We start from the raw sequence: 144,179 nt of genomic DNA, 5'->3' as shown, positions 1-144,179 counted from the left end.
TTGATAGATACCAATTACATAGATCAAAAGATGCAATATACATTTGATAGATACGAATTGCATAGATCAAACGATGCAATTTACATTTGATAGATACAAATTACATAGATCAAAAGATGCAATATACATTTGATAGATACGAATTACATGGATCAAAAGATACAATATACATTTGGTAGATACGAATAACATAGATCAAAAGATGCAATATACATTTGATAGATATGAATTACATGGATCAAAAGATGCAATATACATTTGATAGATACGAATAACATAGATCAAAAGATGCAATATACATTTGATAGATACGAATTACATGGATCAAAAGATGCAATATACATTTGATAGATATGAATTACATAGATCAAAAGATGCAATATACATTTGATAGATACGAATTACATGGATCAAAAGATGCAATATACATTTGATAGATACGAATTACATCAATAGATGCAATATACATTTGATAGATACCAATTACATAGATCAAAAGATGCAATATACATTTGATAGATACGAATTACATGGATCAAAAGATGCAATATACATTTGATAGATACGAATTACAGAGATCAATAGATGCAATATATATTTGATAGTTACGATTGATAGTTAGATAGATATATAATTTCCCTGACAGAGTACAGACATGCGGTCTGTGACCCATGGTAAGGTTACTTCCTTTTGCACAATCAAGTATACCAGTTGCAGAGGTTCTGACACTGCATTCTGGCTGCACCTCTCCCTGCAAGAGACATCTGTTACAGAGTCTGTGGGCCTGTATGCAAAGAGCTGGCCTGCCTGAAAGGAGCAGCAAGGCAGATCAAAAGATGCAATATACATTTGATAGATATGAATTACATAGATCAAAAGATGCAATATACATTTGATAGATATGAATTACATAGACCAATAGATGCAATATACATTTGATAGATACGAATTACATGGATCAAAATATGCAATATACATTTGATAGATACGAATAACATAGATCAAAAGATGCAATATACATTTGATAGATACGAATTACATGAATCAAAAGATGCAATATACATTTGATAGATACGAATAACATAGATCAATAGATGCAATATACATTTGATAGATACGAATAACATAGATCAAAAGATGCAATATACATTTGATAGATACGAATTACATGAATCAAAAGATGCAATATACATTTGATAGATACGAATAACATAGATCAAAAGATGCAATATACAATACATTTGATAGATACGAATTACATGAATCAAAAGATGCAATATACATTTGATAGATACAAATTCCATATATCAATAGATGCAATATACATTTGATAGATACGAATTACATAGATCAATAGATGCAATATACATTTGATAGATACGAATTACATAGATCAATAGATGCAATATACATTTGATAGATACGAATTACATAGATCAATAGATGCAATATACATTTGATAGATACGAATTGCATAGATCAATCGATGCAATATACATTTGATAGATACGATTGATAGTTAGATAGATTTGATAGATAAATAGATCATTTGAAAGATATATAATTTCCCAGACAGAGAATTACAAAGACGTGCGATCTGTGACCCATGGTAAGGTTACTTCCTTTTGCACAATCCAGTACAGGTTGGGGTCCGGCATTGCCTTTTTGTGCTGTCTGATTCTTTCAGGTATACCAGTTGCAGAGGTTCTGATCCTGCATTCTGGCTGCACCTCTCCCTGCAAAAGAGATCTGTTACAGAGTCTGTGGGCCTGTATGCAAAGAGCTGGCCTGCCTGAAAGGAGCAGCAAGGCAGAGGGATCGATTCCTGTCTATAAGAAACCAGAGGGCACGCTACCTGCTGGAAGTGTGCAGTGAGGCAGAGGGATCTATTCCTGCCTAGAAGCAGACAGGCAGAGGGGACGCTACCTGCCTGGGAGCCCACTGAGACCAGCCCAGCTGGGGGAGATACAGCCGCTGGCTTGACCCCGGTCTCAGCCACGATAGCCCTGGTCCCACTATCCGGTGGCCACCCCTGGGTTTGGACAGAGGAAGGGAGACACCCTAGTGGAGTACCGCTACATCCGGGAGATGGAAAACGATGTTTGGACACCCAGTACAGGTCGTTCTCCTTCAGCCTTTTTATACGAGGGTCCCCGACCCTCAACAGGCACAACAGCATGAAACACCACATATGCAATCCTTTTGCACAATCGAGTACAGGTATGGCATCGATTTTAGGAACCCAGAGATAATTTTTAGGAACCGGAAGATGGAAAAAGATGCTTGGACACCCAGTACAGGTCGTTTCCTTCAGCCTTTTTTTACGAGGGGCCCCGACCCCAAACAGGCACGACAGCATGAAAGACCCCATATGCCATCACTTCCTTTTGCACAATCGAGTACAGGTATGGCATCGTTTTTAGGAACCCGGAGATAATTTTTAGGAACCGGGAGATGGAAAAACATGCTTGGTCGGTCCTCCTACTTCAAATTTGGGGCACTGCGCGTGCAATCTACTGTGCCACCAGATATGAGTTTTGTGTTAAGTAGTACTATTCTTAACAGTTTAATCCCTGTTATGTGCCTTTTTTTTGGTTTTGGTTTTGTAGCCACAGTGCAGCACCAGAGGCCAGAAAAAATAGGCATGTACAAATGCCTGAAAAATTATGTATTGTTGCACTCACTGCTGTAGTAAAATTGATGTTTGTTTGACAGTTAGAAAGTCCCCTAAAACATTGCGACTTGAACCCTATTTGTTGGCGGATAAGTCACGCAAGTCATCCGGCATTCGAAGATAAAATACAGCATCGTGTGTACCATTTGTAGCCCAAGGCAGCTCATCTCATCAGGCCTTTTTTACTCAAATGTATTGCACAATGTCAGTCCCTTCGGGATCCATCCCTCATTCATTTTAATAAAGGTTAGATAATCAAGACTTTTTTTTACCTAGGCGACTTCTCTTCTCAGTGACAATACCTCCTGCTGCACTGAAGGTCCTTTCTGACAGGACACTTGAAGCGGGGCAGGCCAGAAGTTCGATTGCAAATTGGGATAGCTCAGGCCACAGGTCAAGCCTGCACACCCAGTAGTCAAGGGGTCCATTGCTCCTCAGAGTGTCGAGATCCGCAGTTAATGCTATGTAGTCTGCCACCTGTCGGTTGAGTCTTTTTCTGAGGCTGGATCCCGAAGGGTTGTGGCGATGCATAGGAGTTAAAAAGGTCCGCATGTCCTCCATCAACAACACATCTGGAAAGCGTCCTGTCCTTGCTGGCGTGGTCGTGGGAGGAGGAGGAGGATTACTTTCATCTCTTCCCCTGTTAGATTCCCGTTGTGCTGTGACATCACCCTTATACGCTGTGTAAAGCATACTTTTTAATTTATTTTTGAACTGCTCCATCCTTTCCATCTAGTAGCGTGGACACCCAGTACAGGTCGTTCTCCTTCAGCTTTTTTATACGAGGGTCCCTCAACAGGCACGACAGCATGAAAGACCCCATTTGCACAAGGTTGGATGCCGAGCTAATCATGTCCCGTTCCTCGTCCTCACTGATCTCACTGAAGGTATCTTCTTCCCCCCAGCCACGTACAACACCATGGGTACCAGATAGCTGACAACAACGAGCACCCTGGGATGCCTGTTGGGCTTGGTCTTCCTCCTCCTCAAAGCCACATTCCTCCTCTGACTCCTCTTCCTCACAATCCTCTTCCTGCATTGCCGCTGGTCCAGCAAGCGATGCTGATAAGGCTGTTTCTGGTGGTGATGGAGACCACAACTCTTCCTCTTCCTCTTCACGCTCATCTATGGCCTGATCCAGCACTCTTCGCAGGGCACGCTCCAGGAAGAAAACAAATGGTATGATGTCACTGATGGTGCCTTCGGTGTGACTGACTAGGTTTGTCAACTCCTCGAAAGGACGCATAAGCCTACAGGCATTGCGCATGAGCATCCAGTAACGTGGCAAAAAAAATCCCCAGCTCCCCAGAGGCTGTCCTAGCACTTCGGTCATACAAATACTCGTTAACAGCTTTTTCTTGTTGTAGCAGGTGGTCGGCATTAGGAGTGTTGAATTCCAACGTGTGGGGCTGTCGCAAATCAAGCGCCTCACTGGCAGGTTGTTTCGTCGCTGGATATCTGATAAGTGCGCCATGGCTGTGTAGGAACGCCTGAAATGGCCACACACCTTCCTGGCCTGCTTCAGGACATCCTGTAAGCCTGGGTACTTATGCACAAAGCGTTGTACAATCAGATTACACACATGTGCCATGCACGGCACATGTGTCAACTTGCCCAATTTCAATGCCGCCACCAAATTACTTCCATTGTCAGAAACAACTTTGCCAATCTCCAGTTGGTGCAGAGTCAGCCACTGATCCACCTGTGCGTTCAGGGCGGACAGGAGTGCTGGTGCGGTGTGACTCTCGGCTTTCAGGCAAGTCAACCCCAAGACGGCGTGACACTGCCGTATCCGGGATGTTGAATAGCACCTGGGGAGCTGGGGGGGGTGCCATTGATGTGGAGCAAGACGCAGCAGCAGAAGAGGACTCAGCCGAGGAAGAGGTTATGGAAGAGGATGGAGTAGGAGGAGTAGAGGAGGTAGCAGCAGGCCTGCCTGCAAGTTGTGGCGGTGTTACCAACTCCTCTGCAGAGACACGCATTCCATGCTTGTCAGCCGTCAGCAGGTTTACCCAATGCACAGTGTAGGTGATATACCTGCCCTGACCATGCTTTGCAGACCAGCTATCAGTGGTCAGATGGACCCTTGCCCCAACACTGTGTGCCAGACATGCCATTACTTCCTTTCACACAATCGAGTACAGGTTGGGGATTGCCTTTTGTGAAAATAAATTTCGGCCAGGTACCTTCCACTGCGGTGTCCCAATAGATACAAATTTTTTGAACGCCTCAGACTCCACCAGCTTGTATGGTAAAAGCTGGCGGGCTAAGAGTTCAGACAAGCCAGCTGTCAGACGCCGGGCAAGGGGGTGACTTTGGGAAATTGGCTTCTTACACTCAAACATGTCCTTGACAGACACCTGACTGTGGGCAGATGACCAGGAACTGCTACGTAAGAGAGACTGAGTGGTGGATGGTTGAGAGGGGGCAAGGAGGACAGCAGTGGTTGACGTGGCTGAAGAGGCTGGACCAGGAGGAGGATGGCGGCTTTGAGTTTGTGTGCTGCTTCTACTCATGTGTTCATCCCATCGGCATTTGTGATGTGAGACCATGTGCCTTCGCAAAGCAGTTGTACCTAGGTGGGTGTTGGACTTCCCATGACTCAGTTTCTTTTGGCACAGGTTGCAAATGGCATCGCTGTTGTCAGAGGCAGACACACAAAAAAATGCCATACTGCTGAGCTCTGCGATGACTGCATTCTGGTGGTGGCAACAGCATGCGTTGATTGGCGTGCTGTCTGGCTGACCCCGGGTGCCGATGCATGCTCTCTGACTGTGCCACTATCTCCTTGCAATGATCTCCCCCTGCTTCCAACTCATCTCCTCCTCCTCCTCTCTGTCTCCCCATCTGAACTTTCCCCCTCTTCTTCTTCTCTTCTAGCGGGAACCCACGTGACATCCACGGACGCATCATCATCAACCGTTTCACTTGTATCTGACAAATCAACAAAGGATGCAGCAGCAGGTACAACATCACCATCACACCGTACGTCCATGTCTGTAATGCTGCCTGACTGAGACATATCACTGTTATCTACATCCTCTGTCAATGATGGTTGCGCATCACTCATTTCTTCCAACTGATGTGTCAATAACTCCTCTGACAGATCAAGTGAAGTGGCTGTGGTGCTAGTGTTGGTGGTGGCGGCAGGCGTGCGAGTGGCACTGGTCACTTGAGAGGTGCCGAAGCTAAGCTGGAGGTGGATGGTTCGTCAAGGTTAGGAGCGGAAGCTGTAGAAGATTGGGTGTCCTGTGTTAGCTATTCAACTAGGTCCTCCTCAGAACTTTTCTCATTCATGGCACGTGGCCTCTGAACACTGTGCATTATTGTAGGGTCAAAGGAAATCACAGCACCACGACCACAACGGCACCTGCGGGGTGGCCTGCCTCTGCCTGTCATTTTTTTTTTAAATGTAGACTTACACTACTACTAAACAAAATATGAGTGGTGCCACTGGGCAAGTGGGCACAGTATATGCTGTGAGCCTGACACAAAAAAGCAGACTGATGTTTCACAACCCAAAAAGTTTATTTTTTTTTAAATGTACACTTACACTACTATTAAACAAGATATGAGTGGTGACACTGGGCAAGTGGGCACAGTTTACGCTGTGAGCCTGACACAAAAAAGCAGACTGATGTTTCACAGTCAAAAATGTTTATTTTTTAAATATTTAAACTACTGTTACAACAAATATGAGTGGTGCCACTAACTTGGCAAGTGGGTCTGGCACACACGCTGGCAGGCAGGCAAATGCAAATAGATTACAATAGCAGACTGATGGTTTCACAGTCCAAATTTTTTTTTTTTAAATATTTACACTACTGTTACAACAAATATGATGGTGCACTAGTTGGCAAGTGGGCCTGGCACAAACGCTGGCAGGCAGACAACTTCAATTAGATTACACTAGCAGACTGATGTTTCACAGTCAAAAAAGTTTTTTAAAAAAAATTTTACACTACTGTTATAACAAATATGATTGGTGGCACTAGTTGGCAAGTGGGCTTGGCAAACACACGCTGGCAGGGCAGGCAACTGCAATTAGATTACACTAGCTGAATGGATGTTTCACAGTCAAAAAAGTTTTTGTTTAAAATAGTTACAATACTGTTATAACAAATATGATTGGTGGCACTATTGGCAGAGGGTCTGGCACACACGCTGGCAGGAAGGCAACTGCAATTCGATTGCACTAGCAGACTGATGTTTCACAGTCCAAAAAGTTTTTTTTAAAATATTTACACTACTGTTATAACAAATATGAGTGGTGGCACTAGTTGGCAAGTGGGCCTGGCACACACGCTAGCAGGCAGGCAAATGCAATAAGATTACAATAGCAGACTGATGTTTCACAGTCCAACATTTTTTTATTTTCTGAATGATGTTTCACAGTCCAAAAAGTATTTTTTTTTAAATATTTACAATACTGTTTAAGAAATATGATTGGTGGCACTTGTTAGCAAGTGGGCCTGGCACACAACGCTGGCAGGCAGGCAACTGCAATTTGATTGCACTAAGCAGACTGATGTTTCACAGTCAAAAAAGTTTTTTTAAAAATATTTACACTACTGTTATAACAAATATGAGTGGTGGCACTAGTTGGCAAGTGGCCTGGCAAACACGCTGGCAGGCACGGCAACTGCAATTAGATTGCACCTAGCTGACTGAGTTTCACAGTCAAAAAAGATTTTTTTTTAAGTATTTACACTACTGTTACAACAATATGAGGGGTGCCACTAACTTGGCAAGTGGGCCTGGCACACACGCTGGCAGGCAGGCAACTTCAATTAGATTACACTAGCAGACTGATGTTTCACAGTCAAAAAAGGATTTTTAAAAAAATATTTACCCTCTGTTATAACAAATATGATTGGTGGCACTAGTTGGACAAGTGGGCCTGGCACACACAGCTGGCAGGCAGGGCAGGCGAACTGCAATTAATAACACTAGCAGACTGAAGTAAAAAAATTTAAAAAAAAATTACACTAATGTTACTACAGATAGGAGTGGTGGCCACTGAGGATGGAAGTAGGCACAGTATATGCTGGGAGCCTGACACACAGGCTGGCACTAGTGGCAGGCTGGCCTGGCAACTAAAATTAAATAACACTAGCAGACTGATGTAAAAGTTTTTTTCTACAAAATTTACACTAATGTTACAACAGATCGGAGTGGTGGCACTGAGGGATGGAAGTAGGCACAGTATATGCTGGGAGCCTGACACACAGGCTGGCACTAGTGGCAGGGCTGGGCCTGGCAAATAAAATTAAATAACACAAGCAGACTGATGTAAAAGTTTGTTTTTTTTAAATTTACACTAATGTTACACCAGATAGAGTGGTGGCACTGGGGATGGAAGTAGGCACAGGTATATGCTGGGAGACTGACACACAGGCTGGCACTAGTGGCACGCTGGCCTGGCAACTAAAATTAAATAACACTAGCAGACTGATGTAAACGTTTTTTTTTACAAAATTTACACTAATGTTACAACAGATAGGAGTGGTGGTACTGAGGATGGAAGTAGGCACAGTAAATGCTGGGAGCCTGACACACAGGCTGGCACTAGTGGCAGGCTGGCCTGGCAACTAAAATTAAATAACACTAGCAGACTGATGTAAAAGTTTTTTTTTTTTTTAAAGTTACACTAATGTTACAACAGATATGAGGGGTGGCACTGAGGAAGTAGGCACAGTATATGCTGGGAGCCTGACACATAGGCTGGCACTAGTGGCAGGCTGGCCTGGCAACTACAATTAAATAACACTAGCAGACTGATGTAAAAAAAAAAAATTAAAAAAATTTACACTAATGTTACACCAGATATGAGTGGTGGCACTGAGGCTGGCAGTGGCAGGCTGGCCTGGCAACTGCAATTAGATTACACTAGCAGACTGATGTAAAAGTTTTTTATTAAAACATTTACACTAATGTTACACCAGATATGAGTGGTGGAAAACAGAGCAATTAGGCACAGTATATGCTGTGGGCCTGACACACAGGCCTGATGGAAAATGAAATTAGCTTACACTAGCAAACTGATGTAAAAGTTTTTTTTTAAATTTACACTAATGTTACACCAGATATGAGTGGTGGCACAGAGCAATTAATCACGGTATATGCTGTGGGCCTGACACACAGGCCTGATGGAAAATGAAATTAGATTAGACTAGCAAACTGCTGTAAAAGTTTAGTTTTTTTTAAATTTACACTAATGTTACACCAGATATCAGTGGTGGCACAGAGCATTTAATCACAGTATATGCTGTGGGCCTGACACACAGGCCTGATGGAAAATGAAATTAGATTACACTAGCAAACTGATGTAAAAGTTTTTTATTTTTTAAATTTACACTAATGTTACACCAGATATCAGTGGTGGCACAGAGCAATTAATCACAGTATATGCTGTGGGCCTGACACACAGGCCTGATGGAAAATTAAATTAGATTACACTAGCAAACTGATGTAAAAGTTTTTTTTTTTTAAATTTACACTAATGTTACACCAGATATCAGTGGTGGCACAGAGCAATTAATCACAGTATATGCTGTGGGCCTGACACACAGGCCTGATGGAAAATGAAATTAGATTAAACCGCAAACTGATGTAAAAGTTTTTTTTTTAAATTTACACTAATGTTACACCAGATATCAGTGGTGGCACAGAGCAATTAATCACAGTATATGCTGTGAGCCAGACACACAGGCCTGATGGAAAATTAAACTAGATTACACTAGCAAACTGATGTAAAAGTTTTTTTTTTTTTTAAATTTACACTAATGTTACACCAGATATCAGTGGTGGCACAGAGCAATTAATCACAGTATACGCTGTGAGCCTCACACACAGGCTGACAGGCAGGCAAATTCAAATAGATTACAAAAAAAAAAAAAGCAGACTGATGTTCTAGCCCTAAAAAGGGCTTTTTGGGGTGCTGTCCTTACAGCAGAGATCAGATGAGTCCTTCAGGACTGTAGTGGACACTGAATACACTAGCCTAGCTATCAATTTCCCTATAAAATCACCAGCAGCAGCACTAAACCTCCTCTCACTAAGAATGCAGAATGAATCTAAAATGGCTGCTGCCCAGGAACAGGGAGGGTCTGGGAGGGAGTGTCTGCTGCTAATTGGCTGAAATGTGTCTGCAGACTGTGAGATACAGGGTCAAAGTTTCCTCAATGATGACGAATAGGGGCGGATCGAACATTGCATATGTTCGCCCACCGCGGCGAACGCGAACAAGCTAAGATCGCCGGGAACTGTTCTCTTTTGAACTGTTCGCGACATCACTAAGTATATACCCTTATATCTTAAATAAGACCACATTTGTATCGAGTATCTAAATTTCTATATATCTACTACATTAACCCATGTCTAGGTGCTCCACAAACTCCAGACACTGGGAAATCATCATTAGTTATCCACTAGCTAGGAAAAACTCCATGCTGGAATGGGGAATTCCTAAAGCTAATATATGGCCCAACTAAGGTATCACAAAAGATGTTTCCCAAATGAGAAAACAATCGGCTAGATTTAGAGTTTTGTCGGTAAAGACCCGCGTAGCTAACGCAGCTTTTTTCCCCAACGCACCCTTAAGACAACACTGGTATTTAGAGTTGTCTGCGGGGCTGTGTTAGGCTCCAAAAAGGGTGCGTTGAGCCGAATTTACTGCCACTTCAACCCTCAATACCAGCGTTGCTTATGGTAGCGGTAAGCTGGCAAAACGTGCTCGTGCACGATATCCCCATAGGAAACAATGGGGCAGTTTGGGATGAAAATAAACCTAACACCTGCAAAAAAGCAGTGTTCAGCTCCTAACGCAGCCCCATTGTTTCCTATGGGGAAACACTCTCTAAGTCTGCACCTAACACCCTAACATGAACCCCAAATCTAAACACCCCTAACCTTACACTTATTAACCCCTAATCTGCCGCCCCCGCTATCGCTGACACCTGCTGTATATTATTAACCCCTAATCTGCCGCTCCGTACACCGCCGCAAGCTACATTATCCCTATGAACCCCTAATCTGCTGCCCCTAACACCGCCGACCCCTATATTATGTTTATTACCCCCTAATCTGCCCCCCCTAATGACGCCGCTACCTTACCTACACTTATTAACCCCTAATCTGCCGACCGGACCTCGCCGCCACTATAATAAATGTATTAACCCCTAAACCGCCGCACTCCCGCCTCGCAAACCCTATAATAAATAGTATTAACCCCTAATCTGCCCTCACTAACATCGCTGCCACCTAACTTCAAGTATTAACCCCTAATCTGCCGACCGGACCTCACCGCTACTATAATAAATGTATTAACCCCTAAAGCTAAGTCTAACCCTAACCCTAACACCCCCCTAAATTAAATATAATTTTAATCTAACGAAATAAATTAAATCTTATTAACTAAATTAGTCCTATTTAAAACTAAATACTTACCTATAAAATAAACCCTAATATAGCTACAATATAATTAATAATTACATTGTAGCTATTTTAGGATTTATATTTATTTTACAGACAACTTTGTATTTATTTTAACTAGGTACAATAGCTATTAAATAGTTATTTACTATTTAATAGCTACCTAGTTAAAATAATTACAAAATTACCTGTAAAATAAATCCTAACCTAAGTTACAATTAAACCTAACACTACACTATCAATAAATTAATTAAATAAATTAACTACAATTACATACAATTAAATAAACTAAAATAAATTACAAAAAAAACAAACACTAAATTACAAAAAATAAAAAAAGATTACAAGAATATTAGGCTAATTACACCTACTCTAAGCCCCCTAATAAAATAAAAAAGCCCCCCAAAATAATAAAGGTCCCTACCCTATTCTAAATTAAAAAGTAACCAGCTCTTTTATCAGCCCTTAAAAGGGCTTTTTGCAGGGCATGCCCCAAAGTCATCAGCTCTTTTGCCTGTAAAAAAAAATACAACCCCCCAACATTAAAACCCACCACCCACATAACCCTACTCTAACCCAAATCCCCCTTAAATAAACCATACACTACCCCCCTGAAGATCTCCCTACCTTGAGTCATGTTCACCCAGCCGGGCCGAAGTCTTCATCCGATGGGGCAGAAGAGGACATCCAGACCGGCAGAATTCTTCATCCTATCCAGGCAGAAGAGGACATCCGGATCGCAGACATCTTCATCCAAGCGGCATCTTCTATCTTCATCCATCCGACGAGGAGCGGCTCCATCTTCAAGACCTCCGGCGCGGAACATCCTCCTTCCCCAACGACTACCCGATGAATGAAGGTTCCTTTAAGTGACATCATCCAAGATGGCGTCCCTCGAATCACGATTGGCTGATAGGATTCTATCAGCAAATCGGAATTAAGGTAGGAAAAATCAGCCAATCAGATTGAGCTTGCATTCTATTGGCTGTTCCGATCAGCCAATAGAATGCAAGCTCAATCTGATTGGATGATTGGATCAGCCAATTGGATTGAACTTGAATCTGATTGGCTGATTCAATCAGCAAATCAGATTTTTCCTACCTTAATTCCGATTGGCTGATAGAATCCTATCAGCCAATCGGAATTTGAGGGACGCCATCTTGGATGATGTCACTTAAAGGAATATTCATTCGGCGAGTAGGCATCAGTGGAAGAGGATGGCTCTGCGTCGGCTGCTTTGAAGATGGCTCCGCTCTGGATGGATGAAGATTGAAGACGCCGCCTGGATGAAGACTTCTATCGGATGGAACACTTCTTCAGCGCCCCTTGGATGAAGACTTCTATCGGATGGAAGACATCTTCAGTGCCCCTTGGATGATGACTTCGGCCTGGCTGGGTGAACACGACTCAAGGTAGGGAGATCTTCAGGGGGTAGTGTTAGGTTTATTTAAGGGGGGTTTGGGTTAGAGTAGGGGTATGTGGGTGGTGGGTTTAATGTTGGGGGGGGTTGTATTTTTTTTTACAGGCAAAAGAGCTGATTACTTTGGAGCATGCCCCGCAAAGCTGGTAAAAGAGCTGATTACTTTTTAATTTAGAATAGGGTAGGGACCTTTATTATTATTTTTTAATTTTATTAGGGGGCTTAGAGTAGGTGTAATTAGTTTAAAATTCTTGTAATATTTTTTTATTTTCTGTAATTTAGTGTTTGGGTTTTTTTTTGTAATTTAGTTTAGTTTTTTTAATTGTAGGTAATTGTAGGTAATTTATTTAATTAATTTATTGATATTGTAGTGTTACGTTTAATTGTAACTTAGGTTAGGATTTATTTTACAGGTAATTTTGTAATTATTTTAACTAGGTAGCTATTAAATAGTAAATAACTATTTAATAGCTATTGTACCTAGTTAAAATAAATACAAAGTTGCAATCAAAGATTAGGAACAGATCACAAATAGATACTTGTAATTTTGTGTTTGGGAACTTATTTTCTCCCTAGGTATCTTGTCTGTCTTACTTTATAGAATAAGTAGGTAACCTATAGGAGCAGTGCTTAAGCATATAATACAAATTAATACTTAGATGACATAGGTCACTAGTATGTGACCTATGTCTGAAAAGGTATGCTTTTATACACTGTGTTTAAATATCTTGTAGTGTCACAAAATTATTTGAATAATAAAACATAACTTTTATTATGATATTAAGAAAATAGACAGCTTATATGTAGGTGTATTGCTGTCTTCACTTTATGTTAAAAACACATCTCCAATAAGTTGATATATTTTATTTAATAGGTTCAAGAGTTGGTTAAAATCATAGGAATTGTTAAATATACTTTTTATAGCCTAATAACCTCACTATTATATTCACAAATTGTTGTAGCCTTATTTTTGGCTTGTTGTAGGAATTATTGTATTTTGGTTATGGGCTGTAAGTGAAAATTTACAATTCCTATATTCTTGTTTTTTAATGTTGGTATTAAATATGAAGTGAGTAAATAATGAAAATATGACTAATGTGGTTGCATTGATCAATTGTGGATTCTATTGAGCTCAACTTATAGTATGCTTGTAGAATGATGTTTGTGCACAGTAGATTGCTTCAATATTAAGGTAGCCTTAAGTTACTTGCGTTCTTATTATAGGTTGCTATATTATAAGTAATGAGCTACTGAGAAGTATAATATTTGAATTTGCTGCAGCAAAATATTTATGACAACTATAATTATGTTGTTATCTTAAACAACTGATGTACTTATATACATTCCCTTTGGGTTTTGTTTCCACTTCTGATTGAATATATTTGATCTGTTATCGGCTAAAATAAAATTCAAGCCTTTTATATAAGATCTTACGTGCTGGGATTTATGTACACAAATCGTAACTGTTTGCTAGTTGGATTTTGTCCTCTGATGTTTCAATATACTGTTACTTTTGTAACATGCAAAGAAAATAAAGTGTTTTCCTTTAAAATGCTTAGTTCAGTATATTATTATGTTGAATAATTACCACCTTGAATTGTTTGCTATATATATTTGCTAAAGTGCTTTTTAATTGTAAGAGGTTAATCCTCTAAGCACTGCTATTATTACTTATTATTGTAGCAAAACAATTATTACTCCGTTAACGATATACTTGTATTTTTGCTTCAGAACTTTATCCAGCTAGTTTTTGTCATATACTTTTCTAGTGCAATTTGGCTGAAACTCTGATAGTATCTTTGCGTGTAGCAAATTACACAGAGGCTGCTTTAATATTTAGATTGCATCTAGTCTAGATTTTGTTTTTTTTGCTGCTTTAATTTGCACCACATTAACTACAGGTTAGACTATAGACACCTATCGTGCCTACAACTTATAGTGAACCCACTTCATTAATTGTTTTGCCTTAGTCATTTTTACCAATTCTTGATTATAGAATACCATTTGATAATGCAATTTAGGAGAGCAAATTAAAACGATGAAACCTCTGAGGAAGCGTATGTGAAACGCCGTGTCAGGGGTTTCATCGTTTTAATTTGCTCTCCTAAGTTGCATTATCAAATGGTATTCTATAATCAAGAGTTGGTAAAAATGACTAAGGCAAAACAATTAATGAAGTGGGTTCACTATAAGTTGTAGGCACGATAGGTGTCTATAGTCTAACCTGTAGTTAATGTGGTGCAAATTAAAAGCAGCAAAAAAAACAAAATCTAGACTAGATGCAATCTAAATATTAAAGCAGCCTCTGTGTAATTTGCTACACGCAAAGATACTATCAGAGTTTCAGCCAAATTGCACTAGAAAAGTATATGACAAAAACTAGCTGGATAAAGTTCTGAAGCAAAAATGCAAGTATATCGTTAACGGAGTAATAATTGTTTTGCTACAATAATAAGTAATAATAGCAGTGCTTAGAGGATTAACCTCTTACAATTAAAAAGCACTTTAGCAAATATATATAGCAAACAATTCAAGGTGGTAATTATTCAACATAATAATATACTGAACTAAGCATTTTAAAGGAAAACACTTTATTTTCTTTGCATGTTACAAAAGTAACAGTATATTGAAACATCAGAGGACAAAATCCAACTAGCAAACAGTTACGATTTGTGTACATAAATCCCAGCACGTAAGATCTTATATAAAAGGCTTGAATTTTATTTTAGCCGATAACAGATCAAATATATTCAATCAGAAGTGGAAACAAAACCCAAAGGGAATGTATATAAGTACATCAGTTGTTTAAGATAACAACATAATTATAGTTGTCATAATATTTTGCTGCAGCAAATTCAAATATTATACTTCTCAGTAGCTCATTACTTATAATATAGCAACCTATAATAAGAACGCAAGTAACTTAAGGCTACCTTAATATTGAAGCAATCTACTGTGCACAAACATCATTCTACAAGCATACTATAAGTTGAGCTCAATAGAATCCACAATTGATCAATGCAACCACATTAGTCATATTTTCATTATTTACTCACTTCATATTTAATACCAACATTAAAAAACAAGAATATAGGAATTGTAAATTTTCACTTACAGCCCATAACCAAAATACAATAATTCCTACAACAAGCCAAAAATAAGGCTACAACAATTTGTGAATATAATAGTGAGGTTATTAGGCTATAAAAAGTATATTTAACAATTCCTATGATTTTAACCAACTCTTGAACCTATTAAATAAAATATATCAACTTATTGGAGATGTGTTTTTAACATAAAGTGAGGACAGCAATACACCTACATATAAGCTGTCTATTTTCTTAATATCATAATAAAAGTTATGTTTTATTATTCAAATAATTTTGTGACACTACAAGATATTTAAACACAGTGTATAAAAGCATACCTTTTCAGACATAGGTCACATACTAGTGACCTATGTCATCTAAGTATAAATACAAAGTTGCCTGTAAAATAAATATAAATCCTAAAATAGCTACAATATAATTATTCGTTATATTGTAGCTAGTTTAGGGTTTATTTTACAGATAAGTATTTAGTTTTAAATAGGAATACTTTAGTTAATAAGAATTAATTTATTTCGTTAGATTAAAATTATATTTAATTTAGGGGAGTGTTAGGGTTAGACTTAGACTTAGCTTTAGGGGTTAATACATTTATTAGAGTAGCGGCGAGGTCCGGTCGGCAGATTAGGGGTTAATACTTGAAGTTAGGTGGCGGCGACGTTGGTGGGGGGCAGATTAGGGGTTAATACTATTTATTATAGGGTTTGCGAGGCGGGAGGGCGGCGGTTTAGGGGTTAATACATTTATTATAATGGCGGCAAGGTCCGGTCGGCAGATTAGGGGTTAATAAGTGTAGTTAGGTGGCGGCGACGTTGGGGAGACAGATTAGGGGTTAATAAATATTATGTAGGTGTCGGCGGTGTTAGGGGCAGCAGATTAGTGGTTCATAGGGATAATGTAGATGGCGGCGGTGTGCGGTCGGCAGATTAAGGGTTAAAAATATTTATTATAGTGGTGGCGATGTGGGGGGACCTTGGTTTAGGGGTACAAAGGTAGTTTATGGGTGTTAGTGTACTTTAGAGCACAGTAGTTAAGAGCTTTATAAACCGGCATTAGCCCATAAAGCTCTTAACTACTGACTTTTTTTGGCGTTAGGAGTCTTGTCGGTAGAGGCTCTACCGCTCACTTCAGCCAAGACTCTAAATACCAGCATTAGGAAGATCCCATTGAAAAGATAGGATACGCAATTGGCGTAAGGGGATCTGCGGTATGGAAAAGTCACGGCTTGAAAGTGAGCGGTAGAGCCTTTCCTGCCTGACTCTAAATACCAGCGGGCGGCCAAAAGCAGCATTCGGAGCCCTTAACGCTGCTTTTGACGGCTACCGCAGAACTCTAAATCTAGGTGAATGATAGTGATATGATTCTATTATATATATATATATATATATATATATATCCCATGAAATCTTTTTTATTATGATGAGCTGACCGAACAATTTGATTACTATGGGAACTTTTATGATTGGATGACAATCTTTATGCAATTTGCTCTTAGCTATTTGGTTATATTAGAATCCAAGTTGTTTGGTTTAAATGTTTGGCATTATTAACTACCAGCAAAATATGCAAACAAGCATATTTTCTTTGAGATCAAATATGTATGCTATTGATATTTCAATGTATCATGCTATTTGTTATCACTACATGCTGTTAAACAACTTGGTTCCCATGGTAACCACAGGAAGTGATATAATCTTAACTACTAGATTTACTATGCCAATCAAGAAATCTGGTTCCCATGGTAACCATTTTGTTTGGCAAGCAGGAAACTATTTGAGTTACGTATACCTTTTGGGTGAACACAAAGGATTTGACTCAAGAAAATTAACAATCCCCCCCTTTTTTCTTTATATTTACACAAATCTTGCCATGTAAAAAGCAAACGCTTTTGACAAAAATGTTGTATTAATTGAATCTGTGTGCAATAAATGGGAAGGGAGAAATATATGATGTTCACCTATAAAATGACACGCAGAACTATGCATTACATATCACCTGATGAAGAGGTGTGTACCTTGAAACGCGTAGTGGAATTTGTGTACGAGAGGGACGGCCGTTTGCGTTTGTCCTGCAATCATTTGCTTTTACCATGGACACTTTGTCATCTTTTTTAAGTGCAAGTATCTTTGTCGTTTTAGAATTTTATTGTACTCAATGTATTTGTATGACTATTAAAATTGTAGTAGTAACATATATTTGAGTTAGCATTTATTTTTTGATGCGAATTTCTATAAAAGCGTTGTCATTTTGGTTTTTCACTGTTTTTTGACAACTAATAGAGTAAAAAATACTATTTAATTTTTTAGGTAGATATATATAATCATAAAATTGTTTGATCATTGAGCATGCTCTAAGGTACATATATTTACCTTTTTTTCCTATACTAATAATTAACAGTAATAAATAATTTTAAGAAGACTTGTAAATAAAATCATTTACAACTAGATAGGGTAAGCTAAATGTAGCCACCAATCAGTAAATGCTACCCAGGTGCTGAACCAAAAATTAGCTGGCTCCTAAGCTTACATCCTGCTTTTTCAGATAAAAATATCAAGAGAACGAAGAAAAATTGATAATAGGAGTAAATTAAAAAGTTGCTTAAAATTGCTCTTCTATCTGAATCATGAAAGAAAAAAATTGGGTTTCATATCCCTTTAACCCCTTAACGAACAGCGCCGTACCCTGTACAACGATGGTCGCTATGCCCTTAAGGACCAGCAATGTACCCTGTGTGTCGCTGCAGTCCTGGGCTTCTCTCTGCCGCGATCTCGTTAAAAATACGAGTGGGGCACTGCAGAAATAGATTTGCAGAGTTACCGGTGCAGAAAGGGCTACTCTGTGGCCCTCTCTGCATCTGACAGCAGTGGTGCCGATTGTGGAGGCGGGTGGGCAGCCCATCACTGAAGGAGGCGGGAGGAGGGCAGGAGTGGGTGGGACTGCTCAGCCACGCTACAGGAAATAAAAAAACACACCCAAAATCTGCGTCATTGGGGAAGGAGGGAGAAGGGAGTAGGGACAATGAGGGGATCCCATGTGGGATCCGTTAAAAGAAAGGGATCTGGGATGGGGGGGTAATGTATTGAGGGGGGCAGCTACACTACAGAAAAAAATTGACTTTTTTTTGTTGCCAATTTTGCAGCAAACTGGGTACTGGCAGACAACTGCAAGTACCTAAGATGGTAGCAAATAGATAAAAGAGGAGGGTAAGAGAGCTTTTTTGGGAGGGATCAGGGAGGTTGCGGGGTTAGGGGGGAACCTACACTGCAGCAAATATATTTAAAACAAATATATATAAAAAAGGCTTTTATTTTCATACTGGCATACTTTTTGCCAGTACTTAAAATGGCAGTGACAATTGTAAGGTAGGGGAGGGAATAGAGCAGTGAGAAACCTAAAATTTTGAAAAAGTTAAAGTTTTTTTTTATTTGATCGCATTTGGCAGTGAAATAGGGGCATGAAATATATAAAAATGGACCTAGATCAATACTTTGGGGCATATTTATCAAGCTCCGAGTGGAGCTTGATGCCCCGTGTTTCTGGCGAGCCTACAGGCTCACCAGAAACAGCAGTTATAAAGCAGCGGTCACAAAGACCGCTGCTCCATAACCTGTCCGCCTGCTCTGAGCAGGCGGACAGACATCGCCGGAAATCAACCCGATTGAGTATGATTGGGTTGATTGAAACCCCCCTGCTGGCGGCCTATTTGGCCGCGAGTCTGCAGGGGGCGGCGTTGCACCAGCAGCTCTTGTACGTATTGCTCGCCGTATTCAGCGAGGTCTGTCGGACCTGATCCGCACTGTCGGATCAGGTCTGACAGACCTTGATAAATAGAGGCCTTTGGGTTGTCTTCTAAAAATATAGTTTTGATAGGTAAATATAAAAAAGGCTCTGTTTCTGCTTAAATGTAGTGATGGCAAAAATGCTCTGGTCTTTTAGGGAAGTTTTTGTCTGAAATGCCCGGTCCTTAAGGGGTTAAAAGAGCCTTTTATTTATTTATATATATATATATATATATATATATATATATATATATATATATGTATAGGTCTATACAGATATAAATATATATACAGTATATTAAAAATACATAGAACAGTTTCCCCCTATGTGAAGAATATTGGAATGTAAATTTTTTACAGTAAAAAAACACTATTATTTTTATTGTTTTGAGGTATTTGAGTGGAAAGGACTCCAATGTGTGTGTGTGTATGTATATATATATATATATATATATATATATATATATATATATATATATATATATATATATATATAATTAAAATTATGGGGGGAGATAAAAAACTGAAATTAAAATCCTCCATGTCTCAAAATTAAATCAATGTTAATATTTGCAAAGGAAATTAGCACATGTAGGCAAGTATCCCCGCTCGCTTTTCCCCAGAAATTCTTAATATACAATGTTACCAATGCACAAGAGAATTGTGGGTAAGATATGCAAATTAGATATACAAATTCTCAGTTTTTTTGCTTCAAAAACTGTTTTGACACAGCGATCCTTTTAAACAGGATTATGACAGGATTATGCTGTCATAATCCTGTTTATATATATATATATATATATATATATATATATATATATTTTTTTTATACAGTATTTATATAGGGGTTAAAAAAATTGCCCAAGAGCTAGTGGTCCCATGAAATTTCTTAGTGGTCCAAATTTTTCAACTCCATATTTTCACAATGTCATACATAAACTTGTATTACGCCGTTATACGCTTCTAATATACATTTGTATTAAGAATAAAACACTCTTTGTATACAATTATATACTAATAAATATTTTAAACGTATTCTCGTACCTAGAAAGAGAATATTCTTGTTCACATGGCAGCAAGCTGAGGTAGGAATAATTTCACACATATATAGCCAGGGATATACACTCTCAGATATATATGCACACACACACACAATCACAGATACACACAAACACTCTCTCACACACAAACACTCTCACACAAGCACTCTCTTACACACTCACACAAACTAACTCTCACACACTCTTACAAATAAGACTCACACACACTTTTAAACACTGTCACACAGTTTCTCTCACATATATTCTCACCTTTTCACAAACACATCCTATTTATCCCTATCTAACACACACAAACTCTTTTACACACAATTGTTTTGCAGTTACTATGGAAGTGGCACATTTATTACTGTAACATCCCTACTTCTCAAAGGCACTAACAGCCATATCTTTAGAAGATAGTTTTTTTTTTTTTACATATTCTATGCCACAGCAGGACAAGGAGAATGATAAATATGAAAAGTAGGAATAAGTACATATGATACCCTCTGCCATCTCCACTGTGCAGCCATTGACAGGGTACAAGCAAAGGTTGCTAAATAAAACTAACGGCTAGATTACGAGTTTTGTAGTATGAGTAAAAAAGCAGCTTTAAGGCTCATAACGCTGCTTTTTTACGCCTGCTGCTATTACGAGCCTTGCAGGTTTAGGGGCACTGCACACTTTTTTGGCCGTACCGCAAATTAACTTACGCAATTTGCGTAAAGTCTTTTTTCAATGGGACTTCCATAGCGCCGGTATTACAAGCTTTTTCTGGGAGGTCAAAAAGTGAGCGGTACAGCCTATCCCGCAAGATTTGTAACGCAATCTAAAGTCAGTAGTTATGAGTTTTGCGCTACAAAGCTGTAGCATAAAACTCATAACTAAAGTGATGAAAAGTACACTAACACCCATAAACTACCTATTAACCCCTAAACCGAGGCCCTCCCGCATCCCAAACACTAAAACAAAATTATTAACCCCTAATCTGCAGCTCTGGACATCGCCGCCACTTTAATAAACATATTAACCCCTAAACCGCCGAACTCCCGCATCACAAACACTAGTTAAAAAGTATTAACCCCTAATCTGCCACTCCGGACATCGCCGCCACTATAATAAACATATTAACCCCAAAACCGCCAAACTCCCGCATCACAAACACTAGTTAAATAGTATTAACCCCTAATCTGCCGCCCCTAACATCGCTGCCACCTACCTACATTTATTAACCCCTAATCTGCTGCCCCTTACGTCGCCGCCACTATACTAAAGTTATTAACCCCTAAACCTTAACTACCTAACTAAAATAAATACAAATTTACCTGTAAAATAAAACCTAACCTGAGTTACACTAACACCTAACCTTACACTACAATTAAATAAATTACCTAAATGAAATACAATTACCTAAATTACAAAAAAAAACCCCACTAAATTACACAAAATAAAAAAAGAAATTATCAGATTTTAAACTAATTACATCTAATCTAATAGCCCTATCAAAATAAAAAAGCCCCCCCTACAATAAACTACCAATAGCCCTTAAGGGCCTTTTTCGGGGCATTGCCCCAAAGAAATCAGCTCTATTACCTGTAAAAAAAAAATACAAACACCCCCCAACAGTAATACCCACTACCCACACAACCAACCCCCCAAATAAAATCCTAACTTCAAGACATCCGGCGCGGAGCATTCTCTTCAAACAAAGTCTTCTTCCCTAATGAATGTTCCTTTAAGTGATGTCATCCAAGATGGCGTCCCTTGAATTCTGATTGGCTGCTAGAATTCTATCAGCCAATCGGAATTAAAGGTGAAAAAATCCTATTGGCTGATGCAATCAGCCAATAGGATTGAGCTCACATTCTATTGGATGATTGGAACAGCCAATAGAATGCGAGCTCAATTGTATTGGCTGATAGAATCAGCCAATAGGATTTTTTCACCTTTAATTCCAATTGGCTGATAGAAATCTATCAGCCAATCGGAATTTAAGGGACACCATCTTGGATGACATCACTTAAAGGATCATTCATTTGGGAAGAAGATTTAATTTGAAGATAATGCTCCATGCTGGATGTCTTGAAGATTGACCCGCTCCGCACCGGATGGATGAAGATAGAAGATTGATATGTAAAACAATGAAGTGGAGCGCTTAACTCAACCCACGTAGCCAACCTATTATACTACCTCCTTCCTGGGTAGTTTTTTATCAGAAGAAATTTACGTTAGGGTGCAGGTGGCGCTAAAAATTAATCAAGCAGTGGGTTAATAAACTTTTAACTATGCCTGTTTGGTTCAGCCTCTATCGATTGGTGTATCTCTATAAAGTATAGTTCTGGCTATTTATCGTGTGGCAAACTGGAAGTTTTAAGAGAGAAAATAAATCTCTAAAACCAATGTCTAAAAATGATAGCAAGTTTATTCAGCAATCCTCTTAATCTGATAATATAAGAACTCATCAAACACATTCATACGTGTGGCCCAAGCTATTCACTCATTAAACCTTCCAAACAAACAATATCACAAATGGTTAATATCCTCAATAAAACAATAATAAAACATATATATAATCGATCTGTGTACACAATAATAAGGTAACAGTGCTATGGCAATACAAGTGTTAAGCAATCAGGCTTAGGTAATATACACCTTTTCAGCAGTCTCTTGTATTATAATGGTGATGCTTCCTCGATATAGAGTCTTAGTCAATTTAGTCAATGGATAGACTTCTGCTTAAATGTAGCAATCAAGATCCTGTGACAACTATCTCAAGTTGATTAGAACAGAGCCTAGTTATTAGGCAGCTCTAACGATTTACTGTTGTAACCATTAGTAGAAATGATGACATTTAAACGTAGTGTATTTTCGGGTCTCACCAATCTTGTCAAAAAGTCACTTTTGGAGCAACAGTATATAGATATTTAAAAACAAGTCTGTTTAGATTTGACCACAATGGACCTCCGTGATCTAGTACTGATGTAACTGTGCAGGGGGATCTGGTAACAACACAATCACTCTCACCTGCTTCTCTTCATATCTTTTTTTCCACTCCTGTTTAGGTATGCTGTTCCGTTGTGTGTCTCGGACCTCCGGGTCCTAATCTGTAACTGTCTTCACTTGCGCAAGCCTTACCTCAGTTACCGCCGTATCCCAGCTCACAGCATATAGCGTGTCCTCTGCTCTTTAAGTACAATGTACGCAGAGTCAGTTAGCGTTGAGTGTCTTCTCCCAAATCTGCAAATACCTTTCTACGCGTTTCACCCCTAAGGTGTGGGGCTTTTTCAAGATCCAGTGTGAGAGTAGTATGTACCTTAAATCTCCCCTAGTTGTCTTTGATTCGTTGTTACTAATTCACTTCCTCTATCACTCTGGAAGTTAAACCTCAAAGGTGGGATCCTCATGTCCAGGTGAAAATACATTTGGTTGTCATAGTTCTTCCTTTGCTTAATAATATACTTGGCTTAAATTAGAGCTTGCCTAAAACTTCTTTTATGCCATGTTACAGATATTTCAGTAATAATATCAAATTTTGTAATAACAAATTGTCTCAAACAGTAATTTAAAAGTCTTAACCTAAATTTTTATTGCCGATAAAAAAAATTCTCAAAGGGGCTCAACCCTAGGATACCAATGCCAAAGAGCTAAGGTGTTTCTTCTCTACTACTCTGGGCTAATAGACATCCCTATTAAAACATCCATATATAAAATATTCATTCACACTCACTTTATAATCATACTTTCTAACATACTCTATATTTCATAAATATCACCTATTATGTATCTAGGACTTTGCCTTTTCTGAAACTATTTAAGATGAATGATCTTAAAAGGGTTCAAACTTGAATTCTCCTGGTCCTGTGTGATGCTACTTGTTTTCTTATAGCAAGAATAGTGAGAAAGTTCAGGTACCTAGTATCTGCTATAGCAGGATCACTCAGCCTCACACCAAACCTTGGATTCACACAGATTTAACTTACAGGAATCCGGTTATGCTCATTGAACTGAGGGTCACTACTGCAGGGTACAGAGTGAATTCGGAGCTGTCACGCAACCAGAGAACAAGATAGATGGATATCAGTAGAAATATGAGATAGAACTATCATCAATTGATAAATAAGATATCAATATCACGAGATAGAAGGTGATGTTTAAAGTATGAATGAACAGACACTTATGCAAATTAGTATGGGAGATGCAAGCTTGATAGACAGACAAGTTATGTGTGCATGCAAAAGTGTAATACAGGTATACCCCGCTCATACAGCGGGTTAGGGACCGGAGCCACGCTGTAAAGTGAAAACCGCCTTAAAGTGAAACAAGGCAGTTTTAGCTTTCTTTTCACTTGCCAGTGTGTTTAAAAACTTGAAAACATGTTTGAACTAACATATATTAGGGGTGCAATAATGCTATGTTTAGTTTAACACTAGCACAGCACAGTATTCAATTAGTATTCAATAAATACTGTACCTGTAAAATAGTGGCAATGACTATAGTAAAATTTGCCAGACTATAACAGTGAAACACAGATTGCACTGTAATGATCTAAACAGAGTGAACTTAGCATAACAAAATGGTGCCAGTCACTTTTCTCGCAATCTCACGATGATTACAGCACTGTTTCAAAATCCTTGGAGGTTGAACTTCAGCTCCACAAAGCGCTGTATTAGCGAAGCGCTGTAAAGTGAAGCGCTGTAAAGTGGGGTATACCTGTATAACTCAGAGTTAATCTCCACCTAACTTAAATATAGTTTGGTAGTTTAGAGAGGATAAGGAGCACTTGAGGAATATGACACTTCAGAATTCTAACTATTCCAGAATATTGAGTAACATGATGCTTCCAATAAAACTTATGGCCTGACTTGAGATAGATATCCTATTTAGAATGCAGCAGATAAGATGACAGAATATCAAATACTGGCCAATTGAGTATAGCTTCAACTTTACTGGACTCCATGGTAATCCCAGTAGGAGAGATAGAGTAACCCAAAAAGGAGATAGTGTTAGTGTTAAATATACACTTCTCTAATTTGGCGTAAAGATGGTGTTGTCTCAAACGAGAAAGTACAAGTTTTAAAGGGTTTTCATAAGTGTCTGAATAGACATGGATGTCATCTAAATAGATAACAATACAGACATCCAAAAGGTCATGAAACACATCATTTATAAAACACTGGAAAGTGGCTGGGGCGTTACAAAGCCCAAACGGCATTACTGTGTATTCATAAAGACCGTATCGTGTACGGAAAGCCGTTAACCATTCATCCCCTGCTCTCATCCTGATCAAATTATAAGCGCCTCTAAGATCAAGCTTGGTGTAGATGGTGGCACCTTGAAGACGTTCAATTAATTCAGGGATGAGAGGCAGGGGATATCTGTTTTTCTTAGTGCATTTATTCAGTTGTCTATAGTCTATAATAGGACGTAAACTGCCATCTTTATTTTTAACGAAAAACATTGCAGCACCAGCAGAGTAACATGATGCTTCCAATAAAACGTATGGCCTGACTTGAGATAGATATCCTATTTAGAATGCAGCAGATAAGATGACAGAATATCAAATACTGGCATGTGCTGGACGGTAATGTAGTAACAAGCACAAGTTTGCAGGTAATTTAAACAGTCACTAAGGTTAGTACAGCTAGACAGAATAAGCGTTATATTGCAAGCAACAGTCCACATTAAGTAAGCTTATATGAAGGCAATTAGTTTATCTTGCATTATGAGGGTAGTAACAGTCACAGTATATGTAGCGGTAGTTAGTATGCAGACAAGAGAGACATGGCAATATCCCAGAGAAGTAGGAGAATATACAGACCAATTCCTTGTAGGTTTGGAAGTAGGTAGATTCAGAGCTCGATGAGAGCGTTACCCTTTGCAGGAGAGAGAGACAGCGTGGTACACGCGCTGAGGAGACGCTGAGATGCCGGGTGTGACGTCACACACACCCGGTGTTGCAAAGGGGGAAACTGCGAGCTGATTCCTAGGTTCCTGTAGTATTGCAGCGGCAATATCAGATAGTCCTATATAATGGTATGCGGGTTAAGGTTGTCAGCTAGTTTCCAAGTGGCAAGCAAGTAATCCCCATAGACTGAGGAATGGCTGGGTATGATTAGGCAGAGGTTACTTGTAGCAACGAAATCAAATTACCAAGCAAGGAGCATAGAGAGGAGGGGCCTTAAATAGGGGAAGAGGAGTCAGAATTAAAGGGGCAGACATGTGATAATGAAATCCCTGACAGGACACCCCCCTCAAGGAGCCGCTCAGCGGATCAAGGACCAGGACGATGAGGATTTCTCTGATGGAATAAAGAAACCAAAAGAGGAGCCATAATATTCGTAGCGGGCTCCCAAGAGTCTTCTTCAGGACCATAACCCTTCCAACTGATCAAATATTGGAGGCGGTTCCGAAAGTATCGAGAATCCTGAATAGAATCAATATCATACTCGATCTCATCCGACACATGAATTTGAGAAGCAGTCATCGTAGGTGAAGCCCGAACAGAACCATAAGGTTTAAGGAGTGAAACGTGAAATGTCGGATCTATTCTCATGGAAGAAGTTAATAGGAGCGTGACTGCATTAACATTTACAACTTTCTTAATTTCATAAGGACCCAAGTAGAGTGAAGCAAGTTTCTTGGAAGGAACTTGTAATCTCAAATTTTTTGTGCTCAACCAAACTTTATCACCGACCTTGTATTCAGGAGGTTTAGAACGTCGTAGATCATAAAAACGTTTTTGAGCAATCTGAGCATCATGTAGTAATTGTTTTACACTGGCGAAACCTTTAACCAAGGTGTTGATTTTATCATTGACAACAGGTATAGGAGAGTTTTTGGAACAGTGAATATCATAGGAAGGATGAAACCCATAATTAAGAAAGAATGGAGACATTTTAGTTGAAGAATTGAGCATGTTGTTATGGGCAAATTCTGCAGTAGAAAGGAGTGAATGCCAGTTGTCCTGTTCTAAGGAACAATAACAACGGAGATACTGCTCCAGGGCTTGATTTGTTCGCTCAGTCTGTCCATTAGTTTGTGGATGGAAAGCTGTACTTAATTTTCTGGAGATGTTGAGTGATTGACAGAGATGATTCCAAAATCTAGAGGTAAACTGTGAACCTCTGTCTGTAGTGATGGAATTTGGTAAACCATGTAATTTGACCACATGATCTATGAAAATGTTAGCTGTTTCGGAAGCTGTGGGTAGACCTCTATGCGGTATAAAATGGGCCATCTTAGAAAAAAGATCAACAACCACCATTATAGTGTTGAAGTTAGCGGAAGATGGCAGATCAACAATAAAGTCCATGGCGTTGTCCGCCCAAGGTCTTTCAGGTATTGGAAGAGATAAAAGATATCCATAGGGACATTTATGTTGATGTTTCTTAGTCGTACAAAGAAAACAGGTTTTAATGTATTGCCTGACTGTATCGGACATCTTAGGCCACCAGTAATTCCTTGAAAGTACATGTAGGGTTCTATGTACGCCAGGATGTCCTGCTAAGGTAGAATCATGAGCTGCTGCCAATAGCTGACTCCTGAGATCCTTAGGAACATATAGTAAATCTTGATGGTAGAATAGATCATCAGCATGTTTATCTAAATTAAGGCTAGTTAATAAAGGATCCTCCCTTTGTTGCAATTTTAAGGTATCCAAAAATTCAGTTGTTAAACAAATAATCCTATCCGCAGGTATGACAGAGGCAGGTGATGGATGATCTTCTGGTTTAGAAGGTAAACGAGAGAGAGTATCAGCCTTGAGATTCTTAGAACCTGGACGGTAGGTTATCACAAAATCAAAACGTGAGAAAAAGAGGCTCCAGCGGACTTGACGAGAAGTCAGGGTCTTATTCGTTTTTAGATACTCTAAATTACGATGGTCTGTATAAATGGTTATAGGAAATTTTGTACCTTCTAGGATATGCCTCCAGAATTCCAATGCAGACTTAATGGCAAGAAGTTCCTTATCACCTATACCATAGTTTATCTCAGCTGGACTCATGACACGAGAATAGAAAGCAACAGGATGAAGTGGATCTTTTTGGGAGACCCTCTGAGACAAAACGGCCCCAATTGCAAATTCAGAAGCATCAACCTGAAGCGTAAAATGACAGCTGGGATCTGGGAATTGCAATATAGGTGCTGACGTGAATTTGTTTTTGAGAGTAATGAAAGAATCTTCAGCTTTACTATCCCATGAGAACTTAATATGTTTTTTAGTTAAACTAGTTAATGGTTTGACAATATGTGAGAAATCTTTAATGAATTTTCTATAAAAATTCGCAAATCCAAGAAATCTCTGGACATCTTTTTTGCTAGATGGTACTGGCCAATTGAGTATAGCTTCAACTTTACTGGACTCCATGGTAATCCCAGTAGGAGAGATAGAGTAACCCAAAAAGGAGATAGTGTTAGTGTTAAATATACACTTCTCTAATTTGGCGTAAAGATGGTGTTGTCTCAAACGAGAAAGTACAAGTTTTAAAGGGTTTTCATAAGTGTCTGAATAGACATGGATGTCATCTAAATAGATAACAATACAGACATCCAAAAGGTCATGAAACACATCATTTATAAAACACTGGAAAGTGGCTGGGGCGTTACAAAGCCCAAACGGCATTACTGTGTATTCATAAAGACCGTATCGTGTACGGAAAGCCGTTAACCATTCATCCCCTGCTCTCATCCTGATCAAATTATAAGCGCCTCTAAGATCAAGCTTGGTGTAGATGGTGGCACCTTGAAGACGTTCAATTAATTCAGGGATGAGAGGCAGGGGATATCTGTTTTTCTTAGTGCATTTATTCAGTTGTCTATAGTCTATAATAGGACGTAAACTGCCATCTTTATTTTTAACGAAAAACATTGCAGCACCAGCAGAGGAAGTGGATGGATGTATAAACCCTTTTTTCAAATTCTCGTCTAAATACTCCTTGAGATGAGCTAATTCAGGTTGGGATAGAGGGTAGATATGACCATAAGGAATGGAGGAGTTAGGAATGAGATCAATAGGGCAATCATAACTTCTATGTGGTGGAAGTGTGGCTGCCTCAATCTTATCGAAAACATCTGCATAATCTTTATAACACTCTGGTAATTCGTCAGCAGCAATCTGACAAAGTGTATTAGAGGTAGTGCAAAATTGTTTACAAAACTGAGAATTAAAATCTACTGTAGCGTCTGTCCAAGATATAATGGGGTTATGTTTGGACAACCACTGAATACCAAGTATCATAGGATAAACTGAACTCGGTAGAACATCAAAAGACATTGATTCTGTATGCCCCGAGGCTGAGGTAACAGTAAGTGGAACTGTGTGGTGTGAGATTGGGCCAGAACTAAAGAAAGAACCATCAACTAAGCGGATGGCAAGTGCAACACTCTTTTTTATTAGTGGTATTTTGTGCTTAACAACAAAAACTAAATCTATGAAATTCCCAGATGCTCCAGAGTCAATTACGGCCTGTACGTCTGTCTTCTGCTGATCCCACTGTAACGAGAGAGGTATTGATAAATGGAGTTGACTGTTATTAACCATATTTACAATATGTTTAAATCTTACACTCTTACCCTTCTTTTGACGAAGAAGAGATGGGCAATCCCTTACACCATGATCTTTTTCAGCACAGTACAGGCACAAATTCAACAATTTGCGTCTGGCTTTCTCTTCAGGCTTTAGTGGCCCCCTAATCACAGCTACATCCATGGGTTCATCAACATTCTTAGTAGAGTGAGTAGGCAGACTAGGATGATATGGGGTGTATTTCCTAGAAGTATTGTCCGTTGTGGATTTTTCATACTTCCGTTCCCTGAGTCTTCGGTCGATTCCAATACACAAGCTCATGAGAGCCTCTAAGTCATCTGGGATTATACCTCTAGCGAGTTCATCTTTTAGTGAGTCACTGAGACCCAAACAAAATTGATTTTTTAAGGCTGGGTTATTCCACAAGGTGTCCGGTGCCCACCTCTTGAAGTCCGTTATGTATTCTTCTACCATCCTTTTTCCTTGGCGTAATGATATTAGAGCTGTTTCAGCAGTATTCTGCTTGTTATGCTCCTCATAAAGAAGGGACATTGCATTGAAGAAGGAATCAAGTGAATTTAGTATGGGATCATCAGACTCATAGAAAGTATTAGCCCAGGACTTAGCCTCTCCACGCAAAAAGGAAATCACAGTCAAAACACGAATTCGGTCAGTAGGATAAGACTTTGGTTTCAAAGTAAACATGAGAGTGCAAGAATTTCTAAAGTCTCTAAACATAGACCTGTCCCCAGAAAATTTCTCTGGCGGACTTACCACAGGCTCAGGTGTCATCTCAGAAGTAGAAGATTTGTTTACCATATGTTGATTGATACATTTTCTAATGTTCTGATTCTCTATTTGTATTTCTCTTAATCCCTGTAACATATTATCCATGCTTTGGGCTAGTGAACCCACTCTGTTGGAAAGCTCACTCAGCTCCATGATAGAGGATAGAGGTACTTTTTTGAGGCTTGGTAATATGTGATGCTACTTGTTTTCTTATAGCAAGGATAGTGAGAAAGTTCAGGTACCTAGTATCCGCTATAGCAGGACCACTCAGCCTCACACCAAACCTTGGATGCACACAGATTTAACTTACAGGAATCCGGTTATGCTCATTGAACTGAGGGTCACTACTGCAGGGTACAGAGTGAATTCGGAGCTGTCACGCAACCAGAGAACAAGATAGATGTATATCAGTAGAAATATGAGATAGAACTATCATCAATTGATAAATAAGATATCAATATCACGAGATAGAAGGTGATGTTTAAAGTATGAATGAACAGACACTTATGCAAATTAGTATGGGAGATGCAAGCTTGATAGACAGACAAGTTATGTGTGCATGCAAAAGTGTAATATAACTCAGAGTTAATCTCCACCTAACTTAAATATAGTTTGGTAGTTTAGAGAGGATAAGGAGCACTTGAGGAATATGACACTTCAGAATTCTAACTATTCCAGAATATTGAGTAACATGATGCTTCCAATAAAACTTATGGCCTGACTTGAGATAGATATCCTATTTAGAATGCAGCAGATAAGATGACAGAATATCAAATACTGGCATGTGCTGGACGGTAATGTAGTAACAAGCACAAGTTTGCAGGTAATTTAAACAGTCACTAAGGTTAGTACAGCTAGACAGAATAAGCGTTATATTGCAAGCAACAGTCCACATTAAGTAAGCTTATATGAAGGCAATTAGTTTATCTTGCATTATGAGGGTAGTAACAGTCACAGTATATGTAGCGGTAGTTAGTATGCAGACAAGAGAGACATGGCAATATCCCAGAGAAGTAGGAGAATATACAGACCAATTCCTTGTAGGTTTGGAAGTAGGTAGATTCAGAGCTCGATGAGAGCGTTACCCTTTGCAGGAGAGAGAGACAGCGTGGTACACGCGCTGAGGAGACGCTGAGATGCCGGGTGTGACGTCACACACACCCGGTGTTGCAAAGGGGGAAACTGCAAGCTGATTCCTAGGTTCCTGTAGTATTGCAGCAGCAATATCAGATAGTCCTATACAATGGTATGTGGGTTAAGGTTGTCAGCTATTTTCCAAGTGGCAACCAAGTAATCCCCATAGACTGAGGAATGGCTGGGTATGATTAGGCAGAGGTTACTTGTAGCAACAAAATCAAATTACCAAGCAAGGAGCATAGAGAGGAGGGGCCTTAAATAGGGGAAGAGGAGTCAGAATTAAAGGAGCAGACATGTGATAATGAAATCCCTGACATCCTGTGACCTCTGACGTTATCACTATACTGGAGTGGCTTAAAGATATTTGTTATTCTCTTTTCATAACCTATCTGTGTTTAGAAAATTTAATTTACATAAAGAGCAATCAAACATTGGGCCTTCTATGTCCAAGACTTTAAATACTCCCACTAAGCCATAATGGCTTATGGATATTGTTGTTTTCCTTCTCTCTCTCAAATATCACTTTTAGTTATAACACCCTAGAACCAAAAGTTTGACTATACTTATATTTTATTCGCTGAATATTTGGAATCTTCCTACATGGGGAATTGAACCCAGGATCTCTAAGTCGAAAGGCTAAAACATTACCACTAAGCCATTCAATGATCTACGTTAACTCTAATATATATGCACTTTGAAAATTATTTTTTATCGTTTATTTTTAAAACAGGTTATTTGTTCATGAATCTCTCCTACTAAGGCTTCATGACTTTGAGATATGGTTCATTTAATCATAAGCTGTGTGGAACTGCAAGTAAAAAAAAAATTATATAAATTAAAAATTAATTTTCATGATTATGTTAGAAAGGGACTTATGTCCAATTCGGAGTTTAGGCCATTCGGGTACAGGGTATTGAAGTTATAAATGATTTCCGCCTCCTTTCTAAGGAGTAGATTATCCAAACTCCCCCCCCCCCTCCAATTTCCTTTTATTTTACATAGGCCCCAAAATTTGAGGTCCTTTGTACTATTCTTATGTATCTCTCTAAAATGCTGGTATAAGTGCGTCTCTAGAACACCTTTTTCAATATGCCAGAGGTGCTCACGGATTCTATCTCGTAGCATTCTTGATGTTTCTCCAATATAGATCAGACCACATGAGCACTGTAACATATATATGACACCTCTATTGCTACATCTTAAGACATCTTTGATTTTGTAATCAATATTTAATCCAGGAATGTTAATAATTTTCTTTTTTGTACTGTGCTTACATGACTTACATGAGATACAAGGATAAAACCCATTCATTTCTTTACCCCATAAATCCCTTTCTTTGTCTTTCTGATATGTTTTTCCTTTCTTAAATTCGCTTGGGGCCAACATTGATTTTAAATTTTTTGCTCTTTTGAATACCAATCTGGGAAATGGTGTTAATTTGTCTCCTACTATAGGGTCACTTTTAATGATATGCCAGTGTTTCCTTAATATTTTCCTTATCTTATTGTGATCATCATTAAATTCAGTCACAAATGGTATGTCATATTCATCTCTAATTGGATTAACTTTAGTTTTGTAGGTCAGTAGTGTGTCCCTATTAGTTTTTCTAGCTCTTAAGACTGCATTATTTATAGTCTCCTCTTTATAACCTCTTTCATCAAATTTCTTCTCTAATAATTTAATTTGTTCCTCAAAGTCACCTATTTCAGTGCAATTCTTCCTGATTCTCAGGCACTGTCCTACTGGGATGTTATTTTTCCACTTAGAGAAGTGGCAACTCGATGCGTGGATGTAATTGTTGGAATCAGTTGGTTTAAAATGAGTCCTTGTTATTAATTTATTATTTTCCACCCTGATGTCTAAATCTAGAAATGTTATGGTTTCCTTACTTATTTGATAGGTAAAAGTTAAACCTTTATCATTATTGTTCATAATGCCAAACATATTTCTTAGATCTTCCTCACTGCCTTTCCACAAGATAATAATACCATCAATATACCTTTTAAAAAGCACGAGATTCGCACCGAGCTCAGCAAACTGGAGAAATCTGTTTTCCCAATCACCCATGAACAGATTTGCATAGCTCGGTGCGAATCTCGTGCCCATTGCCGTTACCTCTATTTGCAGATAGTATTTGCTATCGAATGAAAAATAATTATGTTCTAAAATTAAGCGTATGCATTCTATTAGAAAAGTTCCTTGTTCTTTCTTTAAGTCTAAATCATTCTGTAGGAATCCCTCGACTGCCTCTATTCCGAGATTGTGGTTGATATTAGTATATAGAGACACCACATCGCAGGTGGCTAATAGATAGTCATTCTTCCATTCTATTTCATTAAGTAGTTTGAGTAAACTGGTAGAGTCTTTTAGATAGGTGTCTAATTTTACCACATATTTCTGTAAAAATGTATCGACATATTCCGATAAGTTGGCTGTGAGTGATCCTATACCTGAGACTATAGGTCTTCCGGGGGGATTTATTAGGCTCTTATGCACTTTCGGCAAATAGTAGAAGATAGGGATTATTGGATATTGTGGTCTTATATATGTGTATTCCTTATCTGTTAAAATTCCCTCTCCTTTCCCTTTCACCAATATCTTATTCAGTTTCTCCAGATATTTATTTGTTGGATCCAAAACTAACTTTTTATATGTCTTCTTGTCATTTAGTAACCTATCTGCCTCTTCTTTATACTTCTCGGTATATAGAATCACCACCCCTCCTCCCTTATCCATTTTTATGGTGATTGCTTCATTGCTTTGCAGTTCTTTTAATATTCCTCTTTCTTTCTTGGTTAAATTTTTCTTACTTTGTTTCCCTGAATCTTCCAATTTTCTTAGGTCTGCTAAGACCATTTTCTCGAATGTTTCGAGGTTGCTACCCTTATCACTACTTGGATAAAAGTTTGACTTCATCTTGAGAGATGCATGTTGATACATATCTTCCTTCTTAGCACTATTGTCACTAGTCTTGTATCTGTCAAGGGGATTTTTCAAAAAGAACCTTTTAAGGGTTAGATTCCTAACGTATTTCCTCACATTTATATGAGTCTCAAATTTATTCAATGGCTTTGAGGGAGCAAACGATAGACCTAGCTTTAATATCCTTTCCTCATCTTTACTTAATTCCTTTCTACTTAAATTAAATATCCCTTTACTAGTTGTTTCTACTTCTGTCTTTTTGCCTCCATTCTTGGTGTGTCTAGTCTATGGTTTTTCACATTTCTTAGTGATGGTCCCTCTCTTGGGGGGCTTCGGCCTTAAAAAGCCAGCTCATCTTTTGTCAATTGTATTTGTTCCTCATTGGTATTCCCAAGGGGTCCAAATCTATTATGCGCTGGAATTGTCACCTGTTTCTGTTCCACCTTGTTGTCTTTCCTCCTATTTAATGGGTAATTCCTGTTGTATATGTTCCCTCTCTTCCGTCCATTCTATTAGACCGATGGTCCCTATCTGGGTATACTTCCTTTCCTTCATCCCTTCTGTGTCTTTCATAGTCTCTATAATTGTTAAAATTTTGATGTCTGTTCCAACCAACATAATCTCTTCTGTCATATTGATAATATCCTCTACCTTGATTAAATGCTCTATTCGGGTTATACTCGCGATTAAACCTCATATATTGATTATAACCCTGTTTGTAACCTTGGTTAAACCTCCTTCCTTGATTATAACCTCTATCTTGATAGGTATAGCCTCTCGTATTCCTCCTATTGTCGTTATAATTTCCCTGAAAATTTCCATATCTTTCTCTCTTTTGATTTTTAGAAAAATCTTGGTTATTCTGTCTATTCTCTTCCCACCCTGCTGTATTATTATTTGCAATCTGTACATCTGTACTTCCCCTTATATTGGCCTCTGGATCTTCTATCTGAGTATTAGATGACTCCCTCAAATCCCTCTCAAACTTCCTACACTTGGTTAAAACTAAATCTCTTTTTACATTTTCCAATCTATCTATTATTACCTTTTGTTTATCCTTTAACAATTGATCCTCTTTCACAGTATCTGATTTCTCTTTAATTAATAAAATGTCATTATTGATAGCCTCCAAACTTTAATTTCTTGATTTTTTAAATTATTTTAATCAGTCCTTTAGAAGCCCCCACTAAAACTTCATCCCATTCATTGTGTAAGACTTCACTTAATTCAAAAGTACATTTTTTCTTAAGTTTTAAGCCTCTAGGTATAATATCTTGTTCTAGGTATCTGTCAAGGAAGATTAATTCCATTTTTTGTCTTATTTCTTTATTTAGAACCTTTTCTAAGTCCCCTGCCCATTTTGTGATATCAACCTGATCTGCCTCTTCATCTAATCTTTGAAATTCTTTTTTTGATAATTCAGAATATAGTTTATCTCTGTAAGAGAAAATGTCCATTATTATTACGTTTATTTAGTCCTTGCTGCTACCACTTCTAGGAAGAAAATAAATGAGATTGATATGTAAAACAATGAAGTGGAGCGCTTAACTCAACCCACGTAGCCAACCTATTATACTACCTCCTTCCTGGGTAGTTTTTTATCAGAAGAAATTTACGTTAGGGTGCAGGTGGCGCTAAAAATTAATCAAGCAGTGGGTTAATAAACTTTTAACTATGCCTGTTTGGTTCAGCCTCTATCGATTGGTGTATCTCTATAAAGTATAGTTCTGGCTATTTATCGTGTGGCAAACTGGAAGTTTTAAGAGAGAAAATAAATCTCTAAAACCAATGTCTAAAAATTATAGCAAGTTTATTCAGCAATCCTCTTAATCTGATAATATAAGAACTCATCAAACACATTCATATGTGTGGCCCAGATAAGGAATACACAATATCCAATAATCCCTATCTTCTACTATTTGCCGAAAGTGCATAAGAGCCTAATAAATCCCCCCGGAAGACCTATAGTCTCAGGTATAGGATCACTCACAGCCAACTTATCGGAATATGTCGATACATTTTTACAGAAATATGTGGTAAAATTAGACACCTATCTAAAAGTATAAGGAACTGAGGATTTTGAGAGTGGAACACAACTGCAGTACCAAGATTGTAATATTGAAATGTCTCACCCAGCAATAGGAATCCTTATGGGAGAAAGGAATTCCCTTAGACAGGTGATTTTACTCAGAGTAGGTAAAGGAGAGAAAAACTCTCAATATAACTGAATTTAAGGTTTGCATAAATAATGGCTGGAGAGTATAAGCACAGAACAAATCTTGACAACAGGAAGCTTGCTTCTTATAGTGACCTGTTACTTGTATGGTTAAGTTGTAGGTAGTTGGAAAAGAGTTCATGCAATATTCAATTATAGTAAACACAGATAGTTCAGTGAAGAGGCTTATGACAACAGTGAGCGTTATGCATAGAAGTATTACAAGTACCTGACTGAGACTCGAAGCGGGTGAGACTGATAGTGCAGCTCCGGTCTTGCCGAGCTTGAGGAGCGTCCGTGAGGAGAGAAGAGGATGTGACGTCACGCTTCAGCGGAGTCACTGAATTTTTACTGACAGGCAGCTGTGTGTAGAATCGTAGTACATAGGAGCTGCGGAATTGCAGCGGCAGGTAGAATCTTGAATGTAAGTACTCACAGGCTCTATTGAGAGAGAAGTAAGAGGTAAACAGTTCGTATTGTGTAAATGAGCTAGGATTACTCCACAGATGCTTGGTTGGTATATGAGAGCGGAGACTCCGTGAGAAGGTGAAACTGAGTTGTTAAGTCCTCAAATTGAAGCAATTCCTAGGCAGGAAAACAAATAGAAAGTTAATAAGCCTTTCAACAAGGCAGAGTGCTGGCTTTGTAATCCAAAGGTTTGGTAACCAATCTTCAATACTAAGCAATGATTGATTTGTGAGCAGGTGTTTTAAAAGAGTCTCAGCCAATAAGGAGGAGTGGGTGTAACTGTCAGAGACAGGTAGAGACAGAACCTAACAAAAAGACTCTACCAGTTTACTCAAACTACTTAATGAAATAGAATGGAAGAATGACTATCTATTAGCCACCTGCGATGTGGTGTCTCTATATACTAATATCAACCACAATCTCGGAATAGAGGCAGTCGAGGGATTCCTACAGAATGATTTAGACTTAAAGAAAGAACAAGGAACTTTTCTAATAGAATGCATACCCTTCATTTTAGAACATAATTATTTTTCATTCGATAGCAAATACTATCTGCAAATAGAGGTAACGGCAATGGGCACGAGATTCGCACCGAGCTATGCAAATCTGTTCATGGGTGATTGGGAAAACAGATTTCTCCAGTTTGCTGAGCTCGGTGCGAATCTCATGCTTTTTAAAAGGTATATTGATGGTATTATTATCTTGTGGAAAGGCAGTGAGGAAGATCTAAGAAATATGTTTGGCATTATGAACAATAATGATAAAGGTTTAACCTTTACCTATCAAATAAGTAAGGAAACCATAACATTTCTAGATTTAGACATCAGGGTGGAAAATAATAAATTAATAACAAGGACTCATTTTAAACCAACTGATTCCAACAATTACATCCACGCATCGAGTTGCCACTTCTCTAAGTGGAAAAATAACATCCCAGTAGGACAGTGCCTGAGAATCAGGAAGAATTGCACTGAAATAGGTGACTTTGAGGAACAAATTAAATTATTAGAGAAGAAATTTGATGAAAGAGATTATAAAGAGGAGACTATAAATAATGCAGTCTTAAGAGCTAGAAAAACTAATAGGTACGCACTACTGACCTACAAAACTAAAGTTAATCCAATTAGAGATGAATATGACATACCATTTGTGACTGAATTTAATGATGATCACAATAAGATAAGGAAAATATTAAGGAAACACTGGCATATCATTAAAAGTGAACCTATAGTAGGAGACAAATTACCACCATTTCCCAGATAGGTATTTAAAAGAGCAAAAAATTTAAAATCAATGTTGGCCCCAAGCGAATTTAAGAAAGGAAAAACATATCAGAAAGACAAAGAAAGGGATTTATGGGGTAAAGAAATGAATGGGTTTTATCCTTGTATCTCATGTAAGTCATGTAAGGACAGTACAAAAAAGAAAAGTATTAACATTCCTGGATTAAATATTGATTATAAAATCAAAGATGTCTTAAGATGTAGCAATAGAGGTGTCATATATATGTTATAGTGCTCATGTGGTCTGATCTATATTGGAGAAACATCAAGAATGCTACGAGATAGAATCCGTGAGCACCTCTGGCATATTGAAAAAGGTGTTCTAGAGACGCACTTATACCAGCATTTTAGAGAGATACATAAGAATAGTACAAAGGACCTCAAATTTTGGGGCCTATGTAAAATAAAGGAAATTGGAGGGGGGGGGGGGAGTTTGGATAATCTACTCCTTAGAAAGGAGGCGGAAATCATTTATAACTTCAATACCCTGTACCCGAATGGCCTAAACTCCGAATTGGACATAAGTCCCTTTCTAACATAATCATGAAAATGAATTTTTAATTTATATAATTTTTTTTTACTTGCAGTTCCACACAGCTTATGATTAAATGAACCATATCTCAAAGTCATGAAGCCTTAGTAGGAGAGATTCATGAACAAATAACCTGTTTTAAAAATAAACAATAAAAATTAATTTTCAAAGTACATATATATTAGAGTTAATGCAGACCACTGTATTCCTTTATGGCTTAGTGGTAATGTTTTAGCCTTTCAGCTTAGAGATCCTGGGTTCAATTCCCCATGTAGGAAGATTCCAAATATTCAGCGAATAAAATATAAGTATAGTCAAAGTTTTGGTTCTAGGGTGTTATAACTAAAAGTGATATTTGAGAGAGGGAAGGAAAACAATAATATCCATAACCAATTATGGCTTAGTGGGAGTATTTAAAGTCTTGGACATAGAAGGCCCAAGGTTCAATTCTTCTTTATGTAAATTAAATTTTCTAAACACAGATAGGTTATGAAAAGAGAATAACAAAGATCTTTAAGCCACTCCAGTATAGTGATAACGTCAGAGGTCACAGGACCAGGAGAATTCAAGTTTGAACCCTTTTAAGATCATTCATCTTAAATAGTTAGTTTCAGAAAAGGCAAAGTCCTAGATACATAATAGGTGATATTTATGAAATATAGAGTATGTTAGAAAGTATGATTATAAAGTGAGTGTGAATGAATATTTCATATATGGATGTTTTAATAAGGATGTCTATTAGCCCAGAGTAGTAGAGAAGAAACACCTTAGCTCTTTGGCATGGGGGTCCTAGGTTTGAGCCACTTTGAGAAATTTTTTATCGGCAATAAAAATTTAGGTTAAGACTTTTAAATTACTGTTTGAGACAATTTGTTATTACAAAATTTGATATTATTACTGAAATATCTGTAACATGGCATAAAAGAAGTTTTAGGCAAGCTCTAATTTAAGGCAAGTATATTATTAAGCAAAGGAAGAACTATGACAACCAAACATATTTTCACCTGGACATGAGGATCCCACCTTTGAGGTTTAACTTCCAGAGTGATAGAGGAAGTGAATTAGTAACAACGAATCAAAGACAACTAGGGGAGATTTAAGGTACATACTACTCTCACACTGGATCTTGAAAAAGCCCCACACATTAGGGGTGAAACGCGTAGAAAGGTATTTGCAGATTTGGGAGAAGACACTCAACGCTAACTGACTCTGCCTACATTGTACTTAAAGAAAAGAGGACACGCTATATGCTGTGAGCTGGGATACGGTGGTAACTGAGGTAAGGCTTGCGCAAGTGAAGACAGTTACAGATTAGGAACCGGAGGTCCGAGACATACATCGGAACAGCATACCTAAACAGGAGTGGAAAAAGCGATACGAAGAGAAGCAGGTGAGAGTGATTGTTTTGTTACCAGATCCCCATGCACAGTTACATCAGTACTAGACCACGGAAGTCTGTTGTGGTCAAATCTAAACAGACTTGTTTTTAAATATCTATATACTGTTGCTCCAAAAGTGACTTTTTGACAAGATTGGTGAGACCCGAAAATACACTACGTTTAAATGTCATCATTTCTACTAATGGTTACAACAGTAAATCGTTAGAGCTGCCTAATAACTAGGCTCTGTTCTAATTAACTTGAGATAGTTGTCACAGGATCTTGATTGCTACATTTAAGCAGAAGTCTATCCATTGACTAAATTGACTAAGACTCTATATCGAGGAAGCATCACCATTATAATACAAGAGACTGCTGAAAAGGTGTATATTACCTAAGCCTGATTGCTTAACACTTGTATTGCCATAGCACTGTTACCTTATTATTGTGTACACAGATCGATTATATATATGTTTTATTATTGTTTTATTGAGGATATTAACCATTTGTGATATTGTTTGTTTGGAAGGTTTAATGAGTGAATAGCTTGGGCCATACGTATGAATGTGTTTGATGAGTTCTTATATTATCAGATTAAGAGGATTGCTGAATAAACTTGCTATAATTTTTAGACATTGGTTTTAGAGATTTATTTTCTCTCTTAAAACTTCCAGTTTGCCACACGATAAATAGCCAGAACTATACTTTATAGAGATACACCAATCGATAGAGGCTGAACCAAACAGGCATAGTTAAAGTTTATTAACCCTATTGGTAGTTTATTGTAGGCTAAGGTTTTTTTTATTTTGGGGGGGCTTTTTTATTTTGATAGGGCTATTAGATTAGGTGTAATTAGTTTAAATATCTGTTAATTTCTTTTTTTATTTTGTGTAATTTAGTGTTTTTTTTTTGTAATTTAGGTAATTGTATTTAATTTAGGCAATTTATTTAATTGTAGTGTAAGGTTAGGTGTTAGTGTAACTAAGGTTAGGATTTATTTTACAGGTAAATTTGTATTTATTTTAGCTAGGTAGTTAGTAAATAGTTAATAACTATTTACTAACTAGTCTACCTAGTTAAAATAAATACAAAAGGTACCGTTAAATTAAAAATAAACCCGTAAGCTAGCTACAATGTAACTATAATTATATTGTAGCTAGGTTAGGGTTTATTTTACAGGTAAGAATTTAGTTTTAAATAGGAATTATTTAGGTAATGATAGTAATTTTTATTTAGATTTATTTTAATTATATTAAAGTTAGGGGGTGTTAGGGTTAGGGTTAGACTTAGGTTTAGGGGTTAATAAATTTAGTATAGTGGCGGCGTTGGGGGCGGTAGATTAGGGGTTAATAAATGTCGGTAGGTGGCGGCAATGTTAGGGACGGCAGATTAGGGGTTAATAATATTTAACTAGTGTTTGCAAGGCGGGAGTGTGGCGGTTTAGGGTTAATATGTTTATTATAGTGGCCTGCGATGTCCGGAGGGGCAGATTAGGGGTTACTAAGTATAATGTAGGTGTCGGCAATGTCGGGGCGGCAGATTAGGGGTTAATAAGTGTAAGATTAGGGGTGTTTAGACTCGGGTCCATGTTAGGGTATTAGGTGTAAACATAAATTTTGTTTCCCCATAGGAATCCATGGGGCTGCGTTATGGAGCTTTACACTCCTTTATTGCAGGTGTTAGGCTTTTTTTCAGCCGGCTTTCCCCATGAATGTCTATGGGGAAATCGTGCACGAGCACGTAAAACCAGCTCACCGCGGCTTTCAGCAGTGCTGGTATTCGAGTGTGGTATGGAGCTCAATTTTTCTCTATGCTCACTTCTTGCCTGTTAATGCCGGGTTTCTGAAAACCTGTAATACCAGCGCTGTAGGAAAGTGAGCTGTGACAATAACGTGCAAGTTAATACCACACCCCTCATAACGCAAAACTCATAATCTAGCCGTAAGACATTAAAGTGTAGAACCCACCTCTACTATAAACAAACTTTTAACCATCATCTTTTTCAGGCAAGGTATATTTTATACTGACCAGATTAGGGGATTAATTCTTCATGTATTATAGACACCTTGTTTTCTATTATATATTCCCCTATCATTTGAGAATATTGACCTGAGAAGTGCAGTGTTACTGTGAGTATACTGCAAAAGCCTCTACAATGACTTTATTTGTTATTTGAAAATTGTTGTGTGGGGCAGTATTAGAAAAAGTAAAAATAACCTAATATGAGAAATCTTTATAAAAATGAAAGTTTATATGACAGATACACATTGAAAATAGCAGACCATTTTTCTAAGTCAGCCCAAGAAATTTCAAGGTTGTCCGGGACCACTGGACAACTGGGTATTTCAACCCATATATACAGTATATATATATTTTTTTGGAAAAATATCTCAATATTTTACTAGTCTGGGGTTAAAAGCCACTAGCCCAGAGAGAAAAACTTAGTACTGTAGTCCACTCAATGTTAATGATAGGAAAAAGTCAAATTTCTAAGTCATCCGCTGCAATTTCTAAGTTGTCCGGGACCACTGGTATAAATATATTAGGGATGTGCAGGACAGAAAATTTAGTTTCAGATTACTTTTTTATTAAAGGGATACTAAACCCAATTTTTTTTCTTTCATGATTCAGATAGAGCGTGTGTATGTATGTGTTCATATGTGTATTCACACACATTTAAATACATAAATACAATATACTTATATACAAATATATACATATTATAACCCGTTTGCAGTCAAACACCTTGAACATTGCCATACACCTTTGAATACTTATAACGTTTTTTAATTTATATTTATAAGTATAATTTTATGAGATAGTGTATATACGAGTGTACATCAATTTATTCATTTATTATGTTGTTTTTAGTGCAACTTTAAATTTTGCCCTAAACCTTTACACAAGGTATTCAGTCGTAGTAACCTGACGAGCGCAGGTTAGACTAGTGCGATATTTCGATATTGCGTGCACTAGTGTTAGCGAGCCAATTGTAATCTAGCCCAAAGTCATTTCATCTGCTATGCTTTTTTCTTTCCCACTATATTATAGATGACTGATATCTAAACAAAATGTATTTCACTGAAACAGAACTTTATGGTTTTGGACAAGTCTGTACAGTACACAGGAACACATATACTGTACATTATGAGTGAGTCTGAAATGCACACAATCAAAACTGCTATTTATGAACAGTTAATAATCATTCTCTTTTTAAAATTATATTTTGTTAACAACTTTTTTTCTTAATGTCTCAGTGAAACTATTATGTATGTATTTATTTTATCTATTTATTTTTAATACTGCTTGTATCACATTTGTTTTTGACTATCCATAAGTCCCCTTTGGTATTCAACCTTCATATACAGTATCTACATACAAAGGTGATGCAACACTCTTTACTCTAGCAGCTGTGTCAACTGGTCAAGTAAAATGATAAAGAAAGCAAACTGCATTGTGTCAGTTTCAAGAAATGTTTTAATTTTAATAGTTCCCTAGCCAGGCATCCTAAAGGTTCCCTAGACAGTGAGTTAACAACACAACAAGGCATCCTATAGGTTCCCTAGACAGTGAGTTAACAACATAACAAGGCATCATAAAGGTTCCCTAGACAGTTAGTTAACAACACAACAAGGCATCCTATAGGTTCCCTAGACAGTGAGTTAACAACACAACAAGGCATCCTATAGGTTCCCTAGACAGTGAGTTAACAACATAACAAGGCATCCTATAGGTTCCCTAGACAGTGAGTTAACAACACAACAAGGCATCCTATAGGTTCCCTAGACAGTGAGTTAACAACATAACAAGGCATCCTATAGGTTCCCTAGACAGTGAGTTAACAACACAACAAGGCATCCTATAGGTTCCCTAGACAGTGAGTTAACAACACAACAAGGCATCCTATAGGTTCCCTAGACAATGAGTTAACAACATAACAAGGCATCCTATAGATTCCCTAGACAGTGAGTTAACAACATAACAAGGCATCCTATAGGTTCCCTAGACAGTGAGTTAACAACATAACAAGGCATCCTATAGGTTCCCTAGACAGTGAGTTAACAACACAACAAGGCATCCTATAGGTTCCCTAGACAGTGAGTTAACAAAATAACAAGGCATCCTATAGGTTCCCTAGACAGTGAGTTAACAACACAAAAAGGCATCATAAAGGTTCCCTAGACAATGAGTTAACAACACAACAAGGAATCCTATAGGTTCCCTAGACAGTGAGTTAACAACATAACAAGGTATCATAAAGGTTCCCTAGACAGTGAGTTAACAACATAACAAGGCATCCTAAAGGTTCCCTAGACAGTGAGTTAACAACATAACAAGGCATCCTATAGGTTCCCTAGACAGTGAGTTAACAACATAACAAGGCATCCTATAGGTTCCCTAGACAGTGAGTTAACAACATAACAAGGCATCCTATAGGTTCCCTAGACAGTGAGTTAACAACATAACAAGGCATCCTAAAGGTTCCCTAGACAGTGAGTTAACAACATAACAAGGCATCCTAAAGGTTCCCTAGACAGTGAGTTAACAACACAACAAGGCATCCTATAGGTTCCCTAGACAGTGAGTTAACAACATAACAAGGCATCCTATAGGTTCCCTAGACAGTGAGTTAACAACACAACAAGGCATCCTATAGGTTCCCTAGACAGTGAGTTAACAACATAACAAGGCATCCTATAGGTTCCCTAGACAGTGAGTTAACAACATAACAAGGCATCATATAGGTTCCCTAGACAGTGACTTAACAACATAACAAGGCATCCTAAAGGTTCCCTAGACAGTGAGTTAACAACACAACAAGGCATCCTATAGGTTCCCTAGACAGTGAGTTAACAACATAACAAGGCATCATAAAGGTTCCCTATACAGTGAGTTAACAACATAACAAGGCATCCTATAGGTTCCCTAGACAGTGAGTTAACAACATAACAAGGCATCCTATAGGTTCCCTAGACAGTGAGTTAACAACATAACAAGGCATCCTATAGGTTCCCTAGACAGTGAGTTAACAACATAACAAGGCATTCTATAGGTTCCCTAGACAGTGAGTTAACAACATAACAAGGCATCCTATAGGTTCCCTAGACAGTGAGTTAACAACATAACAAGGCATCCTATAGGTTCCCTAGACAGTGAGTTAACAACACAACAAGGCATCCTATAGGTTCCCTAGACAGTGAGTTAACAACACAACAAGGCATCCTATAGGTTCCCTAGACAGTGAGTTAACAACACAACAAGGCATCCTATAGGTTCCCTAGACAGTGAGTTAACAACATAACAAGGCATCCTATAGGTTCCCTAGACAGTGAGTTAACAACATAACAAGGCATCCTATAGGTTCCCTAGACAGTGACTTAACAACATAACAAGGCATCCTAAAGGTTCCCTAGACAGTGAGTTAACAACACAACAAGGCATCCTATAGGTTCCCTAGACAGTGAGTTAACAACATAACAAGGCATCATAAAGGTTCCCTAGACAGTGAGTTAACAACACAACAAGGCATCCTATAGGTTCCCTAGACAGTGAGTTAACAACATAACAAGGCATCCTATAGGTTCCCTAGACAGTGAGTTAACAACATAACAAGGCATCCTATAGGTTCCCTAGACAGTGAGTTAACAACATAACAAGGCATCCTATAGGTTCTCTAGACAGTGAGTTAACAACATAACAAGGCATTCTATAGGTTCCCTAGACAGTGAGTTAACAACATAACAAGGCATCCTATAGGTTCCCTAGACAGTGAGTTAACAACATAACAAGGCATCCTATAGGTTCCCTAGACAGTGAGTTAACAACACAACAAGGCATCCTATAGGTTCCCTAGACAGTGAGTTAACAACACAACAAGGCATCCTATAGGTTCCCTAGACAGTGAGTTAACAACACAACAAGGCATCCTATAGGTTCCCTAGACAGTGAGTTAACAACATAACAAGGCATCCTATAGGTTCCCTAGACAGTGAGTTAACAACATAACAAGGCATCCTATAGGTTCCCTAGACAGTGAGTTAACAACATAACAAGGCATCCTATAGGTTCCCTAGACAGTGAGTTAACAACATAACAAGGCATCCTATAGGTTCCCTAGACAGTGAGTTAACAACATAACAAGGCATCCTATAGGTTCCCTAGACAGTGAGTTAACAACACAGCAAGGCATCCTATAGGTTCCCTAGACAGTGAGTTAACAACACAACAAGGCATCCTATAGGTTCCCTAGACAGTGAGTTAACAACATAACAAGGCATCCTATAGGTTCCCTAGACAGTGAGTTAACAACATAACAAGGCATCCTATAGGTTCCCTAGACAGTGAGTTAACAACATAACAATCTCCTCTCCATTTTTTACATCCAATGGTACAAGTTTACATAAAGTAAAACTCCATTATATTAGTTTCCCATATAAAAGGGACAATCTGATGCAAATAAATAAAAATGCTTTGAAGTTTTATCACAGGTTCATTTTGCATTCCTGATCATAGCCATGTGTTTAACCCTTGTAAAGAGGGTTGCACAAGCAACTACCAGGAAACTGGTGGTCACTGAGCGTGTCTAAGCAGCAGTTTGCTACTTGGGAGCTGCAGTACTTGCAGTTCTTGAATGTTACTTTAGTAATGTGTTTAACCTCTGTAGTAAGCTAGGGTCAATAATGCAAAGTTTACATACTAGAATATGTTATTTGTTAATCAAACTGTCCTAATAAATTACTGAAAATGTTTTAAAGGGACATAATACTCATATGCAATATCACTTGAAACTGATGCAGCATAACTGAAAAAGCTGACAAGAAAATTTCAACCTGAGCATCTCTATGTAAAAAAGGAAGATATTTTACATAGAGATGCCAGAGTAAGTGCTGTGTAAACAGTTATATATTTTAGCTGACCAAAGTAAGTGCTGTGTAAACACTTATATACTTTAGCTGACCAGAGTGAGTGCTGTGTAAACAGTTATATACTTTAGCTGACCAGAGTAAGCGCTGTGTAAACAGTTATACTTCAGCTGACCAGAGTAAGTGCCGTGTAAACAGTTATACTTCAGCTGACCAGAGTAAGCACTGTGTAAACAGTTATACTTCAGCTGACTAGAGTAAGTGCTGTGTAAACAGTTATACTTCAGCTGACCAGAGTAAGTGCTGTGTAAACAGTTATACTTCAGCTGACCAGAGTAAGTGCTGTGTAAACAGTTATAGTTTAGCTGACCAGAGTAAGTGCTGTGTAAACAGTTATACTTCAGCTGACTAGAGTAAGTGCTGTGTAAACAGTTATAGTTCAGCTGACCTGAGTAAGTGCTGTGTAAACAGTTTTACTTTAGCTGACCAGAGTAAGTGCTGTGTAAACAGTTATACTTCAGATGATCAGAGTAAGTGCTGTGTAAACAGTTATACTTTAGCTGACCAGAGTAAGTGCTGTGTAAACAGTTATACTTCAGATGATCAGAGTAAGTGCTGTGTAAACAGTTATACTTCAGCTGGCAGGAGTAAGTGCTGTGTAAACAGTTATACTTCAGCTGACCAGAGTAAGTGCTGTGTAAACAGTTATACTTCAGCTGACCAGAGTAAGTGCTGTGTAAACAGTTATACTTCAGCTAACCAGAGTAAGTGCTGTGTAAACAGTTATACTTCAGCTGACCAGAGTAAGTGCTGTGTAAACAGATATACTTCAGCTGACCAGAGTAAGTGCTGTGTAAACAGTTATAGTTCAGCTGACCTGAGTAAGTGCTGTGTGTATACAGTTATACTTTAGCTGACCAGAGTAAGTGCTGTGTAAACAGTTATACTTCAGATGATCAGAGTAAGTGCTGTGTAAACAGTTATACTTTAGCTGACCAGAGTAAGTGCTGTGTAAACAGTTATACTTCAGATGATCAGAGTAAGTGCTCTGTAAACAGTTATACTTCAGCTGACAGGAGTAAGTGCTGTGTAAACAGTTATACTTCAGCTGACTAGAGTAAGTGCTGTGTAAACAGTTATACTTCAGATGACCAGAGTAAGTGCCGTGTAAACAGTTATACTTCAGCTGACCAGAGTAAGTGCTGTGTAAACAGTTATACTTCAGCTGACCAGAGTAAGTGCTGTGTAAACAGTTATACTTCAGCTGACCAGAGTAAGCACTGTGTAAACAGTTATACTTCAGCTGACCAGAGTAAGTGCTGTGTAAACAGTTATACTTCAGCTGACCAGAGTAAGTGCTGTGTAAACAGTTATACTTCAGCTGACTAGAGTAAGTGCTGTGTAAACAGTTATACTTCAGCTGACCAGAGTAAGTGCTGTGTAAACAGTTATACTTCAGCTGACCAGAGTAAGTGCTGTGTAATCAGTTGTACTTCAGCTGACTAGAGTAAGTGCTGTGTAAACAGTTATACTTCAGCTGACCAGAGTAAGTGCTGTGTAAACAGTTATATTTCAGCTGACCAGAGTAAGTGCTGTGTAAACAGTTATACTTCAGCTGACTAGAGTAAGTGCTATGTAAACAGTTATACTTCAGCTGACCAGAGTAAGTGCTGTGTAAACAGTTATACTTCAGCTGACCAGAGTAAGTGCTGTGTAAACAGTTATACTTCAGCTGACCAGAGTAAGTGCTGTGTAAACAGTTATACTTCAGCTGACCAGAGTAAGTGCTGTGTAAACCGTTATACTTCAGCTGACCAGAGTAAGTGCTGTAAAAACCGTTATACTTCAGCTGACCAGAGTAAGTGCTGTGTAAACCGTTATACTTCAGCTGACCAGAGTAAGTGCTGTGTAAAAAGTTATACTTCAGCTGACTAGAGTAAGTGCTGTGTAAACAGTTATACTTCAGCCGACCAGAGTAAGTGCTGTGTAAACAGTTATACTTCAGCTGACCAGAGTAAGTGCTGTGTAAACAGTTATACTTCAGCTGACCAGAGTAAGTGCCTTGTAAACAGTTATACTTCAGCTAACTAGAGTAAGTGCTGTGTAAACAGTTATACTTCAGCTGACTAGAGTAAGTGCTGTGTAAACAGTTATACTTTAGCTGACTAGAGTAAGTGCCGTTTAAACAGTTATACTTCAGCTGACTAGAGTAAGTGCTGTGTAAACAGTTATACTTCAGCTGACTAGAGTAAGTGCTGTGTAAACAGTTATACTTCAGATGACTAGAGTAAGTGCTGTGTAAACAGTTATACTTCAGCTGACCAGAGTAAGTACTGTGTAAACAGTTATACTTCAGCTGACCAGAGTAAGTGCTGTGTAAACAGTTATACTTCAGCTGACCAGAGTAAGTGCTGTGTAAACAGTTATACTTCAGCTGACCAGAGTAAGTGCTGTGTAAACAGTTATACTTCAGCTGACCAGAGTAAGTGCTGTGTAAACAGTTATACTTCAGCTGACCAGAGTAAGTGCTGTGTAAACAGTTATACTTCAGCTGACCAGAGTAAGTGCTGTGTAAACAGTTATACTTCAGCTGACTAGAGTAAGTGCTGTGTAAACAGTTATACTTCAGCTGACCAGAGTAAGTGCTGTGTAAACAGTTATACTTCAGCTGACCAGAGTAAGTGCTTTGTAAACAGTTATACTTCAGCTGACCAGAGTAGGTGCTGTGTAAACAGATATACTTCAGCTGACCAGAGTAAGTGCTGTGTAAACAGATATACTTCAGCTGACCAGAGTAAGTGCTGTGTAAACAGTTATACTTCAGCTGACTAGAGTAAGTGCTGTGTAAACAGTTATACTTCAGCTGACCAGAGTAAGTGCCGTGTAAACAGTTATACTTCAGCTGACCAGAGTAAGTGCTGTGTAAACAGTTATACTTCAGCTGACCAGAGTAAGTGCTGTGTAAACAGTTATACTTCAGCTGACCAGAGTAAGTGCCGTGTAAACAGTTATACTTCAGCTGACTAGAGTAAGTGCTGTGTAAACAGTTATACTTCAGCTGACCAGAGTATGTGCTGTGTAAAAAGTTATACTTCAGCTGACCAGAGTAAGTGCTGTGTAAACAGTTATACTTCAGCTGACCAGAGTAAGTGCTTTATAAACAGTTATACTTCAGCTGACTAGAGTAAGTGCTGTGTAAACAGTTATACTTCAGCTGACTAGAGTAAGTGCTGTGTAAACAGTTATACTTCAGCTGACCAGAGTAAGTGCTTTGTAAACAGTTATACTTCAGCTGACCAGAGTAAGTGCTGTGTAAACAGTTATACTTCAGCTGACCAGAGTAAGTGCTGTGTAAACAGTTATACTTCAGCTGACCAGAGTAAGTGCTGTGTAAACAGTTATACTTCAGCTGACCAGAGTAAGTGCTGTGTAAACAGTTATACTTCAGCTGACCAGAGTAAGTGCCGTGTAAACAGTTATACTTCAGCTGACTAGAGTAAGTGCCGTGTAAACAGTTATACTTCAGCTGACCAGAGTAAGTGCTGTGTAAACAGTTATACTTCAGCTAACCAGAGTAAGTGCTGTGTAAATAGTTATACTTCAGCTGACCAGAGTAAGTGCTGTGTAAACAGTTATACTTCAGCTGACCAGAGTAAGTGCTGTGTAAACAGTTATACTTCAGCTGACCAGAGTAAGTGCTGTGTAAACAGTTATACTTCAGCTGACTAGAGTAAGTGCTGTGTAAACAGTTATACTTCAACTGACCAGAGTAAGTGCTGTGTAAACAGATATACTTGAGCTGACCAGAGTAAGTGCTGTGTAAACAGTTATACTTCAGCTGCTGTCCATCTGCAAGTTGAAAAAACAAAGAAAACAAACAATAGCCAATCAGCATCAGCAGTGCTGAGTTCATGCTTTGCCGTGATCTCACTATATTTCACTGAAATATCATGAGATTTCATAGAACTTATTTAAATGGACATTAAAGACTAAGGGCTAGATAACAAGTGAAGCGCTAAATTATTGCGGGCCCACAAAAGGGCAAATTGGCCCGTTTGGAGGGCACGCAATTATTAACCAGCCAACCGAGCTCTTGAGAGCGCAATTATTCCTAGCAATGCAAATGCAAACTTGCATTCGCATTGCGCTTTACTTGTAATACCAGGGCACAATAGCGTACACTGGTATTACTCCGTGGAGTGCTAATATGCTAATATGAAAGTATATTGCAATTTTTTTTAAATAATTTATATTAATATCTTGAGGTGTTTAATGTCATTTTAAGATGAATAGGAAAATTGCATTATTGTGCATGCCCATGCCAGATGTATTCTCCCTTGCAAGTCCTGGGACAAGCATCCTGAATGGCTGCTTAAAGTCTCTTTACAGTGGGGTGTGAATACTAAGGAAATTTGAGGTAAAATATCTTAATTTTGTTAAATAGAGATTTTCAGGTGATATTTTCTAGTCAGCTTTTTACAGCTATTCTGCATCAATTCATGTGATTCAACATTTGGGTATGATGTCCCTTTAATGATAAATACTGATTTATTTTTTATTCAAAGTCTAAAATATATTTTACTTCTTTAAAAAAAATAATTTGCAAATGCTAACACTCTTTGACTCTAAAATGTTTAGTCTTGGTCTAATTTCACTATATTATCATATCTACAAACTCAGCTCATGCACTACAGAGCACCCAGCAGATCTGAACTTAAAGATGTTGACTTAATTAATCAGATTCTCAGTGACATAAATAACAGTATCCCCAGTATCATTGTCACCAACTTGAACACCACCACCTGTGCTACAAAGTGTCGAGTCCAGATCTTGGATACTGCACAAAAATACTCTGTTGGAGACTTTTTAACAGTTCAAGTGGAAATGTTTGATTATCTGGGCCAAAGGAAGACCTATGGTGGAGACTTCTTCAGGGCCAGAATTTATTCCACTAAACTTAAGGCAGGGGCATCTGGGACTGTTCGTGATTTTAATAATGGCACCTACCATGTCTACTTCACTCTATTTTGGGAAGGTGATGTGACAATATCAATTCTTTTAATGCATCCAAGTGAAGGAGTGTCAGCTTTATGGAAAGCAAGAAACATGGGATATAAAAATATTTTCTATACAGGAAAATTTCTCAACAAAACCAAAGAGGTTCATACAGAATGTGGATATATTCTGGATTCTCCAGAAGGAAAATGTGAGTACTCAGATAAGAGAAAGGAAGAACACTTTTACTGCATCAAGCCTCCAGGAGTGCCTTGTGAGGCCCTGATAGCTATGAAGAGCAACAACAGACCCCATACATATCTCAGCAACTTGGAAAAAGGTCTCTTCAATGGGTATGTAAAGAATGGATCATTAGTATCTCACAAAGGGCTAGATTACGAGTGGAGCACTATTTATCACCCCCATTCACTCACTAACTACACTCGACTTCAGATTACAAGTTGAAAGTAAACAAATTTTACACTTGCGCAAAAAAAACAGTTAGCTTATCATGAAAGTGTTAACGTACTCCCTCATAGACTTCAATTGAGTGCAAAAGGCCGAAATAAAACCTAATACCCACACTTGCTCACTAACCTGAATTGCCACAAGCCTTATACTCTAATAACCCCTAAACTGCCACATAGCCCACTGCAAAGTACCACACTACACTATTGACCCCTAAACTGCTATACCCCACATTGCAAAGTACCCGCTACACTATTGACCCCTAAATGGCCACACCCCCACATCGCAAAATACCTGCTTCACTATAAACCCCTAAATTGCTACACCCACACACCATTCTGTGCTACTAACTTCTAAATCACCACAACCCCCCATTGCATAGTACTCCTAAACTCTAAACCCCCCCCCATACCAACCAAAACCCCTAAGTTACATTACAGAAAATAAAAAATGTACCAATACAAAAAAAAAAAACAGTATGCCTCTTTAAAAGCTAAAGCCCCACTTAAAAAAAAACCCATTCCAAAATAAAAAACCCTATACTAACACTAAAATAAACTTTAGCAATAGCCATTAGAAGAGCTTTATGTAGGGCATTACCCTAGTAATCTGATTTAGCTCTTTTTCACCAAGAACTACCCAATTCTTCAATACAAGTAACCCCCGACCCCCCCCAAAAAAAAAACTAATCTAAAAATTTGGTAGGGCAGTGCCCTAAAGCTATTTTTCTAAAAAAGCAAAAAAACTAACAAAAAAAACCCAACAAAAAAACTACCACTAAACCAAAAAGTTTGTACTCACCAAACTTGAATCTAGTTCCTACTTGATCGCCAACTCCTCTTCTATCCTGGCAGCGGTGCTCTTCTATCTTAGGGGGTGGTAGGCCTTTTTTTTAAAAAAAAAAAAAATTGGGGGGTATTTTTTTTCTGTAATGTAAGGTTTTTTAGTTTAAGTAATATTAGCTTTATTATGTACTTGTTTTTTTTTTGGTAACTTAGGTGATGTTAGGTTAGGGGGGTTAAAGGGTAGTGGGTACTTCGTGATGGGGGTTGTGGCAGATTAGGAGTTAATAGTTTAGAGAAGTACTTTACAATGTGAGGTTGTAGTGTTTTAGGGGTTAATAGTGTAGTGGGTACTTTGTGATTTGGGTTGTGGCGGTTCAGGGGTTCAAGCTGTGTAAAAAGTTTGATTGTTAAATGCGATTTCGTTCGAGCAATCGCATTTACTTGCAACTTGTAATACGAGTGCACCTTGACGCTCATCACCACCAATAGAAAATAAAGGGGTCATAAATGACCCCAAGTTCACGCAAAGAAATGTGTATTTTTTTAAACAGTGCGCCACTTGTAATATGGATTTGACAGTAAAAAACACTGAAATCTTGCGATAGTGTTAATGCTCCTTGCGCTAACAATAGTGCGCCACTTGTAATCTGCCCCTAAATGGCTTAAAAGAGGCTTAAGTTTTCCCATTACTATTAAATTATTGCTCTACATCTGCATCAGACACTTAACAGCATAAATCTTGGATTTTTTCTTTTCTTTATACAGAATTTTTTATTTTATGCACAAGCTAGTGCATATAGCTTTATCATGAAAACATTTATTATTTTTCTGCCATATTCATATAATTGTGATTATCTTTATAGATTAAAGGGATATAAAATCACCCAAATAATTCAGAATTCAGATAAAGCATAGAATTTTAAACAACTCTCCAATTTACTTCTATTATTAAATTTGCTTTGTTGCCTCAGTATAATTTGTTGAAGGAGCTGCAATATACTATTGTGAGCTAGCTTAACTTATTTTATATTTTATTCTTCATTTTGGGTTTTGCTGAATAGTACAAGTGCGGTGTACAGTTTCATAGCATGGATGAGAACAAACAGTACCTATAATCCAGTCCACTTATGCTAAATGATTATTATTTGATTGCAGAATAGGAAAAAGTAAAAGAGAGGGGAGAAGAGGGAGTGGAAACACAAAGGAAGAGTTAGTCCCTTTTAGAGATAAAAACAACCTAGTAGAAAGGTGATTGCAATTTCTATGTCACCTGCTACCTAGTGGGACCCCTCATTAAAAAAGGGTGAATTTCCCTCTCTCAAATAAGGGTCTCATTCCTTTCTCAGTACAGCAAATTGTAAGATAGAGGCTGCATAATGCCACCCACTCCTTACAAAAAGTCCTTGGCATTCAGTTGGACAAGAAACCAGCGTTTCTTACAATGATCACCTTCATCCAACAGGGACAAATTACACCTGTTATGGAAAGAGAAACCACACCTCTTTCTCTAGGTAAATAAGGAAAAAGACATAGGGGTAAATTTATTAAGCAGCGGATGCTTCTTCAGAGCCTCATGATTTTAGGCTCACCTGAAACGGAAGTTAAGAAGCAGCGGTCATAAGATCGGATGATTGACTGCCACTGCTAGCGGTTGATTGGCCGTGAATCTGCAGGGGGTGGTATTGCACCAGCAGTTCACATGAACTGCTGGTGCCATGATAAATGCCGACAGCATATGCTGTCGGCATTTATCGATGTGCAGCGGACATGATACGCTACATAGTATCATGTCCGCTCACACTTTAGTAAATTTACCCCTATGTCTGCTCGCACTTTAGTAAATTTACCCCTATGTCCGCTCGCACTTTAGTAAATTTACCCCTATGTCCGCTCGCACTTTAGTAAATTTACCCCTATGTCCGCTCGCACTTTAGTAAATTTACCCCTATGTCCACTCGCACTTTAGTAAATTTACCCCTATGTCCACTCGCACTTCAGTAAATTTACCCCTAGGGCCTCTAGTTATCAACGTGTCTACCTCAAATACGCTGGAATTCCGCAGCGTATTTGAGGCGAGGCTGATTCGCCTTAGTTATCAAGCCCTAGATACCGGCAAAAGTAGAATTTAGTGACGTAAGCTTCGATCCGCCGGACTCAGTCCAACACAGATTGATTCTTACGTCACTACAGATGTTCCGCACACAAGTGCGGCACAATCTGACTACTTTTGCTAGTTATCAAAAAACTAGCAGGTACGCTCAGCACTTTTCCGGCCCAGAGTACCTGGTTTTCAAACCGCCGCCCCTGGAGGCGGCGGATCCCATAGGAATCAATGGGAGTCTGACCATAGCGAAAGCTCATGTTCGCTGCTGCCAGACATCCCATTGATTCCTATGGGAGCTGTCTACACCTAGCACCCTAACATGTACCCCGAGTCTAAACACCCCTAATCTGCCCCCCTTACACCGCCGCAACTAAATAAAGTTTTTACCCCCTAAACCGCCGCTCCTGGACCCCGCCGCAACTATAATAAACTGATTAACCCCTAAACCGCCGCTCCCGATCCCCGCCGCAACTATAATAAATATGTTAACCCCTAAACCGCCGCTCCCGGTCCCCGCCGCAACTATAATATATGTATTAACCCCTAAACCGCAGCTCCCGGACCTCGCCGCCACCTACATTATACCTATTAACCCCTATCCTGCCCCCCCTACACCGCCGCCACTATAATAAATTTATTAACCCCTATCCTGCGGATCCCGGACCTCGCCGCAACTAAATAAATAGTTTAACCCTTAACCGCCGCTCCCGGACCCCGCCAAACCAAATAAACTTATTAACCCCTAATCTGCCCCCCTATACCGTCGCCACCTATAATAAATTTATTAACCCCTATCCTGCCCCCCCTACACAACCACCACTGTAATAAAATTATTAATCCCTATCCTGCCCCCCCTACACCGCCGCAACTCTAATAAAATTATTAAACCCTAAACCTAAGTCTAACACTAACCCTAACACCCCCTAACTTAAATATTAATTAAATAAATCTAAATAATATTTCTCTTATTAACTAAATTAATCCTATTTAAAACTAAATACTTACCTTTAAAATAAACCCTAATATAGCTACAATATAAATAATAATTATATTCTAGCTATCTTAGGATTTATTTTTATTTTACAGGCAACTTTCAATTTATTTTAACTAGGTACAATAGCTATTAAATAGTTATTAACTATTTAATAGCTACATAGCTAAAATAAAGAGAATTGTACCTGTAAATTAAAAACTAACCTAAGTTACAATTACACCTAACACTACACTATACTTTAATAAATTATTCCTAATTAAAACTAAATACTTACCTGTAAAATAAACCCTAAGATAGCTACAATTTAATTAATAATTACATTGTAGCTATTTTAGGATTTATATTTATTTTACAGGTAACTTTGTATTTATTTTAGCTAGTTAGAATAGTTATTAAATAGTTATTAACTATTTAATAACTACCTAGCTAAAAGAAATACAAAATTACCTGTAAAATAAATCCTAACCTAAGTTACAATTAAACATAACACTACACTATCATTAAATTAATTAAATTAATTAGCTACAAATAACTACAATTAAATACAATTAAATAAACTAACTAAAGTACAAAAAATAAAAAAGCTAAGTTACAAAAAATAAAAAAAATAAGTTACAAACATTTAAAAAATATTAAAACAATTTTAAGCTACTTACACCTAATCTAAGCCCCCTAATAAAATAACAAAGCCCCCCAAAATAAAAAAATCCCTACCCTATTCTACATTAAAAAGTAAACAGCTCTTTTGCCTTACCAGCCCTTAAAAGGGCCTTTTGCGGGGCATGCCCTAAAGAAAACAGCTCTTTTGCCTGTAAAATAAAAATACAACACCCCCCCAACATTAAAACCCACCACCCACATACCCCTAATCTAACCCAAACCCCCTTAAATAAACCTAACACTACCCCCCTGAAGATCATCCTACCTTGAGCCGTGTTCAGCCAGCCGACCACCGATGGAACCGAAGAGGAGATCCGGAGCGGCAGAAGTCATCATCCAGGCAGCGCTGAAGAAGTCTTCCATCCGATAGAAGTCTTCATCCAGGAGCCATCTTCAGAGGAGCCTACGCGGATCCATCCTCTTCTTCTCGCTGACTAATGACGAATGACGGTACCTTTAAGTGACATCATCCAAGATGGCGTCACTCGAATTCCGATTGGCTGATAGGATTCTATCAGCCAATCGGAATTAAGGTAGAAAAATCTGATTGGCTGATTGAATCAGCCAATCAGATTCAAGTTCAATCCGATTGGCTGATTGGTTCAGCCAATCGGAATTCGAGTGACGCCATCTTGGATGACGTCACTTAAAGGTACCATCATTCGTCGTTAGTCGTCGGGAAGAAGAGGATGGATCCGCGTAGACTCCTCTGAAGATGGCTCTGCTCCGCTCCGGATGGATGAAGATTGAAGACGCCGCCTGGATGAAGACTTCTATCGGATGGAAGACCTCTTCAGCGCCGCCTGGATGATGACTTCTGCCGCTCCGGATCTCCTCTTCGGTTCCATCGGTGGTCGGCTGGCTGAACACGGCTCAAGGTAGGATGATCTTCAGGGGGGTAGTGTTAGGTTTATTTAAGGGGGTTTGGGTTAGATTAGGGGTATGTGGGTGGTTGGTTTTAATGTTGGGGGGGTGTTGTATTTTTATTTTACAGGCAAAAGAGCTGTTTTCTTTGGGGCATGCCCCGCAAAAGGCCCTTTTAAGGGCTGGTAAGGCAAAAGAGCTGTTTACTTTTTAATGTAGAATAGGGTAGGGATTTTTTTTATTTTGGGGGGCTTTGTTATTTTATTAGGGGGCTTAGATTAGGTGTAAGTAGCTTAAAATTGTTGTAATATTTTTTAAATGTTTGTAACTTATTTTTTTTTATTTTTTGTAACTTAGCTTTTTTTTATTTTTTGTACTTTAGTTTATTTAATTGTATTTAATTGTAGTTATTTGTAGCTAATTAATTTAATTAATTTAATGATAGTGTAGTGTTAGGTTTAATTGTAACTTTGGTTAGGATTTATTTTACAGGTAATTTTGTATTTCTTTTAGCTAGGTAGTTATTAAATAGTTAATAACTATTTAATAACTATTCTAACTAGCTAAAATAAATACAAAGTTACCTGTAAAATAAATATAAATCCTAAAATAGCTACAATTTAATTATTAATTACATTGCAGCTATCTTAGGGTTTATTTTACAGGTAAGTATTTAGTTTTAAATAGGAATAATTTATTAAAGTATAGTATAGTGTTAGGTGTAATTGTAACTTAGGTTAGTTTTTATTTTACAGGTAAATTTCTCTTTATTTTAGCTATGTAGCTATTAAATAGTTAATAACTATTTAATAGCTATTGTACCTAGTTAAAATAAATTGAAAGTTGCCTGTAAAATAAAAATAAATCCTAAGATAGCTACAATATAATTATTATTTATATTGTAGCTATATTAGGGTTTATTTTAAAGGTATTTAGTTTTAAATAGGATTAATTTAGTTAATAAGAGAAATATTATTTAGATTTATTTAATTAATATTTAAGTTAGGGGGGTGTTAGGGTTAGTGTTAGACTTAGGTTTAGGGGTTAATAATTTTATTAGAGTTGCGGTGGTGTAGGGGGGGCAGGATAGGGTTTAATAATTTTATTATAGTGGCGGCGGTGTAGGGGGGGCAGGATAGGGGTTAATAAATTTATTATAGGTGGCGACGGTGTAGGGGGGGCAGATTAGGGGTTAATAAGTTTAAGATAGGTTGCGGCGGGGTCCGGGAGCGGCGGTTTAGGGGTTAAACTATTTATTTAGTTGCGGCGAGGTCCGGGATTCGCAGGATAGGGGTTAATAAATTTATTATAGGTGGCGGCGGTATAGGGGGGGCAGGATAGGGGTTAATAGGTATAATGTAGGTGGCGGCGGTGTCCAGGAGCGGCGGTTTAGGGGTTAATACATTTATAAGAGTTGCGGCGGGGTCTAGGAGTGGTGGTTTAGGGGTTAATACATTTATAAGAGTTGCGGCGGGGTCTAGGAGCGGCGGTTTAGGGGTTAGTAGCTTTATTTACTTGCGGGGGCCTCCGGAGGCGCCGGTATAGGGGGTAGAACAGTGTAGTTAGTGTGGGTGCTTAGTGACAGCTTGTCAATAAAGCTGTCAAAAAGCCGAAGAGCAGCGAGATCGGATTAGTGACAACTATCACAATCCACTGCTCATCGCCCCGTACTTGGTGCACGGCTTTTTGACAGCTTTTTTGATAACTTAGGCAAACGTATTCAGGTCCGCGGCGGCGATGGTAGGCGAGCTTAGGCGGGCGTATTGGAACGCCGAAGGCAGGTAAAGTAGACAGCTTGATAACTACCCCTCTATGTCCACTCGCACTTTAGTAAATTTACCCCTATGTCCGCTCACACTTTAGTAAATTTACCCCTATGTCCGCTCGCACTTTAGTAAATTTACCCCTATGTCCGCTCGCACATTGTTAAATATGACTTATTATGTTTGTTATGTCCTCGGGTAAAACATTTCTCGTAAAAGCATATGCTATAGCCTGTTCTGCTGTGCATCTGTTCCTTCTGTATATTTTTATTATTTCAAATAGTTTTATTGAAGATTTTAAAATCTCTATCCACAATATGCAATCAACACATTTTTTTTTTATTAATAACAGTTGATCTGTGTTTTTTAGGGGGTCTAATATGGCTGTAGAAATTGCTAAAGAGCTGAAAATAGTCATGGTTCAAAAGAGTCAAAGTAAGTTATTTTTCTTTGTACTTCTTGGATGTTTTGACTGCTATTGTAAAAAATAATTTCCTAAAAAGTGTGATTGTGTGTAAATAGTGCCCTAAATTATTTTACTTAAAGTGATAAGAAAGTCAAAATTAATATTGCATGATTCAGATAGAGCAGGTAATTTTAAGACACTTTTAAATTCACTTCTATTTTCAAATGTGCTTTGTTTTCTTCGTATCCCTTGTTGAAAAGGAATATGCACAGATCCTACACCCATGGGAGCTGCTGCTGATTGGTGCCTGCACACATTTGCCTCTTGTTATTGGCTAACTAGATCTGTTCAGCTAGCTGTCAGTAGTGATGTCGCGAACCTAAAATTTTGCGTTCGCGAACGGTGGACGCGAACTTCCGCTAATGTTCGCGAACGGGCGAACCGGGCGAACCGCCATTGACTTCAATGGGCAGGCGAATTTTAAAACCCACAGGGACTCTTTCTGGCCACAATAGTGATGGAAAAGTTGTTTCAAGGGGATTAACACCTGGACTGTGGCATGCCGGAGGGGGTTCCATGGCAAAACTCCCACGGAAAATTACATAGTTGATGCAGAGTCTGGTTTTAAGCCATAAAGGGCATAAATCACCTAACTTTCCTAAATTGTTTGGAATAACATGCTTTAAAACATCAGGTATGATGTTGTATCGATCAGGTAGTGTAAGGGTTACGCCCGCTTCACAGTGACAGACCAAACTCCCTGTTTAACGCACCGCAAACAACCGCAAACAGTCCATTTGCACAACCACGAGATCGATAGATTTGATAGATAGATACATAGATTACATAGATCAATAGATGCAATATACATTTGATAGATATGAATTACATAGATCAAAAGATGCAATATACATTTGATAGATACGAATTACATGGATCAAAAGATGCAATATACATTTGATAGATACGAATTACATCAATAGATGCAATATACATTTGATAGATACCAATTACATAGATCAAAAGATGCAATATACATTTGATAGATATGAATTACATAGATCAATAGATGCAATATAAATTTGATAGATACGAATTCCATAGATCAATAGATGCAATATACATTTGATAGATACGAATTGCATAGATCAATAGATGCAATATACATTTGATAGATACCAATTACATAGATCAAAAGATGCAATATACATTTGATAGATACGAATTACATAGATCAAAAGATGCAATTTACATTTGATAGATACAAATTACATAGATCAAAAGATGCAATATACATTTGATAGATACGAATTGCATAGATCAATAGATGCTAAAAATTTATAGTTAGATAAATTTGATAGATAAATAGCTAATTTGAAAGATATATAATTTCCCAGACAGAGAATTACAAAGACATGCGGTTTGTGACCCATGGTAAGGTTACTTCCTTTTGCACAATCGAGTATACCAGTTGCAGAGGTTCTGACCCTGCATTCTGGCTGCACCTCTCCCTGCAAGAGAGATCTGTTACAGAGTCTGTGGGCCTGTATGCAAAGAGCTGGCCTGCCTGAAAGGAGCAGCATGGCAGAGGGGATGATACCTGCCAAGAAAGAGCTGCAGGGCAGAGAGGACGCTACCTGACTGGGAGTCCACTGAGACCAGCCCAGCTGAGGGAGATACACCCGCTGGCTTGACCCCGGTCTCAGCAACTATATCTCTGGTCCCACTATCCGGTGGCCACCCCTGGGTTTGGACAGAGGAAGGGAGACCCCCTAGTGGAGTACCGCTACATCCGGGAGATGGAAAACTATGTTTGGACACCCAGTACAGGTCGTTTTCCTTCAGCCTTTTTATACGAGGGTCCCCGACCCTCAACAGGCACAACAGCATGAAAGACCACATATGCCATCCTTTTGCACAATCGAGTACAGGTATGGCATCGATTTTAGGAACCCGGAGATAATTTTTAGGAACCAGGAGATGGAAAAAGATGCTTGGACACCCAGTACAGGTTGTTCTCCTTCAGTCTTTTTATACGAGTGTCCCCGACCCTCAACAGGCACAACAGCATGAAAGACCACATATGCCATCCTTTTGCACAGTTGAGTACAGGTATGGCATCGATTTTAGGAACCCGGAGATAATTTTTAGGAACCGGGAGATGGAAAAAGATGCTTGGACACCCAGTACAGGTCGTTCTCCTTCAGCCTTTTTATACGAGGGTCCCCGACCCTCAACAGGCACAACAGAATGAAATACCACATATGCCATCCTTTTGCACAATCGAGTACAGGTATGGCATCGATTTTAGGAACACAGAGATAATTTTTAGGAACCGGGAGATGGAAAAAGATGCTTGGACACCCAGTACAGGTCGTTCTTCTTCAGCCTTTTTATACGAGGGTCCCCGACCCCAAACAGGCACGACAGCATGAAAGACCCCATATGCCATCACTTCCTTTTGCACAATCGAGTACAGGTATGGCATCGTTTTTAGGAACCCGGAGATCATTTTTAGGAACCGGGAGATGAAAAAAGATGCTTGGTCGGTCCTCCTACTTCAAATTTGGGGCACTGCGCGTGCAATCTACTGTGCCACCAGATATGAGTGGTGTGTTAAGTAGTACTATTCTTAACAGTTTAATCCCTGTTATGTGCCTTTTTTTTGGTTTGGGTTTTGTAGCCACAGTGCAGCACCAGAGGCCAGAAAAATTAGGTATGTACAAATGCCTGAAAAATTAGCTATTGTTGCAGCTGCTGCTGTAGCAGCGGCCAGAAAAATTGATGTTTGTTTGACAGTTAGAAAGTGCCCTAAAACATTGCGGCTTGAAACCTAGTTGTTGGCGTTTAAGTCACGCAAGTCATCCGGCATTCGAAGATAAAATACAGCAGCGTGTGTACCATTTGTAGCCCAAGGCAGCTCATCTCATCAGGCCTTTTTTACTCTAATGTATCGCACAATGTCAGTCCCTTCGGGATCCATCCCTCATTCATTTTAATAAAGGTGAGATAATCAAGACTTTTTTGACCTAGGCGACTTCTCTTCTCAGTGAAAATACCTCCTGCTGCACTCAAGGTCCTTTTTGACAGGACACTTGAAGCGGCGCAGACCAGAAGTTTGATTGCAAATTGGGATAGCTCAGGCCACAGGTCAAACCTGCACACCCAGTAGTCAAGGGGTCCATCGCTCCTCAGAGTGTCGAGATCCGCAGTTAATGCTAGGTAGTCTGCTACCTGTCGGTTGAGTCTTTCTCTGAGGCTGGATCCCGAAGGGCTGTGGCGATGCATAGGAGTTAAAAAGGTCCGCATGTCCTCCATCAACAACACGTCTGGAAAGCGTCCAGTCCTTGCCGGCATGGTTGTGGGAGGAGGAGGATTACTTTCATCTCTTCCCCTGTTAGATTCCCGTTGTGCTGTGACATCACCCTTATACGCTGTGTAAAGCATACTTTTTAATTTATATTTGAACTGCTCCATCCTTTCCGACTTGCAGGAATTGGGTAACATTTCAGTAACTTTATGCTTATACCGGGGGTCTAGTAGCGTGGACACCCAGTACAGGTCGTTCTCCTTCAGCTTTTTTATACGAGGGTCCCTCAACAGGCACAACAGCATGAAAGACCCCATTTGCACAAGGTTGGATGCCGAGCTAATCATGTCCCGTTCCTCGTCCTCAGTGATCTCACTGAAGGTATCTTCTTCCCCCCAGCCACGTACAACACCACGGGTACCAGATAGGTAACAACAACGAGCACCCTGGGATGCCTCTTGTGCTTGGTCTTCCTCCTCCTCCTCCTCAAAGCCACATTCCTCCTCTGACTCCTCTTACTCATAATCCTCTTCCTGCGTTGCCGCTGGTCCAGCAAGTGATGCTGATAAGGCTGTTTCTGGTGGTGATGGAGACCACAACTCTTCCTCTTCACGCTCATCTACGGTCTGATCCAGCACTCTTTGCAGGGCACGCTCCAGGAAGAAAACAAATGGTATGATGTCACTGATGGTGCCTTCGGTGCGACTGACTAGGTTTGTCACCTCCTTGAAAGGACGCATAAGCCTACAGGCATTGCGCATGAGCGTCCTGTAACGTTGCAAAAAAATCCCCAGCTCCCCAGAGGCTGTCCTAGCACCCCGGTCATACAAATACTCGTTAACAGCTTTTTCTTGTTGTAGCAGGTGGTCGAACATTAGGAGTGTTGAATTCCAACGTGTCGGGCTGTCGCAAATCAAGCTCCTCACTGGCAGGTTGTTTCGCCGCTGGATATCTGACAAGTCGCCATGGCCGTGTAGGAACGCCTGAAATGGCCACACACCTTCCTGGCCTGCTTCAGGATGTCCTGTAAGCCTGGGTACTTATGCACAAAGCGTTGTACAATCAGATTACACACATATGCCATGCACGGCACATGTGTCAACTTGCCCAATTTCAATGTCGCCACCAAATTACTTCCATTGTCAGAAACAACTTTGCCAATCTCCAGTTGGTGCGAAGTCAGCCACTGATCCACCTGTGCGTTCAGGGCGGACAAGAGTGCTGGTGCGGTGTGACTCTCGGCTTTCAGGCAAGTCAACCCCAAGACGGCGTGACACTGCCGTATCCGGGATATTGAATAGTACCTGGGGAGCTGGGGGGGTGCCGTTGATGTGGAGCAAGACGCAGCAGCAGAAGAGGACTCAGCCGAGGAAGAGGTTATGGAAGAGGATGGAGTAGAAGGAGTAGAGGAGGTAGCAGCAGGCCTGCCTGCAAGTCGGGGCAGTGTCACCAACTCCTCTGCAGAGAGACGCATTCCATGCTTGTCAGCCGTCAGCAGGTTTACCCAATGCACAGTGTAGGTGATATACCTGCCCTGACCATGCTTTGCAGACCAGCTATCAGTGGTCAGATGGACCCTTGCCCCAACACTGTGTGCCAGACATGCCATTACTTCCTTTTGCACAATCGAGTACAGGTTGGGGATTGCCTTTTGTGAAAAGAAATTTTGGCTGGGTACCTTCCACTGCGGTGTCCCAATAGCAACAAATTTTTTGAACGCCTCAGACTCCACCAGCTTGTATGGTAAAAGTTGGCGGGCTAAGAGTTCAGACAAGCCAGCTGTCAGACGCCGGGCAAGGGGGTGACTTTGGGAAATTGGCTTCTTACACTCAAACATGTCCTTGACAGACACCTGACTGTGGGCAGATGACCAGGAACTGCTACCTAAGAGAGACTGAGTGGCGGATGGTTGAGAGGGGGCAAGGAGGACAGCAGTGGTTGACGTGGCTGAAGATGCTGGACCAGGAGGAGGATGGCGGCTTTGAGTTTGTGTGCTGCTTCTACTCATGTGTTCATCCCATCAGCGTTTGTGATGTGAGACCATGTGCCTTCGCAAAGCAGTTGTACCTAGGTGGGTGTTGGACTACCCACGACTCAGTTTCTTTTGGCACAGGTTGCAAATGGCATCGCTGTTGTCAGAGGCAGACACACAAAAAAGATTGTAGATTGGCGTGCTGTCTGGCTGACCCCGGGTGCCGATGCATGCTGTCTGACTGTGCCACTAGCTCCTTGCGACGACCTCCCCCTGCTTCCAACTCGTCTCCTCCTCCTCTCTGTCTCCCCATCTGAACTTTACCCCTCTACTTCTTCTCTTCTAGCAGGCACCCACGTGACATCCACGGACGCATCATCATCAACCGCTTCACTTGTATCTGACAAATCAACAAAGGAAGCAGCAGCGGGTACAACATCACCATCATCATCACACCGTACGTCCATGTCTGTAATGCTGCCTGACTGAGACATATCACTGTTATCTACATCCTCTGTCAATGATGGTTGCGCATCACTCATTTCTTCCAACTGATGTGTCAATAACTCCTCTGACAGATCAAGTGAAGCGGCTGTGGTGCTAGTGTTGGTGGTGGCGGCAGGCAGGCAGGTGAGTGGCACTGGTCACTTGAGAGGTGCCCGAAGCTTAGCTGGAGGTGGATGGTGCGTCAAGGTTAGGAGCGGAAGCTGAAGAAGATTGGGTGTCCTGTGTTAGCCATTCAACTAGGTCCTCCTCAGAACTTTTCTCGTTCATGGCACGTGGCCTCTGAACACTGTGCATTATTGTAGGGTCAAAGGGAATCACAGCACCACGACCACGATGGCACCTGCGGGGTGGCCTGCCTCTGCCTGTCATTTTTTTTTTTAAATGTAGACTTACACTACTATTAAACAAAATATGAGTGGTGGCACTGGGCAAGTGGGCACAGTATACGCTGTGAGCCTGACACAAAAAAGCAGACTGATGTTTCACAATCCAAAAAGTTTATTTTTTTTAAATGTACACTTACACTACTATTAAACAAGATATGAGTGGTGGCACTGGGCAAGTGGGCACAGTATACGCTGTGAGCGTGACACAAAAAAAGCAGACTGATGTTTCACAGTCAAATGTTTATTTTTTAAATATTTACACTACTGTTACAACAAATATGAGTGGTGCCACTAACATGGCAACTGGGCCTGGCACACACGCTGGCAGGCAGGCAAATGCAATAAGATTACAATAGCAGACTGATGTTTCACAGTCCAAATTTTTTTTATTTTAAATATTTACACTACTGTTACAACATATATGATTGGTGGCACTAGTTGGCAAGTTGGCCTGGCACACACGCTGGCAGACAGGCAACTTCAATTAGATTACACTAGCAGACTGATGTTTCACAGTCAAAAAAGTTTTTTTTTAAATATTTACACTACTGTTATAACAAATATGATTGGTGGCTCTAGTTGGCAAGTGGGCCTGGCACACACGCTGGCAGGCAGGCAACTGCAATTAGATTACACTAGCTGAATGATGTTTCACAGTCCAAAAAGTATTTTTTTTAAATATTTACAATACTGTTATAACAAATATGATTGGTGGCACTAGTTGGCAAGTGGGCCTGGCACACACGCTGGCAGGCAGGCAACTGCAATTCGATTGCACTAGCAGACTGATGTTTCACAGTCAAAAAAGTTTTTTTTTTAAATATTTACACTACTGTTACAACAAATATGAGTGGTGCAACTAACTTGGCAAGTGGCCTGGCACACACGCTGGCAGGCAGGCAACTTCAATTAGATTACAATAGCAGACTGATGTTTCACGGTCAAAAAACATTTTTTTAAAATATTTACACTACTGGTATAACAAATATGAGTGGTGGCACTAGTTGGCAAGTGGGCCTGGCAAACACGCTGGCAGGCAGGCAACTGCAATTAGATTGCACTAGCTGACTGATGTTTCACAGTCAAAAAAGTTTTTTTAAGAAATATTTACCCTACTGTTACAACAAATATGAGTGCTGCAACTAACTTGGCAAGTTGGCCTGGCACACACGCTGGCAGGCAGGCAACTTCAATTAGATTACACTAGCAGACTGATGTTTCACAGTCAAAAAAGTTTTTTTTAAAAATATTTACACTACTGTTATAACAAATATGATTGGTGGCACTAGTTGGCAAGTGGGCCTGGCACACACGCTGGCAGGCAGGCAACTGCAATTCGATTGCACTAGCAGACTGATGTTTCACAGTCAAAAAAGTTTTTTTTTTTAAATATTTACACTACTGTTACAACAAATATGAGTGGTGCCACTAACTTGGCAAGTGGGCCTGGCACACACGCTGGCAGGCAACTTCAATTAGATTACAATAGCAGACTGATGTTTCACAGTCAAAAAAGTTTTTTTTTTAAAATATTTACACTACTGTTATAACAAATATGAGTGGTGGCACTAGTTGGCAAGTGGGCCTGGCAAACACGCTGGCAGGCAGGCAACTGCAATTAGATTGCACTAGCTGACTGATGTTTCACAGTCAAAAAAGTTTTTTTTTTCAATATTTACACTACTGTTACAACAAATATGATTGGTGGCACTAGTTGGCAAGTGGGCCTGGCACACATGCTGGCAGACAGGCAACTTCAATTAGATTACACTAGCAGACTGATGTTTCACAGTCAAAAAAGTTTTTTTTAAAATATTTACACTACTGTAAATTAAATAACACTAGCAGACTGAAGTAGAAAATTGTTTTAACAAAATTTACACTAATGTTACTACAGATAGGAGTGGTGGCACTGAGGATGGAAGTAGGCACAGTATATGCTGGGAGCCTGACACACAGGCCTAATGGAAAATGAAATTAGATTACATTAGCAAACTGATGTAAACGTTTTTTTTTTTTTTAAATTTACACTAATGTTACACCAGATATCAGTGCTGGCACAGAGCAATTAATCACAGTATATGCTGTGAGCCTGACACACGCTGACAACCAGGCAACTGCAATTAGATTACAAAAAAAAAAAAAAAAGACTGAAGTTCTAGCCCTAAAAAGGGCTTTTTGGGGTGCTGTCCTTACAGCAGAGATTAGATGAGTCCTTCAGGACTGTAGTGGACACTAAATACACTAGCCTAGCTATCAATTTCCCTATAAAATAACCAGCAGCAGCACTAAACCTCCTCTCACTAAGAATGCAGGATCGTAATGAATCTAAAATGGCTGCTGCCCAGGAGCTGGGAGGGTCTGGGAGGGAATGTCTTCTGCTGATTGGCTGAAATGTGTCTGCAGACTGTGAGATACAGGGTCAAAGTTTCCTCAATGATGACGAATAGGGGGCGGATCGAACATCGCATATGTTCGCCCGCCGCGGCGAACGCGAACAAGCTAAGATCACCGGGAACTGTTCTCCGGCGAACTGTTCGCGACATCACTAGCTGTCAGTAGTGCAATGCTGTTCCTTCAGCAAAGGATAACAAGAGAATGAACCAAATTTGATAAGAGAAGTAAATTGGAAAGTTGTTTAAAATTGTATGTTCTATCTGAATCCTAAAATAAATTGTTTGGGTTTACTATCCGTTTAACATAACATGCAAAATCTGCATGCAATAATTGTTTAGTGCACAAAGTGCATGTTCTAATCATTGTGCAATTCTTGCATTACTGGTCCTAGCTAACTAAGGGGTTTATCACAGTCCAGCACTTGTTTCGGGGAGATAATGATTTCTGAATTTCCGGTATTGTCAGTGTGTTTTCCAGTGATCACAATCACCCATGTAGATACAAATCTATACCTCTCCAAAAACAACAAGATATAGTTATCTGTATCATTAAAGGGGTATAATAATACCCATATGCTAAATCACTTGAAAGTGATGCAGTATAACTGTAAAAAGCTGACAAGAAAATATTACATGAACATCTCTATGTAAAAAAATTAAGCTATCATATCTTCATTACATACATTTCTTCAGCTATAAGTTCTCTGGGAAAAGTTAAAGGGATATGAAACCCAAAATTTATTTTATAATTCAGATAGAGCATGCAATTCCATGCAACTTTCTAATTTAATCCTATTATCATTTATTTCTTTGTTCTCTTGGTATCTTTATTTGAGAAAGAAGAAATCTAAGCTTAGGAGCCAGCCCATTTTTGAGTCAGCACCTTGAGTAACACTTGCTAATTGGTGGCTACATATTGGCCCCTATTTATCAACCCGTCCACTTGCATTCGCCGGCACCAATACGCTCGCCTAAGATCGCCTAACATTGCTGCCGCGGACCTGAATACGCTCTCCAAAGTTACCAAAAAAGCTGTCAAAAAGCCACGCACCAAGTACGGGGCGATGAGCAGCGGACTATTGTTAACTGACATTCATTGATCTTGCTGCTCTTCGGCTTTTTCCCAACTTTATTGGTATCCTGTCACTAAACACCCACACTATACTATACTGTTTTACCCCTATACCGCTGCTCACGGACCCCTTAGGGTTTATTTTATAGGTAAGTATTTAGTTTTAAATAGGAATAATGTAGTTAATGATAGTAATTTTATTTATATTTATTTAAATTAGATTTAAGTTAGGGGGTGTTAGGGTTAGACTTAGGTTTAGGGGTTAATACATTTAATATAGTGGCGGCGACGTTGGGGACGGCAGATTAGGGGTTAATAAGTGTTATGTAGGTGGCGGCGGTGTAGGGGGGGGCAGATTAGGTGTTAATAAATGTTATGTAGGTGGCGGCGGTGTAGTGGGGCAGATTAGGGGTTATTAAGTGTTATGTAGGTGGCGGCGGTGTAGGGGGGACAGATTAGTGGTTAATAACACAATGTAGGTGGCTGCGGTGTAGGGGGGACAGATTAGTGGTTAATAACATAATGTAGGTGGCGGCGGTGTAGGGGGGCAGATTACGGGTTAATAAGTATAATGCAGGTGGCGGCGGTGGCGGGGCAGCAGATTAGGGGTTAATAAGTATAATGTAGGTGGCGGCAGTGGCGGGCAGCATATTAGGGGTTAATAAGTATAATGTAGGTGCAGCGGTGTTGGGGCTGCAGATTAGGGGTGTTTAGACTTGGGGTATATGTTAGGGTGTTAGGTGTAAACATAACTTTATTCTTCCATAGGAATCAATGGGATATCGGGCAGCAGCGAACATGAGCTTTGCTGCTTTCAGACCATTGATTCCTATGGCATCCGCCGCCAGGGGGGCGGTGGATTGAAAACCAGGTACGCTGGGCCGGAATAGTGCTGAGCGTACCTGGTAGATATTTGTTAACTTGCAAAAGTAGTCAGATAGTGCCGAATTTGCATTCGGAACATCTGTAGTGACGTAAGCATCAATCTGTGTCGGACTGAGACCGGCGGATCGTAGGTTACGTCACAAAATTCTACTTTTGCCGGTCTGTAGGCTTTGATAACTAAGGGGAATCAGGCTCACCTCAATTACGCTGCGGAATTCCAGCGTATTTGCGGTTGACAGCTTGATAAATAGGTTCCTTAGCCTCCGATCAACAAGCGCTACCCAGGTGCTAACCCAAAAATGGTCCAGCTCCTAATCTTACATTCCTGCTTTTTAAATAAAGAGAACAAAGAAAAATTGATAATAGGAGTAAATTAGAAAGTTGGCTTAAAACTGCTGCTCTATCCAAATCATGAAAAAAAACCATTTGGAGTTCATATCCCTTTAACTTTAAACTGCTGTCAGTTGCATGTTAAACAAAAAACAGCCAATCAGCTTTGTCAGTGCTGATGTCATACTTAGCTTAACTGTGATCTTGTGGGATTTTACTGAGATATTATGATATTTCATAGCAACCTTCCTTAAACGGAGGAGGGAAATAACATGACTGCGCTGCACATACCAGATGCACGTTCCTATACAAGTCCTGGGAATAGCCTCCTGATTGGCTGCTTAAAGTCCCTTTACAATGGAGACTGCAGGTGATATTTTCTAGGCATCATGTTTCTTTAATATAATAATATAATAAAATATAAAAGAAAATTAAATGTCCAGGACTAACAACAAAAAAGACAGTTACGTGAGTTTAAATATTGCATCACAAGCTAAAGAGCCTGTATGTTGATTGAACCATTTTAATAGTGTTCAGTGATGCTAATAGTTTACATGTGCAATCACTATCAATATATAATTTAGGTAAGACACAGAATTAGAATTGTAAATAGCCGTTTGTGCACACACTTATAGGCATTTTTGTACATTATTCATTTAAAGTCCACACATTTAGTGATGTCGCGAATAGTTCGCCGGCGAATAGTTCCTGGTGAACATAGCATGTTCGCGTTCGCCGCGAAGGGAGAACATATGCGATGTATGGTCCGCCCCCTATTCGTCATCATTGAGTAAACTTTGACCCTGCACCTCACAGTCAGCAGACACATTCCAGCCAATCAGCAGCAGACCCTCCCTCCCAGACCCTCCCACCTCCTGGACAGCATCCATTTTAGATTCATTTGGAAGCTGCATTCTTAGTGAGAGGAGGGACAGTGTAGCTGCTGCTGATTTAATAGGGAAATCGATAGCTAGGCTAGTGTATTCAGTATCCACTACAGTCCTGAAGGACTCATCTGATCTCTGCTGTAAGGACAGCACCCCAAAAAGCCCTTTTTAGGGCTAGAACATCAGTCTGCTTTTTTTTTTTTCCCTGTGTAATCTAATTGCAGTTGCCTGCCTGCCAGCGTGTGTGTCAGGCTCACAGCGTATACGGTGCCCACTTGCCCAGTGCCACCACTCATATCTGGTGTAACAGTAGTGTACATTTAAAAAAAACAACACTTTTTTGACTGTGAAATAATAGCAGTCAGTTTCCTTCACACCTGTGCGTTTCAGGGCCTGCCAGGGCACAGTGTCACACCAGTTGAACTCATATCTGGTGTAACAGTAGTGTACATTAACCCCTTAATGACCACAGCACTTTTCCATTTTCTGTCCATTTGGGACAAGGGCTATTTTTACATTTCTGCTGTGTTTGTGTTTAGCTGTAATTTTCCTCTTACTCGTTTACTGTACCCACACATATTATATTCCGTTTTTCTTGCCATTAAATGGACTTTCTAAAGATACCATTATTTTCATCATATCCTATAATTTACTATAAAAAAATGATAAAATATGAGGAAAAAAATTGAAAAAAACACACTTTTTCTAACTTTGACCCCAAAATCTGTTACTCATCTACAACCACCAAAAAACACCCATGCTAAATAGTTTCTAAATTTTGTCCTGAGTTTAGAAATACCCAATGTTTACATGTTCTTTGCTTTTTTTTGCAAGTTATAGGGCCATAAATACAAGTAGCACTTTGCTATTTCCAAACCATTTTTTTTCAAAATTAGCGCTACTTACATTGGAACACTGATATCTGTCAGGAATCCCTGAATAGCCATTGACATGTATATATTTTTTTAGAAGACATCCCAAAGTATTGATCTAGGCCCATTTTGGTATATTTCATGCCACCATTTCACCACCAAATGCGATCAAATAAAAAAAATTGTTCACTTTTTCACAAATTTGTTTACAAACTTTAGGTTTCTCACTGAAATTATTTACAAATAGCTTGTGCAATTATGGCATAAATGGTTGTACATTTTTCTCTGAGATCCCCTTTGTTCAGAAATAGCAGACATATATGGCTTTGACGTTGCTTTTTGATAATTAGAAGGCTGCTAAATGCCACTGCGCACCACACGTGTATTATGTCCAGCAGTGAAGGGGTTAATTAAGGAGCATGTAAGGAGCTTTTTGGGGTAATTTTAGCTTTAGTGTAGTGTAGTAGACAACCCAAAGTATTGATCTAGGCCAATCTTGGTATATTTCATGCCACCATTTCACCGCCAAATGCGATCAAATAAAAAAAAACTTTACATTTTTCCAAATTTTAGGTTTCTCACTGAAATCATTTACAAACATTTTGTGCAATTATGGCACAAATGGTTGTAAATGCTTCTCTGGGATCCCCTTTTTTCAGAAATAGCAGAATTATATGGCTTTGGCATTGCTTTTTGGTAATTAGAAGGCCGCTAAATGCCACTGCAGTGAAGGGGTTAATTAGGGAGCTTGTAGGGAGCTTGTAGGGTTAATTTTAGCTTTAGTGTAGTGTAGTAGACAACCCCAAGTATTGATCTAGGCCCATTTTGGTATATTTCATGCCACCATTTCACCGCCAAATGCGATCAAATTAAAAAAAATAGTCAACTTTTTCACAAACTTTAGGTTTCTCACTGAAATTATTTACAAACAGCTTGTGCAATTATGGCACAAATGGTTGTAAAGGCTTCTCTGGGATCCCCTTTGTTCAGAAATAGCAGACATATATGGCTTTGGCGTTGCTTTTTGGTAGTTAGAAGGAAACTAAATGCAACTGCGCACAACACATGAATTATGCCCAGCAGTGAAGGGGTTAATTAGGTAGCTTGTTGGGAGCTTGCAGGGTTAATTTTAGCTTTAGTGTAGAGATCAGCTTCCCATCTGACACATCAGACCCCCTGATCCCTCCCAAAGAGCTCTCTTCCCTCCCCCATCCCACAATTGTCCCCCGCCATCTTAAGTACTGGCAGAAAGTCTGCCAGTACTAAAATAAAAGGTATTTTTTTTTTATATATATATTTTTTTAGCATATTTACATATGCTGTTGTGTAGGATCCCCCCCTTAGACCCCAACCTCCCTGATCCCCCCAAAACAGCTTCCTAACCCTCCCTCTCTGCCTTATTGGGGGCCATATTGGGTACTGGCAGCTGTCTGCCAGTACCCAGTTTGCAAATAAAATGCTTTTTTATTTTTTTTATTTCATTTTTCTGTAGTGTAGCTTCCCCCCCCCAAGACCAATCCCCCACCCGCTCCCAGATCACTTAGATTTCCAAGTACTAAATATTTTGCACCCCTTTCTCCCACTTATAAAAACATTTTTTTCTGTAGTGTAGTGGTTCCCACCCGCTCCCTCCCCATGCACGTGCCCGCCCGCCTCCTCCCGGGCATGTGTGCGTGCCCCCGGCGATCCCTCCCCCGATCCTGTCCCCCTCTCTGACAAGGACCGCATCGATGGCCGCCCACCCGCCTCCCACTTCAGCTCCCACCCACCAACGAATGCGGCCATCGATGCCCGGTGCAGAGAGGGCCACACAGTGTCTCTCTCTGCACCGGAGGGGTAAAATTTGTTATTGCAGGATGCCTCGATATCGAGGCATCCTGCAATAACCGGATAACCGTAAAGCAGCTGTAAGCGATCAGGATCGCTTCCAGCTGCTTTCCAAACCGAGGACGTACGCCATACGTCCTTAGGCGTTAACTGTATTTTTTCTGAGGACGTATGGCGTACGTCCTCAGTCATTAAGGGGTTAAACAAAAAACTAGAAATTTGACCCTGAAATAATAGCAGTCAGTTTCCTTCACGCATGTGCGTTTCAGGGCCTGCCAGGGCACAGTATCACACCAGTGCAACTCATATCTGGTGTAACAGTAGGGTACATTAAAAAAAAAATAGAAATTTGACTGTGAAATAATAGCAGTCAGTTTCCTTCACACGTGTGCGTTTCAGGGCCTGCCAGGGCACAGTGTCACACCAGTGCAACTCATATCTGGTGTAACAGTAGTGTAGATTAAAAAAAAAAAAAAATTTGTAGACATGTGCATGGCGAAAAAATTTGGTTCGGTTCGGATCGATTCAGATTTTTTCGAATTTCAGTTCGGAGCGATTCGAATTCAGAAAAATTTGAATCAATTCGGTTCGGATTTGTTTCGGATTCATTTGAATTCGAATAAATTCGGTTCAGATTTGTTTCGGATTCATTCGGATTCGAATAAATTCGGCTGGATTCGGTTCGATTCGGTTTGGAAATTCGGAATTTCGGTAAGTGTTAGGTGGGATTAGACTAGTATTATGTACTGTACATTAGGTGTAACCCATAGTAGAGTGATATAACCTAATATACTGTACAATACTAGTGTAATCCATGGCCATCCGAATCTACTGAATAAATCCGAATAAATCCGAAGTTATTCAGATTTATTCGGTAGATTCGGCACTATTTTAATTCGGAGATTCGGTTCGATCCGAATCTCCGAATTTGCCATATTTTCCGAATTTCCGAATCGAACCGAACCGAATCGCACATGTCTAGATTTGACTGTGAAATAATAGCAGTCAGTTTCCTTCATGCGTGTGCATTTCAGGGCCTGCCAGGGCACAGTGTCACACCAGTGCAACTCATATCTGGTGTAACAGTAGTGTACATTTTAAAAAAAAAAACAAACACTTTTTTGACTGTGAAATAATAGCAGTCAGTTTCCTTCACAAGTGTGCATTTCAGGGCCTGCCTGCCAGGGCACAGTGTCACACCAGTGCAACTCATATCTGGTGTAACAGTAGTGTACATTTAAAAAAAAACAACACTTTTTTGACTGTGAAATAATAGCAGTCAGTTTCCTTCACACGTGTGCGTTTCAGGGCCTGCCAGGGCACAGTGTCACACCAGTGCAACTCATATCTGGTGTAACAGTAGTGTACATTTAAAAAAAAAACAACACTTTTTTGACTGTGAAATAATAGCAGTCAGTTTCCTTCACACGTGTGCGTTTCAGGGCCTGCCAGGGCACAGTGTCACACCAGTGCAACTCATATCTGGTGTAACAGTAGTGTACATTTTAAAAAAAAAAAAAATTTTGACTGTAATAGATTGAATAGCAGTTAGTTGTCTGCAAGCGTGTGTGTCAGGCCTACAGCGTCTACTCTGCCAACTTCTGCCAGTGCACAGTGCCACTCATATCTGTTGTCACAGTAGCTTGCACATATAGTACCACTAATCAGAAAAAAAATGACAGGCTGAGGCAGGCCACCCCGCAGGGGCCGTCGTGGTCATTGTGCTGTGATTCCCTTTGGCCCTAGAATAATGCCCAGTGTTCAGAGGCCACGTACCCTGAACTCGAAAAGTTCTGAGGACATAGTTGACTGGCTAACACAGGACACCCAATCTTCTACAGCATCCGCTCGGAACCTTGACGCACCATCCTCCTCCAGCTTAGCTTCGGGCACCTCTCAAGTTACCACTCGCCCGCCTGCCGCCACCACCAACACTAGCACCACAGCCGCTTCACTTGATCTGTCAGAGGAGTTATTTACACATCAGTTGGAAGAAATGAGTGATGCGCAACCATTATTGCCAGAGGATGTAGATAACAGGGATATGTCTCAGTCAGGCAGCATTACACACATGGACGTACGGTGTGATGATGATGATGTTGTACCCGCTGCTGCTTCCTTTGCTGAGTTGTCAGATACAAGTGAAGTGGTTGATGATGATGATGCGTCCGTGGATGTCATGTGGGTGCCCGCTAGAAGAGAAGAAGAACAGGGGGAAAGTTCAGATGGGGAGACAGAGAGGAGGAGGAGATGAGTTGGAAGCAGGGGGAGGTCGTCGTAAGGAGCTAGTGGCACAGTCAGACAGCATGCATCGGCACCCGGGGTCAGCCAGACAGCACGCCAATCAATGCATGCTGTTGCCACCACCAGAATGCCGTCATTGCAGAGCTCAGGTCCAACCTTGTGCAAATGGACTGTTTGCGGTTGTGCAAATGGACTGTTTGCGGTTGTTTGCGGTGCGTTAAACGGGGAGTTTGGTCTGTCAATGTGAAGCGGGCGTAACCCTTACACTACCTGATCGATACAACATCATACCTGATGTTTTAAAGCACGTTATTCCAAACAATTTAGGAATGTTAGGTGATTTATGCCCTTTATGGCTTAAAAACAGACTCTGCATCAACTATGTAATTTTCTGTGGGAGTTTTGACATGGATCCCCCGGCATGCCACAGTCCAGGTGTTAGTCCCCTTGAAACAACTTTTCCATCACTATTGTGGCCAGAAAGAGTCCCTGTGGGTTTTAAAATTTGCCTGCCTAATGAAGTCTATGGCGGTTTGCCCGGTTCGCCGGTTCGCGAACATTTGCGGAAGTTTGTATTCGCCGTTCGTGAACTGAAAATTTTAGGTTCGCAACATCACTACACACATTATTTATTTTTATTATTAATTATCATTTTTTAGGTTTTTGTGAGTTATTTCTGGCAGCTTCAACATAATTTTTACATTGTATTATTCAACGAAGCTGTTACTTTGTATTTTGTCTATACACTGTATAAATTAACTTTTTAATGTTAGCATGAATGTGTCATCTATTTTTGATCTATCATATGTGATGTGTCAGTTATTTATTTTATTCTGTTTCATCATACGCGGTTTTCATCGCTATTCCAATAGGATATATGTACATGTAATGATGTGTATGCTTTGGGGCATATTTATTTTTGTGCGAGCGTACATGATCTGATATAGCGGATCATGTCCGCTGCACATCGATAAATGCCGACAGCATACGCTCTCTGCATTTACTATTGCACCAGCAGTTCTGGTGAACTGCTGGTGCAATACCGCCCCCTGCAGATTTGCGGCCAATCGGCCGCTAGCAGGGGGTGTAAATCAAACCGATCGTATTCAATCGGGTTGATTTCTGGCGATTTCTGTCCATGGCCTCGTCGGAAACACGGGGCATAAAGCTCCATTCGGAACTTGCTAATTCGGCCCCTTTATGTTATATTTTAAGTTCAATAGTTATGCTTAGTTCACTCTGTGTATTATAAACAGTTAACAATTTAGTCATGTGATCGGAGGGGGCTGGCAGTTGTTAAGATGGATGCTGCTGAATAAAGTCTGTACTCTTGTTCTAGCTCCTTGCTGTCTGCCAATACATTATAAAAATCATCACATGGTACCAGAAGTGGGGTGAAAAGTGACATGGCAGCAAACAACAACACAAAGAGCATTCCTTCTCTGGATTTAGAGTCAGGGAACACTTCTGACAATTGGTCAAAATGAAGGGAGCTGATTGAACGTATGTTTGCAGGCCCAGATGCAGACAGATGAACTAATCAACAGAAGGCAACAAACTTACTGATATGTGTGGGACAAAAGGGACGTGATGTATGCAGAGCCTGGCAGGCAAGCGGGGATATCACTGCAGATGACAAAAAAAACCCAGAGGTATTGTTTGCAAAGTTTGAAGCTTACTGCAATCCAAGGAAAAACATCACAGTGCAGAGGAAAATGTTTTATGAGAGGAATCAGTGTGGGGGTGAATCTGTGGATGAATGGGTGACACAGCTGCGCTTGCTTGCCAAAGACTGTGCTTTTTATGATGCAGGTGATATGATAAAAGACCGTATTCTGATGGGCAGTAAGTTTAAAGAAGTTCAGGAAAAGCTGCTGCAGGAAGAAGATTTAAATCTTGAGAAAGCCATCAGGATTGCTAGAGCATATGAAATGTCAAGAAAGGACATGCAGGTACTGGAAGGAACACAGCACCAGATCATTGCTATAGAAAATCAAAGCAGCAGATACTGGCAAGAAAGAGGACACAAGGGGCTAAAAGGCAAATGGGACACTGGGACAAGTAACACACAAGCAACCTGTGGCTACTGTGGAAACATGCACAACAAAAATGCTGCCTGTCCTGCAAGGTGGCAGATATGTAATAAATGCAAGAAAAGAGGAAATTTTGCCAGGGTGTGTAAACTGTTTTCCCATATTGCAAGGACACAAACACAGGCTGTACACGCCATAGAGGACAATGATGACAATGCAGGGTCAGACTCAGATTGCACCCCAATATATCTTGCAGCAGTACAGAAATCACACAAGTCTGCAGATGAAGCAAATGTAACCCTACAGATAGGGGCTCACAAAACTCCAGTCACATTCAAAATAGATACAGGGGCACAAGTAAATTGTGTGCCAAGCCACACATAACTGGAACTCCTCAGAAATGAATTCCCCTTCAGAGACTCGAGACCTACCAAAACTGTTGGGATATGGTGGTGAAAAGCTGAACGTAATGGGTCGCTGTCATGCAAAATGTTTTTACAAGGGATCTAAAAATGTCTTACAATTGTTTGTGATGGAAACAAAAGCCCCAGCAGTATTAGGTCTCAAAACAAGTAAAGAGATTAGACTTGTAAAGATCATTATGGCTGTGGATGGTGGGTGCAGCGGACTGTCAAAGGACTTCATTAAGCATGAGTACAGTGATCAATTCAAGGGCCTACCTAGGGTGCCTCCCGGGGTTTAGCCACATACGTAAAAAAGAGGGTGCACAGCCTGTCATTCATACCCCAAGGAAAATACCTCTATATCTTGAGGCTAAAGTCAAACAAGAACTAACAAGGATGGAGAAGTTGGGGGTAGTAAAAAAAGTCACAGATACCATCAGAATGGGCCAGTTCTTTGGTTGTAGTAGAGATGAAAAACACAGGCACAATTCATATTTGCATTGACCCACGTGATTTGAACAAAGTAATAATGAGAGAACACTACAAACTCCCCACCATAGATGATATAGCTCACAAGCTAGTAGGAGCAACAGTGTTTAGTGTACTAGATGCACATCTGGTTACTGGCAATTGCGTCTTGATTAACCCAGCAGTCACCTGACCACTTTCAACTCCCCCTTTGGACGATGGTGCTTCACAAGGGTACCTTTCGGCATTGCTTCTGCTCAGGAGATATTTCAAAAGAAATCACATGAATTGATTGTTGGTCTAGATGGTGTTGAAGTAATAATTAATGATTTGCTGGTTTATGGAAAGGATCTTACAGAAAATTACAAAAACCTTATTGCCTTTTTTCAAGCAGTGTCGGGAGAAAAATCTTAAGCTCAATCCAAACAAAATGCAAATTGGGGTAGAAGTTACATATTTTGGACACCTTCTAACCAAAGAGGGCTTAAAGCCTGATCCAAAGAAGATAATAGCAGTTATTATCATGAAGACCCCATCTTCCAGGAAGGAACTAGAGACATCATTAGACATTTTCAATGATCTATCCAAGTTTTCTCAGGGCCTCGCTCAGCTGACAGCCCCACTACGTGCATTGCTACAAAGGGATGCTATTTGGTTTTGGGATGCAAATATGGAAAAGACATTTGAGAAAGTAAAAAAAAAAATGATCACTAAACATCCAGGGCCAATACTGAAATAGTATGACGTAAATTGTGACACTGTGCTTTAAGTGGATGCACCCTAGTTTGGGTTAGGTGCTGTGCTGATTCAACAAGGACATCCAGTTGCATATGCTTCATGAGCTCTGACAACAGCACACGCCAATTATACTCAAATTGAGAAGGAGATGTTGGCCATTGTGAATGGATGTTAGAAATGTCACCAGTATATCTATGGTCGCGCAGTGGTTGTGGAAACTGATCACAGACCATTGTAGTACATCATGCAAAAATCACTATCTGCTAAACATCTACGCCTGCAGAGGATGGTTATGAAACTACAACGATATGATTTCCCAGTGAAATATAAACCAGGAAAGGAAATTCCGATGGCAGATACGCTGTCTAGGGTGTTTCCAGATGGACATGAAGGATGGGATGAACCTGAATTGGAAGAACAGGTACATACAGTACTAGTAAATATTTCAATAGCTAATGTACGGCTGGAAAAAAATAGACAAGATACCAAACAAAATATAGTACTAGAAAAACTAATTCATGTCATGTGCAATGGCTGTCCAGAAAAACGAAAGAAGCTTTCTCCTGAGTTGCAGGAATTCTAGCCTGTGAGAAATGAACTATCCTTTCATACGGATATACGTATTCTTATTCCTAAATCACAGCAGGCAGAAGAACTGGAACAAATTCACCAGGGACATTTGGGCATTACTCTGTGTAAGCACAGAGCACGGGATTTGGTTTACTGGCCTACTTTGGACCTTGATATTGAGACACTTGTGAACACATGTGAAACCTGCCAGACATTTAAAAAAAACAATGCAAAAGAACCTTTTACACAATGGAACACTCCTTCACGGGCATGGCAGAGACTGGCCACAGATATTTTTCATTTTGAGGACAATCACTACCTGATAGTAGTAGATTACTACAGCAAATTCTTTGAGCTAGTACAGCTGAGAAATCTTAAAGCATCAGCAATCATATCGGCTTTCAAAACAATACTCTCGAGACATGGAGTGTGTGAAGAACTTGTGTCTCATAATGGCCCCCAATTCTTGAGTGCTGAATTTCAGTGCTTTCTGCATGAATGGGGAGTCAGACACAAACCAATAAGATCGTATCACTCACAGTCCAATGGTTTAGCTGAGAAGTATGTTGGCATAGCCAAATCCAATATCTGAAAAGCAGAATCATCAGGGCAGGATGTGTACCTAGGCCTGTTAAACTATCGTGCAACACCCATGGAGGGTTTATGTTCATCTGCACAGCAGCTCATGGGTAGAGCACTGAGGACCACAGTGCCTATTGCACCACAGAAATTGCAGCCTCAGACTATCCCACAGGATCAGGTAACATGTCAGAGGAACATAAACAAGAAAAAGCAAAAACTGTATTTTGACAAATTTTCCAAGTTACTTCGTCCATTCAGGGCTGGGCAAGCTGTGAGACACAGAGTCACTGGGGATACATGTCCTCCCACCTCACTACCTGTCCCCTCAACCCCATCCCTTCACAGCTACTCCCCTCCCTCTCTTCTACCCTCACCCCCATACTCACACACATTTTCAACCTCTCCCTCAGCACTGGTATATTTCCCTCATCTCTAAAACATGCACTGGTCACACCTATCCTCAAAAAACCTTCCCTTGATCCAACCTCCCCTTCCAATTACCGCCCTATTTCCCTACTCCATCTTGCCTCAAAGCTCCTCGAAAAGCTAGTTTACGCACGTCTATCCCATTTCCTTACACTAAACTCTCTTCTTGACCCACTGCAATCTGGATTTCATTCCCATCACTCTACAGAGGCAGCAATTGTCAAGGTTACCAATGACCTACTTACAGCAAAATCAAAAGGGCACTTCTCTCTGCTTATCCTACTTGACCTGTCAGCAGCCTTTGACACTTTTGACCACCCTCTTCTGCTCCAAACCCTCCAATCCTTCTGCATCTTTGACACAGCTCTCTCGTGGTTCTCTTCCTATATGACTAACCGTACATTTAGTGTAGCTTTCTCCGGAGCATCCTCTGCCCCGTTACCACTTTCTGTTGGGGTACCTCAAGGCTCTGTCCTTGGTCCCCTTCTCTTTTCAATCTACACGTCGTCACTAGGTTCCTTAATAAAGTCCCATGGGTTTCAATACCATTTGTATGCCGATGACACCCAAATCTACCTCTCTGCACCAGACCTACCTCCTTCCTTACTAACCGTGTCACTAACTGTCTTTCTCACATCTCATCTTGGATGTCCTCTCACTACCTTAAGCTAAATCTCTCCAAAACTGAACTCCTTATCTTTCTCCCTTCTTCCAATGTCTCCACCCCCAAAATTTCTATAACTGTTGATAACTCCATCATTACCCCTACCCCGCACGCCCGATGTCTTGGGGTCACACTTAACTCAGATCTTTCCTTCACTCCTTACATTCAGTCCTTGGCTAAAGTCTGCCGCTTCCACCTTAAAAACATCGCTAAAATTAGACATTTCCTTACACAAGATACAACCAAGATTTTAATCCACTCTCTCATCCTTTCCCACCTCGACTACTGCAATTCCGTCCTCTCTGGTCTACCTAGCTGCCACATAGCTCCTTTACAATCCATTAGGAATGCCTCTGCCAGGCTCATCTTCCTTACTTGTCGCTCTTCATCTGCTGCACCTCTCTGCCAATCCCTTCACTGGCTTCCTCTTGAATCTAGGATTAAACATAAAATCCTCACCCTGACATATAAAGCTCTCAACTGCACTGCTCCCCCCTACATCTCAGAACTTGTATCTAGATACTCTCCCTCCCGTCCCCTTCGATCAGCTCAGGATCTCCTCCTCTCCTCCTCTCTTGTTACTTACTCACATTCACGTTTACAGGACTTCTCCAGACTGGCCCCCATCTTGTGGAATTCCCTGCCTCGCTCCATAAGACTCTCCCCTAGTTTTAACAGCTTCAAACGCTCTCTAAAAACTCTACTATTCAGGGATGCATACAACCAACACTAACCTTCCCTAATGCCATTGCTTTCCCCTTGAACCCCTTAGAATGTAAGCCTATGAGCCCAGCTGTTTACAGATTGCTTCATAAGAGCTGACTACAACAGTGAAACTCTCGGCAGGGCCCTCTACCCGCTTGACCCCTACAAAAGCTATCCTGTACACCGACTATGTTTACAGCGCTGCGGAATCTGTTGGCGCACTACAAATACCTGATAATAATAATAATAACCATGGTCATATGCAATCAAAACCAAGTGTGGACAGAAACTGAGACGCAACAGGTGTTATCTTCGACCAGACACTGCAGCGGATACTTTACTGGGGGAACCAAGCAGCAATGACAATAAAAAGCAAAGCAATGAATGCACAGAATTCCCTAACATGGATGCAAAGTCTACTGAGGACTTTGAGGAAAACATAAGTGTATCAGCTTGCGATAATGCTGGGAAAGACTCTCAACTTGACACCGATTGTACTACTAGTGAGCCAGCAGTTACTTTCTCTCGTTATGGTTGAGCTATTAAACCAAAAATATGGGAAGACTTTTGGGCATATTTAACAAAGTGCGAGCGGATATGATACAATGTATGGATGAGCATTGCCCTTAAAAGGGAATATAGCTCTATTGCAGCCCAAGTCCTAATCTAAAACTAAAACCCACCCAATAAACCCTTAAAAAAAACTAACACTAACCCCAGAAGATTTACTTACAGTTTTGAAGATCCGACATCCATCCTCCAAGAAGCCGGGAGAAGTCCTCAACGAAGCGGCCGAAGTCTTCATTCAAGCCAGCAGAAGTCTTCACTCAGATGGCATCTTCTATCTTCACCCATCCGGCACGGAGCGGCTCCATCTTCAAGACATCCGACGTGGAGAAACCTCTTCTGAAGACGGCTTCTTCGGAATGAAGGTTCCTTTAAATGACGTCATCCAAGATGGCGTCCCATAGATTCCGATTGGCTGATAGAATTCTATCAGCCAATCGGAATTAAGGTTGAAAAAATCCTATTGGCTGATGCAATCAGCCAATAGGATTGAGCTCGCATTCTATTGGCTGATTGGAACAGCCAATAGAATGCAAGCTCAATCCTTTTGGCTGATTGGATTTTTTCTACCTTAATTCCGATTGGCTGATAGAATTCTATCAGCCAGTCGGAATCTAAGGGACGCCATCTTAGATGACGTCACTTAAAGGTACCTTCATTCTGTTTTAGTCATCACCAGAAGAGGATGCTCCGTCTGGAGGACCACTTCTGCCCGGCTTGGATGAAGACTTCTGCCCGTCTGGAGGACCACTTCTGCCCGGCTTGGATGAAGACTTCCGCCCATCTGGAGGACTACTTCGCCCGACTTGGATGAAGATGTCTCCCGGTAAGTCGATCTTCAGGGGGTTAGTGTTAGGTTTTTTTAAGGGTGTATTGGGTGGGTTTTATTCTTTAGATTAGGGTTTGGGTGGCAAAAGAGCTAATTGCCCTTTAAAGGGCAATGCCCATCCAAATGCCCTTTTCAGGGCAATGGGGAGCTTAGGTTTTTTTAGATAGTATTTTATTTAGGGGGTTGGTTGTGTGGGTGGTGGGTTTTACTGTTGGGGGGATTGTTTGTATTTTGTTTTACAGGTAAAAGAGCTGATTACTTTGGGGCAATGCCCCACAAAAGGCCCTTTTAAGGGCTATTGGTAGTTTAGTTTAGGCTAGGGTTTTTTTTTATTTTGGGGGGGCTTTTCTATTTTAATAGGGCTATTAGATTAGGTGTAATTAGTTTAAATTTCTGTAATTTGTTTATTATTTTCTGTAATTTAGTGGCGTTTTTTTTGTACTTTAGCTAATTTAATTTAATTTAGGTAATTGTATTTAATTTAGTTAATTTATTTAATTATAGTGTAGTGTTAGGTGTTATTGTAACTTAGGTTAGGTTTTATTTTACAGGTAAATTTGTTTTTATTTTAGCTAGGTAGTTATTAAATAGTTAATAACTATTTAATAACTATTCTACCTAGTTAAAATAAATACAAACTTGCCTGTAAAATAAAAATAAACCCTAAGCTAGATACAATGTAACTATTAGTTATATTGTAGCTAGCTTAGGGTTTATTTTACAGGTAAGTATTTTGTTTTAAAAAGGAATTATTTAGTTAATGATAGGAATATTTATTTAGATTTATTTAAATTATATTTAAGTTAGTGGGTGTTAGGTTTAGGGTTAGACTTAGGTTTAGGGGTTAATAACTTTAATATAGTGGCGACGACGTTGGGGGCGGCAGATTAGGGGTTAATAAATGTAGGTAGGTGGCGGCGATGTTATGGATGGCAGATTAGGGGTTAATAATATTTAACTAATGTTTGCGAGGCGGGAGTGCGGCGGTTTAGGGGTTAATATGTTTATTATAGTGGCGGTGACGTTGGGGGCGGCAGATTAGGGGTTAATAAGTGTAAGTAGGTGGCAGCGACATTGGGGACGGGAGATTAGGGGTTAATAAATATAATGTAGGTATCGGCGATGTTGGGGGCAGCAGATTAGGGGTTAATAAGTATAATGTAGGTGGCGGCGGTGTCCGGAGTGGCAGATTAGGGGTTAATAAGTATAATATAGGTGTTGGCGATGTCGGGGGCGGCAGATTAGGGGGTTAATAAGTGTAAGATTAGGGGTGTTTAGACTTGGGGTTCATGTTAGGGTGTTAGGTGTAAACATAACTTTTATTTCCCCATAGGAATCAATAGGGCTGCGTTACTGAGTTTTACGCTGCTTTTTTGCAGATGTTAGACTTTTTTTCAGCCGGCTCTCCCCGTTGATTCCTATGGGGAAATCATGCATGAGCATGTTACACCAGCTCAAAATCTTGATAAAGCCGTGTATCAGTGAAACGCGTTGATGGTGTACCTTTATAAAAGAAAATCGCATACAGAAGAAGGATTATATCTGATTATAAGGGATTACTTTTTCATCCACAAACTCTGCACAGAGTAAGGATTTTCTTCACAGATTACGGATCAATATGCCTGAAATTCCTCCTGACTTGGTGTTAGGTTCAGGTGACACCGACCAAACAGACCACATTGGAGAAGTGGTGAGTGGGCTAAGCAGCCGTTACGAGACTCCACAGAAACCCATGCTGAAGCTCTGTTCAAATTATCAGGAAGAAGTAAATAACTAACGAGCAACATCAAGCAAAAGGTAGGCACTTTAACAAGGGGTGTAAGAGTCCGGACCTAGTGTGCTAGCATACGACTATCAGCTGTATACAAAGTCTTATATGAACTTTTAACGTGAATTCCAAGTACACTCTTATAAAGGTATTTTAGAACATCTCACCTTCTACTTGAATTAAGCTTAAAGAGTAGTGATGTCGTGAACATAAAATTTTGCGTTCGCGAACGGCGGACGCGAACTTCCGCAACTGTTCGTGAACGGGCGAACCGGGCGAACCGCCATAGACTTCAATAGGCAGGCGAATTTTAAAACCCACAGGGACTCTTTCTGGCCACAATAGTGATGGAAAAGTTGTTTCAAGGGTACTAACACCTGGACTGTGGCATGCCGGAGGGGGATCCATGGCAAAACTCCCATGGAAAATTACATAGTTGATGCAGAGTCTGGTTTTAATCCATAAAGGGCATAAATCACCTAACATTCCTAAATTGTTTGGAATAACGTGCTTTAAAACATCAGGTATGATGTTGTATCGATCAGGTAGTGTAAGGGTTAAGCCCGCTTCATGGTGACAGACCAAACTCCCCGTTTAAAGGGACAGTCTACACCAGAATTTTTATTGTTTTAAAAGATAGATAATCCCTTTATTACCCATTTCCCAGTTTTGCATAACTAACACATTTATAATAATATAATTTTAACCTCTGTGATTATCTTGTATCTAAGCCTCTGCAAACTGCACCTTTTTCAGTTCTTTTGACAGACTTGCAGTCTAGCCAATCAGTGCCTGCTCCCAGATAACTTCTCGTGCACGAGCACAGTGTTATCTATATGAAATACGTGAACTAACACCCTCTAGTGGTGAAAAACTGTTAAAATGCAATCTAAAAGAGGTGGGCTTCAAGGTCTAAGAAATTAGCATATGAACCTCCTAGGTTAAGCTTTCAACTAAGAATACCAAGAGAACAAAGAAAAATTGGTGATAAAAGTAAATTGGAAAATTGTTTAAAATTACATGATCTATCTGAATCATGAAAGTTTATTTTGGCCTAGACTGTCCCTTTAATGCACCGCAAACAACCGCAAACAGTCCATTTGCACAACCGCAAACTCCCCATTTGCACAAGGTTGGATACCAAGCTAGCCATGTCCCGTTCCTTGTCCTCACTGATGTCATTGAAGGTCTCTTCCTCCACCCAGCCACGTACAACACCAAGGGTCCCCGAAAGGTGACAACAAGCCCCCTGGGACGCCTGCTGTGTTTGGTCTTCCACCTCCTCAAAGCCACCTTCCTCTTCTGACTCCTCTTCTTCAGACTCCTCTCCCTGCGTTGCCTCTCTCTGTGTTATTATAAGGTGTGTTAAGTAGTACTATTCCTATCAGTTTAATCCCTGTTACGTCCCCTATCAGGGGACGTGTATATGGCATCGATTTTAGGAACCGGGAGATGGAAAAAGATGCTTAGTCGGTCCTCCTACTTCAAATTTGGGGCACTGGGCGTGCAATCTAATGTGCCACCAGATAGGAGTGGTGTGTTAAGTAGTACTATTCTTATCAGTTTAATCCCTGTTACGTCCCCTATCAGGGGACGTGTATATGGCATCGATTTTAGGAACCGGGAGATGGAAAAAGATGCTTGGTCGGTCCTCCTACTTCAAATTTGGGGCACTGCGCATGCAATCTAATGTGCCACCAGATAGGAGTGGAGTGTTAAGTATTACTATTCTTATCAGTTTAATCCCTGTTACGTCCCCTATCAGGGGACGTGTATATGGCATCGATTTTAGGAACCGGGAGATGGAAAAAGATGCTTGGTCGGTCTTCCTACTTCAAATTTGGGGCACTGCGCGTGCAATCTAATGTGCCACCAGATAGGAGTGGTGTGTTAAGTAGTACTATTCTTATCAGTTTAATCCCTGTTACCTCCCCTATCAGGGGACGTGTATATGGCATCGATTTTAGGAACCGGGAGATGGAAAAAGATGCTTGGTCGGTCTTCCTACTTCAAATTTGGGGCACTGCGCATGCAATCTAATGTGCCACCAGATAGGAGTGGTGTGTTAAGTAGTTCTATTCTTATCAGTTTAATCCCTGTTACGTCCCCTATCAGGGGATGTGTATATGGCATCAATTTTAGGAACCGGGAGATGGAAAAAGATGCTTGGTCGGACCTCCTACTTCAAATTTGGGGCACTGCGCGTGCAATCTAATGTGCCACCCGATAGGAGTGGTGTGTTAAGTAGTACTATTCCTATCAGTTTAATCCCTGTTATGTGCCTTTTTTTTGGTTTGGTTTTTGAAGCCACAGTGCAGCACCAGAGGCGAGAAGAATTAGGCATGTACACATGCCTGAAAAATTAGGTATTGTTGCAGCCGCTGCTGTAGCAGCGGCCAGAAAAATTGATGTTTGTTTCGAAGGCAGAAAGTGCCCTAAAACATTGCGGCTTGAACCCTAGTTGGTGGAGGATAAGTCACGCAAGTCATCCGGCATTCAGAGATAAAATACAGCAGCGTGTGGACCATTTTTAGCCCAAGGCAGCTCATCTCATCATGCCTTTTTTAGTCGAATGTATCGCCCACTGTCAGTCCCTTCAGGATCAATCCCTCATTCATCTTAATAAAGGTGAGGTAATCTAGACTTTTTTGACCTAGGCGACTTCTCTTCTCAGTGACAATTCCTCCTGCTGCACTGAAGGTCCTTTCTGACAGGACACTTGAAGCGGGGCAGGCCAGAATTTCTATCGCAAATTGGGATAGCTCAGGCCACAGGTCAAGCCTGCACACCCAGTAGTCAAGGGGTTCATCGCTCCTCAGAGTGTCGATATCTGCAGTTAAGGCAAGGTAGTCTGCTACCTGTCGGTCGAGTCGTTCTCTGAGGGTGGACCCCGAAGGGCTGTGGCGATTAGTAGGACTTAAAAAGCTCTGCATGTCCTCCATCAACAACACGTCTGTACAGCATCCTGTCCTTGCCGGCGTGGTCGTGGGAGGAGGAGGATTACTTTCACCTCTTCCCCTGTTAGATTCCCGTTGTGCTGTGACATCACCCTTATACGCTGTGTAAAGCATACTTTTGAATTTATTTTGGAACTGCTGCATCCTTTCCGACTTGCGGGAATTCGGTAACATTTCAGGCACTTTATGCTTATACCGGGGGTCTAGTAGCGTGGACACCCAGTACAGGTCGTTCTCCTTCAGCCTTTTTATACGAGGTTCCCTCAACAGGCACGACAGCATGAAAGACCCCATTTGCACAAGGTTGGATGCCGAGCTACTCATGTCCCGTTCCTCGTCCTCAGTGATCTCACTGAAGGTCTGTTCTTCCCCCCAGCCACGTACAACACCACGGGTACCAGATAGGTGACAACGAGCACCCTGGGATGCCTGTTGTGGTTGGTCTTCCTCCTCCTCCTCCTCCTCCTCAAAGCCACATTCCTCCTCTGACTCCTCTTCCTCACAATCCTCTTCCAGCATTGTCGCAGGTCCAGCAAGCGATGCTGATAAGGCTGTTTCTGGTGGTGATGGTGACCACAACTCTTCCTCTTCACGCTCATCTACGGCCTGATCCAGCACTCTTCGCAGGGCACGCTCCAGGAAGAAAACAAATGGTATGATGTTGCTGATGGTGCCTTCGGTGCAACTGACTAGGTTTATCACCTCCTCAAAAGGACGCATGAGCCTACAGGCATTGCGCATGAGCGTCCAGTAACGTGGCAAAAAAATTCCCAGCTCCGCAGAGGCTGTCCTAGCACCCCGGTCATACAAATAGTCATTAACGGCTTTTTCTTGTTGGATCAGGCAGTCGAACATTAGGAGTGTTGAATTCCAACGTGTCGGGCTGTCGCAAATCAAGCGCCTCACTGGCATGATGTTTGGCTGCTGGATATCTGAAAAGTGCGCCATGGCCGTGTAGGAACGCCTGAAATGGCCACACACCTTCCTGGCCTGCTTCAGGACGTCCTGTAAGCCTGGGTACTTATGCACAAAGCATTGTATGATCAGATTACACACATGTGCCATGCACGGCACATGTGTCAACTTGACCAAATTCAATGCCGCCACCAAATTTCTTCCGTTGTCACTAACCACTTTGCCGATCTCCAGTTGGTGCGGAGTCAGCCACTGATCCACCTGTGCGTTCAGGGTGGACAGGAGTGCTGGTCCGGTGTGACTCTCTGCTTTCAGGCAAGCCAACCCCAAGACGGCGTGACACTGCCGTATCCGGGATGTGGAATAGTACCTGGGGAGCTGGGGGGGTGCCGTTGATGTGGAGCAAGACGCAGCAGCAGAAGAGGACTCAGCCGAGGAGGTTATGGAAGAGGATGGAGTAGGAGGAGTAGAGGAGGTGGCAGCAGGCCTGCCTGCAAGTCGTGGCGGTGTCACCAACTCCTCTGCAGAGCCACGCATTCCATGCTTGGCAGCCGTCAGCAGGTTTACCCAATGCACAGTGTAGGTGGTATACCTGCCCTGACCATGCTTTGCAGACCAGGTGTCAGTGGTCAGATGGACCCTTGCCCCAACACTGTGTGCCAGACATACCATTAATTCCTTTTGCACAATCGAGTACAGGTTGGGGATTGCCTTTTGTGCAAAGAAATTTCGGCCGGGTACCTTCCACTGCGATGTCCCAATAGCTACAAATTTTTTGAACGCCACCAGCTTGTATGGTAAAAGCTGGCGGGCTAAGAGTTCAGTCAAGCCAGCTGTCAGATGCCGGGCAAGGGGGTGATTTTGTGACATTGGCTTCTTACGCTCAAACATGTCCTTGACAGACACCTGACTGTGGGCAGATGAGCAGGAACTGCTCAAAGCGAGACACGGAGTGGCGGATGGTTGAGAGGGGGCAAGGAGGACAGAAGTGGTTGACGAGGACAGAAGTGGTTGAAGATGCTGGACCAGGAGGAGGATGGCGGCTTTTAGGTTGTTTGCTGCTTGTACTCATGTGTTGATCCCATAGGCGTTTGTGATGTGCGATCATGTGCCTTCACAAAGCAGTTGTACCTAGGTGGGTGTTGGACTTCCCATGATTCAGTTTCTTTTGGCACAGGTTGCAAATGGCATCGCTGTTGTCAGAGGCAGACACACAAAAAAAATGCCACACTGCTGAGCTCTGCAATGACGGCATTCTGGTGGTGGCAACAGCATGCGTTGATTGGCGTGCTGTCTGGCTGACCCCGGGTGCCGATGCATGCTGTCTGACTGTGCCACTAGCTCCTTGCAATGACCTCCTCCTCCTGCCAACTCGTCTCCTCCTCCTCTCTGTCTCCCCATCTGAACTTTGACCCTTTTCTTCTTCTCTTCTAGCGAGCACCCACGTGACATCCACGGACACATCGTCATCATCAACCGCTTCACTTGTATCTGACAACTCAACAAAGGAAGCAGCAGTGGGTACAACATCATCATCATCACACCGTACGTCCATGTGTGTAATGCTGCCTGACTGAGACATATCCCTGTTATCTACATCCTCTGGCAATAATAGTTGCACATCACTATCACTCATTTCTTCCAACTGATGTGTAAATAACTCCTCTGACAGATCAAGTGAAGCGGCTGTGGTGCTAGTGTTGGTGGTGGTGGCATGCGGGCGAGTGGTAACTTGAGAGGTGCCCAAAGCTAAGCTGGAGGAGGATGGTGCATCAAGGTTCCGAGCGGAAGCTGTAGAAGATGGGGTGTCCTGTGTTAGCCAGTCAACTATGTCCTCAGAACTGTTCGAGTTCGGGGTACGTGGCCTCTGAACACTGGGCATTATTCTAGGGCCAAAGGGAATCACAGCACCATGACCACGACGGCCCCTGTGGGGTGGGGTGGCCTGCCTCTTCCTGTCATTTTTTTTTTTTATTAGTGGTACTATGCGTGCAAGCTACTGTGACAACAGATATGAGTGGCACTGTGCAATGGCAGAAGTTGGCAGAGTAGAAGCTGTAGGCCTGACACACACGCTTGCAGACAACTAACTGCTATTCAATCTATTACAGTCAAAATTGTATTTTTTTTTTAAAATGTACACAACTGTTACACCAGATATGAGTTGCACTGGTGTGACACTGTGCCCTGGCAGGCACTGAAACGCACACGTGTGAAGGAAACTGACTGCTATTATTTAACACAGTCAAAAAAGTGTTGTTTTTTTTAAATCTACACTACTGTTACACCAGATATGAGTGGTGGCACTGGGCAAGTGGGCACAGTATACGCGGTGAGCCTGACACACACGCTGGCAGGCAGGCAACTGCAATTAGATTACACAGGGAAAAAAAAAAAAAAAAAAGCAGACATGTTCTAGCCCTAAAAAGGGCTTATCAGATGAGTCCTTCAGGACTGTAGTGGATACTGAATACACTAGCCTAGCTATCAATTTCCCTATTAAATCAGCAGCAGCTACACTGTCCCTCCTCTCACTAAGAATGCAGCTTCCAAATGAATCTAAAATGGATGCTTTCCAAGAGGTAGGAGGGTCTGGGAGGGAGGGTCTGCTGCTGATTGGCTGGAATGTGTCTTCTGACTGTGAGGTACAGGGTCAAAGTATTACTCAATGATGACGAATAGGGGGCGGATCGAACATCGCATATGTTTCCCCCTGCGGCGAACGCGAACAAGCTATGTTCGCCGGGAACTATTCGCCGGCGAACTATTCGGGACATCACTATTAAAGAGTTAAAAGTACCACAATACTAAAGGGACACTTTTAAACTTTCTATGAAAAAGGATAAAATCCTAAGTGCTGGACTTTTTAATTAAATCCATTGGTATTCAATGACTATTCTAACGATTTAACTGATACAGGTGATTCCATGTTGCAAAAGGAGAATTCTCAAAAGGAGACTTTTCAAGCGCTTTGAGACTATTTGCATTTTGTAATTTAATATTTTTTATATTTTTTGTATTTGATTGAATAAAGTACAATTAAACAAAATAAATGACCGTCATATTATGTAAATTTTAAAGAGAATTTTTTATGAGCAATACAATCATAAGATTGTTATAAATATTTATTAAATTGTTTTTTTGGTCTTTCGATATCCTTTGTTGAAGATTTTGTTTTATGTAAGCCTAAACAACACATTATAATTAAACAATTTTTTGATATTATAGTCAGCCTTTGTTGAAAATTCTATTTTTATAGTTATCCTTTGTTAAACATTTTGTTTCATGCAAGCACAAAATAACTTATTATAGTTATCCTTTGTTGAAGATTTTGTTTTATGAAACCACAAATAACACATTTTTTTCAATTATTTTTTGATATCACAGTTATCCTTTGTTGAAAATTCATTTTTTTGATAACATAGTTATCCTTTGTTGAAGAGTTTGTTTCATGCAAGCACAAATAACACATTTTTTAATTATTTTCTATTTTATTATTTTCTATTTTATATCGGCAAATAATTTGCAAACACACTTTGCACACATTTTTGCAAACATTTTGCAAATATTTTCATTTCACTTATGATCATTTGATATTCATCAAATATTTAAAATTACAATTAACCCTATAGCTTTCTTCTAGTGCACATATACACTATTTTCTATCCAAAAAATTATGGGTATAATAGACGTGTGTTTGTTAGGTTCTCAATTTATCTAATATTTAAAAGTGCAAAAGTGCTTATTTGTTATGCATAATTGATTGAGCCGGATGCATTTGTATCTCTATGGTAGCATTATTTCTTAAAGTTATTTCATTATTTTTGCTGTGGAATTCAATAAATTAAAAATGTCCCTGCAACTTTGTAATTAGGTATTAAGAATATTCAGACTGTGATATTAAAAAAACAAAAACAAAACAGGACTGGCACAATTTTATTTACTGAAACAGTACACAAAGTCAAAGTGACTCAAGCACCAGTGGTTTATATTTAGTGTGCAAAGCTGGAGGAGCCACTGCTTAAAGACTCCAATATAACAGGCACAAAGAAATTCCAGCAGCACAACAGTAGTGAGCTATCTTCCAAATTTATTAAGTACCTGGAGGTAAAATAATGACGTTTGGGGCTCATTAGCCCTTAATCATATGACCTCAATGCAGTATACACCTTCCTTAAATACCCAACACCACAGGTGTGGTTAATCATATCATTACCTAGCTTATACCTGCAACAATGTTCTAATCTTAGCACCACCTAGTGGTGTATGTCAATTAATACATCCAATTTTTTTAAAAAAATAAGTCTATCAGTGTTACATACAATAGAGAAGGTAGAATTATCTTTGTTTCAGAGTACAGCAATCAAAGTTATAAAAAAAAAAAATTGTCAATAAATACTGTTTTTTGTTAAGAGACTGTTACCCAGATAATAAGTTTTTGCTAATGGGCCTATGCCCGCATATAGAAAAGGTACTAGCATCAAAGACAAACTTGTAAGAGCAGGTATAGGGAGTAGGAAATTAAAACAAGGTTATATTTCTGGAAAAGGTTTGGGTTGCTATCCCTGTTTAGGGTGTGCCAACTGTAATAACATGGCTAAGGGCCGTAATTTTACACATCCTCTAACTGGTAAAGTTTACAAAATTAATGGCTTCTACACTTGCAATACCAATTATGCAATTTACTTGATTAAATGCCCATGTGGGTGGGTTTATATTGGAGAGACCACTCAAAGGGTAAGGGATAGAATCATACAGCATAAGTCTAATATTAGATGTAAAGATTTTAATGCTCCTGTCTCCAATAATTTTCTGACTTTTGGCCATTCGATTGCACAGTTGAAATTTCATATTATAGATCATGTCCCTGTCCCACGAAGAGGTGGGGACAGAGAACTGATCTTAAAAAAGAGAGAATCTATGTGGATCTATAGGCTAGATTGTCTGTATCCTAAAGGAATGAACCGTGAAATTGATTTTAATATCTTTTTGTGATTTTACAGATTCTACAAAAATCCCCACTCTAGATATGAACGTTGAGATGAAGAGTTGTCCTTCACTACTATCTTTGTAAATATTAAATTTTGTATTGTTCTGAAATTTCGATATGAGATGTAACATGTAGCTGAAATACGAGTATGTAACACTGTTAGACTTATTTTAATTTTTTTTTGGATGTATTAATTGACATACACCACTAGGTGGTGCTAAGATTAGAACATTGTTGCAGGTATAAGCTAGGTAATGATATGATTAACCACACCTGTGGTGTTGGGTATTACTGAAACAGTAATGTAAAAAATCATTCTGATAAATAATGAAAATACCTGGGGCCCGCTCCGATATGCAGCGTCGCCCACAAAAGCCGGCGACGCCAGATTTTACGTGATTTTGGTATTACATATACGGCGTAGCATACAAGTTACGCGCGTATATTTCTGCCTTCGCCCATATTTTTTTTACCCATAGACTGACATAGAAAAGACGCGCAATTTGGTATCGAATATACAGCGTAAGGACTTACGCTCGCAGAATTCAGAAAATCTACTCCATTCTCATCTCGACACAAATTGCAGGTGCAGCAACCCTTGCACTGACTAAAAAACCAACGTAACTCTCTGAAGGCCTAACAAATGCATGCTCAATCACATACATATCAGCCGCTTGATCTCAAACAGTTAAACCTCTTCCAAGCATTTATTATTCCTGCCCCTGCAAGTGTGTCAAATCAATCACAAACAGCACAACCTCTCAACAGGAAGCCTAAAAAACCCGCCAATGCACATCCTCATTAGCCACCTTGTTTCCCCTGCTTTTCATAGAGAGGCAGCATCATGGGGCACAAGGGGCGCATCATGGGGCACAAGGGGCGCATCATGGGGCACAAGGGGTACATCATGGGGCACAAGGGGCGCATCATGGGGCACAAGGGGCGCATCATGGGGCACAAGGGGTGCATCATGGGGCACAAGGGGTGCTGGAAGCCCTACAAGCCCCTGTTGTTCTGTCTATACATGCTGATTCTATAGTTGCTGCTAAGGTCCCTGGTCATGGTGATGTAGCCGTCCCTGCTCCTGCTGCTGCTGTCCCTGCTTCTGGTGCTGCCCCTGCTGCAGCTGGTCATAGAATTACATATTGCGGATTTCCACTGCATGTAAGTGAAACTACTACATCCCACCCCCCTTCCCTTAACCACCCTAATTACTGAAAATATCTCTTTAGTTTAATTTATGTTTAGGTCACTATGATTTATTGACTATCATTAAGAAGAATGAAAATGGATGTTTATACCTTCTGTTCACACCTTCTGTAAATACATTATTATTTATATATATATACCCATGCCATGTGTCAATTTTTATTGGATGTGAGAAACCTTGATTTACACCTTATAAGTAGTGATGTCGCGAATAATTTGCCGGCGAATAGTTCCCGGCGAACATAGCTTGTTCGCGTTCGCCGAGGCGGGCGAACATATGCGATGTTCGATCCGCCCCCTATTCGTCATCATTGAGTAAACTTTGACCCTGTATCTCACAGTCTGCAGACACATTTCAGCCAATCAGCAGCAGACACTCCCTCTCAGACCCTCCCAGCTCCTGGACAGCAGCCATTTTAGATTCATTCTGATCCTGCATTCTTATTGAGAGGAGGGATAGTGTAGCTGCTGCTGATTTTATAGGGAAATTGATAGCTAGGCTAGTGTATTCAGTGTCAACTACAGTCCTGAAGGACTCATCTGATCTCTGCTGTAAGGACAGCACCCCAAAAAGCCCTTTTTAGGACTAGAACATCTTTTTTTTTTTTTTTTTTTGCCTGTGTAATTTTGACTGTGAAACATCAGTCTGTTAGTGTAATCTAATTGCAGTTGCCTGCCTGCAGTGCCACCACTCATATCTGTTGTAACAGTAGTGTAAATTTTGTAAAAAAAAACTTTTTTGACTGTGAAACATCAGTCTGCTAGTGTAATCTATAAGCAGTTGCCTGCCAGCGTGTGTGCCAGGCCCACTTGCCAACTAGTGCCATCACTCATATCTGTTGTAATAGTAGTGTAAATTAAAAAAAAAAAAAAAACTTATATCTGACAACTCAGCAAAGGAAGCGCAGCGGGTACAACATCATCATCATCACACCGTACGTCCATGTGTGTAATGCTGCCTGACTGAGACATATCCCTGTTATCTACATCCTCTGGCAATAATGGTTGCGCATCACTCATTTCTTCCAACTGATGTGTAAATAACTCCTCTGACAGATCAAGTGAAGCGGCTGTGGTGCTAGTGTTGGTGGTGGCGGCAGGCGGGCGAGTGGTAACTTGAGAGGTGCCCGAAGCTAAGCTGGAGGAGGATGGTGCGTCAAGGTTCTGAGCGGATGCTGTAGAAGATTGGGTGTCCTGTGTTAGCCAGTAAACTATGTCCTCAGAACTTTTTGAGTTCAGGGTACGTGGCCTCTGAACACTGGGCATTATTCTAGGGCCAAAGGGAATCACAGCACCACGACGGCACCTGCGGGGTGGCCTGCCTCTGCCTGTCATTTTTTTTTCGATTGGTGGTACTATGCGTGCAAGCTACTGTGACAACAGATATGAGTGGCACTGTGCACTGGCAGAAGTTGGCAGAGTAGACGCTGAAGGCTTGACACACACGCTTGCAGACAACTAACTGCTCTTCAATCTATTACAGTCAAAAAATTTTTTTTTAATTGTACACTACTGTTACACCAGATATGAGTTGCACTGGTGTGACACTGTGCCCTGGCAGGCCCTGAAACGCACACGCGTGAAGGAAACTGACTGCTATTATTTCACAGTCAAATTTCTAGGTTTTTTTTTAATGTACACTACTGTTACAACAGATATGAGTTGCACTGGTGTGACACTGTGCCCTGGCAGGCCCTGAAACGCACACGCGTGAAGGAAACTGACTGCTATTATTTCACAGTCAAATTTCTATTTTTTTTTTAATGTACACTACTGTTACACCAGATATGAGTTGCACTGGTGTGACACTGTGCCCTGGCAGGCCCTGAAACGCACACGTGTGAAGGAAACTGACTGCTATTATTTCACAGTCAAATTTCTAGTTTTTTTTTTAATGTACACTACTGTTACACCAGATATGAGTTGCACTGGTGTGACACTGTGCCCTGGCAGGCCCTGAAACGCACACGCCTGAAGGAAACTGACTGCTATTATTTCACAGTCAAATTTCTAGTTTTTTGTTTAACCCTTTAATGACTGAGGACGTATGGCATACGTCCTCAGTCATTAAAGGGTTAAACATATGCCTGAGGACGTATGGCGTACGTCCTCGGTTTGGAAAGCAGCTGATCGCTTCCAGCTGCTTTCCGGTTATTGCAGGATGCCTCGATATCGAGGAATCCTGCAATAACAAATTTTACCCCTCCGGTGCAGAGAGAGCCACTCTGTGGCCCTCTCTGCACCGGGCATCGATGGCCGCATTCGTTGGTGGGTGGGAGCTGAAGTGGGAGGCGGGTGGGCGGCCATCGATGCGGTCCTTGTCAGAGAGGGGGGCGGGATCGCCGGGGGCGCTCGCGTGCACGGGAGGAGGGAGCGGGTGGGAACCGCTACACTACAGAATTTTTTTTTTATAAGTGGGAGAAAGGGGTGCAAAATATTTAGTACTTGGAAATCTAAGTGATCTGGGAGCGGGTGGGGGATTGGTCTTGGGGGGGGGAGCTACACTACAGAAAAATGAAAAAAATAAATAAAAAAAAAACATAGGAAGCTGTTTTGGGGGGGATCAGGGAGGTTGGGGGCTAAGGGGGGGATCCTACACAACAGCATATGTAAATATGCTAAATATATATATATATATATATATATATATATATATATATATATATATATATATATATATATAAAGATACCTTTTATTTTAGTACTGGCAGACTTTCTGCCAGTACTTAAGATGGAGGGGACAATTGTGGGGTGGGGGAGGGAAGAGAGCTCTTTGGGAGGGATCAGGGGGTCTGATGTGTCAGGTGGGAAGCTGATCTCTACACTAAAGCTAAAATTAACCCTGCAAGCTCCCTACAAGCTACCTAATTAACCCCTTCACTGCTGGGCATAATTCATGTGTTGTGCACAGTTGCATTTAGTGGCCTTCTAACTACCAAAAAGCAACGCCAAAGCCATATATGTCTGCTATTTCTGAACAAAGGGGATCCCAGAGAAGCATTTACAACCATTTGTGCAATAATTGCACAAGCTGTTTGTAAATAATTTCAGTGAGAAACCTAAAGTTTGTGAAAAAGTTGACTATTTTTTTTAATTTGATCGCATTTGGCGGTGAAATGGTGGCATGAAATATACCAAAATGGGCCTAGATCAATACTTGGGGTTGTCTACTACACTACACTAAAGCTAAAATTAACCCTACAAGCTCCCTACAAGCTCCCTAATTAACCCCTGCACTGCTGAGCATAATACACGTGTGGTGCGCAGCGGCATTTAGCGGCCTTCTAATTACCAAAAAGCAATGCCAAAGCCATATATGTCTGCTATTTCTGAAAAAATGGGATCCCAGAGAAGCATTTACAACCATTTTTGCCATAATTGCACAAAATGTTTGTAAATGATTTCAGTGAGAAACCTAAAATTTGGAAAAATTTAAAGTTTTTTTTTATTTGATCGCATTTGGCGGTGAAATGGTGGCATGAAATATACCAAGATGGGCCTAGATCAATACTTGGTGTTGTCTACTACACTACACTTAAGCTAAAATTACCCCAAAAAGCTCCCTACATGCTCCCTAATTAACCCCTTCACTGCTGGACATAATACACGTGTGGTGCGCAGTGGCATTTAGCGGCCTTCTAATTATCAAAAAGCAACGTCAAAGCCATATATGTCTGCTATTTATGAACAAAGGGGATCCCAGAGAAAAATGTACAACCATTTGTGCCATAATTGCACAAGCTATTTGTAAATAATTTCAGTGAGAAACCTAAAGTTTGTGAAAAAATTTGTAAAAAAGTGAACAATTTTTTTTATTTGATCGCATTTGGTGGTGAAATGGTGGCATGAAATATACCAAAATGGGCCTAGATCAATATTTTTGGATGTCTTCTAAAAAAAAATATATACATGTCAATGGCTATTCAGGGATTCCTGACAGATATCAGTGTTCCAATGTAACTAGCGCTAATTTTGAAAAAAAAAATGGTTTGGAAATAGCAAAGTGCAACTTGTATTTATGGCCCTATAACTTGCAAAAAAAGCAAAGAACATGTAAACATTGGGTATTTCTAAACTCAGGACAAAATTTAGAAACTATTTAGCATGGGTGTTTTTTGGTGGTTGTAGATGAGTAACAGATTTTGGGGGTCAAAGTTAAAAAAAGTGTGGGTTTTTTCCATTTTTTCCTCATATTTTATAAATTTTTTTATAGTAAATTATAGGATATGATGAAAATAATGATATCTTTAGAAAGTCAATTTAATGGCAAGAAAAACGGTATATAATATGTGTGGGTACAGTAAACGAGTAAGAGGAAAATTACAGCTAAACACAAACACCGCAGAAATGTAAAAATAGTCCTGGTCCCAAACGGACAGAAAATGGAAAAGTGCTGTGGTCATTAAGGGGTTAATGTACACTACTGTTACACCAGATATGAGTTGCACTGGGGTGACACTTTGCCCTGGCAGGCACTGAAACGCACACGTGTGAAGGAAACTGACTGCTATTATTTCACAGTCAAAAAAGTGTTTTTTTTTTTTAAATGTACACTACTGTTACACCAGATATGAGTGGTGGCACTGGGCAAGTGGGCACCGTATACGCTGTGAGCCTGACACACACGCTGGCAGGCAGGCAACTGCAATTAGATTACACAGGAAAAAAAAAAAAGCAGACTGATGTTCTAGCCCTAAAAAGGGCTTTTTGGGGTGCTGTCCTTACAGCAGAGATCAGATGAGTCCTTCAGGACTGTAGTGGACACTGAATACACTAGCCTAGCTATCGATTTCCCTATTAAATCAGCAGCAGCTACACTGTCCCTCCTCTCACTAAGAATGCAGCTTCCAAATGAATCTAAAATTGATGCTGTCCAGGAGGTGGGAGGGTCTGGGAGGGAGGGTCTGCTGCTGATTGGCTGGAATGTGTCTGCTGACTGTGAGGTACAGGGTCAAAGTTTACTCAATGATGACGAATAGGGGGCGGACCGAACATCGCATATGTTCGCCCTTCGCGGCGAACGCGAACATGCTATGTTTGCCGGGAATTATTCGCCGGCGAACTATTTGCGTCATCACTAGCCACCAATTGTGCAAGTTTTCCCACTTAAGAAGATGAGAGAGGCCTGTAAATTTCATCATAGGTATACCTCAACTATGAGAGACAAAATGTGGAAACAAATCCAGACAATCACATTGTCTGATTTGGAAATAATTTATTTGAAATTATGGTGGAAAATAAGTATTTGGTCAATATCAAAAGTTCATCTCAATACTTTGTTATATATCCTTTGTTGGCAATTACAGAGGTCAAACGTTTTCTGTAAGTCTTCAGAAGCTTGTCACACACTGTTGCTGGCGGTATGTTGGCCCATTCCTGCCTGCAAATCTCCTCTAGAGCAGTGATGTTTTGGGGCTGTTGCTGGGCAACACGGACTTTCAACTCCCTCCAAAGGTTTTCTATGGGGTTGAGATCTGGAGACTGGCTAGGCCACTCCAGGACCTTGAAATGCTTCTTACGAAGCCACTCCTTTGTTGCGGTGTGTTTGGGATCATTGTCATGTTGAAAAACAAAACCACATTTCATCTTCCATGCCCTTGCTGATGGAAGGAGGTTTGCACTCAAAATCTCACGATACATGGCCCCATTCATTCTTTCATGTACACGGATCAGTTGTCCTGTTCCCTTTGCAGAGAAACAGCCCCAAAGCATGATGTTGCCACCCCCATGCTTCACAGTAGGTATGGTGTTCTTTGGTTGCAACTCAGCATTCTCTCTCCTCCAAACACGATGAGTTGTGTTTCTACCAAACAGTTCTACTCTGGTTTCATCTGACCATATGACATTCTCCCAATCCGCTTCTGGATCATCCAAATGCTCTCTAGCATACTTCAGATGGGCCCGGACATGTACTAGCTTAAGCAGGGGGACACGCCTGGCCCTGCAGGATCTGAGTCCCTGGCGGCGTAGTGTGTTACTGATGGTAGCCTTTGTTACGTTGGTCCCAGCTCTCTGCAGGTCATTCACTAGGTCCCCCGTGTGGTTCTGGGATGTTTGCTCACCGTTCTTGTGATCATTTTGACCAGGCCCGGACTGGCCATAGGGCATACCGAGCATTTGCCCGGTAGGCCGCGGTGAAGTTGGGCTGCAACCTCACACGGCATACACATTTTTTTTTAAACTGAATTTTATTTTTTCAAAATGTTAAATATATATTTAATATATGTTAACTCCGTGTTTAATAAACTTTATTGTATATACTACTATTTCTGTCTGTCTGCAGTCTGCAGCAAAGAATCCAATTCCATCATTCCTCAGTCATACTGATACAGAATCCCAATAATTTATTGGCCGCCGCTGCACAGGCACACTACTTCCGGCCTGGGTCTGAGCTCTGAGGCTGAGCGCGCACTGCGAGTGACATGCCCTGCATGCGGCTGCACTACACTCATGCCGCGTGCAGGGTCCATGTGGGTGTCGTGTGTCAGTGGCTGGAGCCGGCCGGAAACATGCTGCCGCCGGGCCGGGTGGGTCCCCTGAGTGGCTCCATCATCCACATCCATACATAGGATTAGGCAGCCTCCATCCCATTCTCTAGACTCCAGACCATGGGCAATTGCATTCCGTGAGGCCGGGGGGCTAGTGAGCAGCGCCACTATAATGACTGGCCAGCAGCAGCTGCAGGGCAGGTAGGAGGCAGGTCTGGTCTCAGAGAGAGAGGGACTGAGAGAACATTTTCTCATTCATATACAAAATGGCCTTGGGGCTGATGGTAGTTATAGGGGGACCCTGGATCTGATGGTAGTTAAAGGAGGGGGCCCTGGGGCTTATGGTAGTTACATGATGGGGTGCCCTGGTTCTGATGGGGTTTACAGGTAAAAGGGGGGTGATGACACTGATGAGGCTGATTGGAGATACAGGGGGGGGGGGGGGCTCTGGGGCTGATGGGAGCTACAGGTGGGGCCCTGGGGGGTTGATGGGAGTTACAGGGGGGGCTCTGGGGCTGATGGAAGTTACGGGGGGGGGCTGGGGCTGATGGAAGTTACAGGGGGACCCTGGGGCTGAGGTGAGTTAAAGGGGGGGCTCTGGGGCTGATGGAAGTTACGGGGGGGGCTGATGGAATTTACAGGGGGGCCCTGGGGCTGATGGTAGTTACAGGGGGGCCCTGGGGCTGTTGCGATTTACAGGGGGCCCTGGGGCTGATGCGATTTACAGGGGGCCCTGGGGCTGATGCGATTTACAGGGGGCCCTGGGGCTGATGGGATTTACAGGGGGGTCCTGGGGCTGATGGGATTTACAGGTGGGCCCTGGGGCTGATGGGATCTACAGGGGGCCCTGGGGCTGATGGGGTTTACAGGGGGGGGGGGCTGGGGCTGATGGTGTTTACAGGAGGGATGCTGAGGCTGTAAACCTCATCAGCCCCAGGACCCCCCTTGTAACCACCATCAGCCCCTGCCCCCCCCTGTAAACATCATCATCCCCAGCCCCCCCCCCTCTGTAACCATCAGCCTTAGCACCCCCACCCTGTAATCCCCATTAGCCCCAGGGTTCTACTTGTAACCCCAAGCAGCCTCAGCACCACTCCCTGTAACCCCAATCAGCCTCAGCACCCCCCTGTAGCCACCATCAGCCCTAGGGCCCCCCCTGTAACCACCATCAGCCCCAGGGCCCCCCTCTGTAACCATCAGCCTCAGCACCCCCCCTGTAACCACCATAAGCCCCAGCCTCCCCCCTGTAACCACCATCAGCCCCAGCCTCCCCCCTGTAACCACCATCAGCCCCAGCCTCCCCCCTGTAACTACCATCAGCCCCAGCCTCCCCCCTTTAACCACCATCAGCCCCTGCCCCCCCTGTAACCACCATCAGCCCCAGGGCCCCCCCGTAACCATCATCAGCCTCAGCGCCCCCCTATAACCAGCATCTTCAGCACCCCCACCCTGTAATCCCCATTTGCCCCAGGGTCCCCCTTGTAACCCCAATCAGCCTCAGCACCCCCACACTGTAACCCTCATTAGCCCCTGGGTCCCCCATGTAACCCCAATCAGCCTCAGCACCCCCCTGTAAACCCCGTCAGCCACAAGAGTAGCCCTCACAGGGTGCCTTAACACCTAAGCCCCTGATTAGTAATGTTCAAGTATGCCCCTAAGTTCCCTAACACTATACATTCTCCGGTAGGACTTGCCCTCTGGGGGAGGGGGGGGTAAGGAAGATCGATGTTTGGGGGACTATAAGCTACTATACTTTATATTAATCCCTTTGACGTTCATCCTTTTTGAGTAACTATCCTAATATTTTCCATAAAGCTTATCTATGATGCCAAGAGGTTGATTTCAGTGTCTACATAAAGGTGTGTTAACATTGTTACCTATACATAGTTTGTCATATACAGATATTTGAATCTCTGTGAAGCTGGGGCTTTTATTTTATCTTCTCTGGGCAATTTGTATGTATTTGTGTTTTTGTACTTTGTTTATTTCTCATTTTATGTAGGATAATAATCATTAGAGTCCCTAATAAATAAGAGGCTGCTGGCAATTTTTAAACAATAACAATTCTACTCCAGAATTTTTGTTGTTTAAAAAGATAGATAATCCCTTTATTACCCATTCCCCAGTTTTGCATAACCAACACAGTTATATTAATATACTTTTTACCTCTGTGATTAACTTGTATCTAAGCCTCTGCAGACTGTCCCCTTATTTCAGTTATTTTAACAGACTTGCATTTTAGCCAATCAGTGCCCTTTCATACGTAACTCCACGGGCATGAGTGCAAAGTTAGCTATATGACACACATGAACTAACATCCTCTAGCTGTGAAAACTGTCAAATGCATCCAGAGAAGAGGTGGCCTTCAAGGCCTTAGACCTTAGCATATGACCCTATCTATGTTTAACTTTCAACAAAGAACACTTAGAGAACAAAGCAAATTTGATGATAAATGTAAATTGGAAAAGTTTTTTAAAGTGAAATGCCCTATCCGAATCATGAAAGTTTAATTTTGACTAAACTGTCCCTTTAAATAAGAAATGGTGAGCCGAGGGGGGGGGCTCTTTGCCCTAAAATGCCGGGCCTCTTTTTGGTCCCAGTCCGGCCCTGATTTTGACCCCATGGGGTGATATCTTGCGTGGAGCCCCAGATTGAGGGAGATTATCGGTGGTCTTGTATGTCTTCCATTTTCTAATTATTGCTCCCACAGTTGATTTCTTCACACCAAGCTGCTTGCCTATTGCAGATTTAGTCTTCCCAGCCTGGTGCAGGTCTACAATTTTGTTTCTGGTGTCCTTCGACAGCTCTTTGGTCTTCACCATAGTGGAGTTTGGAGTGTGACTGTTTGAGGTTGTGGACAGGTGTATTTTATACTGATAACAAGTTCAAACAGGTGCCATTAATACAGGTAATGAGTGGAGGACAGAGGAGCCTCTTAAAGAAGAAGATACAGGTCGGTGAGAGCCAGAAATCTTGCTTGTTTGTAGGTGACCAAATACCTTTTTTCCACCAAATAAATTCTTTCCAAATCAGACAATGTGATTGTCTGGATTTGTTTCCACATTTTGTCTCTCATAGTTGAGGTATACCTATGATGAAAATTACAGGCCTCTCTCATCTTCTTAAGTGGGAGAACTTGCACAATTGGTGGCTGACTAAATACTTTTTTGCCCCACTGTATATATATATATATATATTTATCTTCAGTAAAGTATGCACTCCTCATAGGTTACGATTGCCAAGGTGCTAAAAAAATAGTACAATATTCCAAAGTAAGAAAGCACTCAGTGTGTGTGTGTGTGTGTGTGTGTGTGTTTTAAGTATTTTTAAATAGATATTCCTATATACTGTATATATACTGTATATGTATATATTTATACCTATATATAATTATATATATATATATATATATATATATATATATATATATATATATATATATATATATATATATATATATATATATATATAAATATACAAATATCCTTTAATCCTCTTCAGAAGAAAGAAAAAACTGCACTCACCGGTCTTGAGAATGATACATTTTATTCAAAATCTCATCAGTTCATAGTCACATGAAAACCCTCAGACGTTTCGGTACCAAGCTGGTACCTTTTTCAATGGGTAGTGTCAAAGTCTGCAAATGTTGAGGAAACATTTGCAGACTTTGACAAATGTATCATTCTCAAGACCGGTGAGTGCAGCGTTTTTTCTTCTGAAGAGCATTAAAGGATATTTGTATGTTTTGTACGCAGCACCCTGGCCGTTGCTAAATAAGTTATAGGGAGTGCACCTGGAATTGGACTTATATATATATTATATTATCCAAGGGGGTAAAAGCAATCCTGGTAAGTAGAAAAAGGCAAAATCCTATAATGCCCTAGGTGCACTTCAAAGGTAATATAAGCTAGAAAAACGGAAGGCACTTACAAGGTCTTAACAATCAGAATCTATTTATTGACTATTAGTCAATAAATTGATTCTGATTGTTAACACCCTGTGAGTGCCTTCTATTTTACTAATATATATATATATATATATATATATATATATATATATATATATATTATATATATATATATATATTTTCCAAGGTAAGAAAGAAAAAGATAGCTTTTATTCCAATGTTTAAAATCTCATGACGTTTTAGGCACCAGCCCAGTCCCTTTGTCAAGTGGTATATTCAGGACAGATATACATATCATTCCCCACACCAAACACTGCTTATATACACATCTACAAATCATTAAATACAGATACTTAGCCAGTTTTGCTGCCGCCGTGTGCACCACCACCTCCCCAGTGTCGCCATGACGTCATCCTTGATTCCGTGAATCCCACATGGGGGGCGGGGCCAATAATTTCAGTTGTCAAATCACGGCATAGACATATTACGATCTTAACTGCAGTTCAACCCATCCATATAGCGATACTGCACATCATTATGCAATCTAACATCTGTAAGTATAGAAGTGGGCTAAGACAAAAAAAATGTATTAATTAAGGCTCTCTTGAGGAGGGAGACAAAGTGTTTTTTGTCTTAGCCAACTTCTATACTTACAGATGTTAGATTGCATATTGATGTACAGTATCCGCTATATGCATAGTGATGTCGCGAACCTAAAATTTTGCGTTTGCGAACAGCGAACGCGAACTTCCGCAAAAGTTTGCGAACGGGCGAACCAGGCGAACCGCCATTGACTTCAATAGGCAGGCGAATTTTAAAACCCACAGGGACTCTTTCTGGCCACAAAAGTGATGGAAAAGTTGTTTCAAGGGGACTAACACCTGGGCTGTGGCATGCCGGAGGGGGATCCATGGCAAAACTCCCATGGAAAATTACATAGTTGATGCAGAGTCTGTTTTTAATCCATAAAGGGCATAAATCTCCTAAAATTCCTAAATTGTTTGGAATAACCTGCTTTAAAACATCAGGTATGATGTTGTATCGTTCAGGTAGTGTATGGGTTACGCCTGCTTCACAGTGACAGACCAAACTCCCCATTTAACGCACCGCAAACAACCGCAAACTCCCCATTTGCACAAGGTTGGATATCAAGCTAGCCATGTCCCGTTCCTTGTCCTCACTGATGTCACTGCGCGTGCAATCACTTCCTGGGGTAACAGAAAATGCTCCACCCACAAGATGCTCCTATTATATTACTGCACTGAGGATGCTGCCTGTATCTGTGTGTCCTGCTCCCTGGCCGGAGAGCACAGGGGACACCAGGTCGAGCTGCTGAATGAGGCTTCTGAGAAGAAGAAAAAGAAACTGAGAAATGTTCTGCAGAAACTGACCACAAAGAGAGAGGAGACTGAGAAAAGAGTCCAGAGTCTGCAGAAGCACAGGAGAGGGGTGCAAGAGAAAGCAGCTGGTGTAACAGAGAGACTGACTGCCCTGATTAGGGACATCAGGAAACAGCTGGAAGACCTAGAGAAGCGAGTCCTGAGTGAGATCACGCGGCAGCAGGAGCAGGTTTTATTCACAATCTCTGATCTGATCCAGCAGCTGGGAAAAAGAGAACGACGAGCTAACCAGGAAGATTTGTCACATTGAGGAGCTGTGCAACATGACTGACCCATTAACTGTCCTACAAGAACAGGAATCACACAGAGATGAGATGCTTGGTCGGTCCTCCTACTTCCAATTTGGGGCACTGCGCTTGCAATCTAATGTGCCACCAGATAGGAGTGGTGTGTTAACTAGTACTATTCTTATCAGTTTAATCCCTGTTACGTCCCCTATCAGGGGACCTTTATATGGCATCGATTTTAGGAACCGGAGATGATTTTAGGAACCGGGAGATGGAAAAAAGATGCTTGGTCGGTCCGGCCACGAGATAGATAGATAGATAGATACATAGATTAGATAGATAGATCAATAGAAGCAATAGATACATTTGATGATAGATACGATAGATAGATTTGATAGATAAATAGATAGATTTGATAGATAGATAATTTCCCAGACAGAGAATTACAAGACGGCGGTCTGAGACCCATGGTAAGGTTCCCAGAGGCAGTTTTGGCGCCCGAGGCACTGATTAGAACAGAGCACTCTGTGTATCTGCCCTCGGCCGAAATCAGAACATTCTTTAGCTTTCTGCCTGTCGGCCAAATGTCCGTCTGCCAAATGTCCTTCTGCATTTTGTCAGAGCACCGCGTGCAATCTACTGTGCCACCAGATAGGAGTGGTGTGTTAACTAGTACTATTCTTATCAGTTTAATCCCTGTTACGTCCCCTATCAGGGGACGTGTATATGGCATCGATTTTAGGAACCCAGAGATGATTTTAGGAACCGGGAGATGGAAAAAGATGCTTGGACACCCAGTACAGGTCGTTCTCCTTCAGCCTTTTTATATGAGGGTCCCTCAACAGGCACGACAGCATGAAAGACCCCATATGCCATTACTTCCTTTTGCACAATCGAGTACAGGCATGGCATCGATTTTAGGAACCCGGAGATGATTTTAGGAACCGGGAGATGGAAAAAGATGCTTGGACACCCAGTACAGGTCATTCTCCTTCAGCCTTTTTAATATGAGGGTCCCTCAACAGGCACGACAGCATGAAAGACCCCATATGCCATTACTTCTTTTTGCACAATCGAGTACAGGTATGGCATCGATTTTAGGAACCAGGAGATGATTTTAGGAACCGGGAGATGGAAAAAGATGCTTGGACACCCAGTACAGGTCATTCTCCTTCAGCCTTTTTATACGAAGGTCCCTCAACAGGCACGACAGCATGAAAGACCCCATATGCCATTACTTCCTTTTGCACAATCGAGTACAGGTATGGCATCGATTTTAGGAACCCGGAGATGATTTTAGGAACCGGGAGATGGAAATAGATGCTTGGACACCCAGTACAGGTCGTTCTCCTTCAGCCTTTTTATACGAGGGTCCCTCAACAGGCACGACAGCATGAAAGACCCCATATGCCATTACTTCTTTTGCACAATCGAGTACAGGTATGGCATCGATTTTAGGAACCTGGAGATGATTTTAGGAACCGGGAGATGGAAAAAGATGCTTGGACACCCAGTACAGGTTGTTCTTCTTCGTCCTTTTTATACGAGGGTCCCTCAACAGGCACGACAGCATGAAAGATCCCATATGCCATTACTTCCTTTTGCACAATCGAGTACAGGTATGGCATCGATTTTAGGAACCCAGAGCTGATTTTAGGAACCGGGAGATGGAAAAAGATGCTTGGACACCCAGTACAGGTCGTTCTCCTTCAGCCATTTTATATGAGGGTCCCTCAACAGGCACTACAGCATGAAAGACCCCATATGCCATTACTTCCTTTTGCACAATCGAGTACAAGTATGGCATCGATTTTAGGAACCCGGAGATGATTTTAGGAACCGGGAGATGGAAAAAGATGCTTGGTCGGTCCGGCCACGAGATAGATAGATAGATACATAGATTAGATAGATAGATCAATAGATGCAATAGATACATTTGATGATAGATACGATAGATAGATAGATAGATAGATTTGATAGATAAATAGATAGATTTGATAGATAGATCATTTCCCAGACAGAGAATTACAAGACAGGCGGTCTGTGACCCATGGTAAGGTTCCCAGAGGCAGTTGCGGGGCCCGAGGCTCTGAATTTGGGGCACTGCGCGTGCAATCTACTGTGCCACCAGATATGAGTGGTGTGTTAAGTAGTACTATTCTTATCAGTTTAATCCCTGTTACGTCCCCCATCAGGGGACGTGTATATGGCATTGATTTATGAAAGTTTGGCTGTGTACCTTCCACTGCGGTGTCCCAATAGCTACAAATTTTTGGAACGCCTCAGACTCCACCAGCTTGTATGGTAAAAGCTGGCGGGCTAAGAGTTCAGACAAGCCAGCTGTCAGACGCCGGGCAAGGGGGTAAGTTTGTGACATTGGCTTCTTTCGCTCAAACATGTCCTGACAGACACCTTGACAGACACCGCGTCAAGGTTCCGAGCGGAAGCTGTAGAAGATTGGGTGTCCTGTGTTAGCCAGTCAACTATGTGCTCCGAAGTTTTTTAGTTCAGGGTACGTGGCCTCTGAACACTGGGCATTATTCTAGGGACAAAGGGAATCACAGCACCACGACCACGACGGCCCCTGCGGGGTGGCCTGCCTCTCCCTGTCATTTTTTTTTTAAATTAGTGGTACTATGCGTGCAAGCTACTGTGACAACAGATATGAGTGGTGTGTTAAGTAGTACTATTCTTATCAATTTAATCCCTGTTACATCCCCTATCAGGGGACGTGTATATGGCATGGATTTTAGGAACCGGGAGATGGAAAAAGATGCTTTGTCGGTCCTCCTACTTCAAATTTGGGGCACTGCGCGTGCAATCTAATGTGCCACCAGATAGGAGTGGTGTGTTAAGTAGTACTATTCCTATCAGTTTAATCCCTGTTATGTGCCTTTTTTTTGTTTGATTTTTGAAGCCACAGTGCAGCACCAGAGGCCAGAAAAATTTGGCATGTACACATGCCTAAAAAATAAGGTATTGTTGCAAACGCTGCTGTAGCAGCGGCCAGAAAAATTGATGTTTGTTTCCCTGGCAGAATGTGCCCTAAAACATGGCGGCTTGAAACCCTAGTTGGTGGCGGATAAGTCACGCAAGTCATCCTGCATTCGGAGATAACAAACAGCAGCGTGTGGACCATTTTTAGCCCAAGGCAGCTCATCTCATCAGGCCTTTTTTACTCGAATGTATCGCCCAATGTCAGTCCCTTCGGGATCCATCCCTCATTCATCTTAATAAAGGTGAGGTATTCGAGACTTTTTTGACCTAGGCAACTTTGCTTCTCAGTGACAATACCTCCTGCTGCACTGAAGGTCCTTTCCGACAGGACACTTGAAGCGGGGCAGGCCAGAAGTTTTATGGCAAATAGGGATAGCTCAGGCCACAGGTCAAGCCTGCACACCCAGTAGTCAAGGGGTTCATCGCTCCTCAGAGTGTCGAGATCTGCAGTTAAGGCAAGGTAGTCTGCTACCTGTCGGTTGAGTCGTTCTCTGAGGCTGGACCCCGAAGGGCTGTGGCGATGCATAGGAGTTAAAAAGGTCCACATGTCCTCCATCAACAACACGTCTGTAAAGCGTCCTGTCCTTGCCGGCATGGTCGTGGGAGGAGGAGTATTACTTTCACCTCTTCCCCTGTTAGATTCCCATTGTGCTGTGACATCACCCTTATATGCTGTGTAAAGCATACTTTTTAATTTATTTTTTAACTGCTCCATCCTTTCTGACTTGCGGGAATTCGGTAACATTTCAAGCACTTTATGCTTATACCGGGGGTCTAGTAGCGTGGACACCCAGTACAGTTCGTTCTCCTTCAGCTTTTTTATACGAGTGTACCTCAACAGGCACGACAGCATGAAAGACCCCATTTGCACAAGGTTGGATGCCGAGCTACTCATGTCCCGTTCCTCATCCTCACTGATCTCACTGCAGGTATCTTCTTCCCCCCAGCCACGTACAACACCACGGGTACCAGATAGGTGACAACGAGCACCCTTGGATGCTTGTTGTGCTTGGTCTTCCTCCTCCTCCTCAAAGCCACATTCCTCCTCTGACTCCTCTTCCTCACAATCCTCTTCCTGCGTTGCCGCTGGTCCAGCAAGCGATGCTGATAAGGCTGTTTCTGGTGGTGATGGTGACCACAACTCTTCCTCTTCACGCTCATCTACAGCCTGATCCAGCACTCTTCGCAGGGCACGCTCCAGGAAGAAAACAAATGGTATGATGTCGCTGATGGTGCCTTCGGTGCGACTGACTAGGTTTTTCACCTCCTCAAAAGGATGCATGAGCCTACAGACATTGCGCATGAGCGTCCAGTAACGTGGCAAAAAAATTCCCAGCTCCCCAGAGGCTGTCCTAGCACCCCGGTCATACAAATACTCGGTAACGGCTTTTTCTTGTTGGAGCAGGCGGTCGAACATTAGGAGTGTTGAATTCCAAGGTGTCGGGCTGTCGCAAATCAAGCGCCTCACTGGCAGGTTGTTTCACTGCTGGATATCTGACAAGTGCGCCATGGCCGTGTAGGAACGTCTGAAATGGCCACACACCTTCCTGGCCTGCTTCAGGACGTCCTGTAAGCCTGGGTACTTATGCACAAAGCGTTGTACAATCAGATTACACACATGTGCCATGCACGGCACATGTGTCAACTTGCTCAATTTCAATGCCGCCACCAAATTACTTCCGTTGTCAGAAACCACTTTGCCGATCTCCAGTTGGTGCGGAGTCAGCCACTGATCTACCTGTGCGTTCAGGGCGGACAGGAGTGCTGCTGCGGTGTGACTCTCTGCTTTCAGGCAAGTCAACCCCAAGACTGCGTGACACTGCCGTATCCGGGATGTGGAATAGTACCTGGGGAGCTGGGGGGGGGTGCCGTTGATGTGGAGCAAGACGCAGCAGCAGAAGAGGACTCAGCCGAGGAGGTTATGGAAGAGGATGGAGTAGGAGGAGTAGAGGAGGTGGCAGCAGGCCTGCCTGCAAGTCATGGCAGTGTCACCAACTCCTCTGCAGAGCCAGGCATTCCATGCTTGGCAGCCGTCAGCAGATTTACCCAATGCGCAGTGTAGGTGATATACCTGCCCTGACCATGCTTTGCAGACCAGCTATCAGTGGTCAGATTGACCCTTGCCCCAACACTGTGTGCCAGACATGCCATTACTTCCTTTCACACAATTGAATACAGGTTGGGGATTGCCTTTTGTGCAAAGAAATTTCAGCCGGGTACCTTCCACTGCGGTGTCCCAATAGCTACAAATTTTTTGAACGCCTCAGACTCCACCAGCTTGTATGGTAAAAGCTGGCGGGCTAAGAGTTCAGACAAGCCAGCTGTCAGACGCCGGGCAAGGGGGTGACTTGGTGACATTGGCTTCTTAGCTCAAACATGTCCTTGACAGACACCTGACTGTGGGCAGATGAGCAGGAACTGCTCCGGAAGAGAGACGGATTGGCGGATGGTTGAGAGGGGGCAAGGAGCAGAGCAGTGGTTGACGTGGCTGAAGATGCTGGACCAGGGGGAGGATGGCGGCTTTGAGTTTGTGTGCTGCTTGTCCTCATGTGTTCATCCCATAGGCGTTTGTGATGTGAGATCATGTGCCTTCGCAAAGCAGTTGTACCTAGGTGGGTGTTGGACTTCCCACGACTCAGTTTCTTTTGGCACAGGTTGCAAATGGCCTTGCTGTTGTCAGAGGCAGACACATAAAAAAATGCCACACTGCTGAGCTCTGCAATGACGGCATTCTGGTGGTGGCAACAGCATGCGTTGATTGGCGTGCTGTCTGGCTGACCCCGGGTGCCGATGCATGCTGTCTGACTGTGCCACTAGCTCCTTGCAACGACCTCCCCATGCTTCCAACTCGTCTCCTTCTCCTGCTCCTCTCTGTCTCCCCATCTGAACTTTCCCCCTGTTCTTCTTCTCTTCTACCGGGTGCCCACGTGACATCCACGGACACATCGTCATCATCAACCCCTTCTCTTGTATCTGACAACTCAACAACGGAAGCAACGGCGGGTACAACATCATCATCATCATCACACCGTGCGTCGTCCATGTCTGTAATGCTGCCTGACTGAGACATATCACAGTTATCTACATCCTCTGTCAATGATGGTTGCGCATCACTCATTTCTTCACACTGAGGTGTACATAACTCCTCTGACAGATCAAGTGAGGCGGCTGTGGTGCTAGTGTCGGTGGTGGCGGCAGGCGGGCGAGTGGTAAGTTGAGAGGTGTCCGAAGCTAAGCTAGAGGAGGAGGATGGTGCGTCAAGGTTACGAGCGGAAGCTGTAGAAGATCGGGTGTCCTGTGTTATAAAGTCAACTATTTCATCAGAACTTTTCGTGTTCATGGTACGTGGCCTAACACTGGGCATTATTCTATGGCCAAAGGGAATCACAGCACCACGACCACGACGGCCCCTGCGGGTTGACCTGCCTCTGCCTGTCATTTTTTTTTGATTAGTGCTACTATGCATGCAAGCTACTGTGAGTGGGCACAGTATACGCTGTGAGCCTGACACAAAAAAACAGACTGATGTTTCACAGTCAATTTTTTTTTTTTTTTTTTTTAAATGTACACTGACAGTGCACTACTATTAAACAAGATAATATGAGTTGTGGCACTGGGCAAGTGGGCATAGTATACGCTGTGAGCCTGACACAAAAAAGCAGACTGATGTTTTAAAGTCAAAATAGTTTTTTTATTTTTAAAATGTACACTTACACTACTATTAAACAAGATAATATGAGTGGTGGCACTGGACGAGTGGGCACAGTATACGCTGTGAGCCTGAAACAAAAAAGCAGACTGATGTTTCACAGTCAAAAATGTTTTTTTTTTTTTAATTATTTACACTACTGTTACACCAGATATGAGTGGTGGCTCTGGGCAAGTGGGCCTGGCACACACAGTAGCAGGCAGGCAACTGCATTTAGATTACACTAGCAGACTGATGTTTCACAGTCAAAAAAGTTTTTTTTCTTCAATTTACACTACTGTTACAACAGATATGAGTGGTGGCACTAGTTGGCAAGTGAGCCTGGGACACACGATGGCAGGCAGGCAACTAGAATTAGATTACACTAGCAGACTGATGTTTCACAGTCAAAAAAGTTTTTTTTTTTAAATTTACACTACTGTTACAACAGATATGAGTGGTTGCACTAGTTGGAAAGTGGGCCTGGCACACACGCTGGCAGGCAGGCAGGCAACTACAATTAGATTACACTAGCAGACTGATGTTTCACAGTGTTACAACAGATATGAGTGGTGGCACTAGTTGGCAAGTGGGCCTGGCACACACGCTGGCAGGCAGACAACTGCAATTAGATTACACTAGCAGACTGATGTTTCACAGTAAAAAAAGTTGTTTTTTAATTTACACTACTGTTACAACAGATATAAGTGGTGGCACTAGTTGGCAAGTGGGCCTGGCACACACGCTGGCAGGCAGGCAACTGCAATTAGATTACACTAGCAGACTGATGTTTCACAGTCAAAAAAGTTTTTTTTTTTCAAAATTTACACTACTGTTACAACAGATATGAGTGGTGGCACTAGTTGGCAAGTGGGCCTGGCACACATGTTGGCAGGCAGGCAACTGCTATTAGATTACACTAGCAGACTGATGTTTCACAGTCAAAAAAAATGTTTACATTTTTTTTACACTACTGTTACAACAGATATGAGTGGTGGCACTAGTTGGCAAGTGGGCCTGGCACACACGCTGGCAGGCAGGCAACTGCTATTAGATTACACTAGCAGACTGATGTTTCACAGTCAAAAAAGTTTTTTTTTACAAATTTTACACTACTGTTACAACAGATATGAGTGGTGGCACTAGTTGGCAAGTGGGCCTGGCACACATGCTGGCAGGCAGGCAACTGCTATTAGATTACACTAGCAGACTGATGTTTCACAGTCAAAAAAGTTTTTTTTTTTTAATTTACACTACTGTTACAACAGATATGATTGGTGGCACTAGTTGGAAAGTGGGCCTGGCACACACGCTGGCAGGCAGGCAACTGCAATTAGATTACACTAGCAGACTGATGTTTCACAGTCAAAAAAGTTTTTTTTTTTAAATTTACACTACTGTTACAACAGATATGAGTGGTGGCACTAGTTGGCAAGCAGGACTGGCACACATGCTGGCAGGCAGGCAACTGCAATTCGATTACACTAGCAGACTGATGTTTCACAGTCAAAAAAGTTTTTTTTTTTAAATTTACACTACTGTTACAACAGATATGAGTGGTGGCACTAGTTGGCAAGTGGGCCTGGCACACACGCTGGCAGGCAGGCAACTGCAATTAGATTACACTAGCAGACTGATGTTTCACAGTCAAAAAAGTTTTTTTTTACAAAATTTACACTACTGTTACAACAAATATGAGTGGTGGCACTAGTTGGCAAGTGGGCCTGGCACACACGCTGGCAGGCAGGCAACTGCTATTAGATTACACTAGCAGACTGATGTTTCAAAGTCAAAAAAGTTTTTTTTTTTTTTAAATTACACTACTGCTACAACAGATATGAGTTGTGGCACTTAGCAAGTGGGCCTGGCACACGCGCTGGCAGGCAGGCAACTGCAATTAGATTACACTAGCAGACTGATGTTTCACAGTCAAACATTTAAAAAAAAAAAAATTTACACTACTGTTACAACAGATATGAGTGGTGGCACTAGTTGGCAAGTGGGCCTGGCACACACGCTGGCAGGCAGTCAACTGCTATTAGATTACACTAGCAGACTGATATTTCACAGTCAAAAAAGTTTTTTTAAAAAAAATTTACACTACTGTTACAACAGATATGAGTGGTGGCACTAGTTGGCAAGTGGACCTGGCACACACGCTGGCAGGCAGGCAACTGCTATTAGATTACACTAGCAGACTGATGTTTCACAGTCAAAAAAGTTTTTTTTTTTTTAAATTTACACTACTGTTACAACAGATATGAGTGGTGGCACTAGTTGGCAAGTGGGCCTGGCACACACGCTGGCAGGCAGGCAGGCAACTGCTATTAGATTACACTAGCAGACTGATGTTTCACAGTCATAAACGTTTTTTTTTTTTTTTTTAATTTACACTACTGTTACAACAGATATGAGTGGTGGCACTAGTTGGCAAGTGGGCCTGGCACACATTCTGGCAGGCAGGCAACTGCAATTAGATTACACTAGCAGACTGATGTTTCACAGTCAAAAAAGTTTTTTTTTTTTAAATGTACACTACGGTTACAACAGATATGAGTGGTGGCACTAGTTGGCAAGTGGGCCTGGCACACACGCTGGCAGGCAACTGCTATTAGATTACACTAGCAGACTGATGTTTCACAGTCAAAAAAGTTTTATTTTTTTAAATTTACACTACTGTTACAACAGATATGAGTGGTGGCACTAGTTGGCAAGTGGGCCTGGCACACACGCTGGCAGGCAGGCAGGCAACTGCTATTAGATTACACTAGCAGACTGATGTTTCACAGTCAAAAAGTTTTGTTTTTTAAAATTTACAGTACTGTTACAACAGATATGAGTGGTGGCACTAGTTGGCAAGTGGGCCTGGCACACACGCTGGCAGGCAGGCAACTGCTATTAGATTACACTAGCAGACTGATGTTTCACAGTCAATAAAGTTTTTTTTTTTTAAATTTACACTACTGTTACAACAGATATGAGTGGTGGCACTAGTTGGCGAGTGGGCCTGGCACACATGCTGGCAGGCAGGCAGGCAACTGCAATTAGATTACACTAGCAGACTGATGTTTCACAGTCAAAACAGTTTTTTTTTTTAAATGTACACTACTGTTACAACAGATATGAGTGGTGGCACTAGTTGGCAAGTGGGCCTGGCATACACTCTGGCAGGCAGGCAGGCAACTGCAATTAGATTACACTAGCAGACTGATGTTTCACAGTCAAAAAAGTTTTTTTTTTTTTTAAATTTACACTACTGTTACAACAGATATGAGTGGTGGCACTAGTTGGCAAGTGGGCCTGGTACACACGCTGGCAGGCAGGCAGGCAACTGCAATTAGATTACACTAGCAGACTGATGTTTCACAGTCAAAAAAGTTTTTTTTTACAAAATTTACACTACTGTTACAACAGATATGAGTGGTGGCACTTAGCAAGTGGGTCTGGCACACACGCTGGCAGGCAGGCAGGCAACTGCAATTAGATTACACTAGCAGACTGATGTTTCACAGTCAAAAAAGTTTTGTTTTTTAAAATTTACACTACTGTTACAACAAATATGAGTGGTGGCACTAGTTGGCAAGTGGGCCTGGCACACATGCTGGCAGGCAGGCAACTGCTTATAGATTACACTAGCAGACTCATGTTTCACAGTCAAAAAAGTTTTTTTTTACAAAATTTACACTACTGTTACAACAGATATGAGTGGTGGCACTGCAGGCAGGCAACTGCAATTAGATTACACTAGCAGACTGATGTTTTACAGTCAAAATTACACAGGCAAAAAAAAGATGTTCTAGCCCTAAAAAGGGCTTTTTGGGGTGCTGTCCTTACAGCAGAGATCAGATGAGTCCTTCAGGACTGTAGTGGACACTGAATACACTAGCCTAGATATCGATTTCCCTATTAAATCAGCAGCAGCTACACTATCCCTCCTCTCACTAAGAATGCAGGATCAGTATGAATCTAAAATGGCTGCTGTCCAGGAGCTGGGAGGGTCTGAGAGGGAGTGTCTGCTGCTGATTGGCTGAAATGTGTCTGCAGACTGTGAGATACAGGGTCAAAGTTTACTCAATGATGACGAATAGTGGGCGGATCGAACATCGCATATGTTTGCCTGCCGCGGCGAACGCGAACAAGCTATGTCCGCCGGGAACTATTCGCCGGCGAACTATTTGCGACATCACTATATATGAATGGGTTGAAACTCAGTTAAGATTGCTATATGTCTATACCGTGTTTTGACAGCTGTCATTGTCGACCCCGCCCCACAGGATGACATCTTCGCGACACTTGGGAGGCGGTGGTGCACATGGCGGCGGCAAAACGGACTAAGTATCTGAATTTAATGATATGTAGATGTGTATATAAGGAGTGTTTGGTGTGGGGAATGATATGTATATCTGTCCTGAATATACCATTTGACAAAGGGACCGGATTGGTGCCTGAAACGTCATGAGATTTTAAACATTGGAATAAAAGCTATCTTTTACTTGAAGAAGTTCACTGAGTGCTTTCTTACTTTGGAATATATATATAGGTATGGATATATACAGACATACATATATATATAGGTATGGATATATACAGATATACATATATATATAGGTATGGATATATACAGATATACATATATATATAGGTATGGATATATACAGACATACATATATATATAGGTATGGATATATACAGATATACATATATATATATATAGGTATGGATATATACAGATATACATATATATATAGGTATGGATATATATAGACATACATATATATATAGGTATGGATATATACAGATATACATATATATATATATAGGTATGGATATATACAGATATACATATATATATAGGTACGGATATATATAGATATACATACATATATATATATATATATATATATGAATATCTATTTAAAAATACTTTAAACATATTCCCCTATGTGCAGAACATTGGAATGTGCAATATTTACAGTAAATACATAGTTAAAAACTTCATGCTTTAATCTATTTAACTGCAAAGGGCTCCAATGCCCCCCCCCCAACACACACACACACACACACACATACACACACATATATATATATATATATATATATATATGTGTGTGTGTGTGTATATATGTGTTTATATGTGTATATGTGTCTGTAAATAAATATGTACACATTTACACATTAAAATATATAAATACATATGTACACACACACATATAGATATATATATATATATATATATATATATATATATATATATATATATATATATACTGTATACACATCTTTAGAGATGTATATGTATGTATCTCTATGTTAAAGCCCTTTGCCTGCCATTTTTTCTAACACCTGAGACCTCATATCTTTGAGACCTTATAACTTTTGTGTGCAATATATTTTTAAATATTTTTAATTAGATTGTTATTATGATTGCAACTGTACTTTGTAATATATTTTTGATGTGTTTTGTGATACTTTTTTGTTTCTCGAAACAGTTAACGTAAGCTCTGAGGTAGCGCTAACCCAACGCTCTTTAAGCTCTTCAATTGCGCTTAGGCGATCACATTTACTTTCAAGTTGTAATGCAATTGAAAACCCCGATGCACGCAAGCAGCCGCGATATTCCCCTTTTCGCTTGCGCACAACAGTTAGTGCGCCACTCGTAATCTGTCCCTAAATAGAAACAGAGGTTTTGAGTTTTTGATTTACCTATGAAAACTATATATATTTTTAAAGTAGACAATCCGAATTATTGATCTAGGCTCATTTTTGCATATTTGATGCCACTATTTGTCTGCCAGATATTATTATATAAAATTGTTAACTTTTCCGCAAACTTTGTGGGTTTCTCACTGAAATTATTTACATATAACCACTGCAGTCATATGAAAAATAGTTACAAAAGCTTTGTTCACAAATAGCAGACATGCATAGCTTTGCCAATGTTTTTAGGTAATTAGAACGCCGCTAATTGCATCTATGAACCCTGCTTGAAATTACTGGTAGTGAAGGGGTTAATCAGTTAATTTGTATAGTTAATTTTTGATGCAGAGTAGAGATTACCGTCTACCTGACACCTCCCACTCCCTGATCCCTCCCAAACAGCTCTCTTCCCTCCCTCACCCCCACTGGTCATCTTAGGTACTGGAAGAAGGTCCGCCAGTATGCAGTTTAGGGCTTCTTTTATTGTCCTCACAGTGTAGTGAACACTCCTCAACCCTCCCACCACTATGACCCCCCTAAAGAGCTCTTTAACCCTCCCCCCTCTTACTGAAAACTATCCCCCAGTACCCAGTTTATTTATTTTTTCTGTAGTTTAATGGTGCCCCTTACCTCCTCTCTCCCCACAATCATTAATTATGGGTCTCCCTTCCAATTCCCCCTTTATTCCCGTAGTATATCTTCCCATTCCTCCCTTAAAAAAAAATCTAAAGCACTGGGCCCCTCCAACTTTACATTTTTTTAAGAAAATTAATGTAATTTTTATTGAATATTTTAAGCTAAATGAATACCGAATAGTGCACCAAACAAATATTCTGAAAAACTATCTTTTCAAGATATTTTTTACAAATCATTTGTCCAAATCAAATTTGTCAATGCAGCACAAGTCCAGATTTTTACTAAACCCTGAGTCACAAGCTTTCGAGAACGGGCCCTTAATTTTAACTAATAATATAAAGCAAGGTAATTTGAAAAATATAAATACATTGGAAGTATTTTTTTATTAGCTGTATGCTTTATCTGAATAATGGCAGTTTCATTTGAAAGCTGATTATATTAATTTGTCACAGTAATATGACCAACATGATTTTGCCCAGGAACAACACGACAATCATTAAAATATTATACTATTGTAATTTTTCATTAAATTCTAAATATTCAAAGAAATTTATTTAACAAAAAAACAATATCTGGCAGCACTGAAGTACTATATTATATAAAACAAAAATGTTATATGGAATTAAATATTATTACTTAATTACTACGTCCATTGTTGGATTCATTTTTTTTTTTTTTTTAAATGATTGGTGCATGTCTACAAATATCTGTGATGTCATATTGCTGTAATCATAAATATGTTTACATTTATTTAAATATTTCATACATAATAATTTCTCTTTTTAGAAAATTATACAAAAGACAACTCCAAATGTGTGACTGGGATGTCGTTGCCTTTCCCAAGTGGTTATTTCTTCAATAATCTTTGGCATCCTGTGTTTTGCAATATCTCTTCATTTGAGCCCTTGTCTAAGATTAAAACCTGTTTATCCAGGAAAATTATTTACCTCATGGGAGATTCCACCATTCGACAATGGATAGAATTCATTCCTGCAGTTATGCCAAGTAAGTGCCACCATTTTTTTTTATTGATAACTTAAACTGAAATTAAAAAGTATGATCCCAATTACAACGTGTTTGCATTTGTATATGAAAACTTTGAGCTAGAGTCATAGAAGCTTGTGAATCTGTTGAAAGCCCTCATAAAGACAATACAAGGCTTAAGTAAATATTAGTAATTGTAAAATATTTGCATGTACGGACAAAATAATGTGAATACCATTATTATAGGGCTTTAATAATAATTATTTGTGTAGGTTACAGTGAAATAAAAAGAAATGTTGCAATTATCTTTTGTTTATCTTTTCTTTGCCTATATTCTCTAGGTTGTGCCAGTGTTGTAGAAATTCAGAATTTTCCAAAATCCTGACTTTTTCATTAATATTTTATAAAAAATTTCCACTTTCCCTGCCAGTAACACACATTATTCTCTGTCTGTGTCTATGACTTATTTTTTGTGTTCTAAAATGAAAATACTTGTCTGTATTTATTTATAACATCTATTACCATTCTGATTACAGTACTCTACTATCCTTCTCATGGTAACATGTTTACAAAAGTATTAAAAATTATATAAAACCATTCTTGCATGAAAAAATGTATTATGACGTAAATATTACCTAAGTGACATAATTTCCATAATATTCAAAAACTAAAAGAAAGAGCTATTCAGGATAACAGATGAATCCTGAACAATAGAGAGGAATTCAGCATTTTTGATAATAAGCTTTATTAGCAAATAATGATGTCGCGAATTGTTCGCCGGCGAATAGTTCCCGGCGAACATAGCATGTTCGCGTTCGCCTCGGCGGGCGAACATATGCGATGTTCGATCCGCCCCCTATTCGTCATCTTTGAGTAAACTTTGACCCTGTACCTCACAGTCAGAATACACATTACAGCCAATCAGCAGCAGACCATCCCTCCCAGACCCTCCCACCTCCTGGACAGCATCCATTTAGATTCATTTGGAAGCTGCATTTTTAGTGAGAGGAGGGACAGTGTAGCTGCTGCTGATTTAATAGGGAAATTGATAGCTAGGCTAGTGTATTCAGTGTCCACTACAGTCCTGAAGGACTCATCTGATCTCTGCTGTAAGGACAGCACCCCAAAAAGCCCTTTTTAGGGCTAGAACATCAGTCTGCTTTTTTTTTTTCCCTGTGTAATCTAATTGCAGTTGCCTGCCTGCCAGCGTGTGTGTCAGGCTCACAGCGTATACGGTGCCCACTTGCCCAGTTCCACCACTCATATCTGGTGTAACAGTAGTGTACATTTAAAAAAAAAAAACTTTTTTGACTGTGAAATAATAGCAGACAGCTGCCAGTACCCAAGATGGCCGCCAATAAGGCAGATGGGGAGGGTTAGAGAGCTGTTTTGGGGGGGGATCAGGGAGGTTTGGGGCTAAGGGGGGATGCTACACCACAGCATATGTAAATATGCTAAAAAATAATTAAAAACATTTAAAAACCTTTTATTTTAGTACTGGCAGACTTTCTGCCAGTACTTAAGATGGCGGGGACAATTGTGGGGTTGGGGAGGGAAGGGAGCTGTTTGGGAGGGATCAGGGGGTCTGATGTGTCAGGTGGGAGGCTGATCTCTACACTAAAGCTAAAATTAACCCTGCAAGCTCCTTACAAACTACCTAATTAACCCCTTCACTGCTAGCCATAATACACCTGTGATGCGCAGCAGCATTTAGCGGCCTTCTAATTACCAGAAAGCAATGCCAAAGTCATATATGTCTGCTATTTCTGAACAAAGGGGATCCCAGAGAAGCATTTACAACCATTTGTGCCATAATTGCACAAGCTGTTTGTAAATAATTTCAGTGAGAAACCTAAAATTGCGAAAAAAAATTAAGTTTTTTTAAAATTTGATCGCATTTGGCGGTGAAATGGTGGCATGAAATATACCAAAATGGGCCTATATCAATACTTTGGGTTGTCTACTACACTACACTTAAGCTAAAATTAACTCTACAAGCTCCCTACATGCTCCCTAATTAACCCCTTCACTGCTGGGCATAAAACACGTGTGGTGCGCAGTGGCATTTAGCAGCCTTCTAATTACCAAAAAGCAACGCCAAAGCCATATAAGTCTGCTATTTCTGAACAAAGGGGATCCCAAATAAGCATTTACAACCATTTATGCCATAATTGCATAAGTTGTTTGTAAATAATTTCTGTGAGAAACCTAAAGTTTGTAAAAAAGTGAACAATTTTTTTTTATTTGATCGCATTTGGCGGTGAAATGGTGGCAATAAATATACCAAAATGGGCCTAGATCAATACTTTGGGTTGTCTACTACACTACACTTAAGCTAAAATTAACTCTACAAGCTGCCTACATGCTCCCTAATTAACCCCTTCACTGCTGGGCATAAAACACGTGTGGTGCGCAGTGGCATTTAGCAGCCTTCTAATTACCAAAAAGCAACGCCAAAGCCATATAAGTCTGCTATAATGGCATGTCTGGCACACAGTGTTGGGGCAAGGGTCCATCTGACCACTGATACCTGGTCTGCAAAGCATGGTCAGGGCAGGTATATCACCTACACTGCGCACTGTGAAGCGGGCGTAACCCTTACACGTAACCCTTACTCTACCTGATCGATACAACATCATACCTGATGTTTTAAAGCACGTTATTCCAAACAATTTAGGAATGTTAGGTGATTTATGCCCTTTATGGATTAAAACCAGACTCTGCATCAACTATGTAATTTTCCATGGGAGTTTTGCCATGGATCCCCCTCCGGCATGCCACAGTCCAGGTGTTAGTGCCCTTGAAACAACTTTTCCATCACTATTGTGGCCAGAAAGAGTCCCTGTGGGTTTTAAAATTCGCCTGCCTATTGAAGTCTATGGCGGTTCGCCCAGTTCGCCGGTTTGCGAACTTTTGTGGAAGTTCGAGTTCTCCGTTCGCGAACCCAAATTTTTAGGTTCGCGACATCACTATTAGCAAACAATATAAAAATTATATAATCAAATAGTCAGGACGTATCACAGAGATTTATGAATATCAATACCTCATATTTTAAAAACATATATAGAGTAAAAGATAAAAACAGTCTAGAACACTGGTTTTACCACCTGTCCTCAGACCTCCCTAACAGGTCACATTTTGAAAATATCTGAACTGTAACACAAGTGAAACAAACAGCTGATTAGTAACCATGGTTATTTTACCTGCTCTCATCCTAGGTAAACCTGAAAACCTGGCCGGTTGGGGAGGTTTGAGGACAGGTTTGAAAACCAGTGGCCTAGAAACTGACTTGTAGCATCAGATATGGTGTCCTCTCATGAGCTACTCTGTCTCCTTAGATATACATCCCCATCTGACTCTCTTGTCTCCAATCATACCTCTACTTACAAGTCTCACTCTCACCTTTTCTCATTCACACTCCTATTACTGCCTGCTGCTTGTGACATTTCTCCTAACCCTAGCTCCCAAGCAATCACCAAACTTCCACACACTCACTCAATCTACCACAGTAAAAACTCTAGGTCCTAACAATCTCATCTCCATTAACCCACAGAACTCATCCCTTTTTTTTTCTCTTGTTCTCTCTGTTATGTCTGCAACACATCCAGTTTATCGCTAATGCTTTCAACCTTTTAGCAATTACTGAAACCTGGCTATCTTCTTCTGACACTGCTTCCATTGCTGCTCTCACACATGGTGGTCTCCATACCCTAGTGAACAAAGAGGTAACACACCAGCGCCAAAGAATGGCAATAATACCCTAAAGAACACTAGGACAATGTGTAGATGAATAAAGGTATAAATGTATTACTAAACTTTAAACAACACTGATAGAAATACTGTAAAATGTTATTTTAAAACAGTAGTCAATTACCTTATTGTATATGACTATTAAAAGAATATGTATATGACTATTAAAAGAATATGTAGGTTGGCCAACCTGATTAATTATATGCAAGTGTTGTGTACATTTAGCGCTGCATATCTCTATTTAGAGCTGGATTTGTTTTAAATTGAACTACTATCTAAAGAAAATATACATTTTAATATATATTAATCAGGTTGGCCAACCTACATATTCTTTTAATAGTCATATACATATTCTTTTAATAGTCATATACAATAAGGTAATTGACTACTGTTTTAAAATAACATTTTACAGTATTTCTATCAGTGTTGTTTAAAGTTTAGTAATAAATTTATACCTTTATTCATCTATACATTGTCCTAGTGTTCTTTAGGGTATTATTGCCATTCTTTGGCACTGGTGTGTTACCTCTTTGTTCACTAAACCTTTTCTTTGGGACCTTTAGAGGAAGTCCTATCTCAACTCACTAGCTATACCCTCATATTCCAGCGCAGTCTATCACCACTTTTTCTCCTAATGGTCTCCATACCCTAGACCAGGTGAGTGACATGGTGATGGTGTTGGGATCTTGCTATCCCCCTCTATCAGTATTTCCCATCTTTCTCCCATCTCCTCCTTTGAAGTTCACAGCATCTGCCTGTTCTCAAACCTCTCTTTCAGAATGGCAGTAATCTATCACCCTCCTAGACCAACCCCACAATTCCTTGATAACTTTGCCACCTGTCTTCCTCACTTTCTCTCTCAAAATATAGCTGCACTAATTCTTGGGGACTTCAACATCCCCATTTATAACCCATCTGCCCCTGTTGCCACTAAACTTCTTTTGCACACATTCTCCTTTCGGTCTATCACAATCCACCCTATACCCTTCTCACCATCACAGACACACTATTGATCTGGTATTCTCCTGCCTCTGCTCTTTATCTCATGCCCTACTTGCAAAAATGGTTGTGCGCTGCCTGGAGGAAATCTAGTTCGGAACCTTATTTTATCCACTATAAATTAATTCTTCATTCAAACACATCTCCCTTCACTTAGCCAAGCAAACCTACTTCTGTTCTCTTATATCTACTCTATCCTCAAACCCTAAATTACTCTTCTCTATTTTTTTTTTTAAATATCTTTATTTTTGCGTGCAACAAACAGATGAAATCAGGTACATTCAACAGTTTACAGGTAAAATATGGTTACAATCAGATGGTGCCTTCCGTCATACATCAGAGGGTGTCCCTGAGCATAGTCATGGTATATAATATCATCCATTTTGCACTTTTTCCATTTAATCAAAAAAAGAAAAAAAAAAGGGAGAGAAAAAAAATAAAAAAAATAACTCTTAACTCTCAACTGGTGTGGTTGACTCCCGATCCTCCTCTTCCTCCCCTCTCCCCCCAGGGCACCCCGGTCTCTCAGTTTACCATTCTCCCCGTAGAGCTGCTTCTAACATGTATTCTGTGTTCTTGAATGGTGTTATGATTATGTGACGTGAGTTGTCTGGTAGTGTGCGGATAAAGGGTCCCCACTTGTGAAAGAAGGACCGGACTCTAGTGGTCATATCACCCAGTCCGTCAGCTTGTTCGATAAATAGTTGCTGCAGCATTGCCTGTTTTAGTTGTGTTACAGTAGGTGGGTTTCTTTTGAGCCAATTTTGAAATATCAGATGTCTCGATATCAGAACTATAATATGTATGAGAGACTTAATGTGTTTTGGTATGTCCACAAAATCAAGGAACACCACATTCTGAAATGTCCAATCCCTACAGGGCACTTTTATTTTTGTCTTTACCCAGTGTGCTGTCATCTTCCAAAATCTGACTAGTCTGGGGCAGCTCCACATCATATGTTCAGTGTCTGCGTCTATCAAATCACATCTAGGGCATTTACTATTCCTATCTGTTTTCCATTTCTGGAACTTTTGAGGGGTGACGTAGCTATCATGCAGCAGCTTAAAGTGTGATTCTCTCACCCCTGCTGAGAGAGTTGCCGACTTGACTTTGTGTATGCTTTTCCCGACTTCCTCCGTCGTTACTGCCACCCCCAGTTTTTCACTCCAAATGGCTGCTATGCCATTTGTGCACGTGTTCCCTATCGGTCTGTTCATTTTTGTGTATAGTGGTGATATGGATGTGTTGCCATGTTTTGCTAACTCTATACTCTGCCGTATAGCTGCCTGATCTTTATCACTTCCTTCCCTACATAGTGCATCAAAATAGTGTCTTGCTTGTAAATAGGCATAATGGTGAGTTCTGGGCAAGTCGAATGTTCTCCTTAGTGTCTCAAATGTCTCCATGTGTCCTCTTTCTCCCGACTCTGTTTGACCCACTGTATGTAGTCCCTGATTCCTCCACTGAAAAAAGGCTTTGGTCGATATGCCTGCAGGGAATTCAGGGTTACCACACCAAGGTAAATATGAGATCAGTCTATGATCGCCCCCCAACTTCTTGCAAAACTGTCTCCAGGCTCTCGCAGGCTGAGCCAGAAGTTCCATGTCTTTCAAATATTTATTTGCTTGTGTCTGTGTCATGTGAGGGATCATCTCCAAAGCCCATGGCTTTGTCAATTCACCCTCTAGTTTGAGATCAGTAAACTTTCCCTGTCCCGTCATCCAGTCAATGACAAATTTACACTGGGCCGCCCAATTATATAACTCAAAGTTAGGCAATGCTAATCCTCCCATCTCCCTCGGGGCAGTGAGTTTGAGGTAACTAATCCTATGCTTCTTGTCATTCCAGATAAATTTAAGCACCCTCTCTTTGATGTGATTCAGATCTGATTTCTTCAGTATTGCCGGTAGTGTTTGGAAAAAGTAAAGCAATTTGGGGAAATATATCATTTTTATAAGTCCCACCCTCCCCGATAGGGATAGCGGAAGCAGGGTCCACCCTTTGATTAAGTTATCTAATTTCTTAAGTAAGGGTCCATAGTTAATGGAGTACCATTTGCGGGGGTCTGCATGTAACGTTACACCTAGGTATTTAAAGTTTCCATCTACTATTTTAAAGTCATAACCTGGAATTTGCCTTTCTCCCCTGGACAATAGCCAGAGTAATTCAGTTTTATCAGTATTAATTTTGTATCCGGAGACCAGACTAAACTCTCCAATCATCTCCATTAGTTTTGGGATATTTTTGTGAGGGTCTTGTACATACAATACCATGTCATCAGCAAACAACGAGACATACAACGTCGACTCTCCTATGCGCATTCCCTGTAGTGTCTGCCTAATCTTTATTGCCAGTGGCTCTATGGCCATGTCAAAGAGGAGCGGGGAGAGGGGACAGCCTTGCCTAGTACCTCTGTGGAGTGTAAAGGGCCGGGTAGGTGTGCCGTTAACTAAGATAGAAGCCTGTGGTCTACTGTAAAGATTCTCAACAGCCTTGACAAACGCGCCCTCTATGCCCATTTTGCTCATGGTGGTATAGAGGTGTTCCCACAGGACCTTGTCAAAGGCTTTTTCCGCATCTAAAAATAGCAGGGCTGCCTCTGTGGTTTTTGTCCTGCTTGAGTTGTGTTGTGCTATGTTCCAATAATACTGAATAACCGTTTGAACTCTTCTAACATTGAGCACAGAGGATCTCCCTTTAACAAATCCCGTCTGGTCCCCATGTATCAGTGATGGGAGAATGCTAGCCAGTCTGTTTGCAAGGATTTTTGTCAGGATCTTGTAGTCTTGGTTAAGTAGGGAAATGGGGCGGTATGACTGCGCCAGGAGGGGGTCTCTACCTTCTTTCGGAATAATGCTAATGTTAGCTTCCGCAAATCTAGGGGAGGGCTGAACTTCGTCTCCAAGTAAACCATTAAACAATCGCATTAGAGTTGGGCTTATATCAGTCCCCATTATCCTATAAAATTCCGCCGGTAGGCCATCGGGCCCTGGAGTTTTTTCTAGTGCTAAGTCTTTAATTGTGGTCAGAATTTCGTTAGAGGTAATGGGACAGTTAAGTTTGTCAAGTTGGGAGCGGTCTATCGTCGGCAGTTGTAATTGGTCCCAGAATCTGTCCATGTCACTAGTCTGTACCTTCTGCGTGGAGTATAGGTCTTTGTAAAAGTCAGTAAAAGCTTTTTGTATATCTTCTTCCTTATTCAAAACTACATCATCCCGTTTAATGGCTAAAATAGGATGCCTATTGTTTGACAATTTCGTCATTCTAGCCAGTAATTTCCCTGTTTTGTTCCCAAACCTATAGTATCTAGCCTGTGTTTTTGCGTGGACCTTATTAGTTTGTTGAAGTATGTAGTCATCTCTTGTTCGTTTAATTTCTTTATATTTGAGTCTATTAACGGGAGTGGGGTTTCTGAGGTATTTATTTCTAGCATTTAAAATCTGCGCTAACAGGAGCTCTGATTGGGCCTTGCTCTTTTTTTTTATGTTTGCGGCATAAGCCGAGATGACTCCTCTCAAGACAGCTTTAGCTGTCTCCCAGAACAGTAGAGGATTATCAACATGCGCTTCATTAGTTGCTACATACGCTAGCCACTCTCCCAGGATATGTCTATAAAAGTTGGGGTCTTTACATAAATATGTTGGAAATACCCATCTGTTAGTCTTCCTCTGGGTGGGGCCAACCTGGATCTTAACCCCTATCGGAGCATGATCTGAAATTGTTATTGGGTCTATCTCAACGTTTTCCACTCTGGGGCAAAGCTCTGTAGATACTAAAAAGTAGTCAAGTCTGGCCATAGTATCTTTTCCTAGTGACATGCAGGTGAAGTCTCTTTGCTCTGGGTGTCTGGCTCTCCAGATATCTTGTAGGTCCAGAGCCTTTCTGAAAGTGTGAATCACTAAGGATTCTTTTTTGGAGTTTCTAAAGCTTTGGGGGGTGTGTGCCTTCCTATTTGGGTTGTGGAATCTGTCTGCTGGGACTTGGGGAGCAATGTTGAAGTCACCCCCAATAATGGAGGGCAATGTCGTGAATTGAATTAACTTAGCTTGTAACTCCCTCCAATAACATTGCTTCTGTCGTTGTGGTCCATATACCCCTACCAAAGTAAATGACAGTCCCTGGATCTCTAATTGGAGCATTATAAATCTCCCCTCTTGGTCTAATAGTGTCTTTGTGATATTGTAAGTCAGGTTTTTCCTAAATAACACAGCTACACCCCTGGCTCGTTTGGATTCATATGGGGTGTACACAACCTCCCCCACCCAACCCTGCTTCAATTTTTCGTGTTCTAATTTCGATAAGTGTGTCTCCTCCAGTATTGCTATATCAACTTTTCTTGAGTGTAGGTAGCGCAAGATCGATCTACGCTTTTGCGGGGATGTTACGCCACCCACATTCCAGCTCATAATGTTTAGGTTATGCATTATCCCAATTTTGTTCCGTGAGTGTAATGTCTCCTAAATGGTTACCCACAAGTAAATCTAATAATTCAATGTGTGTGGAGGATTTGTGAGGTTGTGTTGTAGTCTTACCACCAGATCCCAGATTAGAAACATTTTCCAAAGTCAGAGAGTCCCTGGGAGGGAGGGGGGTACCACACCAGCTAATTAGAGAGAAAAACAACACAGTTAAGCATATTACAAACGAAAAAATTAACAAATAGGGAAACAAACAAGTCCCCAACAACTTACACATCGTCCTAACTTCTCAGTTTCGAATCAGTAACTTAATGAGAATTAACTCACTGCTGCACTACACTCTACCTCCTACGTGTGATTAAGTCTGGTATGATGATATTAGCTCTCTCCCTACCATCCTGGCCCACTCCGCCACCTGTGATTGAACAATTAGGGTTAATTCTGTGGGTCTGTCAACCCTCGCTATATAGAGTCAAAAATGTTCTCTCAAACCTAGGCCAACTTATTGTTTGGGGTGTATGTTCCTCTCAGCTCATCTTTAGGGTAGGACTAGTATTATGGGTAGCTATAGTTCAGAAAGTAAGTGAGCTACCCCTGGATCAGGGCTGGCCCTTACATACTACAAACCTGACTCTCACAGTAAGGGGGGTTAGGCATTCAAACTAACTGGTTAACTATATCTCCTAAGCTTTATTCTTACCCCTTCAGTGAAAACCCTGCAAAGGCAAGTCTTGAGGGATATGTTTGCAGTGTAGGTCAGAACAATAATTCAAAGTAACCACATTAACAGAAAAACATCATTGCTATAATTTTTAACAACCCAAAGATAACCTTTAACTGGAGCAAGATGGGCGTGAGGTAAGTCCACCCCCACACCACCTCTTAGTTGTTGTGGCTCAGGATAGATGGAAGCCCCCACCAGCCAATGGTTCTGAGCTCCCCCCCCCCCCCGTTCACCTCAATGAGCAGGACACTTTTCCAGTCCCTTGAACTATAGTCACCATTTCCTCAGGTTTCCTTGGCTGTCAATTCTTGTTCAAGCCTCAGGAATTTCTGTAGATGTCTAGGATCGTCGAAAAACTTAACACCCTGCTGGGTCTGGAGCTTGAGTTTAGCTGGAAACAGTAAGGACACAGAGCGCCCTGCTTCTATCAGCGTTTTACAGTAAGGAGAGAACTCCCTCCTTCTCCTAGAAATCTCTGCGGAGTAGTCCTGGAAGATGAGGATCTTCTTCCCCTCAAACATCAGAGGAGAACATTGACGGTAGGCTCTTAAGATTTGGATTTTGTCTTGAAAATTAAGGTACCGTATCATCACCTGCCGGGGTCCTCTGGCTGTCTTAGGGTCTTGGTTAATGGTACCTATCCTGTGGGCTCTTTCTGCCACACACGGTATGTCCTCAGGTCGTAATTTTAGGAGGGTAGGCAAAAGTTTTTCTGCAAATTCTAGCAAGCCGGTGTTCAGAACAGATTCTGGCAGACCCACAATACGCAGATTGTTCCGCCGTGAGCGGTTTTCAAGATCATCAAGTTTTTCAGTTAGCATCTTATTCTGGGCCTCCAGTGTTGCCACCTTAATAGAGTTTTCGCGTTGTCTTATTTCTCCATCACCCACTCTCTGTTCGATGTGTTGGAGCCTTGAGGAAAATGACTTGAACTCAGACGACAAAGAGTCCATTCCTGTCTGCAATTGCTCTATCTTGGGTAAGAAAAGGGCTGATATTTGGGATACTATAGGATGGGTTTCTGATGCCCCCTCATCTGCTGTTTCTATCGCCTCAACTTCGGCGGCATGAACTTCCACCACAGCTTTGGCCCTTTTATCTTGATTCTTCTGTCTGCCAGACATCGTGCCAGTGGTCTTTACAAAGCTTGAATAGTACCTCTGCATGCACTATATGTCTGCTCAACTTTAAATGTTCTAATTCCCCCCCAAAAAAAGAGGTAGGTGGTGAGGTAATAGGTAGTCAGCACCAGGGAGAGAGAAATGGCCCACACAACTATCGTTGCTAGTGTTTTGATTTTTAGTGATAAGTACTGGGGAGGCTTGAATGGCGGAGGGTGCAGCGCAGCATGAGGAATTTATCTCAGTTCTGTAACCTTTCCATCTCCTTCAGTGGTATTTAGAGCTATAGCATAGATTGTCATCTCTAGGCACCCGCTCCCTCAGTTAGACCTGCTATGCGTGTTATGAGTCTCTGTGCGTAAATTCTTTCTGAGGTATATGACTTCCACTCTGTTATTGCGCTTTAGTTACAGGCCTACCAGATTATCATATGCTGTTCCGTTTTCACTGCGGGCCTACCTGCCACGTGGCCAACAAGTTATCTCCGAACTGCCCAATTAAAGTTAATTTGTTTTATAGTCTTGTAGTCAGATAGAAAGTGGTGTCAAGATGTATAGTTTAGCTCTTATGTGTGATATTGATCAGTTCATAGCTCTGTAGTATGTAGGTGGGGTAAACGTACAGACCTCTCTTATGCAGTGGCGCCAAACTGACATCTCCTTCTGGGCTGTATTCGAGTCTCCCCACTGCAGAGTTTCTCTTTCTCCTTGGCGATTGTCTCGGTCGCCCGAGGGGTTAAGTGCCTGCTGATTTCCTAAGAGCAGTGGGGCTTATGCAACCGTAGCGCCGCGGCCGCGGCTTCTCTTACTCCAAAGTGCGCTGTTCCGGTGGGGGAGCCGTTGGTATCAGCTCCTTGCTGCAAAGATATCCAAACAGGTTTGGGTAACTACCTGTTAAGGTTGGCAAGCTTTTTGGGCTAGTTTGACACAGATTTTAAGAAGAAAAACTATCTGTGTCCACGGAGCTCTTTCTCGCTGCGTCCGCTTTCTCTGCCCGCCCACCGGAAGTCCTACTCTTCTCTATTTTTAACTCTCTCCCCCACCCACCTGCACCACCCCTCCATCTGCCTTTAGTGCTCAAGATCTGGCAGACTACTTTCTAAACAAAATGCATGCTAACCAAAGCAATATCCCGACATAAGCCTGAAATTTCCATCTCCACTCCTGCTCCCCTCTCTACCATTCTATGTATATTCCCCAATTCTCAGCTCCTGAGAATGAAGTGTGTTCTTTACTGTATTCCTTACGCCTCACTGCCTTCCCTTGACCCTATCCCTTAAAGTCTAATACCTTCTATGTTTTCCACCCTCTCTACAGCTCTTTTTACAACTTCAACCTATCCCATTCTACTGGTTCTTTGCCATCTTCTTTTAAATATGGAAAGATCACTCTGATACTCAAAAACCCCTTCCTTTATCCTTATTCTCCTGCAAACTACCACCCCATATCACTGCTTTCACTAACCACAAAACTCCAGGAAAAACTAGTTTACTACTGCCTATCCCACTTCCTGTCTTCCAACTCCTTACTTGACCCCCTGCAATCTGGCTTCTATCCCCAACACTTAACTGAGACTGCCCTCACCAAGGTTACTAACGACCTTCTTTCTGCTAAAATTACCAGACACTACTCTATACTTATCTTACTTGGCCTCTCAGCTGCATTTGACACTGCTGACCACCCCCTCCTCCTACAGACTCTCAGCTCTCCTGGTCTCTGTGACATTGCCCTCTCTTGGATCCACTCCAGGCCCTTTTCTGTGTCATATGCTAGCAACTCCTCCTCTTCAATGCCTCGGTCGATTAGAGTACCTCTAGGCTCTGTCCTGGGTCCTATACTCTTCTCTATTTATACATATTCATTGGGTAAACTTATCAACAGCTATGGCTTCAAATATCACCTGGATGCCGATAATACTCAGATCTAACTCTCCAACCCTGCGCTCTCTACCTCTATCCTTTCTCATGTCAGCGACTGTTTTTCTGACATCTCTTCCTTGATGGCCTCTCACCCCTCTCTCATCCCCCACATCCATTTGCTCTCTTCCTCATGCTGCAAACACCTATGCATTATCTTCAAAATTAGTCTGTTTCTGAACACTGACGCCACTAATCAACTAATCCACTCCCTTGTAATTTCCCGACATAACTACTGCAATAACCTACTAACTGGCCTTCCTCTCTCCCCCTTTCAATCCATCATAAAATGCATATGCCAGGCTAATCTACCTTTCCCTGCCTTTCTGCCTCTGCTGCACCCCTCTGCGCATTCCTTCACTGGCTCCCCATTCAAATCTGAATTAAATTCAAAATTCTCACTCGAAAATGAATGCACATCTCTAGTAGATACAATTCTACATAAATGCTCCTTAAGTATGGAGTACAGTTTTGGGGACTAATATTAAAAAGGACAAAGGCACTACAATATTACTAGTGATAATTGAGGAATTATGCCAGATTGATTCCATTTACTCTAGAAAGAGATGTTTAAAAAATGATATAATTATTTTATAAAAAATATTTTTTATTCCAAGAAAGGAAGATTTATTAATTTCCCAGAAACAAAACCAATTTTTCAGTTGAAGAATAAAATCAGACAGTGGTCCTCTGTCTGAGAAGATAATGACTATAAATACAACTGTAAAAATAGCTTAGATTTGTTTGTGGCTATAAAACATATTCAATGTTATGTTTCCTTGTGATTAATGGGTAGTCTTTTTACATTTTTACTGTTAGCTTACATAGTATGGGTTTGTTTTGTATAAAAACAGATCAAAGAGGATATGTAAAGATTGTACTCAATTACTTTTTTTCTGTATTTTAGCTTCATCTATTTTGGACCAGATTATGGCATCTATTTATCAAGCCGTCAATGTACTTGCATTCGACGGCACCAATACGCTCGCCTAAGCTTGCCTAACATCGCTGCCGCGGACCTGAATAAGTTCTCTAAAATTATCAAAAAGCTGTCAAAAAGCCGCGCACCAAGTACGGTGCGATGAGCAGCGGACTGTTGTTAACTAACAGTCATCGATCTCGCTGCTCTGCGGCTTTTTCACAGCTTTCTTGGTACCCTGTCACTTAACACCCACACTATACTATACTGTTTACCGCCTATACCGCCGCTCCCGGAGCCCACCGCAACTCTAATAAATGTATTAACCCCTTAACCTCCGCTCACGGACCCCACCGCAACTAAATAAAGTGTTTAACCCCTAAACCGCCGCTCCTGGAGCCCATCACCACCTACATTATACTTATTAACCCCTAATCTGCCGCCACCTACACCGCCGCCACCTACATTATACTTATTAACCCCTAATCTGCTGCCCCCTACACTGCTGCCACCTACATTATACTTATTAACCCCTAATTTGCCGCCCCCTACACCGCCGCCACCTACATTATACTTATTAACCCCTTATCTGCCGCCCCCAACGTCACCGCCACTATATTAAATTTATTAACCCCTAATCTGCCGCCCCCTACACCGCCGCCACCTACATTATATTTATTAACCCCTAATCTGCCCCCCTACACCGTTGCCACCTACCTACATTTATTAACCACTAATCTGCCGCCCCCAACGTCGCCGCCACTATATTAAATTTATTAACCGCTAAACCTAAGTCTAACCCTAATACCCCCTAACTTAAATATCATTTAAATAATTCTAAATAAATATTCCTAGCATTAAATAAAGTATTCCTATTTAAAACTAAATACGTACCTATAAAATAAATCCTAAGCTAGCTACAATAAAACATTGTAGCTATCTTAGGGTTTATTTTTATTTTACAGACAACTTTGTATTTTTTTTAACTAGGTACAATAGTTATTAAATAGTTATTAACTATTTAATAACTTCCTAGTTAAAATAAATAAAATTTACCTGTAAAATAAAAGCTAACCTAAGTTACAATTACACCTAACACTGTACTAAAATATAAATAAATTCCCTAAACTAAATACAATTAAATACAATTAAATAAAATTATCTAAAGTACAAAAAATTGAGCTTGCATTCTATTGGGTGTAATTTAGTGTAGGGTAGGGATTTTTATTATTTTGGGGGGCTTTTTTATTTTTTTAGGGGGATTAGATTAGGTGTAATTAGTTTAAAATTCTTGTAATTATTTTATTATTTTTTGTAATTTAGTGTTTGTTTTTTGTACTTTAGTTAATTTTATTTAATCGTAATTAATTGTAGTTAATTTAGTTAATTTATTTAATGATAGTGTAGTGTTAGGTATAATTGTAACTTAGGTTAGGTTTTATTTTACATGTAAATTTGTCTTTATTTTAACTAGGTGGCTATTAAATAGTTAATAACTATTTAATAACTATTGTACCTAGTTAAAATAAATACAAAGTTGCCTGTAAAATAAAAATAAACCCTAAGATAGCTATAATGTAACTATTAATTATATTGTAGCTATCTTAGGGTTTATTTTATAGGTAAGTACTTAGTTCTAAATAGGAATAATTTAGTTAATGATAGGAATATTTATTTAGTTTATTTAAATTATATTCAAGTTAGTGGGTGTTAGGTTTAGGGTTAGACTTAGGTTTAGGGGTTAATATGTTTATCATAGTGGTGGCGGTGTAGGGGGGGGCAAATTATGTACACATACTGTATATAGACATATATAAATAAAAGTATACATACATAAATGCATATGTACACATACTGTATATAGACATATATAAATAAAAGTATACATGCATAAATGCATATGTACACATACTGTATGTAGACATATATAAATAAAAGTATACATGAATAAATGCATATGTACACATACTGTGTATAGACATATATAAATAAAAGTATACATACATAAATGCATATGTACACATACTTTATATAGACATATATAAATAAAAGTATACATACATAAATGCATATGTACACATACTGTATATAGACATATATAAATAAAAGTATACATACATAAATGCATATGTACACATACTGTATATAGACATATATAAATAAAAGTATACATACATAAATGCATATGTACACATACTGTATATAGACATATATAAATAAAAGTATACATACATAAATGCATATGTACACATACTGTATATAGACATATATAAATAAAAGTATACATACATAAATGCATATGTACACATACTGTATATAGACATATATAAATAAAAGTATACATGCATAAATGCATATGTACACATACTGTATATAGACATATATAAATAAAAGTATACATACATAAATGCATATGTACACATACCGTATATAGACATATATAAATAAAAGTATACATACATAAATGCATATGTACACATACTGTATATAGACATATATAAATAAAAGTATACATACATAAATGCATATGTACACATACTGTATATAGACATATATAAATAAAAGTATACATACATAAATGCATATGTACACATACTGTATATAGACATATATAAATAAAAGTATACATACATAAATGCATATGTACACATACTGTATATAGACATATATAAATAAAAGTATACATACATAAATGCATATGTACACATACTGTATATAGACATATATAAATAAAAGTATACATACATAAATGCATATGTACACATACTGTATATAGACATATATAAATAAAAGTATACATACATAAATGCATATGTACACATACTGTATATAGACATATATAAATAAAAGTATACATACATAAATGCATATGTACACATACTGTATATAGACATATATATACATGCATATACATATTTAGACATGTTATGTTAAAGCCCTTTGTCTGCCTTTTTTCTAACACCTGAGACCTCATATCATTGAGCTCTTATAACTTTTGTGTGCAATATTTTTTTTAATATTTTTTATTAGATGGTGTTATTATGAGTGTAAGTGTACTTTGTAATTTGTGATGTGTTTTGTGATACTTTTTTGTTTTGCGATACACTTAACCACAGCTCTGAGGACGCAGTAATCATTCTAATGTATTCACGTTTACTTTCAACTTGTAATACCAGCGCAATTTAACCTGCGTGCAAACTATCACGAAAACCTGATATCGCACAAACGTTTACGCTCCACTCATAATCTGTCCCATTGTAAATTGAATAAACTTTACTGTGAATCGCAGATGCACATTTTACTCTTCTATTATTTAACATTTATCAATATAATTATTAACTATTTCAAAATTGATAAAAAGCTTTAAGGTTAATACTTTTATTATGCTTAATGTGATTCCTAAAAAAATAAGTTACCATTTTCTGTTACAGATGTGAAGTTTTTTGACCTTCATGGGATTGGCTGGCACAAGGAAATGTTAGCACTGGACTTGGAAAGGAATATGTACATCATGTGGAAGAAGCACGGGCATCCGTTTGTGACACAAAGTTTCTTTACAGTTAAAAATCATGCTTATATAGCACAAGATATTGACAGAGTAGCTGGTGGTTCCAGCACAGTTATTGTCATTGCCTTGGGACAGCATTTCCGTCCCTTCCCTCTTATTGTGTTCATCAGAAGACTTCTCAGTGTGCGGAATGCCATAGTGCGCCTCTTTCATCGCAGTCCAGACACAAAAGTCATAATCAAGTCTGAGAATACAAGAGAGGTCAACGCAGATGTAGAGAGATTCAGCGACTTTCATGGTTATGTTCAATATCTCTTAATGAAAGACATCTTCCAAGGGCTTAATGTTGGGGTTATTGATGCTTGGGATATGACAACAGCCTTTGGCTCATTTAATGTACATCCTCCAACAGATGTAATCAGGAACCAAATCAACATGTTCTTGACTTATATATGTGATTTATAATTTTAGCATAAAATATATTTAAGGTTAATCTAAAGGGATTTTAAACTTAAAATCAAATTCCCTATGAAAATCGCTAATCATTCATTCATTGAAAAAAAGCAAAAATGCAAAAATTCAATTTTTCTGGATCTTGTCCTTACAGAACCTTTACACTGCAAATATATACGCAGTGATTGCTTAAGTGCAGGCGCTTGTGTGTGTTTATATATATATACACTCTCACAGCAAAACAGATAAGATACTTGAAACGACAAACTTTAAAGAGTTGTGTCTGTAGACTGCTCTCAGTTAAACAATGTATATTTAAAAAAATAAAATAATTGCAGTTTGGATGCGTTGAAAACATCTATTTGGTACATGGATATTTGTGGCAGTGAAATAGCAAAGCAGAAATTTTCTTTCTAGAATGTTTTTTGTACATATAACACTTTAATGGAATCTTATCTGATAATTGCTAGAGTCTGAATTTCTTTTGTAAATTGCAATAGAGAATTGTGTATCCCGAACATCCTGTATTTATCATTGTATGAGCAAACTCTCACGCCGCTCAGCCTCCTGCTTTCACACAACCAGTCATACTAGGACAGAGTTGTGGACCAATTTGGATGTATCAGTCTGAGGATAATTAACACCTGCACTGAAGCAAGGGCTCTGAAAGTTGGTTTTAAAGGAAGGCAACACAAAAATTGTAAGCTGCATGATAATGCGTCTGCATTTCTGAGAAGAATTTTGCAATGAATACTGCAGCTTTCTTTTATCCAATGAGCATATTGTTTTTTTGTTTTCTTTTCTATTTTCACTGATTTCTCTGTCCCCCAGTAAAAAAGAACTCCTGCTAACCAATAACAAACTAATATAAATCTATAGCATGAACTGTTGTATATGTATACACTGTGAACTCGTGCACATGCTCAGTAGGAGTTGGTGGTTCAGAAAGTGTGAATATAAAAATACTGTGCACAATTTGATAATGGAATTAAATTGGAAAGTTTTTAAAAATTGCATGCTCTCTATCAATCATTAAAGTTTAATTTTGACTTTAGTGTCCCTTTAATTTATGCACAGTATATTAGTAATTAAGCATCACATTGCAGATATCTACATAAAATATACTTTCACCGGTAGCGTTAAATACTTACCTTTAGTGAGCAGCACTAATCCCGATCCTTCTTCACAGAGCCCCAGGGAATACTAGTAGGGGGCTTAGTGCAAGGAATCCCAGGGCCTGCACTAAAAGACCTTCTCCAGTAGCGTAGGCAATAGGATCGTCCTATTAGCACGTCCTAGGGCTCTGTGAAGAAGGATCCGTATTAGCGCTGCTCTACAGCACGCTACTGTCAAGGAGAACAAATAAATACTGCTGAATTTTGTCAGTGTTTGTTTGTTTTCTTAAAGTTTGTTGTGTATTCGTTCGCATATGTGTTGCAATAGTAAGTGCTGTGTGAACAGATATGCTGTAACTACTATCAAGTGCTGATTTCCAACTTTGCTTTACTGTATCTCAGGAGATTTTATAGTAAAATTCCTTAAACTGAGTATCAAGTCCCTTTAACGATATTTACTAGGAAATCTAATGAAATCAGATCACAGTAAAGCAGATTGACGTCAGCACTGATTAAACTGATTGGCTTTTTTTCCAACATGCAGCTGACATTAGCTTGAGGATAACTGTTCACAGCACATTTACTATTGAAAGCTGAACAAATGTTGAGGTAAAATATCTTCCTTTTTTACATAGAGATGTTCATGTGATATTTTCCTGTTAGCTGTTTTACAATTATTGTATTTAAGTATTTATGTGTTTTACTGCATATGTATTTTACACTAACAGTTTATATATATATGTAGATAGAGAGCACTCTCACTTTCAAAATCCTAATGCCAGGGTGCCAGCAGGTAAATATACACGATGAAGGAAGGCACTCACTGGTCTTTTCATCAAAAACTTTATTTAGCGTGACGTTTCGGGGGGACACTCCCCTTCCTCAGACAAATATAAACCAAAAGTGACTGAACATATAAAGTCAAACAAGCCCCTCCCAGTGAAAATTGTGCCAAAACTAGTTGCTATAGTGATCCTCAACAACATTGTAATCATGTAACCAGCATCAATCATGCAAGTGGTAACAACTACTCATCTTCCAGATAGTATATATCAACCACATTTAAAAAAACATTTGAAAAACATTTGAAAAACATTTGAAAAACATTTGAAAAACATTTGAAAAACATTTGAAAAAACATTTGAAAAAACAATGTTTTTTCAAATGTTTTTCAAATGTTTTTTTAAATGTGGTTGATATATACTATCTGGAAGATGAGTAGTTGTTACCACTTGCATGATTGATGGTGGTTACATGATTACAATGTTGTTGAGGATCACTATAGCAACTAGTTTTGGCGCAATTTTCACTGGGAGGGGCTTGTTTGGCTTTATATGTTCAGTCACTTTTGGTTTATATTTGTCTGAGGAAGGGGAGTGTGTCCCCGAAACGTCACGCTAAATAAAGTTTTTGATGAAAAGACAAGTGAGTGCCTTCCTTCATCGTGTATATATATATATATATATATGTATATATATATATATATATGCAAATATATATTTAGTAATTTATATGTGAAGAACATAGGAATGTGAAATATGCATAACGCGCATTGGGGTTCACAATTTAGGAGTAACACGGTCGGGTTAGCGCACCGGAAGAATTGCTATCTTTAATGCACGTTCTTGAAATATTAATTATAAACTTTTAAAAAATATTAATAATAATTATTTCAAATGATTATACATACTGTAAACAACTCTAAATAATTAATAGAAATTATATGAGGAAGGGGTGGGAGCCCGAAACGTTGGTCTGTACTTCTGGCTTATATGAATAAGTAGAGATTTCAACATTCCTTTTGGTCTGTCTTCCTTTTCTTTATATTGTTATATTAATATTTATATATATATATATATATATATATATATATACATATATATATTACAGTATTACATGTATTACATATATATTACAGTATGTATAATAATTCAAAATAATATAAACCCTTAAGGACCGGGCACTTCAGACAAAACTTTCCCAAATGACCAGAGTATTTTTGCCATCACTACATTTAAACAGAAATAGAGCCTCTCTCTTTTTTTTACATTTCAAAACTATATATTTTTTTTCAGTAGACAACCCAAAGTATTGATCTAGGCCCATTTTGGTATATT

At 40.4% G+C, this 144,179-nt stretch overlaps 1 protein-coding gene across 1 annotated transcript; it reads left to right on the top strand.

Annotated features, from left to right (window-relative positions):
* Positions 1 to 52,247: 52,247 nt before the first annotated feature.
* On the top strand, positions 52,248 to 140,959 carry LOC128639050 (NXPE family member 1-like). Its single transcript, XM_053691191.1, has 4 exons — positions 52,248 to 52,912; positions 60,568 to 60,632; positions 122,943 to 123,161; positions 140,418 to 140,959. The coding sequence occupies exons 1-4, from the start codon at positions 52,248 to 52,250 to the stop codon at positions 140,957 to 140,959; spliced, it is 1,491 nt and encodes a 496-aa protein (XP_053547166.1).
* The last annotated feature ends 3,220 nt before the right edge of the window (positions 140,960 to 144,179 follow it).

This window comes from Bombina bombina, chromosome 8 (assembly GCF_027579735.1).
Source record: "Bombina bombina isolate aBomBom1 chromosome 8, aBomBom1.pri, whole genome shotgun sequence".
Lineage (NCBI taxonomy): Eukaryota > Metazoa > Chordata > Amphibia > Anura > Bombinatoridae > Bombina > Bombina bombina.
This window is presented reverse-complemented; position numbering and strand designations above follow the sequence as displayed.

Excerpts from the sequence above, each read along its gene's own strand:
- LOC128639050 (XM_053691191.1), top strand. The coding sequence starts at position 52,248 with ATGCACTACAGAGCACCCAGCAGATCTGAACTTAAAGATGTTGACTTA. Across the intron at positions 52,913-60,567 it reads GAAAAAGGTCTCTTCAATGG|GGGGTCTAATATGGCTGTAG; the intron begins GTATGTAAAGAA and ends TGTGTTTTTTAG. Across the intron at positions 60,633-122,942 it reads CATGGTTCAAAAGAGTCAAA|AAAATTATACAAAAGACAAC; the intron begins GTAAGTTATTTT and ends TTCTCTTTTTAG.